This window comes from Furipterus horrens, unplaced genomic scaffold (genome assembly GCF_987537825.1).
Source record: "Furipterus horrens unplaced genomic scaffold, mFurHor1.1.pri manual_scaffold_3, whole genome shotgun sequence".
Taxonomy (NCBI): Eukaryota; Metazoa; Chordata; class Mammalia; order Chiroptera; family Furipteridae; genus Furipterus; species Furipterus horrens.
In genome coordinates this window covers 94221460-94365638 of record NW_028327173.1, presented here as the reverse complement: position 1 = coordinate 94365638, position 144179 = coordinate 94221460, and the positions used below count along the sequence as shown (strand labels likewise).

At 39.1% G+C, this 144179-nt stretch overlaps 2 protein-coding genes and 3 pseudogenes across 2 annotated transcripts; 3 read left to right on the top strand and 2 right to left on the bottom strand.

Moving 5' to 3' along the window:
• Positions 1-33846: 33846 nt before the first annotated feature.
• SYCP2L (synaptonemal complex protein 2 like) lies at positions 33847-117016 on the bottom strand. The gene is made up of 31 exons (XM_090268299.1): positions 116885-117016; positions 115867-115935; positions 113893-114030; positions 113459-113578; positions 108462-108566; positions 108026-108050; positions 98792-98877; positions 98596-98684; positions 96277-96311; positions 94462-94604; positions 93380-93432; positions 92713-92758; positions 89128-89220; positions 88967-89027; positions 82284-82423; positions 76562-76655; positions 75956-76053; positions 70014-70158; positions 66959-67011; positions 66041-66191; positions 65420-65469; positions 63424-63553; positions 61759-61832; positions 61526-61595; positions 42582-42683; positions 41427-41533; positions 40447-40538; positions 38057-38156; positions 37901-37959; positions 35001-35063; positions 33847-33944 (listed from the first exon to the last, which is right to left on the bottom strand). Exons 1-30 carry the CDS (start codon positions 117014-117016, stop codon positions 35039-35041), a joined length of 2685 nt encoding a protein of 894 aa, XP_090124425.1. The 3' UTR covers positions 33847-33944; positions 35001-35038.
• Positions 57143-58400, top strand: LOC150015523 (triosephosphate isomerase-like; annotated as a pseudogene).
• On the bottom strand, positions 89350-91161 carry LOC150015522 (ATP synthase F(1) complex subunit alpha, mitochondrial pseudogene; annotated as a pseudogene).
• LOC150015521 (proteasome activator complex subunit 2 pseudogene) lies at positions 94990-95735 on the top strand (annotated as a pseudogene).
• A 3832-nt stretch (positions 117017-120848) lies between the features above and the next one.
• On the top strand, positions 120849-129900 carry GCM2 (GCM transcription factor 2). The gene is made up of 5 exons (XM_090268298.1): positions 120849-120938; positions 126990-127242; positions 127377-127489; positions 127906-128031; positions 128980-129900. The coding sequence occupies exons 1-5, from the start codon at positions 120849-120851 to the stop codon at positions 129898-129900; spliced, it is 1503 nt and encodes a 500-aa protein (XP_090124424.1).
• Positions 129901-144179: the final 14279 nt, after the last annotated feature.

Sequence of the window (144179 nt, the reverse complement as noted above, 5' to 3'; positions counted from 1 at the left end):
TCGCAAATGGCAGGAGTTCCCTCTTTCTTTCTGCTGCATAGTATTCTATTGTGCAAATGTACCACAGTTTTTTAATCCACTCATCTACAGAAGGGTACTTGGGCTGTTTCCAGCACTTGGCTATTGTAAACAACACTGCTATGAACATAGGGGTGCATAAGTTCTTTTCAATTGGGGTTTCAGGATTCTTGGGTATAATCCTTCCAGTGGAATCACTGGTTCAAAAGGAAGTTCCATTTTTAGTTTTTTGAGGAAATTCTATACTGTTTTCCATAGTGGCTGCGCTGGTCTGCATTCCCACCAACAGTGCAGTAGGGTTCCTGTTTCTCCACATCCTCACCAGCATTTGTTGTTTGTTGATTTGTTGATGATGGCCATTCTGACCAGTGTGAGGTAGTATCTCAGTGTGGCTTTAATATGCATCTCTCTGAAGGCTAGTGATGTTGAGTATTCTTTCATATGCCTATGGACCCTCTCTATATACTTTTTGGAGAAGTGTTTGTTCAGGTCCTTTGCCCATTTTTTAATTGGGTGGTCTGTCTTCTTGGTGTTGAGATGTGTAAGTTCTTTATATATTTTGGAGATCAATCCCTTGTCTGAGGTATCATTGGCAAATATATTTTTCCATATTGTTGGTTCCCTTTTCATCTTGCTGATGTTTTCTTTTGCTGAGCAGAAACTCTTTCGTTTGATATAGTCCCATTTCATTATTCTTTTCTTTATTTCCCTTGTTTTAGGAGATGTATCAGTGAAAATATTGCTATGTGGAATATCTGAAATTTTCTTGCCTATGTTTTCCTCTAGGACTTCTATGATGTCAAAGCTTATATTTAAGTCTTTGATCCATCTTGAGTTGATTCTTGTGTGTGGTGTAAGTTGGTGGCCTAGTTTCGCTTTTTTGCAAGTCCCTGTCTAGTTCTCCCAGCACCATTTGTTGAAGAGCCTCATCTCATTCCATTTTATGTTTCTTCCCCCTTTGTCAAATATTAGTTGACCATATAGACCTGGGTTTATTTCTGGGCTCTCTATTCTGTTCCATTGATCTATATGTCTGTTCTTATGCCAGTACCAGGCTTTTTTTATTATAGTGTCTTTGTAGTGTAGTTTGATGTCAGGTATTGTGATTCCTCCTACTGTGTTCTTCTGTCTCAAGGTTGCTTCGACTATTTGAGGTCTTTTTTGCCTCCATATAAATTTTGAAGTATTTGTTCTAGGTCCGTGAAATATGTCACTGTTATTTTAATAGGAATTATGTTGATACTGTAAATTCCTTTGGGTAGTATGGCCATTTTAATGATGTTGATTCTTCCCATCCAAGAACATGGTATTTGCTTCCATTTATTTGTATCTTCCTTAATTTCTTTCTTTAGTGTTATGTAGTTTTCCAAGTACAGGTCTTTTATCTCTTTGGTAAGTTTATTCCTAGTTACTTAATTTTTTTGTTGCTATAGTAAGTGGGATTTTTCCCTGAGTTTCTATCTCTGATTTTTTATTGTTGGTGTACAGAAATGCTTTCAATTTCTGAATATTGACTTTGTACCATGCTATTTTGCCAAATTCACTTATTATGTCGAGTAGTTTTGTAGTGGAGTCTATAGGGCTTTCTATGTACACTATCATGTCATCTGCAAATAATGACAGTTTTACTTCCTCTTTTCCAATTAGGATGGCTTTGATTTCCTTTTCTTGTCTGATTGCTGTGGCTAGGACTTCCAACACCATGTTGAATAGGAGTGGAAAGAGTAGACATCCTTGTCTTGTTTCTGATCTCAGGGGGAATGCTTTTAGTTTTTGTCCATTGAGTATGATGTTGGCTTCAGGTGTCTCGTATATGGCCTTTATTATGTTGAGGTATGCTCCCTCTATTCCCATTTTGCTGAGTGTTTTCATCATAAATGGGTGTTGTACTTTATCAAATGCTTTTTCTGCATCTATTGATATGATCATGTGGTTTTTGTCTTTCATTTTGTTTAGGTAATGTATTATATTTATTGATTTGCGAATATTAAACCATCCTTGCATCCCTGGGATGAATCCCACTTGATTATGGCGTATGACCTTTTTAATGTGTTGCTGGATCCTGTTTGCCAATATTTTGTTGAGGATTTTAACATCTATGTTCATCAGCGATATTGGCCTGTAGTTTTCTTTCTTTGTTGTTTCTTGACCTAGTTTTGGAACTAGGGTAATACTGGCTTCATAGAAAAAGTTTGGGAGTCTTCCCTCTTCTTAGATTTTTTGGACTAGTTTGAGAAGGGTAGGTGTTAGTTCTTCCCTAAATGTTTTGTAAAATTTCCCTGTGAAGCCATCTGGCCCAAGGCCTTTGTGTGCCAGGAGTTTTTTTTATTACTGTTTCAATTTCACTCTTTGTTAACAGTTTGTTCAAGATTTCTACTTCTTCTTAATTCAGTTTTGGAAGATCACATGTTTTTAGAAATTTGTCCATTTCATCCAGGTTGTCAAGTTTCTTGTCATACAGTTGTTTGTAGTAATTTCTTACAATCCTTAGTATTTCTGTGATATCATTGGTGATTTCTCCTCTTTTTCAGATTTTGTTTATTTGGGTCCTCTCTCTTTTTTTCTTGATGAGCTTGGCTAAAGGCTTGTTGATTTTGTTTATCTTTTCAAAGAACCAGCTCCTACTTTTGTTGATCTTTTGAATGGTTTGTTTAGTCTCTGTGTCATTTAATTCTGCTCTGATCTTGATGATTTATTTCCTTCTACTCGCTTTGGGCTTAGTTTGTTATTGTTCCAGTTCTTGTAGGGTTAGATTTTTTTAAATTTGAGATTCTTCTATCCTTTTCAGGTAGGCCTATATTACTATGAAGTTCCCTCTTAGGACGGCTTTTGCTGTGTCCCATAGCTTTTGAGCTGTTGTGTGTACATTATCATTATTTTCCAGAAACTTCTTGATTTCTTTCTTGATGTCATTGTTAACCCATTCATTATTTAATAGCATGTTATTCATTCTCCATGAGTTTCAATGTCTTTGAGTTTTTTCCTTAAGGTTGATTTCTAGTTTCAAGGCATTGTGGTCTGAGAAAATGCTTGATATAATTTCAATTTTTTGAATTTGTCGAGACTTGTTTTGTGTCTCACCATGTGGTCTATCTTTGAAAATGTCCCATGTGCATTTAAAAAAAATGTATATTTTGCTTCTTTGTGGTGAAAAGTTCTATATATATATATATCAGTTAAGTCCATTTGATCTAGAGCGTTGTTAAATGCCTCAATATCCTTGGTGTTTCTTTGCTTCGAAGATCTGTCTATTGTTGATAATGAGGTGTTAAAATCCCCTAATAAGAGTGTGTTGCTGTTGATATCCTTCTTGTAGTCTTCCAATATTTTCTTTATATATTTGGGTGCTCCTATGTTGGGTGCATATATGTTTACCAGGGTTATATCTTCTTGATGGAGTGTTCCCTTAAGTATTATGAAATGTCCTTCTTTGTCTCTTTTTATGACCTTTGCGGTGAAATCTGTTTTGTCTGATATAAGTATTGCTACCCCAGATTTTTTTTATGTCCATTTGCTTGGAATACTTTTTTCCACTCCTTCACTTTCAGTCTGTGTAAATCTTTTGTTTTGAAGTGTGTCTCTTTTAGAGAGCACATATGTCAGTCACATTTTCATATCCATTCCGCACCCTATGTCTTTTGATTGGAGCATTTAATTCATTTAAATTTAAGGGTATTGTTGACAGATATATATTTCCCTTTAACCTGTGTTCCTCTTACTCTCTCTTTTTCTTCTTTTTCTTAAAGCATTTCCTTTAGCATCTCTTGCAATACTAGTTTGGTGAAGATGTATTCTTCTAGTTTTCCTTTGTCTGAGAAACTCTTTATTTCACCTTCCATTTTGAATGACAGCCATGCTGGGTAGAGTATTCTTGGTTGTAGGCATTTGTTTTTCATTGCCTGAAATATTTTTTGCCATTCCCTCCGGCTTGCAGTGTTTATGTTGAGAAATCAGCTAATAGCCTTATTGGAGCTCCGTTGTATGTTATTTGCTGTCTATTTCTTGTTGCCTTTAAGATTCTCTCTTTGTCTTTGAATGTTGCCATTTTAATTATGATGTTCCTTGGAATGAGCCTTTTTGGGTTCATCTTCATTGGGACCCCCTGTGCTTCCTGGATTTGCATGACTTTTTCTTTCATCAAGTTAGGAAAATTTTCAGTCATTACTTTTTCAATTAGGTTTTCTATCCCATGCCCCTCTTCTTCTCCTTCTCGTATCCGTATGATATGGATATTGTTTTGTTTCATGTTGTCCTGCAGTTCTTTTAAATCCTCTTCCTTCTTTTTCAATATTTTTCATTTTGTTGTATTGTCTAAGAATTTTTTCTATGTTGTCCTCTAACTCACTGATCTGATCCTCTGCTTCATTTAGTCTGCTTTTGGTTGCTTCTACTGTTTCTTCAGTTCAGAAATTGTATTCTTTATTTATTTCTGGTTTTTGTTGATAGTTTCTATGTCCTTTTTTATGACTGTGTAGTTCTCTGTATGTTCCTTGTAGCTTCCCTGGAATTCTTTGTAGTTCCCCTGGAGTTCGTTGTTTTCTCTGAGTTTGTCAAGTTCATTGAACTTCCTTATAACCATTCTTTTGAATTTCATGTCTGATAGTTTGCTTACCTCTTTTTCATCTAGCTCTCTTTCTGAGGATTCCTCTTTTCCTTTCATTGGGAAGTTGTTTCTGTGTCTCCCCATGTTGAATGCTTCTTCTTGTTTGTCTTTTGTTTCTTAGATTTATCTGCTTTGATTTCTCACCTTTGTGGTATGAGATTCTGTATAGGAGACCTGGGGGATTCAGTGGTGCAGTCTCTTTGATCTCCTGATTTTGATGCTCTTGGGATGCCCTTTATACAATTTGCTTAAGCTGTCTGGTTGTATTTCAGTTACTCTTTGATGGAACCCTCCTTCTGGCTAGTTGATTGAGAGTCACTCTGCCCACCACGTCTTGAGTTCTTTTGTGGAGATGCTTTGGGCACTGTCTTCTTTTTCTGGATCTGCCTCTGGTCAAAATTCCATGGGTTTCAAATCTTCTTTTCTGGCTGGCTTTATCTGAGGAGACATAGCTGGATTCTGAGGCTGCTATTCTCTCACTCGTGGGCCTGTCGCAGCCCTCTGCTGTGATTTGCACTGAGTTTAGTCCCCCACGATAGTCCTGCGGCACTCCTCAGGCTTGTCTAGCAATGCTACTCTGCTCCATATGAACTCTTAAATAGGATTATACTTATTATCACTAGGGTAAGTTGTTCAATTGAACAAAATTTTGGACCAATATGTAATATTAGTTTGACTAGGAAGTCTAAATTTTTATCACTCAGAGGTTATTTTATACTCCGAGGTCACCCCAACCTAAACTGCTAATCTATTTAAAGGTAGTAAGTCCCTTTATGTTTAGTAGATTTTGACTTGTTAGATTAGCTAATTGCAGTTCCCCATCCCAGGCTTGTGTGCCTCAGTGGACTGAGCGCAGGCCTGCAAACTGCAAGGTCTCTGGTTCAATTCCAGTCACAGCACATGCCTGTGTTGTGGGCCAGACCCCCGGTTGGGGGGTAAGCGAGAGGCAACTGATTGATGTTTCTCTTGCACATTGGTGTTTCTCTCCCTTTCTCTCTCCTTTCCCCTCTCTCTAAATAAATAAATAAAATCTTTTTTTTTAAGTTCCCTAAGGTCTTCTGGTCTTATTTGTTTATTCCTGCCTGTTCAGTGAAAGGTGAATTTTACTGATTATGAGTAAGAGACAGTAAAACTCACATGTGGCTGTTCATACAAGTCCTTATTTAGAGAAAAAGTGCTTATGGTACCTTTGCACAGTTAGGATACCCTGGCTGTTAAACAGATGCTACTGGGTATACAGTGTCTCTAACACTAGCAATGCTAGAGGTGATGTTTTCGGTAAACAGGCGGGGTTTATGTTTGGCCAGTTCCTTTTACTTTTTAATCTTTCCTTAAGTGCACTTCTGGGTTGGGTTAACAAAATATTGCATAAACATTTTATTGTTAGATTAAGTTTATTTTTTGTTAACCATCAGTAATTTATTCATTCTGATATACACTTATTCTTGTTAGTAATGTTAATAATATTACTTCTATTTTATAATAGAATACTCCAATATTAAATGAGGACTTAGTATTATTAGAATTAAGGTGTTTGTGCTGTTGAGTTTTGATGCTTTTTTAATTGATGGCTGCCTATAAGCCAGCTATGATGTTTTTTATGCTTACTCTCAAATAGTGGTTGTATCTTATATCTAAAGGGCTGTACCCTCCTAGATTATTATTTAAATTTACATTTAAATTATTTTTTTGTAAATTTAAATTTGAACTAAAATTATTTTCTGGACAACCAGCTATCACCAGGCTTGGTAGGCTTGTCATCTCTATCCATAAATCTTCTCACTATTTTCCTACATTGGTGAGTTTGCTCTATAAAGCTGTTCGTGGATAGCTTACCTGGTTTCACCTGTTTAGCTGAAGTCTCTTTGCTAAATTAGTCTAGTTTAATCATTATACAAAAGTAAAAGGAGTAAGCTTTGCTGTTTATTACTTTAGTTTTTCTTTCATTATTCCCTTACTGTATTTTCTCTACTATAGAACTGAGTAAAATTTTTATCGCCAATACTTTTATGTAAAATGAATGTTTTGTTTTGTTTAGTTGTAATAGTTGTGCTTAATTTGGTTTGGGCTGATGTTACTTCAAAGTGGTCATTTTGAATGAAATCTGGCACAACCTAAGTGCTTTCTTTAAGCTGCACTTTGAGCTGTGCAAGTGCACTTTCCAGTATCCTTACCTTGTTCTGGTGTATCTCCTCTCATGAGTTTGATGATTTACTAATAGGATTAGTAGATGATATCATTAGTCCTTGGGAGGGTGAGAGGTGGTATGTGGGTGCTTTTTGGCCTTATTCAATTAAGGTCTCTATTCTCAATTTACTGCTAAACCCACCTTTAGTTCTTAGTTTCACAAGAACTTTTCTATATTAGATAGTAATATGAAAAAAAAAATGTAGCCCATTTCTTTGCAACCCATAAGCTATACCTTGACCTAACATTTTTATGTTTTATACTTGTGCTTACTATCTGTCCTTCTTAGGGTTTGCTGAAGATGGCAGTATATAGACTAAATTGGCAAGCGTTGGTGAAGTTTCTAAGTTATAGAAGGGGCTCCTATAGATCGATAGAAAGCATTACCAACTCCTTTGAGCTTTCAGCTTTGCCTAGTAGTACTCTGGCAAGTAATTTTGTTATATAAATTTTGGGAATTTAAGGCTAAGTACAGTAGGGCATCTAACCCCAGTTTAAATCTTAGCTGTCACGTACTCAGAAATTTTAGAAGTTACTTTTGTTATATATTTTAGAGTAACTGGGGCTTTTCAGCTTAGGTAGGGTTTAACTTTATTATGTAAATTATCTAAATATGCTTTATGTCAAGGATTTATTAATTTGGGTTAATCCTATGACCACAGTGGCTGGCATGAAATTTACCAAGCCTGTTAGTAGTACAGCTTAGTCAGAGTTTTTTTTATAGCTTAATATTTATCACTGCTGTTTCCTGTGGAGGTGTGGTTAAGTAAGGCATTGTGAGCTATGATAAAGTGGGCTTGATACCTGCTTCTTTCTGTCATAAATGATTGACAGAGATTCTTGCTTATATTCATGGTGGAAACAATCTAATGTATAATTACACATATTGTGTAATGTTAATTTACATGGTAGTAGTTTTATGCCCAATTATCCATGTGTAAAGTTGCCCATTAAATATCAGGGAGGTATATAGTTAATTTTTAAAGTTAATACTGATGTAGTACATTGGTTTTATTTAATTCTGCAAAGAAGGAGTAGTCAAGGAGTAATGTACATAGAAATTCAGCTTTGGGTGCTGACAGTAAGGTTGCAACCTTTTCCTCGACTCTTTGGGTAAAATTGTTCTTCCCCTTCTCTGGTTTACAAGACCAGAATAATAAACAAACTACAATATATAGACTCTTCATTTTAAAAAGTGATTTTTCTATAATACTGGGTAGAAGTATTAGGATTAGGATACTAAAAAAGTGTAAGATGGATTCTAGTTGACCAATAATAATGTATGAATGTTCTACTGGTTGGCCTCCAATTCATGTTAGTGTTAGTAGATCTGCTACTTACTACTGGTCAAAATAGGCACTGGCTGAAGGGACGAAAAATCATACTTCACTGTTTAGATATATGAAGTATTGGCTAGTATTAAATTTGAGAGCACTAAGGCTAGGACACCTCCTAGTTTACTTGGGATTGATTGTAGAGTTGCATAGACTAATAGAAAACATCGTATTGGTTTAATATGTGGAGGTGAGGCAGGAGATAGAATAGGAAACCATGAGACACTGCAGCTGTCATTAGTCATCATCCTGATTTCTGAGAATCACCTTGTGACACCTGATAATACTTAGCATTGTGGTTTCCTTCCCGAGTGGGCTATCAAGGAGGTTTATGGGAAATCACATGTGTAGAAGCTTACATAAAAACCCTATAAAGCCTGTAACCCTTCAACAGAAGGGTGCTATTCCCTGGCCAGAGATGGCCTGCTACCACATCTTGGGAAATGTACTTTTCTTAATAAATTTCCTTCTTCCTTTACTATTTCCCTATTGCTTTACAATATCTGTATGGTAAGTCCAATTCTTTGTTCACAACCACCAAGAACCTGGACCCCCTAACCATCTGCAATAGTTTGGTGAGTCAGCTAGGTGAACTTCTTTGAAAACCTGTATTGGTAAAATGACCACGTCCATGCTCCCTAGTGGCTGGAGACTTTCGTTCTATTTCCTCTATGCCTTGGGACACCCCAGTTCCTTGAAAAGAGTTGGCTACTTTTGTGTGGGCACAGGCCAGGCAGTGAAAATCCAATAGGGTGCCCACCACATTCAAAGACTTGTGTGAAGATTACCTGGTTTGGATATGTGTTTTGAAACTATCTTCCTACCAGGCATAAGACAATATCTATGCAATGAGGCACACTGTTAAACATCACATCGTACCTTCCCTGCAGCTTTCCGTACTGGACTATTGTAACTCTCAGAAAGTATTCCCAGGTTCACATGCCTTCTTTACAAGCCAACTATGTTCCTCCTAAAACTTGCTTCACCCACTGCCTCTCTATTTTGTAACTCTTCCTTGTCTGTCTCTTCTACAACCAAAATTTTTACTGCATTTGCTGAACATGGGTGCCTTCAAAATCCTTTTGGAAGCTTTCACAACCCAGGTTTGTCAAATAGATAAACTAGAACACTGCTGCCCCCTCAGCAGAAAAATTAATTATGAGAAGCAGAGGAGCAGAAAACTAGTTTGAGTTCAGTGATTATGAGGAGGCACTGAGGAGCTGGGCAAAGCAGTTTGAATTAAACTAGTTTGAGAAGATGGCGGAGGAGTGAGGGGAGGCTGTGCTTTCTGGTTCCCGAGACCCATCTGTAGTTTGGACTAATTGCAGACAGAACATCTCAGTGAGCAGCTGGACACTGGCAGGAGTTGAGCCTTGACACTGCTGGATTAGAGAAAACCATCTTGGAACCACCTGTTTGGTGAAGATAGCGGAGGAAAAAGGGATGAGACAGGATTTCTGACTGGGGTGGCTACCCGAGCTGCGACTGGAAGTACACAAAGGCTTTTTGGCGACCACAGGCTTCCCCAGAGAGAAATCAGGAGAAGAGCAGATCTCTGCTCACTGGCAGAGACAGGACTCGACCAGATGGCATTGGCGCTGAAAGACAAGAAACAGTGTACTTCTGTGCATGTGAGAACGTAATTTTCCTTTATATTTTTCTCTTGTGAACTGTGGAGAGGGAAGGAAAGTTTGGGGATGATAGGACATTATTGAGGAGCGCAGGTGCAGAAATGCGCTTGCCCACTCCCCAACCCTCCCCTTGGGTCACATGGGCGCACATAGGGAAGTGCCCTCATTCACTGGTCCAGGTGCGCGGGGCCGAGTGTCCAGGTGCCCCTCGGACACACCCCAACAGACATAAGATCAGTGCCCCAATGGGCGCAGGGAGGGCCCACTGGGCATGCAGAAGACCGTGCGCAGACACTCCTGGCCAGCTCCAGTGGGCGCCAGCCCAGAGCACAGACCACTTGCTCAGGCTCTGATCCTGTGTGCCCAGGCGGGTGTGGGAACGGCAGGAGGCTGCCATGCTGGAACGGCGGGCGGTTGTAGCGTGGGAACAGTGGGCAGCAGCGACTCACAGACGCTCACTTCCACTGTACACAAGTGTCTGGGGCCCCGCCCCAAGAGGTGAGACCAACTCCCGGAGCTTGGCTCAGCAGGCCTGAGGCTAGCGCTCAAGCTGCCTTGCTCAAATACGGGCAGCATGAGCACAAAAGCACCTCCCCTGGCTCCAACAGGCGCCAAAGGAATGGTGGGTGCACACCGCCACTGCAAGGAACAGGAACCTCTGGCTCGCCTCATTAGAACAACTGTGGATCCAGAAAAAAAAGATGACACACAAAGGCTGAACTGAGTATAAACATTCTTTTTATATATTTTTTAAATTTTTATTTATTTTAGTTTTTTATTTGTATTTTATTTTAATTTTTTAAATTTATTTTAATTTTTACTTTTTAAAAAATTTTTTCCTTAAAAAATTATATCTTTAATTTATTTCATACAATTTCTCTTTCTCATCCTTCCTCTTTAATTTTTGTTTATTTGTTTGTGTGTCTAGTTTAGCCTCCCTTTCACACTAAATAAATAAAATATAACTACTATATAAATCTAATACTATACAATCCCACTTTCTTACTATATTCTGCATTCTTCCCTCGTTCTCCTATATCGTTATTAACATACAATGTAAATATTACATACTGTCTTGCATAGTCTCAACACTACATGCTACTATTATTAATCTATCATCCCCTCTCTCAAAAATCATATTTTTCCTCCTTAAAAACAACCCTTATTTATTCTTCCTATAGTATAAAAGCTCTAATATATCTACATTTATATTAATACTGGCTCATTGGCTGACGATAGCGGGATAGAGGGTGGGGGATATTTTTGAGGGTGTGGGTTCCCTGCCTGGGCTGTGTGTTTATGCTTTTAATAACATCTCCACAAAAAAACTCAAGACAAAGTAAAGTGACTCTCAATCAACTAGCCAGAGGGAAGATCCTACCAAAGAGCATCTGAAATATAACCAGACAGCATAAACAAATGACATAAAGGGTACCACAAGAACATCGGGCTCAGAAGATCAAAGAGACTGCACCACTGAAACCCCCAGATCTCCTATAAAGAATCTCCTACCACAAAGGTGGGAAGTCAAAGCAGACAAACCCAAATAACAAAAACAAACAAGAAGAATCCAACATGGTAAGACGCAGAAACAACCTCTCAATGAAAAGAAAAGAGGAATCTCCAGAAAGAGAGGTAGATGGAATAGACAGCCCAAATGTCAGAAACGGAATTCAAAACAATGGTGGTGAAGAAGCTCAATATACTAGACAACCTCAAAAACAACTGTGACAACCTCCAAGGAAGTTACCAACAGCTCAAAAAAAATTACAGGGAACTTGCAGAGAACTACACCAGCATAAAATAGGACATAGAAAGTATTAAAAAAACCAGGAAGAAATGAAGAATACAATCTCTGAACTGAAAAACACAGTAGAATCAATCAAAAGCAGACTAAACGAAGCAGATGATTGGATCAGTGAGCTAGAGGATAATGTAGAAGAAAATTCCCAGACAATACAACAAAATAAAAAAAGATTGAGAAAGTACGAAGATGTAAGGGAATTACAGAATAGCATGAGGAAAAACAACATCAGAGTCATAGGAATTAAAGAGGGAGAAGAAGAGGAAAGAGGAATAGAAAAGCTGATAGGAGAAATAGTGACAGAAAAATTTCCTAACCTGATGAGAGAAAAAGATACGCAAGTTCAGGGAGCACAGAGAGTTTCAATGAAGAGGAACAAAAAAAACCCCACTCCAAGTCACATGATAATTAAAATGGCAATATTCAAAGACAAAGAGATAATCCTAAAGCAGCAAGAGGAAAGCAGCAAATAACATACAAAGAAGCTCCGATAAGGCTATCAATTGATTTTTCAACAGAAACACTACAAGCCAGAAGGGAATAGAATATATTTCAAGCAATGAAAAACAAAGGCCTACAACCAAGAATAGTCTACCTAGCAAGGCTCTCATTCAAATGGAAGGTGAAATAAGGAGTTTCCTAGACAAAGGAAGACTAAAAGAATACATCTCCACAAAACCAGCATTGCAAGAGATGCTAAAGGGAATGTTTTAAGAAAAAAGAGGAAGAAAAGAGGAGAGGAACACAGGTACAAAGGGAAATGAATAAATACATGTCAATAATAACCTTAAATGTAAATGGATTAAATACTCCAATTAAAAGACATAGGGTAACAGAATGGATAAGAAAACAGGACCCATATATTTGCTGTCTACAAGAAACACACCTCAGAACAAAAGATTTACATAGACTGAAAGTAAAGGGATATAGAAAAGTATTCCAAGCAAACAGACATGAAAAGAAAAGCTGTCGTAGCTGGCCTCATATTAGACAAAACATATTTCAAAGCAAGGGCAATAAAAAGAGATAAAGAAGGACATTTCATAATACTTAAGGGAACAATCTATCAAGAAGATATAACACTGATAAACATATATGCACCCAACATAGGAGCACCCAAATACATACAGCAAATACTAGAAGACCACAAGAAGGATATTAACAACAACATGCTCATAGTAGGGTACTTTAACACTCCATTTTCAACAATAGACAGATCTTCGAAGCACAGAAGCACCAAGGATATACAGGCATTAAACAACACACTAAACCATATGGACTTAACTGATATATATAGAACTTTTCACCCCAAAGAAGCAAAATATACATTCTTTTCAAAGGCACATGGGACATTTTCAAAGATAGACCACACGATAGGACACAAAACAAGCCTCAACAAATTCAAGAAATTTGAAATCATATCAAGCATCTTTTCAGACCACAATGCCTTGAAACTAAAAATCAACCTCAGAGGGAAAAAATCAAAGATACCCAAACTCATGGAGAATGAATAACATGCTATTAAATAATGAATGGGTTAACAATGACATCAAAGAAGAAATCAAGAAATTTCTAGAAACTAATGATAATGAACACACAACAGCCCAAAACCTACGGGACACAGCAAAAGCAGTCCTAAGGGGAAGTTCATAGCAATACAGGCATATCTGAAAAGGATAGAAGAATCTCAAATAAAAAAATATAACCCTAAATCTAGAAGAACTAGAACAACAACAACAAACAAAGCCTCGGGTAAGAAGAAGGAAGGAAATCATCAAGATCAGAGCAGAATTAAATGACATAGAGACCAAACAAACATTCAAAAGATCAATGAAACTAGGAGCTGGTTCTTTGAATAAATAAACAAAATCAACAAGCCTCTAGCGAGGCTCATCAAGAAAAAAAAAAGAAGATCCAAATAAACAAAATCAGAAATGAAAGAGGAGAAATCACGACTGATACCACAGAAATACAAACGATTGTAAGAAGTTACTACAAACAACTGTACGGCAAGAAATTTCACAACCTAGAAGAAATGGACAAATTTCTAGAAACATATAACCTTCCTAAACTAAATCAAGAAGTAGAAAGTCTCAACAGACCAATAACAAAGAAGGCAATTGAAACAGTAATCAAAAATCTCCCTGCACACAAAAGCCCTGGACCAGATGGCTTCACAGGCGAATTTTAAAAAACATTTAGGGAAGAACTAACTCCTATCCTTCTCAAAATATTCCAAAAAATCCAAGAAGAGGGAAAAATCCCAAACTATTTCTATGAAGTCAGTATTACCCTAATTCCAAAACCAGGTCAAGACAGAACAAAGAAAGGAAACTACAGGCCAATATCACTGATGAACATAGATGCTAAGATCCTCAATAAAATATTGGCAAACAGGATCCAGCAATACATCAAAAAGATCATACACCACGATCAAGTGGGATTCATCCCAGGGATGCAAGGATGGTTTAATATTCGCAAATCAATAAATATAATACATCACCTAAACAAAATGAAAGACAAAAACCACATGATCATATCAATAGATGCAGAAAAAGCATTTGATAAAGTACAACACCCATTTATGATGAAAACACTCAGCAAAATGGGAATAGAGAAAGCATACCTTAACATAATGAAAGCTATATATGAGAAGCCCGAAGCCAACATCATACTCAATGGACAAAAACTGAAAGCATTCCCCCTGAAATCAGGAACTAGACAAGGCTGTCCACTCTCTCCACTCCTATTCAACATAGTGTAGGAAGTCCTAGCCACAGCAATCAGACAAGACAAACAAAGGCATCCAGATTGGGAAAGAAGAAGTAAAACTATCACTATTTGCAGATGACATGAGACTATACCTAGAAAACCCTATAAACTCCACTAAAAGACTACTCAATATAATAAGTGAATTTGGCAAAATAGCAGGGTACAAAATAAATATACAGAAATCTAAGGCATTTCTGTACACCAACAATAAAATATCAGAGACAGAAACAAAAAAGAAAATACCATTTACTATAGCAACAAGAAAAGTTAAGTACCTAGGAATAAACTTAACCAAAGAGATAAAAGACCTGTACTCTGAAAACTACATAACACTGAAGAAAGAAATTAAGGAAGACACAAATAAATGGAAGCAAATACCATGTTCTTGGATGGGAAGAATCAACATTATCAATATGGTCATACTACCCAAAGCAATCTACGGATTCAATGCAATCCCTATTAAATACCAATGATATATTTCACAGACCTAGAACAAATCCTCCAAAAATTCATATGGAACCAAAAATGACCCCAAATAGCCAAAGCAATCTTGAGACAGAAGAACACATCAGGAGAAATCACAATACTAGACATCAAACAATACTACAAAGCCACTGTTATCAACACAGTCTGGTACTGGCATAAGAATAGACATATAGATCAGTGGAACAGAATAGAGAGTGCAGAAATAAACCCAGGCCTCTATGGTCAACTAGTATTTGATAAAGGAGGAAAGAACATAAAATGGAGTGAGAAGAGCCTCTTTAACAAATGGTGCTGGGAGAACTGGACAGGGACGTGCAAAAAAGTGAAACTAGACCACCAACTTACACCATACACCAGAATAAACTCAAGATGGATCAAAGACTTAAATGTAAGCTGTGACACCATAGAAGGCCTAGAGGAAAACATAGGCAGGAAACTTTCAGATATCCCACGTAACAATATTTTCATGGATACATCTCTTAAGGCAAGAGAAATAAAGGAAAAAATAAACAAATAGGACTACATCAAACTGAAGAGTTTCTTCTCATCAAAAGAAAACATCAGCAAGATGAAAAGGAAACCAACTATATGGGAAAACACATTTGCCAATGATATCACAGACAGGGGACTGATCTCCAAAATATATAAAGAGCTTATATGACTCAACATCAAGAAAACAAACAACCCAATTAAAAGATGGGCAAAGGACCTGAATAAACACTTCTCTGAAAAGGACATACAGAAGGTCCATAGATACATGAAAAAATGCTCAACGTCACTTGCCATCAGAGTGATGCTAATAAAAACCACAATGAGATATCACTTTACACCAGTCAGAATGGCCATCATCAACAAATCAACAAACAACAAGTGCTGGTGAGGATGTGGAGAAATGGGAACCCTACTGCACTGCTGGTGGTAATGCAGACTGGTGCAGCCACTATGGAAAACAGTATGGAATTACCTCAAAAAACTAAAAATGGAACTGCCTTTTAAACCAGCGATTCCACTGTCAGGATTATACCCGAAAAATCCTAAAACCCTAATTCAAAAAAACTTATGCACCCCTATGTTCATAGCAGCGCTGTTTACTATAGCTAAGTGCTGGAAACAGCCTAAGTGCCCACCTGTAGATGAGTGGATCAAAAAACTGTGGTACATTTACACAATGGAATACTATAAAGCAGAGAGAAAGAAGGAACTCCTGCCATTTGTAACAACATGGATGGAACTAGAGAGAATTATGTTTAGTGAAATAAGCCAGGCAAAGAAAGCAAAATACCATATGATATCACCTAATACAGGAAACTAAAGAACAACATAAACAAATGAACTAAATAGGACCAGGAGCAGAATAGCAGTCAATAGGGGGTGGGGCGAGGGAGAGAAGGCAGATAAGTAAGGGAAGGGCCTAGTCAAGGAAGGTGTGTGAATGGACATGGAGAACAGGAGGGATATGATCGTGGGAGAAGGGGTGGGCTTGGTGCGGGGGGAGCAATGGGGGAAAAATGGGACAACTGTAATTAAAAAACCAAAATATAAAATAAAAAATAAAATAAAATAAACTAGTTTGAGTTAAGCAATTATGGAGGAGAAGAGGAAAGTAGCCCAAGTTAATTAATGACAGTCCCCTTCTTACAACTCCTTGAAGGAGTCCAACTTAAAGAATCAATTCCCAGACTTCCGGCCAAGATGGAGTCTTAGACTGACATGCTTGGTCTCCTTCTACATCTAGAAAGGAATATAACTATCTTAAAACAAAAGATAACTAGAAATTCCACAAAATAAAACTACATGGAAGCCCAACATATGAAGTTATAAAGCAACAGCGCTCGTTGGACAGGTAGGAAGAGTGAAAGTGGGCGGTGCTGTTTGTGGTAGCACCAGGGACAGCAGCAGGGAGAGCAATCCTGGCTGCTGTTGAGCCCCAGCAGTTCGCGACCCCAATGCTGGGAAAAGCAGCCACCGCATTGCCTCGAACGGTGAGACCCAGAGGGCGGGAGGACGGATCCCAGTCTCCCAGCAGAGAATTATGGCAGGAATCCATCTTGGACCCCTGCTCCCACACAAAGCGCCACAGTGCCGCGAAAAAGGTTGCGGATCGCCACCAGTCACTGGGTTGTGAAGAGTACACAGGCTCTGCCCCCTATAGCCAGCCCAAGAAGCAAAGAAAAATGCAAATTTGTCAAAATGAGGCAGACAACTACAAAAATCCCGGTGACGCAGCTCTCTAGGCAACAGATGAAGAATCTGACAGAGGAAAAAATAAGAAACCTGTCAGAGGTTCAGTTCAGAGCTATTGTTATAAGGTGGGTTACAGAATTAACAAAAGATTTGGGAAAAGGACGAGAAAGGATTGAAAACCACTCATACTGAAAAGAACAAAAACACATATGAGGTAACTGGTGAGTAAATAAAATACGGAGATCAAATCAACAAACTGGAACATAGGGAAGGAACAAATAGTCAACCAGTGCGGAAAGAGGAAACAGAAAGCAAGGAAAGTGAGAAGAGGATCAGAAACCTCTGGGACAGCTATAAGAGATTGAACATACAAATTATAGGATTGCCAGAGGGCGAAGAAGAACTAGAAACTGAAAAATTAAGTGAAAATATAATAAAGCAGAACTTCCCAAACTTGGGGAAGGAAATAGACTTACAGGTCCAGGAAGCACAGAGAGTTCCAGAAAAACTAGACCCAGGGAGAACCACTCCAAGACACATTATAATCAAATTGTCAAAAGTTAAAGATAAAGAGAGAATCTTAAAAGCAGCAAGAGAGAAGAAAAGAATCATGTACAAAAGGGTCCCAATTAGACTATCAGCTGATTTCTCAAGGGAGACCCTGCAGGCAAGAAGGGACTGGCAAGAAATATTCAAAGTAATGAAAATCAAAAACCTACAGTCACGAATACTCTATCCAGCGAAATTATCATTCAGAACAGAAGGGCAGAGAAAGTCCTCCCAGGACAAAATAAAACTGAAAGAGTTCATTAGATCCAAACCACTATTATATGAGATGTTAAAAGGACTGGTTTAGAAAAAGGAGGATCAAAACTATGAACATTAAAATGAAAACTGCATCACAAGAACCAACAGAAGCTAGGGAATTAAAACAAAGGCAAACTAAATAGGCAACGAGAGTGGAAAATAACTATAGGTATGGGGAACACATATTGGGGGGAGGTCAACAGGGAGGGGTAAGGGGGTAAGGGAGGGAGATGGTACAGGAATTAAGAAGCATAGTAGGAGGGAATGGAATATACAGAGAGAGGTTGAGAAGAACTATATGCACAACCAATGGACATGGACTAAAAGGGGGGGACAACTGGAGGGAGGGGAGCCACCGGGTGGAGGGGAGCAGAGTGAAGGGAAGTTGGGACAACTGTAACAGTATAATCAATAAAACATATTAAAAAATAAAAACAAACAAAAAGAATCAATTCCTATGTTAATCATTTTTGAGGAAACTAGCCCAAGTTATGAAGAGCAAACAGAACTAGCCCAACCTAAACTAGCCCAAGTTAACCAGGTAGCAGAGAAAATTAGTCCTAGTTAATTAATTAAGAGCAAAGGAAACTTAACAGAGCTCATTTTCTTACTGAAGACCAGGAAAGAGGGTACAATTAGTCCATGACAACTCTAGTTTGTTTTCTGTTTTAGTCTGGTAACTTACGGATCTCTGGTAACTTAGAACAGTGGGTAATGGCAGACACCCTGTAATGTACTAGAATGGTAGGATAACAGGAGACACCCTGTAATTCACTAGGGAACTCCTTGGGCAAATGAAGAGGGATGCCTCTAGGGAGCCAGGAAGTTTCACTTGCTTGTTCTTCCTCAGATATGCCATGGACAAGATGGGTAATAAACCTTCTATTCTCTCAGGATCCCCATTGGGATGCATTCTTAGAAACTGGGAAAAATTTGACCCTGCAAATCTCAAAAAAGAGAGGCTAATTTTCTTTTGTAACATGACTTGCTCTCTGTATAAACTAGGAGATGGGGAAGTTTGTCCTGAAAATGGGAATAACAATTACAACATTATACTCCAATTAGACTTGTTTTGTAAAAGGTTCAGCAAATGGTCAGTTTCCCTATGTTCAAGTTTCATTGTACTTGTGTTGCAATCTAGTCCTCTGTTCTGGCCAAAGGGAGGCAGCTCCTTTAGGGGTCAACAATGACATCCTAGATGACCCTCTTCTAAGTTCCCCACTTGTCTCTCAGGGTGAACCAAGTAGGCCCTAGAGTTCTGAAACCTCTGCTCCCAGCTCAGAGGAATTAACCTCTCCTCCACCTTACTATGAGAAACCTAGTCCAGCAGGTCATACTCTGAGAAGAGCCTCATATCTCCCCACTGCTCCTGCCCTCCTGCCCCAAGGAAAGTAGCAGGTACAGAAGGCCCTATTCAGGTACATGTACCATTTAAAAAAACTGACCTGCAGCAGTGCAAAGATAGACTAGGAAACTTCTCTAAGGATCCCTCACGCTTCACTAGTAACTTCCAAACCTCAACCCTTGCCTTATATATGTCCTGGAGAGACCTTTATATAATCCTGACCAACTGTTGCTCTCCATGAGAGAAGCAAATTTTGGGAAGAGTAATGTAAACATCAGTCCAATTGCATTCTCAAGACCACAATCATGTAGGACTGGCACCTCAACTGTCCCTGATAAAGAGCCCATTTGGGACTGTAATACTCAGGAAACAAACAGGAACACCATAATTCAGTGTTTATTAGCTGGGATGAGACAATGCATTAGGATAAACTAGAATGCTCCTGCCCACTATGCAGAGGAAACATACCAATTTAGACCCATCATCTCCAGCAGGTCATTTCATTAGCCAGTAAGCACCAGATATTTGTAGAAAGCTTCAGAAATTACAAATGGGTCCACAAATTCCTATGGCCCAACTAATAGACACTGCCTTCTTGGTTTTTAACAACTGTGACCTTGAGAAAGGGAAGAACGGATCCAGCATAGGAAAAAGAGGGTAGAAAGGCAGGCCAAGTTAATAGAGCTAGCTATTAGCAGTGCCATTGGCAGTGTTCAGCCACTTCAGGGTAACCTGGGAAATCCACAAAAACAAAAAGGGCAAAAACATTGAGCATGTTTTAAGTATAAACATCCTGGACACTGGCAAGGGAATATACTAGGCTATCCCCAGGGCCATGTTCCATGTGTAAAAGAGCAAACCCTGATCCGTGGCACTGGAAAGTAACGTTCCCATTCCCAGAGTGGGAAAGGGTCATCACTTAAGGCCATGGAAGCACTTAAGGCCTGATGGTGCATGGGGAAAACACTGGCCCCAGCCTACGCCACCATTTTGATCTCTATAGAGGAATCCCAAGTAATTCTTGATGAGACAGGTAAGAAAATTAATTTTCTTGTTAATAGTGGGTCACTTCCTTTACCCTCAAACCTTTCACTAAACGTCCCTCCTCTAACTCAATATTGTGGGGGTTGAAGAAAAATCTTAAACCTGTTTTTACACACCCCCTTCCACTTGTCACCTTGAAAGCCAAATTTTTAAACATTCTTTCCTGATTATTCTGCGATATCCTCCACCATTGGTAGGACAAGACCTTGTGGCTAGATTAGGGGCCATTTTGAAGTTTCAACAGGTCCCAGTTAAAATCTTTAAAATTATGTTATCCAATAAAAGAAAATTGGAAAATAACATCCCAGAACAAATTTTATAGAAAGTAGGCCCCCTAGTTTTGGGACTCTGGAGTTCCTGGGAAAATCCAAGACTGCCTGGACGTCCTATCCCCATAGGAAATAGTCTGCTATCAAACAGGCAGCCGATCACAGGGAAATTTGTAACACATGGGCTGCTAGTACCCTGTCAATGCCTCTGCAATACTTCAATCCTCCCCATTCTAAACCAACAGGGGAGTACAGATTGGTCCAGGATTAAGACTAGTTAATGAGGCTATTGTTTCCCTCCATTGTCTTGTAGCCAATGCTTACACCACACTCACCCAAGTACCAGACTATACTCAGTGGTATATAGTTTTAGATTTAAAAGATGCCTTCTTTTGCATTCTTCTCTTAGGTTCCCAATAACTGCTTGCATTTGAGTAGACAAACTCAAAAACAATGACTCATCAGTAATATATCTGGACAGTACTATTACAAGGGTTTAGACATAGCTCTTATCTGTTTGCAAGAGCATTAGAAGACATAATGGAATTATAATTACAAGAGGGAGCCATCTCACATGTAGATGATATCCTAGTCTGCAAAGGAAGACTCTGATTGTATTACTATCTAAACTCTGAACTTCCATGGGGACTGGGATTATCAAGTCTCTAGAAAAAGGCCCAAATTACCAGACAGAAAGTAAACTATTTAGGATATATCCCCATCCCAGGATCTAGACAACTGTCACAAGAAAGAATAAAAGCAATCACTGAGCTAACACCACCCACTATGAAGCAACTCCACTCTTTCTTAGAAATGTATGAATATTGCAGAATATGAATCCCAAGTTTTGGATTAATTGCAAAACTTTTATGAGTCTACTAAGGGAACAGACACCACACCCATTATAATGGGTAAAGGAATGTGATCAGGCTTTTAAAAAAATCAAGTAGACTCTAGTCAAGGGCCAGGCCCTAGGCATCCCTAACATAAACAAAATTTCTCTTTATACATAGCAGAGAAACAGGAAATAGCCTTAGGAGTTTTAGTCCAATAACCAGGAAACAAGCCTTGACTGATCGTATATTTCTCTTAAAAGCTAGAAAATATAGCAACCAAGGGGCCTACATATCTAAGAGCAGTTGCAGCCACAACCATGCTAACAACAGAAATTGCCAAGTTAACTCTCAGGCAGAAGTTAAAGATCTTAACTCCACATCAGGTACAAGGAGTATTAGAAGTGAAAGGGTATCTCTGGCTAATAGTAAATAGGTTGACCAGATATCAGGACCTTTCTCTGGACAATCTGGAAGTAACTGTAAAAACCCGTAATACATTAAATCCAGCCTCCTTAATGCTTATAGAATCATCTCCAGAGTGACTTATTCCTGCTCAGAGATTATTAACATTACCTAGTCCAGAAGAACTGACTTAATAGACCAACTCTTAAAAAACCATGATGATGAATGGTTCACTGATGGAAGCAGCTTTGTACAGAATGGACAGCAAAAGGTGGGATATGCAGTAGTTAGTATATATAACACCATTGAGTCACAACCCCTTCTACCTTTACCTTGGCACAAAAGGCTCAAATTATGGCCCTTTGCTGAGCTCTTATTCTAGGACATAGAAAATAAATAAATATCTCTACAGATTCTAAGTATGCCTTCCTTCTGCACATTCATATTGCCAATGGAAAGAAAAGGGCCTCCTTACTGTTAGGAATTTTTCCATTAAACATGGACCAGACATCTTAAATCTTTTAGGAGCAGTTAAGCTCCCTAAATAGCAGTCATACATTGCAAAGGTCAACAGAAGGATATGTCCTCTGTATCCTAGAGAAATAGAAGGGCAGATGAAGAGGCCAAAGAGGAAGCTTCTAGGGAGTGATGAACAACTGGACTTTTTCCCCCTCTGTGAATGGCTCAAATATCAAGCCCAGCTATACATCTGGGTAGATATCTTGGGCTTCAAAGCAAGGGGGCATCCATGAAGGACCTTGGATATACATTGGCCAAAAACCCCTTCTTTTCCCTGGGCCTCCAACTAAAGACTTTTAAAGGTTTTGCCTGACTCCATCTACGTAAGTAGTGATGCTACAGTAACAGCGGTTAAACTATTTGTAGGCAAAGGGCTAACAACTACCACAATGATTATTTGCCAGGCCTGGACCCTTTGTGCCTGCAACAACCCTAGGGGAAAAAAAAGTCTCTTCTCCAACTGTTAGAGCCTATTCAGCAATGAGGGACCTATCTTGGAGAAGATTGGCAGATTGACTTTGCCAAAATACCTCCCTGTAGAAGATATAAACACTCATTAGTCTAGATAGAAATCCTTTACTGGATAAACTGAGGCTTTTCTGAAAAGGACAGAAAAAGCCACAAAAGTAGCAAAAAACTCCTAAAGGAAATAATACCCCACTTTGGTCTCTCATGCTACCTACAAAGTGACAACAGGCCATCTTTTACATCCAAGATCATGCAACTAATCACTGAGGCTCTAGGCATAAAATACTACTTTCACTCCATTTGGAGACCTCAGTCCTCTGGGAGGGCAGAATGGGAAAATCAGACCTTTAAAAGGGCATTGGCACTATAAAGAAGTGTTTGAAAATTGGGTTAAATTACTACCTATAGCACTCATGAGAATCAGGCTTCCCTAGGTCAATACTAGACTCAGTCCACTTGAGATGCTGTATGGTCAGCCTTTCTTAATTCTATATCTGATATTTGATACAGAGACCCATAAAGCAGTTAAGAATATAATAAACTTAGGACATATACAAACAGCACTATAGGAATATGAAAATAAGGTCTTACCCACTTCCAAAGGACATTGGGTACTGGGTACTTCTCAAAACTTGGAAAGAGGGATCCCCTACACATCAACTTAACCCTAAATGGAAGAGACCCTACCAGGTTGTTCTAAGTACCTCCACAATTGTGAAGCTACTAGAAATAGATAGTTGGGTTCATATTTCTGAAGTAAAACTGGCAGATCCTATCCCAAAAGCAGCAGAAGAATCTGGACTCCATCTATTCCTGTGAACTCTTAGAAGACCTCAAATTCCTGTTCAAGAAGAAGAAACCTTAAATATAAGTCAACATGAAACCTCTTCTTATTAACATCTGCACTCCTGATACTCCTTTTTGGGTCACTAACTCTTTTCCAAACAACCCAGGATTCGCTCTGGAACAATACTTTTAACAATTGCAGGGTTTACCATCATCAATCACATTACAGTGGGCTACACGGTAGAGAAACAAGTCAGTCACGAAAACTTCAGCATCCAGACCTAGGCCAAGGCAAAGAATCTGGGCAATGTTAGGAGTATTGCTAACAGTATTTTGTGCCAAACAAACTAACACACAATCTGAGCCTCAAAATACTCTTGTCAGCCCAGAAACCTGAGTGGACTTTTAAGTATTACTTATTGGCCCAGGAAGGTTGGGTTTGTGCTCTTGCTAATACTTCTTGATACAGTCATCGGGGCAAATAGAAGCAAGTGCTAACAAAATATTACAGCAAGCAACATGGCTAAAAGGATTGTATCCCAGGAACCCTGAAACAACCTGGCATATTATTAAGTGATACATTTCCTCAGTAACTTGGTTTCTACCTTTTGTTGGGACTTTTAATCTTTGGCCCTTGCATCTTTAAACTGTTAGTTAAATTTATATATTCTAGACTCACCACATCAGGATAATGATGCTCCAGGGTTTTCAACCAATCCTTAAGGAATCCGATGCCAACACCTCACAACACTCAGCACCCATGCTGGTCTCAGGAATTCCTGACCAACTACTAGGTACAATTGTGCAAGAGTTTCACCATTCTCATCAGCCAGGGTCTACTGTCCCATTCCAGGAGGAAGTAGATACAGAGTATTGAGTATCCTCCCTTAACAACCCCCCAAAATAAATTTTGACAACCATATCTCAGGGGGAAGTTGAATCAGCACATAGAATAGAAAACCCTGAGACACTGAAGCTGTCATCAGTCAGCATCCTGATTTCTGAGAATTGCCTTGTGACACTTGATAATAACTAGCATTGTGGTTTCCTCCCTGAGTGGGAAATCAAGGAAGATTGTGGGAAAGAGCATGTGCAGAAGCTTAAGCAAAACCTCTATGAAGCCTGTAATCCTTCAATAGAAGGGAGCTAGTCCCTGACAAGAGATGGCCGGCTCCCATGTCTTGAGAACTGTACTTTTATTAATAAAATTTATGCTTCCTTTACTTTACAATATCTGTATGGTCAGTTCAATTCTCTGTTTGCAACCACCAAGAGGCTGAACCCTGTTTCCATCTACAACCAAGGGGTATTAAGTAGGTTTGCGGGACTATAATTGTCAGGGTATCCTAAAAGATCAGGTGATAATAGGACTAGTGTTAGAAGTACCATTTGTATAAGTAAAAAGCATAGAATGTCTATTTGTATAATATGGATAACCCTGGCTGGTTTGGCTCAGTGGATTGAGCGTCGGCCTGCGAGCTAAGTGTCGCTGGTTCGATCTTCCAGTCAGGGCACATCAGAGAAGGAAAACTCTGATTCCAAAAAACCTCCGCTGCCTTGCAGCATACCTCTTCAGGGGAAAGGCTAAGGGAGTAAACCCCAACAGAAAATCCGGAGCCAGAGTCCCTAAGGCGGTTTGACGTTGTAGTCAACACCGGCAACTCCTGCGGCGCACCTGAAGCCAAGCTGTATTGACTCCGTCTTTCCCTTGGATCCTTCAGCTGCGAAGAGAGGGGGGGTCTGCTGCATGGGCAACAGCAGACCCTCCATATCACCCTGCCCAGGCTCTGTAGCTTCAGCTTCACTGGAGAGGACACTCCAGCGACATCCCAAGATGTCGATTCAACACGGGAGGAGACAGATACCGTGTCACTCCCGAGTCGGACTGCACAGCCATTCTCGGCGGTGCAGATAGACTCTTAAGAAGCTACACCATCGTCTCTCGAGACGGACGGCTGCTGACGACGATAATATGGATGGAAAGGGATTATGTCTATGTCTGATGGAATTCCTGTTGGATTATTAGATCCTGTTTCATAGAGGAATGTAAGATCTACTATTACTATAGCTGAAATAATAAATGGAAAAAGGAAGTGAAGAAACAAGGAATCAGACGAGGGTAGCTTTGTCTACTGAAAAACCTCCTCAGTTTTGTTCTATAAGGTTTGTTCCAATGCAGGGAATTGCTGATAACACAGGTGAAAAAATTTTTTAACATAATTTTTGTTCAATTTTTCAGCTGTTTTAGACTTAAATAGGCATGCTAATTTCAAAACTGTAGTTAGTTTTCTACTATCACGTCAAGTTTTTTTCTGTACAGCTTATCTTAATGCAACCACTCTAGGCTGGATCAAACCTGGATCAAGGGAGGCTCTAGTGCTCTCTTATTGGCTGAGAGCAAACCTCCCTTGAGTGGAGAGGGGCAGGAGATGACCTTGGAGACCAGCAACAGGTTCATACTTGTCTAGGCTATTCAATTACACATGAGACAGTGTGGTGAGAGGCTGTGTGCCGCTCTATATAGTGAATCATATTCTAAAGTGTAATCCAAGTTCTTGTCTGTATACAAGGAGTTAGCAGAATTAATTTTATTTATATACGTACTTATTTTTTTCCCCTCAGATCATGTCTGCCTCTGCTATTTCTTGTCGTAAGTGCCTAAACAACCCTGACTTGTTTTGTTGTATCTGTGGCAGTTTCACCATTCCCAGTCAAAGGACAAACATCGTTCATTTGTCAGGCAAACCTATTTTGCATATTTTAAAGTAAAACTTGGTGATCAAGATAAGTCTTGGGCCCCTCACAAGATCTGCAAGCAGTGTGTTCAGAGTTTATGGATGTGGCCATTTGGTATACCTATGTTTTGGCAAGAGCCCAGAGATCATTCAAGTGACTGTTACTTTTGTATAGTGAAAACGTCAGGATATAACAAGAAAAATAAATGTAAAATAGAGTATCCTAGTCTACCATCAGCTATACGCTCAGTGCCTCATTTGGCTGAAATCCCAGTGCCAGTTTTCACTGAACTACCCTCTTTTGAAAAACAGGAGTACGGTGAAGAACTAAGTGACAGCAACGATGAAGATTTTGAAATTGAAGATGACTCAGTTCATAAGGGATTGGATCAGCATGAGTTGAGTGATTTGGCACAAGTATCATCCAAAAAAGCTTCAGAACTCCTAGCATCAAGACTGCATGAGAAAAACTGGCTTGAAAAAGGAGCAAAGGCATCCTAGTTTCGATCAAGAGAACATGCATTTCCGCAGTACTTTTGAAGTGATGGTGGCTTTGTGTATTGCCATAACATACATGGTTTAATGGAGGAATTGGGAATTCCAACCTATAATGCAACTGAATGGTGACTGTTCATTAATAGCTCAAAGCAGAGCTTGAAGTGTGTCCTCCTCCACAATGGTCAATTGGTGCAGTCCCAATTGACCATTCAGTTTGTTTTCATGAAGAATATGAAGATATAAAGAGAGTCATTGATCTGTTGCAACATCACAAGCACAATTGGATCATCTGTGTTGACCTTAAGATGGTCTGCTTCCTTCTTGGTCAGCAACGTGGATATACCAAGTATCCCTATTTTCTGTGTACGTGGGACAGCAGAGCTTGTGAGAAGCATTGGGCAGAGTCAAATTGGCCTCCAAGATCTGGCCTCAAACCTGGTGATCCAAACATTCTACGAGCCACTTGTTGACAGAAAGAATATTATATTCCCACCTCTGCACATAAAACTGGGTCTCATGAAACAATTTGTTAAAGTTTTGCCAACTGAAGGAGACTGTTTCAAGTATCTCATTTTGGCATTTCCTAGCCTGTCGTTTGAACAGATAAAATACCTTAATATGTATATTTGGTAGCAGAACTTTACTACTTGTACACAATTTGACTTACAGTAACAATATATAGCCTTTATGTGAATAAAATAACTCTAAATACACAGTCTATTCAGGTAATTTTTAAATTTATTTTCCTCTGTATGTATATTTTGTATGATTTTTGGGACAAATGGAGAGTATCCTATACCTTAAAAAGTTGACATGATAGAGAAAAACTGTGGTCATTTTTGGATTCAGATGCCAAGTTAGTCAAAAACAAGTGTCAGATCTAACTCAATGAAAATTGTGTTCCTCAATGTAGTCATTGTGACAGGTATAAGGTGATATCTCATTGTGGTTTTAATTTGCATCTCTCTGATGATGTTAACCCTTTGTTGTATTTTTTCTGTAGGCTGCTGTTTGTCTACTGTGTTTTGATCTCTTGAGGAATAATTAGAGAGGCTCACACTGACCAAAATTCCTTAGTTCCTAGAACAATGACCCTCACATGGGATTCCAATAAAGAAATAGCATGACCTATCTGAATAATGAAATGCACCATTATGAAACATACCACTTCATCCTTCCCTGCTGTAACCTACTTTTTCCTGCTTGTCCAAGCTATTCGACAATAAAATGAACCCAAAAAGCACAATATACTTTCAGCTGTATTAGTTTTGGTTCTATGTATTGCAGTGACTTTTGGTTATTACAGCTGTTTATCTGTGGTGGCTGTAGCTGAAGATCATTTCATTGTTTAGGAACCTGAAAATTAAGTGACATTAAAAAAACCTGCATAGATATATTCTTCATTAGACTGGACTGGAAGACTTATCCTAATGGTGTGTCTCACTTTTAAAAATTCTTATCAGCTTTTAAAATAACCTTCAGCCTGGAAGAAATGATGATGCCCCATTTATTTAGCACACCAGTGCATTTTCCAAATAACGAAAACTTCCTGCCTTGAGATATAATGTATTCCTTTACAATTTTAATTCATTTTGGTGGCATGCTTTCTAAACCATATTAAGTACATTTTTTTCCTGCCTCTCAGAGGAAACTAAATACAATTTAGTTTTTTTCTATGGCTGGAGATTTTTCCAGTAGGAACATTTGTTTGAACAGGTCCCTGGTCTACATGAGTTCAGTTCTGTCTGCCAGTTCATCTTCAATCTCTTCTGCCACCACCAGGTGACTCTGAGTGGCCCAGATACTTCTCATGAGAACAAGTTTCTTCTTCTCTCTTCTCCTTTCCCTTCCTTACCAGCTGTTGCCTCCCTAGAAATTCCTTCTGCATGAGGTGTGGGGGCTCCTGCTGGCTCATAGCTGCTGCTCTGTCCCTAGCTCTTTGGCTAGTCCCCATAGCTTGGACACCCTGGGTGTAGATGATGGAGAACTCTTAGATCCCCATCCCCAGGATAGGGTGATATACTCTGGTTTCTCTTCAGATCGCATAAATCTTTCACCTTTTACCAAGGCTAAGGTGATCATCCCTCTCTCAGAGGCTGCCCTTCTTTAGGAAAAGATAACATGCATCCATTGTTTCCTTTGCTCAAAATACATTTGTCTGCAGTGTTCCAGTGAGTAGGTGCTGGGGATACAGTGAGGGTCTGACACAATCCTTGGTGGTCTAGCAAAGAATAGATGCTCTTTGACTGACTTAATAAGAATGCCCTTAACCGTGTCCTAGTGGCAAGTCAGTTATCTTCTGGCCTGAGTCAGGTGCTAGCCCTCCCTCCATCCTTTCACACAATGGATTCCCAGCCCATACAGTATTTCTCTGTTTCAGATTCCAGTGGTCTGGGTGGGAAGTCAGGCAAAGCCACTCGCCCTAAGGGAAATTCAGCCTCCACAAAGTGGGCCTGGGCTCTGAACCAGATAAGCAGTTTGGGGAGCAATGCAAGATATGGACCTATTTTATTGGTATTACCCTATGGTTTTGATGTCTTAAAAAATGGCTCTAGAATTGTGTTCTGTAATGTTTACTGCAGTTTATAAACATTGCACTTGTATCATGGAGGTCATTGACTCTTAGAGGTTGTTCTGAAAACAAAATCATTTTTTTGTACAACTCTAAGAAAAATTCTGAGGGTTCCAAACATCTAGCTTACTATTAATATATAGAATATCACATGAGAAAAACAAGCAGTGTTTGAAGTATATTGTACTTGGAGGAGCCATGAAGGTATGACTGGTTGCTTGAATAGTAACTTGTCTTAGACTATCCTGCTTTTTGAGTTCTTGTGCCTAATATTTTAAAATAGTTTTATGTAGTTCTTCACTTTCATCTGCCTCCTTTTCCCCCCTAAATTCAGAGTTTCCATCTTTGGCAGCAATTTTTGTTTCTTTTTTATTGCTGTTCTATCATAGTTGTCCCAATTTTCTCCCATTGCTCTCTCCTACTCTGCCTACTCCCCACTCCCACAGTCAATCCCCACCCTGCTGTTCATGTCCATGGGTCCTTTATACATGTTTCTTGACTAGACCCTTCCACTTCTTTAAATACCTTCAGTTAAGTAGTTTTTGATTAGTAAACAGGAATGTTCCACTTGGTAGAAATGGGCATAAAGAGTAAGTAGATTTTGCTCACTCATTAATGGTGAACAAACTTTGCTGCATCTGTTTTTTTGCTTAGAGATCTTTTGTTGTTTATGCCTAAATTTGCAACAGAATTTCAAATAATTAGAATTAGAGACTAAAGCCTTGAATTTTTTTTGTTTGGTAGGTGGTTCCAATTAATTTTATTAACATTTTGACGTATATGTGTCATTATTCTCTGTGTGACATCATTGCATTTTACATTTTAAAAACACTGATTTATTTTAGAGAGAAGGTGTGGGGGAGAGAGAGAGAGAAACATCTATTTGTTATTCCACTTATTTAGGCATCCATTGGTTGATTCTTTGTATGTGCTCTGACTGGAGATCAAACCAGCAACCTTAGCATATTGGGATGACACTCTAACCCACTGATCTATTCAGTCAGGGCCTACATTTTACATTTCTAAAACTTCCTCTTCAACTCCCTGTCAAAATAGAGGCATACATAGACACACTTTACCTCCTCACACAAACACAGAAAGAATTACAGCCAGATTTCAAAAACAAATAACAACCAGAACCATCAGAAAATTGAGCTACATGGAAGTCTGACAACCAAGGATTTAAAGAAGCCACATTTATCCAGACATGTAGGAAGGGTGGAGTCATGGAGATGGGCTGGAGAGGCAGTATGGCTTGGACAAGTGGTGGCAGAACAGATGGTCCCACATTCACCTGTAGTGGATAAAAATTGGGAGGGATAAACTAGCTGTGAGCAATTCCAGTCCCAAGCCAGACCACATAGCCCAGGGTTCCAGCACCAGGAAGATAAACCCCCATTACCTCTAGCTGTAAAAACCAGTGGGGTTTGGGGCGGCAGAAGAAACTGCCAGATTTTCACTGCTTAAAGGGCCCACATGGTCTTAGAACATGCGTAAACCACAGGGCAGCAACTGGAAGGACCCCAGTCACATATGGGAAATGGGTGAAGTTACTGGAAATGAGGCAAGAACTGAGCAAATAGCCAAAAGACAGCAAGTGGCACTGGTCCCTCTCTGAGCCCCGCCCCCCACAAACAGAACCACAAAGCAGTGAAATGGGTTGCCCCACCCTGGCAATTAGTTAAGGCTCCACCCCACACAATTTACAGGTGGCTTTGCTACATAGGCCACAGAGTGGCTACGTAAGACAGAGTAAAAGCAGCTCTACCTAATACACAGAAATAAATACAGGGATGCTGCCAAATTGAGAAGGCAAAGAAATATGGCCCAAATGAAAGACCAGAACAAAACCCCAGAAAAATAACTAAATGAAATTGAGATAGCCAACCTATCAGATGCAGAGTTCAAAACACTGGTGATAATGATGCTCAAAGAACTCAGAGTATGGCAAAAAAATCAAGGAAGGAATGAAGGTTGCACAAAATAAATAAAAATATACAGGGAACCAAGAGTGAAGGAAAGGAAGCCAGAATTCAAATCAATTATTTGGAACAAAAGGAAGAAATAAACACTGAACCAGAACAGAAAGAAGAAACAAAAACGCAAAAAAAAAAAAAAATAAAAAGAAGAAGAAGAAGAGGCTTAGGAACCTCTGGGACAACTTTAAATGAACCAACATCCAAATCATAGAGATGCCAGAAGGAGAAGAGAAAAAACAAGAAATTGAAAATGTATTTGAAAAGAAAAATAAAAGAAACTTTCCTAATTTGGTGAAGGAAATAGACATACAAGTCCAGGAAGTAATGAGTCTCAAACAACTTGGTGCCAAAGAAGGCCACACCAAGGCACATCATAATTAAAATGCCAAAGGTTCAAGATAAAGAGAGAATCTTAAAAGCAGCATGAGAAAAGCAGAGAGATATCTACAAAGGGGTTCCGATAAGACTATCAGCTAATTTCTCAGAAGAAACTCTGTAGGCAAGAAGGGGCTGGCAAGAAGTATTCAAATTGATGAAAAGCAAATACCTACAATCTAGATTACTCTATCCAGCAAAGCTATCATTTAGAATGGAAGGGCAAATAAAGTGCTTCCCAGACAAGGTAAAGCTAAAGGAATTCATCATTACCAAGCCATTATTACATGAAATGTCAAAGGGACTTTTTAAGAAAAAGATCAAAACTATGAACATTAAAATGACAACAAACTCACAACTATCAACAACTGAGTCTAAAACAGAAACAAAAACAAACTAAGCAAACAACCAGAACAGGAACAGAATCATAGGTATAGAGATCATTTGGAGGGTATCAGCTGGAAAGGTGAAGGAGAAGAATGGGGGAAATGGTGTGGGGATTAAGAAGCATAATTGGTAGGAACAAAATAGGCACGAGTATGTAAAAAATAGTACAGGAAAGGAAGAAGCCAAATAACTTACATGCATGACCTATGAACTTGAACTAAGGGGGAGGGGATTGTTGGAGGGAAGGGAATTACATGGCAAAGGGGGGCAAAGGGGAAAAAATTGGGACCACTGCAACAGCATAATCAATAAAATATTTTTAAAAAAAACTTCCCCTTCTACAGAGAGATTTACTTTAGGAGTTGCTGAGTGAGTCTATGTCTGAAAGCAGAGAAAGGCACTCCTTCCCTCTGGGATTAGGAGAGCCTGGGGGTGACCTCCTGATAGATCTTGCCCTGTGGTCTACAATCACATCACCTTTTCTCTCCAATCAAATTGTAAATTCTCTGTAAGCAAAAATTCATAGTACCTTGCACATTTAGTCCTCAATAAACTTTTACTGAAGTGAATTAACGCAAGTGTCATTGATATTGCCTGATAATGTCTGATAACATGGGCCTTCAATGGTGGAAGAGTGGTCAGCCTCCTAAGAAATAGCACAAGATGGTAATCAAAGTCCTATATGAGTTCCAGCTTTTTAAAAAAGTTGGGCCTTACCTCATGTGACTATGCCTTTAATAAAATGACCACAAAGCTTAGTTTCTTTGCTTTTGGTCAATACCCCCCTATAAACCTTTTTTCTGAGAAAGAAAGTGAACTGGCAGCCACAGAGTGGCACAGGCCCACTGACTACAAGGGTGAAGGTTACCCGCCCAGGCACCTGAGGTGAGTGGTTGCTGGTGGCCTCACAGTTGGGATGGAATCACATTACATCAGAGCTGAAATGTGGTTGGTCCCTGTTGGATGTCTGACCTGCGGGACACGTGTGTGAGCCTAATGGACAAATGCAGATGGCTTGGAAGATGGATTCTGCCAAGCCGGAGGCCCTTGGCAGGGGTGGATGAGTTCAGGGATTGTGCGCTATGCTTTTGGTTGTGTTGCTGTTGTTTCATGAGCAACTTGCAGGATTTTACAAGGAATGGAGATAAGTCAGAGGAGATTTCTGGTTCCTATCATGCCTGAGAACAAGCACTGTCTAAACAGAAGTCTAATGTTTGGGGTGTGTGAGCATCACTTCAATAGAGCACCCCAACTGAACAATGGGACCAACAAGACATCAGTACATTTCACCTCATCCCATCCATTCATCCACCTACCTATTCACCTACCCACCCATTCATCAAGCCATCCATCCATCTGACATTTTTAACATACCTATCAAATGCCAGGAACTCGTCTTTTTGGTTGGAATATAAATGTGATCCAGCCTCTGTTCTCATGTGGTAAATCTTACATTCAAGTGGATAAATTGAGCCACCAAATATAACTTACTCAGTAGATAAAGCAATGCCTGAGGGCCTCACAGAGTAGTAGACCTGGTCTCACTCAACCCTAGAAGCACATAGTTATAAGGGGCTAAATATATCTTAGTGTCCCCTTCCCTCCTGTCAGAGTGCTCTTTCCCCTAGAAGGAAGTCATAAGGCCATTTCCTATAATGAATTCACCAATGCCAATCAACATGAACAGCATTAAAATTATCTTTTTTTAAAGAACCAGTAGAACTCCTCTGTGCAGCAATCTGGACCATACACATTTGTATAGTAGTTCTTTATCAACTTTATTTCTTTTGTGAATATTTGCCTATTATTCCATGTATTGAGGAGTCTCTTTAGTTAAATTGCATTTTCCTGGAAAAGTGTCCATTGTTCCAGGTTCTCATCAAAACTTCAATTGCATAGACATCTGAAAGTTAAAATATTAACAAATTAACTCTAGTTTCTGCTTGTCCCGCATAATCCCTCCACCCCAGGTCTTCCCTATTTAACCAGCAACACCATCCATCTAATTCCTAAAGGACAGAAACCTAGAAGTCATCTGTCTTTTACCTTTTCCTTCCATCTATTGGTAATTTATTAATTCCAGCCCCAAAATGGACCTTGAACTTCTCCATTTCTCCCCATCTCCAATGTCTTCCAGTTGAGCTTTATTCTATTCTTTTTTCCCTTCTTCTATTTTTACTTCCCCAATCAATTCTCAACATAGAATTAACTGAGCTAGAATGGTTCTCTTAAAATATACTTCAGATTATATTACCCTCATCCTCAATGCCTTTGCTAAAACCTATCCATATTTTCCTTCACCCTTAGTATAAAATTCAAACTGTTCAACAAGGTTAAAGGAGACTTAACTCATTGAGAGTTGACCATGTTCCCAACTTGATTTCAAATAACTGACCCCCTTACACCACTGTGATCCAAGAACTTTCAGCTCCTCAAAGATGTCAAGATCCTCCCAACCAATATGATTGCTTTGAACTGTTCACAATTCTAGTTTCTTCCTATTCTTGAAACCCCACCTTAAAAGTCACTTCCTTAGAGAGGCCTTTGATGACCACCCTATCTGAAATTGATACTTCACACCATTGAGCTCTGCTAACATATCTTGTTAGTATCCCTCAAAGTACTTAGTAAACTTGTAATTATTTTGTTTACTTGTCTTTTTTCTGTATTCCAGCAACGAATTTATTTTTAATGGGGGTGGGAGCAAGTCTGTGCATTAATCACTGTTTTCCCCATTTAGCATAGTGCTTGATGCAGAGCAAGCACTCAATTATAAACACTGAATGAGTGAATGAATGAATGAAAGACCGAGATCCAAAAGGATGATAATTAAGATGGGAGATATTGAGAAAGAGGAGAAAACTCAGTGGAGAGCTGTCATATGGACAAAGTATCTTTTAGTGTTTGCTTTCCTCACTCTAATTCACATCAACTGAACAAAGCAAGCCTTTGTACCTACCCCAGGGATGTAGTAATAAAACTGGGCTTTGGCTTTCCTCAGGAAGGCTGAATGGTATTAAGTCTGGAAGAAATTGTCCATCTCATTATATACACATTAGGCAAATAAAATAGGAATACAAATATATGTATATACATATATCATAGAGTTATTTCATAGATTATGTTACTGATGTTAGCTAAGGAGGGTCAATGGTCAATCTAGGATATCAACATAAAAAATTAATAGTTTACTTGATTCTGTTTTATGTATCATCTGCCAATACCACTAGCCCACACATGTACAAAGGTATTTCATGACTACAACTCAAATCACTGAATCCCAATCCCTCTGTAGCATTGTGCTGGGAGTTGAAATAATCTAGCCTGAGAAATGTCCTTCTCATCTCCCTAGAAAAATATATAAAGACAACACTACTACGCAAACATGACAAAAGGACAGACACTGGATACTGACTAGATCCATATAGTGGATCTCTACTGAGCTAATTAACCTATAAATCTCATAGGCACTTCAAGTGCTTAGCCCAGAGCCTGGTACCTAGTACTCACTCAGTGTGAGCCAAGAGCACCACCATCCTCTCTCAACTGCAAGCCACACAGGGTGGTTTCCTTAGGTGTTTGGGAGTCAGGAGAACAAATGCAAAATCCCAAGATATGTATATTTAGAAGCAATTTTATTCTTATTCTAAATTCACACAGGAACCTATTATCAAGGCAAATGAATGTAAATGGTAATTAATATCCTACAATGTAATCTGTATGAACTAAAGAACACAGTTGTCTAAAATTGGGGCTTCAATCAAAATAGGTAACTTTACCAGGTTTCAGAAGGCTTGGGGGTATAATCTTCTGGATTGCTTATTGTAGTGCTGCTTTATACTAGCAGTTTTCAAATTGTGAACCTTTGGAACCCTAAAGGGACCCCCTATCCTTGGGGACTCCTGAGAAAACTAAGCTTCTAAAGGTTCTGTAAGCTGCATATTTATTCTGGTGAAGGGTAAGAATACTAAGACATTATTTGCTTTTTAAATTCTTACTCCCTCACAAATAAACAGTTGAATTTTCCAGAGGCTTCATGATGTGTGATATCACAACAGATTGAATTCAGAAGCAGACAAGAGAATGCCGTTATCTTCTATTAAGCCAGACATTAAAGAGATTTGCAGGAACATAAAACAGTGATACTCTTCTCACATTTCCTGTTTTGAAAAATCTGACTATTTTTCATAAAAATCTGTTACATCAACGTGTAGAGATTTACTATTTTTAAATAAATACATGTTTTAAATCTGTCTCAATTTTTAATATGAATAATTTTCACAGCTATAACCCATAAATCAAAAGCTCTTTGGGAATTCTCAATAAATTTTAAAAATTTAAGCCTCTCTTGGATCCTGTCTTCCAAGATGACTAAGAAAAGAAGGCACAACGGTCATGCCAAAAAGGGTCACAGGCATTTGCAGCCTATTCACTGCACCAGCTTTGCCCAATGCACGCCAAAGGACAATGCATGCCCAAGGACAAGGCCATTAAGAAGTTCATCACTGGGCCTGACATCTGGGAACATCATGTTGTAAAAACTCTTAATAATAAGATATACCAAGCAAAAAAAAAAAGAAGAAGAAGAAGAGAAAGAGAAGAAGAGAAGAAGAAGGAGATGAAGAAGGAGGAGGAGGAGGAGGAGGAGGAGGAGAAGGAGAAGAAGGAGAAGAAGCAGATCATCACCAGAAATACAGTAGAGGCTGCAGCTGTTAGGGACATTTCTGAAGTAAGTGCTTCAATGCCTATGTGCTTCCCAAGCTGAATGTGAAACTAGATTACTGCGTGAATGTGCTATTCACAGCAAGGAGGTCAGGAATCATTTTTGTGAAGTCCAGAAGGACCGAACACCCCACCCCAATTTAGACCTGTGGGTGCTGTCCTACCACCTCCATGAGAGCCTATGTAAGGAGCTAAGCCCTTAAAGACTGAAGAAAAGTTCTCTGAAAAATAAAATATAATGGAAATTATACTTTAAAAATCCTTTTAAGTTTAAGAGATCCTAATTCCAAGAAGTTTGAGAACCATTCACAGCCTGAGGCATTCAGTGAAGAAGTTTTAAAAGCATATCTACATAAATTATTAATAAGGATACATGGAAGGAGATGTGCATGTGAAAGAATTTTGATAATCTATAGTCTGTATTGTCGTTATTATTAATTATGTTAAATGGAATAACAGAGTGGTGACTCAAATTTCAAAAGTGTAGTTGTTTGAAATATATGGTGCAATCAGAATAATATCCATCCTAAAATGATTTAACTTAGAGTTCTATGGCAGAAGCTGATTCTCAACTGGTAGATAAAGCTTTAACCATTGAGAGTGTATGTAGAGATTCTTTTTGATGCTTTGAGCTGTAAGAAAACACTAGAATTTCTCCCAAAGCAGAAGCAGAGGAATGCAGGACTCTCCTCTCCACTACCCTAGTCCCTGCACTCCAGAGAATAGGATCAGACTCCCATTTGTTGTCTTATATATATGTTTGTGTTCTTGATAGAATATATTGCATCAAGAACACAAGTCAGTCTATCACTGAAAATCAACTGTTTACTCACAAATTGAAATCTTTTGCTCAAAATATACTCATTTTAATTTTTTAAAATACTGCTTAAAAATAAAACAATTTGGACCACAAACACTAAAATTTGGATGATCTTGTTTCTGCTTTTCAAAATTTACCCTTCTAGGTTCATATCCTGAGCCAGAGCACACTCAGGCAGTGCCAAGGAGCAGCTGGTTTAAAAAGAAGCAGTCATTTAGCTCCTTATGTGGCTAGCAACATCAACCCCCACACTCTAGCTAAAGCATCAAGTCACATTCAACTAGGATACTTGTAGAAAGAATACTTTAAAAAATTACCTCATCATCTGCAGGTCACAAAATGACCTTAGAGCATCAGCCTGTTTCCCCAGAAATTCCTAAAATTGAACCATAGGTGTATTTAGGCAGTAAGCAGTTAGTCTTGAAACAGATTCTTGAAAATCACAGAGAATGTTGTAAACAAAAAGAACTTACCAGAACATCTTTCTCAAGGTGTTTCAGAGCCTGAAAATCCTTCTCAAGATTCGTCAGCTCTTGAAGCACAAAGTTGTTAAACTGCTCTAGTTTATTCAGTCTGTAAATGTAAAAGCAGCAAATTTCATTAGGGCTGCTTAGCTGTGACAAAAGACACCCTTGATTAATCCTCCTATAGCAAGAATACTTCATGTTCTACTCTAGATGTTTCTTGTTTTAAGAACTCACATCCCTCTACTCTTCCCTCCCCTCAATGCCAGCCCATCCTCACCCCCTGAAACTGAACGATGTAAACTTTGAGTTAGCCTTTCAGCAGAAGCCCAGAGAAAGCTGGTATTTCAAATCATACTTTGTAGAGCAAAGGAGAAATAATACCAGGGAAAAGGGGACCAATGCCAGACCTGGCCTAGAAGCCAATATATCACCAACCACAGCTCTCCAATGCTTCCTACCTTCCGCTAGCACCCCTTTTCTTGAGAAAGCTGGCTCTAAAAGCTGAAATTGGCTAACAATCTTTTTCCATCTCTATGTTTTAGTTCTGAAATTTCTTTCCATCTCATTGTTTTAGTTCTGAAATTCTAACAGTTGCTATTTTGTGTCTGATCACCATACAAACTGCTTATTTGTTCACTTGCTTCTTGTCTGTCTTCTCCATTATGCAGAAAATTCCACAAAGGCAAGATATTTTTGAAGCTTGCTCTTCCTGCACTCTTGCCTGTAGCAAGGACCCGGTACCTAGCACTGCTCATGGGCATATGCTGAACAAAAAGTGAATAAATGTCCCCCCTCCAAAAGATAACGGAAGTTCCACAAGTCCAAAGTCCTTCTTGGGCTTGTTTTGAGAATCAAATGGCAAGTACGTACATAAATGTTTGAAAAAAATTATAAATTTCTAGTCACATTACGTAGTCTGCCCTAGCAAACTTTCTACTCAGTTAAGCAAACCAACCTGCACTGTCACTGTCTTCCCCACCTTCATTTAAAGTCATTCTCTCCATAAGAAACAATCTCTATACTCATCTTCCCTGTCCCATTCAAACCTTTGTTTCCACACCCTCACCCCAGCAGACTTCTGTTGTAATCATTCTGGATCAACTCCCTTGCACTTCTTGCTACATGGTGATTGGGGTATCTGTGTTTGCACACATGTGCATGTATGAACATGAGTGTGAATTTTTTATTGTGACAAAATATACATAACATAAAATTTACCCTTTTAACCATTTTAAGTGTACCATTCAGTAGCATTATAAGGCCATTCACAATGTTATGCAACCACCACCACTATCCATTTCCAGAACTTTCCCATCATCCCAAACAAAAACCCTGCATTGATTAAACAATAATTACCTGTTTTCTACTCCCCAACCACTGGTAACCTCTATTTCACCTTCCATCTCTATGAATTTGCCTATTCTAGGTACATCATTCAGTGGAATCACACAATAATTGTCCTTTTATATATTTCACTTAGCATAATGTCCTCACGATTCATCTATATTGTAGCCTATATCAGAATTTCATTCCTTTTTAAGGCTGAATAATATCCCACTATATGGCTATACCACATATCATTTATCCAACATTATATATATATATTCTTGGCAGCCGTCCATCTTGAGAGACGATGGTGTAGCTTCTTAGGAGTCTATCTGCACCGCCGAGAATGGTTGTGCAGTCCGACTCGGGAGTGACACGGTATGTCTCCTCCCGTGTTAAATCGACATCTTGCGATGACGCTGGAGTGTCCTCTCCAGTGAAGCTGAAGCTACAGAGCCTGGGCAGGGTGATATGGAGGGTCTGCTGTTGCCCATGCAGCAGACCCCCCCTCTCTTCGCAGCTGAAGGATCCAAGGGAAAGACGGAGTCAATACAGCTTGGCTTCAGGTGCGCCGCAGGAGTTGCCGGTGTTGACTACAACGTCAAACCGCCTTAGGGACTCCGGCTCCGGATTTTCTGTCGGGGTTTACTCCCTTAGCCTTTCCCCTGAAGAGGTATGCCGCAAGGCAGCAGAGGTTTTTTGGAGTCAGAGTTTTCCTTCTCTCTCTCTCTCTCTCTCTCTCTCTCTCTCTCTCTCTCTCTCTCTCTATATATATATATATATATACACACATACACACACTTGCCCTGTCTTCACAATTGGAGTATGATTTTTTTAAGAATAGCATTTTAGATTCATATAATGGAAGACAATAAAGAGGCATAAGGAGAGCCTTTAGTTCAACCCTTCATCTTATGAATGAAGAATCAGACACCTGGAAGAGTAAATTCATGTATCAAATCTCACATCTGCCCAAGCTTCAACTCCTCACAAGCCAGCACAATAGTCATGAGATAAATCTTTGTAAGCAATCACACTTTTATGAACTTGTTTTGAAAGCCAATACTTACCTGCAGTGATGTATCTGGTTTAAAAGTTTTACTAGGTAACTCGGTGGTTGTTTTGCATATTTTGAATAAAGTGCACTCCTTCTGTACCTAAGCTAAACCATAACAACAATTTAAAAAATGACATTTTGGTTAACCATAACTACACAAATTGAGTGCAAGGTTTGTATTAAAAAGATGTTGACAGCACATAATATTCATAGCAAACCTTATGGCTACAGAATTGTGATAAGGTGCCATGCTACACACCTTCCATGTATTACCTGAGGGTAATAAAGAACAATAAGCTAAAATAGAAAAACTTATATTCATACCATTGCTACACATATTGAATATCATGTATAAATTTCCATTATAAATTAGCTTACATTGGTATTGCAGAAAATGAGACTTTGGAGATCTTCCAACATAGTTAAATGACTATATCTTAGGATAAGATAGTTCTCTCAAATGTCCTATTAATGTGAGATATACAAAAATAGGACAAAAGTGGGGAATTGAAATGGCTCTAAAGTGTATCTGTCAAGTAAAAATTTGGAGACAGTCCACATGTGCAGTGCCACAAAGAGAAGCCACCACTCAGCTAACACCCATCCACAGCCTAACTCCATCTCTGTCCCAGACACCTCTGTTATCCATATGTCTCCTTCTCCCCTCCTCTTTGTCTATCATTGTGACTGAGTCATTGCTTCCTAGTAATTCAATTGTATAGAATGCTATCAATGAAACCAAACAATGAATCTGATTTCCGTATAGTTCATCTGGTCCCACAGTAGCAAGTGGACATGAAATAGCTGTCTTAGAAATACAAACCACAATTCACAAAGGCTGTAAAGTCAATGACCACAGCTAAGACAAATCTACCTCCCCCGAAACACTCAGGAACACTTTGAAACATGAAAGATAACGGGATTAATAAATTGTATGAAACTGTTACTTTAAACTCGTAACAAGCTAGCTTTTCATTGTTAGTGGACCGTTACCTCATATTTTCTTTTCAGTTCTCTAGTGAAGTTTTCAAAGGTTGTGATAACAGCAGAACTATTCAAGTTCTCTGGCACAACTGCCAGGGATGGAGTAGCAATGCCTTCTGAACAATAAAAATAAAACATGAAATAAAATTAACAAAGTGCTTGAAGTAGATGTGCTCAGTCCATCAGCTGACCTGAGGATGGACAGTCAGACAGAAGCACAAATCTGATCCAGCAAGCTTCACAGATGCCTGGCAGTGACTGCAGCAGGGCTGACTCTGGCTGAGGCCAACAAGGTCAATAGAGCCAAGAGTCTTTGCAGGAGGCACTTATGGTGCTTCCCATCAAATCTCACTCTCTAGCAAGTGCCCATTTAATCCAAACTTTCCAAGCACTTGAAATCAGTGCAACTGATATTATGTTTAAGAAGCAGGCTGCAGTGTTGAAAGAAGTTTTAAGGAGGACATGATGGGTAGGGCATTTCTATAAGGGAAATGCTGGCATAGCAACTTCTGAAAGCCAGAAGTTTCACGAGGGCACATGAAGAGTCTGACACCATTCTAAGGCATTGGCATCTGTTGACTCATTTAATCCTCTTAAAAACCATGTGAAGTAAGTACTATTAATGTTCACATTTAACAGAGAGATCAAGTAACTGGTGCAAGCTCATACCAACTGCTTCAGGATTGAAACCCACTCTGCCTGGCTCTTAATTACCACCTTCTAGTACCTCTTGGCTTCCAAAATTGCCTCCTGTTTCAAAATACAGTGGCATCACTCATCCAGAAGGCCAACCCCACACATGAGAACATTTCAGCTCATTCTCCTTCATTGGTATAGAGTAAATATATACACTACAAAAATTTAGTTAATAACTATGAACTAAAGCAGAGATCCTATAAATTTAGGATCCTTAGGCCCTGAAAATTGCCATAAAAAAAGAGATACGAGGCAGAAATCAAAAGTCTAGAAGGGGCTGTGCTTGCTTTTATCTGTAATTTGTGCAACAATTTACTTGTCTCTGAAAGGACAAAATGCATAGTTTTTAGGGTTCCACAGCTGCTACGACCTTCAAACTGCAGCTCCCTTGTAATTCATGTTGGTACATCCAGTGCTTACACTTTATCACACTCTTGCATCACTGGCTGGCTGGATGTATAATGTTACCTGACAAGTCTGTTCCTTCTGTCACTGAGGAAAGGGATCCTGGAGCATCATCTTCTTTCAATTTTGACTGTTTCCACTTAGCAAAACTACCATCTGATGTGTCTAAACATAAGCACAGCACATTAATAACCACACACACATTCGTTTTTTCCGAAATTTATCTTGTCCTCTTTCCATCACTTAATATCTAAACTTGATGAACAGCAAGTGAAAGTTGTTGCCTGTTACTAACTACTTATTATTTGGCACATTCAACAAGTATCAAAAAGCACTAAGTCTATTAATGCCTACAAAGGACACATTGGAATAGGCCTCCCTTTGATGTGCTCTGTAACATTTAGGAACACCATTCTGCTTATCAAGGTACAGACTGACTCAAACAAAAAGCAGTAAAGATTGGCATCAAACACACACACACATATACCACCACCAACACCACCACTTCCCGGGCTCCAGGCTCAATGGTAAGGTAGCAAGCTTTCCAGCCAAGTGGGTTTTAAAGCTCATCTGATCACCCTGTTGAGTGTGCCACCTGCTGGTAACACTGGAGCTTCAGAGTTGCACTGAGGGCTACCTTATAAATAAGGTTACTTTGGTTCCTTAGTAGTTCAAGTGATCTTGAGGGCTTCAGTTTATGAGATTTAAATATAGATTCTCTTTTCAATTCAGCATTTACTAAATATTTTCTATTCTGATATTCACTTTCACCCCATCCAGGCCCTCCTGATTTTATCGATGGTACCACCACTGTCAACAGTGCACTAGCATTCGTGTGACTCTTGCTTTTCTTTACCATCTACTTCTCTTCTCATCAAGGCCTGAGGTCCTGCCTATGGAATGAATCCATTTCTGTTTCTGCATTCTGACACCATCCACACCATGGCTGTCCACACGTGAATTCCTACACTGTGACCCCGGAGGGTCCCATCGATCCCATATCTCCAGCTGTCATCTGCCAAATAACTCTTGCCTGAGCTCTCCTAAGTAACAGACTTGTGTTTCCAGTTGCCTACTCAACATCTCCACCTTGAAACCACTCTTTCCTACTCCTCCTCATCCTAACCACTCTTTCTTCCCCACTATACACATAGCCCCCCCACACACACTTATCTGTTAAGTCATCTGCTTTACCCCCTCTATTCGCATATACAGCTAGTTGTTATTGGTTTTCCCTCTGAAAGTTCTGGAATCACATTTCATTAATATGTTTAATAAATACTTGAATATTCTATGTGCAAGGAATTGTGTGCTCTGGTGGGAAGACCGTAGAGAAGCAAAGAGGCAACTTTCTCTTTCTCCACTCTGCTCTTCTAACCTAGTCTCCTTGAGCGTCCTCAGGTACCCCAGATGTGTTCTTACCTAAAGGTCTTCACATTTGCTGTTCCTCCAACTTGAGTTCCTTCCCCACATATATGCACTAAGGTTTCCTCTGGCCATCCAACTTAAATTTCAATATCACCTCTCAACATTTAAATCTCTTCCCTAATTAATTTTTTCTTAGCCTTTATCACAATATAACATTTAATACCACCTCCCAACTTTTAATTCTCTTTCCTAATTTTTTTCTTAGACTTAGTCACAATATAATATACTACATGTTTTATTTTTCTTGTGTATTATGTCTCCCCCACTAGAAGGTAAGCTCCAATGAGGTCAGGCATTGTGTCTGTTTTGTTTTCTAGAATGTCTAACACATAAAATGCCTCACACATAGACATTCAGTAAACATTCATAGAACAAACAAATGAATGCATGCTGCAGAATATCCAAGCTTCTACAAAATAAGAAATGAGATCTTGACTTCTGGTCAATATGGGAGTGTAGGTAATCAAAATTACAACTAAACTGCAGAATAACCATCATTCAGAACTGCCTGAAATCTGGCTGAACAGAAGTCCTACAACTGGGAAATTAAAGAAGAAGCCACATGGAGACTGATAAGAGGGCAGAGACATGGAATAGGCTGGTCCTACACCCACATATGGAGGATAAAAATTGGAAGGGACATCTCGACTGAAAAGGTCCCCCCAAGAAGAAAGGGGTCCCAACCCTACATCAGGCCCCCCAGTACAGGGTTCCAGTGCCTGGAAGAGAAGTCCCCATAACTTCTGTCTGTAAAATCCAGCAGGGATTTTGGCTGAGGGAGACAAAGGGCTTCTGAAGTCCCAGGAAGTTCCTCTAAAACAGTCCATGCAGACTTACTCACACTTACTTTCTCTGAGCTCCAGAGTTAAGGCAGCAACTTGAAAGTCACCAGGGACATATGGAGAGGACATGAATTATCCCATATCAGGGCAAGAGCTAGGGGAGAGCTTTATCACAGACAGCGGTGCTGGCAGAGGCCATTGTTCCTTTGCTGAACCCTCCCATCACAGATCTGGCAGACAGGCACAATATATGAGACTCCATCAACCTGACTCACACTGTTTGCCCCACCCTGGTGATTCCCTGAGGCCCCACGACACACAACCCTCAGGCCCAACCTGTTTCCAGTGGCTTTTCAATATGAGTGGCCTGTCACAACTCATGCTTCAGATTTTCCTAAAATCTCTCAAAGCAGCAGCATTTGGCCTCATCGGGCCCCATACCTTTCACTAAGTGGCCCCAGGCCTAGCACTAGCAGCAGCTGGCCTTGGTTCACAGCTTGCCCTCACCTGGACAACTCCAAGCCCAGCACAAGTAGCAGTCATCTACAGATTGCTCTGTAGCTCATGCTGGGCATCCCCAGACAGAACACAGGTGATAGCTGACCTTGGCCTACACCTCCAAGGAGGCTCTATAGCCAGCTAATAGCTTCAGACCACATTGGAGCACCACCATCCAACGACTTCCACAAGTGATACACTCAAGGTGTGGACTCAATGGGCACCAGAGCACTGCTGAAGTAAGTCCTGGTCTGGGGAGAGGGCCCCTGAACAGTTGATCCTCCATAGTGGTTGGTTATGGGAAGCCGGGGTGCTTGGTGGTGGCAAATGTAGCTCAGCCCCAGATTTGGAAAACCACTGGGAGTGTGGCAGCACATAGGACCCACTCCACACACCAGATTTCTCATTGGGAACCAAGCCTGCATTTCTATAATAGCTTAAAAACTGGTTTCTGCTGAAGGACTCCCTCATTCTAGGCTGAGAACAACAGATGTTCAGCATGTAACCTTGAAGTAGTTTCTTAGGATCTATTCTGAGCTGATTTTCAAGGACAGGATGTGGCTAGATCAGTTATCCTTATAAACCATGCATGTATAACAGTCTTTTCTCTGTTATATAAAAGTAATAATCATATAAGGCAATAATTGGCACAATGATTTATAACTTTCTTGGATGTAATCCACCTAAAGAGTTAATAAAAGTCTGTTCAGGCATGGACAAATTGCGCTCTCTCCCTTAGAGAGTAGCCAGTTTTATCCCCTCTTCTCCACAGGATTTTTGCAGTCAGTGTGGATTTACAGTACTCCCTCTCTATATTGCGGTTCATTTATTGCGGCCTCACTGTATCACAGGATTTTTTAAAATATTATATTTAATTATTTATCACAGATTTTTCACTATATCACGGGATTTTACGGTACTGTATATGTATGTTGTTAAAGTTACATAGGTTTAAGAGTGTAGAATATGTTTAAGAACATAAGTAGTGTTTATAAAAGTGTGGAAAAGGTTAATAAGGGAATAGGAAAGGTTAATAAGGGACTGGGAATGGTTTATAAGTGTGTGGGAAGGGTTTATAAAGCCTTAAAATATATATGAATACTAAAATAAATGTAAGGTTCCTACTTCGCGGATTTTCACCTATCGCAGTGGAGGGGGCGGGTCCAGAATGTAATACCCGCAATAAGTGAGGGAATACTGTATTCATTTCATCCACAATGCTGAGAACCACAATGGTTGGAGGTCTGTGACAGTTGGTGGTCACAGTCAGTGCCTGCAGCTGATAGGCCTGAGAATAAATCCCACGCATCGATGTGCCAACAGAAATCAAAGCTCAACTACAAGAGGAGGGTGTACACAGTCCACACAGGAGGTACACCTCGGGTACCTAGCTTAGATGATAGGGGAGGCTGTGCCACTGGACCCTACAGGACACCTATTAGATTAGGCCACTCTACCAAGCCTGGAAGACATAGCAGCTCCACCTAATACATAGAAAAGAACACTGGAGTCTTACAAAATTAGGAGACAAAGTAACATGTCCCAAAATGAAAGAACAAAACTCCAGAAAAAAAACTAAAAAAATGGAGACAAGCAACGTACTAGATGCAGAGTTCAAAACACTGGTTATAAGTATGCTTAATGAACTTAGTAAACACTTCAACAGAATAAAAAAGAACCAGTCAGACATGAAGGATACACTAACTGAAATAAAGAATAATTTATGCTGTATCTCCCAGAGCAAGGGAAATAAAGAAAAGAATAAACAAATGGGACTACATCAAACTAAAAGTTTCTGCTCAGTGAAATAAAACATCAGCAAGATGAAAAGGGAACCAACCATATGGGAAAACATATTTGCCAATGATACCTCAGACAAGGGTTTGATCTCCAAAATATATAAAGAACTTATACAACTCACACCAAGAAGACAGACAATCCAATTAAAAAATGGGCAAACAACCTGAACAGACACTTCTCCAAGGAGCGTATACAGAGGGCCCACAGGCATATGAAAGAATGCTCAATATCACTAGCCATCAGAGATATGCAAATTAAAACAACAATGAGATACCACCTCGCACTGGTCAGAATGGCCATCATTAACAAATCAACAAACAACAAGTGTTGGTGAGGATGTGGAGAAAAGGGAACCCTAGTGTACTGTTGGTGGGAATGCAGACTGGTGCAGCTGCTGTGGAAAACAGTATAAAATTTCCCCCAAAAACTAAAAACGGAACTGCCTTTTGATCCTGTGATTCCACTGCTAGGAATATACCTGAAGAATCCTGAAACACCAATTCAGATGAACCTATGCACCCTTATGTTCATAGCAGTGCTATTTACAATAGCCAGGTGCTGGAAACAGCCTAAGTGCCCATCAGTGGATGAGTGGATTAAAAAACTGTGGTACATTTACACAATGGAATACTACACAGCAGAAAGAAAGAAGGAACTCCTACCATTTGTGACAACATGGATGGAACATGAGAATATTATGTTTAGTGAAATAAGCCAGGCAGCAAAAGAAAAATACCATATGATGTCACGTAATACAGGAACCTAATGGACAAAACAAAACAAATGAGCAAAATAGAACCAGAGGCATGGAAACAAGGAACAGACTGACAGTGACCAGAGGGGCGGGGGAGAAGGAGGAAAAGAAGGGGAAGGGTCCAGTCATGGAACTAATGTAAATGACCCATGGATGTGGATAACAGGGTGGGGATTGACTGTGGGAGAGGGGGGAGATGAGTGGGGCAGGGGAGAGCAATGAGGGAAAGACAGGGCAACTGTAATAGAACAACAACAAAAAATGAAAAAAAAATAATTTACAGGAAATCAGCTGAAAAGTAGATGAAGCCAAGACGCAAATCAAATCATCAATTTAGAATACAAGGAAGAAAAAAACACCCAATCAGAACAGCAAAAAGGAAAAAGAATCCCCCAAAATGAGGATAATGTAAGGAGCCTCTGGGATAACTTCAAGAATGCCAATATTTGCATCATAGAGGTGCCGGAAGGAGAAGAGTGCAAGAAATTGAAAATCTATTTGAAAAAAAGCGACAAAACTTCCCTAATCTGGTGAAAGAAATAAACAGTTATCTACAAGGGAGCTCCCATAAGACTGTGTGCTGATTTCTCAAAAGCAACTTCGAAGGCCAGCAGGGAAGAAATATTCAAAGTGATGAAGAGCAAGGACCTACAACCAAGATTACTTTACCCAGCAAAGCTATTATTTAGAATCTGAGGACAGATAAAGAACTTCCCAGACAAGAAAAAGCTAAGGGAGTTCATTACCACCAAACCAGTACTATATGAAATGTTAAAGGGTCTTCTTTAAGAAGAAGAAGAAAAAAAAAGAGATAAAAATGTTGAAAAATAAACTGGCAATAAATACATACTCTATCAATGATTGAATCTAAAAAGATGAAATGAACAAACAAGCAAAACAGAAACATATTCATAGATACAGAGAACATTTTGATGGTTGCCAGATGGGAGAGGGTTAAGGGGATGGGTAAAAAAAGGTAAAGGGATTAAGAATAACAAATTGATTGTTACAGAATAGTCATGGAGAGGTAAAGTACAGTATAGGGAATATAGTCAATAATATTCTAATAATTTTGTATGATGTCAGATGGGCAAGAGATTTTTGGGGATTATCACTTAGTAAGTTTTGTAATGTCTAATCACTGAGATGCATACCTACAACTAAAATAATAATGTATGTAAGCTGTAATTAATAAAAATGATTTTTTAAAAAGACATCTTATATCCTAAAACAGAATCTTAATAGAATAATTTATTCTAATTATATTAAATCAGCAGTAAAGGTAGAAATACATGAATATCAAAAACTTTATAGAGAGATGCAGGAAGATGGCAGCAGAGTTGGTAGCAGTGTTGTCTGCTTGCTCCCATCGCGAAGGACTTGGAGTACAAACACGGAGTGGAGTGAGTGTGGATTTCAGATAGGTTGAACAGGGAAAAGAGTGTGGTAACAGCGTGAAAGAGGTCAGAAAGCTCAGCCCGAGCTCTCCAAGCAGAGTCGCTGGGCTTCCAAGCCTGGCACCTCTGCTGCACCGCACCCGAAAGGGGCAGCTGCTGACCAGCTCATTAGCTGGGATCTGCTTGGAAGCTTCCCACTGCCATAGGCGCCCTGACCTGCAAAGTCCCAGAGGGAGTCAGAGAGAAGGTTTGGTTGAAACAGCTGGAGGTGTGGGAAGACAGCAAACAGCCCAGACTGTGAGAAACTGTATGAACTGAGTCTAGGTGGGGACTCCCTTGACTGGCAACTGTGGGCTAGCAACCTGCGCTCCGGGCACTCGCACCAAGGCTCCACCAAACTAAAAGGCAGAACTGAGCCAGGGAGAGGGACCCATACGGGAAAGCTGTGGTGAAACTGCAGACTCAGTAGGGACCCCAGGCAGGAAAGTGGCATACACAGGTGTACAGGCAGGGATGCAGGCCAGTGCTGCAGCTTGGAGGCAACACAGAGACTTTTTTGGAGAAGGAACAGAGATGGGACCCAAGGCTGGGCAGGGACTATTGGCATGCGCACTGGCTCACCAGCAGAATAGTGTTGCTAGACGAGCCTGAAGAGGGCTGGAGGGTGCCGCAGGACCAGGTGGGAGGGGACTCAACTCAGTGCGGCTCACAACAGAGAGCTGTGGCAGGCCCACGAGTGAGAGAATAGCAGTCTCAGAATCCAGCTAGATCTTCTCACAGTCAGCCAACCAGCCAGAAAAGACTTGAAACCCATGGAATTCTGACAAGGGGCGGATCCAGAAAAAGAAGGCAATGCCGAAAGGTTGTGCTGGGGAAAAACTATTTCCTTAATCTATTTCCTACCTTCTCTCCCTCCTATTCTTCTTCTTTAATTTATTTTTTGGTGGTTTGTCTGTTTGTTTGTTTTTTTATCCTCCTATCGCACTAAACATATAGCATATAACTGTTACATAAACCTAATACCATACATTTCCACTTTCTAACTTCATTCTGCATTCTTCCCTCCCTTTTTCAACATACTATGTAAATATTACTTACTGTCTAGCATAGCCTTGACCCTACTATTATTATTCAACCACCCTCCCTCTAAAAAATCATCTTTCTTGCATTTAAAACAACTCTTATCTGTTTTTCCAATAGTATAATAGTCTGAACCTCTTTACATTTATATTAATACTGGCTCATTTGCTGCTGATAGTGTGATTGTGGGTGAGGGATATTTTGGAGGGTTTGGGTTGCTTGCCTAGGTTGTGTGTTTATGTTTGAACAGCATCTCCACAAAAGAACTCAAGACAAGGTGCAGAGTGACTCTAAATCAACTAGCCAGAGGGAAGGATCCACCAAAGAATAACTGAAATACAATCAAACAGCTTAAACAAATGGCATAAAGGGCATCCCAAGAGCATCAAGCTCAGGAGATCAAAGAGACTGCACTACTGAATCCCTCAAGTCTCCTATACAGAATCTTATACCATGAAGGCGGGAAATCAAAGCAGATGATTTCTAAGAAATAAAAACAAACAAGAAGCATCCAACATGGGGAGGCACAGAAACAATCTCCCAATGAAAGGAAAAGAGAAATCCCCAGAAAGAGAGCTAGATGAAACAGAGATAAGCAAACCATCAGACATGGAATTCAAAAGAATGGTTATATGGAAGTTCAATGGACTTGACAAACTCAGAGAAAACTACAACGAACTCCTGGGGAATTACAAAGAACTTCAGGGAAACTACAAAGAACTACAGAGAAGGCACAAGGAACTTACAGAGAACTATTCCAGCATAAAAAAAAAAAGGCATAGAAACTATCAATAAGAACCAGGAAGAAATGAAGACTACAATTTCTGAACTGAAGAACACAGTAGAATCAATCAAAAGAAAGCTAAACAAAGCAGAGGATCAGATCAGTGAGTTAGAGGACAATGTAGAAAAAAATTCACAGACAATAAAACAAAATGAAAAAATATTGAAAAAGAATGAAGAGGGTGTAAGAGAACAGTTGGACAACATGAAATGAAAAAGTACTCGTATCATAGGGATACAAGAAGGTGAAGAAGAGGAGCATGGGATAAAAACCTGATTGAAAAAGTAATGACAGAAAAATTTCCTAACTTGATAAAAGAAAAAGTCATGCAAGTCCAGAAAGCACAGAGGGTCCAAATGAAAATGAACCCAAAAAGGCCCACTCAAAGGCTCATCATAATTAAAATGGCAACATTCCAAGACAAAGAGAGAATCCTATAAACAGCAAGAGAGAAACAGCTAATAACACAAAAGGGAGCTCCGATAAGGCTATCAGCTGATTTCTCAACAGGGACACTGTAAGCCAGAAGGGAATGGCAAAAAATATTCTAATCAATGAAAAACAAAGGCCTACAACCAAGAATACTCTGCCCAGCAAGGCTCTCATTCAAAATGGAAGGTGAAATAAGGAGTTTCCCAGACAAAGGAAGACTAAAAGAATACATCTCCACCAAACCAGCATTGTAAGAGGTGCTAAAGAGAATGCTGTAAGAAATAGAAGAAAAAGAGAGAATGAGAGGAACACAGGTTAAAGGGAAACGAGTAAATACCTGTCAATAATAACCTTAAATTTAAATGGATTAAATGCTACAATCAAAAGACATAGGGTGCGGAATGGATACGAAAACATGACCCACATATATGCTGTCTACAAGAGACACACCTCAAATCAAAAGATTTACACAGACTGAAAGTGAAGGAATGGAAAAAAGTATTCTAAGCAAATGGACATGAAAAAAAAGCTGGGGTAGCAATACTTATATTAGACAAAACAGATTTCACAGCAAAGGTCATAAAAAGAGACAAAGAAGGACATTTCATAATACTTAAGGGAACACTCCATCAAGAAGATATAACCCTGGTAAACATATATGCACCCAACATAGGAGCACCCAAAAATATAAGGAAAATATTGGAAGACTACAAGAAGGATATCAACAGCAACACACTCTTATTAGGGGACTTTAACACCTCATTATCAATAATAGACAGATCTTTGAAGCAAAGAAACACCAAGGATATTGAGGCATTTAACAACGCTCTAGATCAAATGGACTTAACTGATATATATAGAACTTTTCACCCCAAAGAAGCAAAATATACATTCTTTTAAAATGCATATGGGACATTTTCAAAGATAGACCACATGGTGAGACACAAAAGAAGTCTTGACAAATTAAAAAGAATTGAAATTATATCAAGCATCTTCTCAGACCACAATGCCTTGAAACTAGAAATCAACCTCAAGGAAAAAACTCAAAGACATTCAAACTCATGGACAATGTATAACATGATATTAAATAATGAATGGGTTAACAATGACATCAAAGAAGAAATCAGGAAGTTTCTGGAAACTAATGATATTGAAAACACAATAGCCCAAAACCTATAGGACACAGCAAAAGCAGTTCTGAGAGGAAAGTTCATAGCAATACAGGCCTACCTGAAAAGGATAGAAGAACCTCAAATAAAAATAATCTAACCATACAGCCACAAGAACTAGCACAACAACAAACAAAGCCCAGAGCAAGTAGAAGGAAATAAATCATCAAGATCAGAGCAGAATTAAATGACATAGAGACTAAACAAACAATTCAAAAGATCAAATAAGCAGGAGCTGATTCTTTGAAAAGATAAACAAAATCAACAAGCCTTTAGCCAGGTTCATCAAGAAAAAAGGAGAGAGAACCCAAATAAACAAAATCATAAAGAAAGAGGAAACATCACCAACAATATCACAGAAATACTAAGGATTGTAAGAAATTATTATGAACAACTGTATCACAAGAAACTTGACAACCTAGGTGAAATGGATGAATTTCTAGAAACATGTGATCTTCCAAAACTGAATCAAGAAGAAGTAGAAAGCCTGAACAGAGATATAACAAAGAATGAAATTGAAACAGTAATAAAAAAACTCAGCACACAAAAACTCTGGATCAAATGGCTTCATGGGTGAGTTTTACAAAACATTTAGGGAAGAACTAACACCTACCCTTCTCAAACTAGTCCAAAAAAATCTAAGAAGAGGGAAAACTCCCTAACTCTTTCTATAAAGCCAGTATAACCCTAATTCCAAAAACCAGGTCAAGACACAACCAAGAAAGAAAATTAGAGACCAATATTGCTGATGAACACAGATGCTAAAATCCTCAACAAAATATTGGCAAACAAGATCCAGCAACACATTAAAAAGATTATACACAACAATCAAGCGGCAATCATCCTAGGGATGCAAGAATGGTTTAATATTCGCAAATCAATAAATGTAATACACCACATAAACAAAATGAAAGATAAAAATCACATGATCATATCAATAGATGCAGAAAAAGCATTTGATAAAGTACAACACCTATTTATAATGAAAACACTCAGCAAAATGGGAATAGAGGGAACATACCTCAACATAATTAAGGCTATAAGTGAGAAACCTGAAGCCAATATCACACTCAATGGACAAAAACTAAAAGCATTTCCCCCTGAAATCAGGAAGAAGACAAGGATGTCTACTCTCTCCACTCCTATTCAACATAGTGTTGGAAGTTCTAGCCACAGCATACAAGGAAAAGAAATAAAAGCCATCCAAACTGGAAAAGAGAAAGTAAAACTGTCATTATTTGCAGATGACATGATAGTGTACATAGAAAACCCTATAAACTCCACTAAAAAACTACTCAACATAATAAGTGAATTTGGCAAAATAGCAGGGTACAAAGCAGTATTCAGAAATCGAGGCCTTTCTGTACACCAACAATAAAATACCAGAGACAGAAACTAAAAAATAAAAAAAAATAAAAAAATCCCATTTACTGTAGCAAGAAGAAAAATAAAGTACATAGGAATAAACTTAACCAAGGAGGTAAAAGACCTATACTCAGAAAACTACATAACACTGAAGAAAGAAATTAAGGAAGATACAAATAAATGGAAGCAAATACCATGTTCATGAATGGGAAAAATCAACATCATCAAAATGTCGTACTACCCAAAGCAATTTACAGATTCAGTGTAATCTCTATTAAAATACCAGTGACATTTCACAGACCTAGAACAAATACTCCAAAAATTTATATGGAACCAAAAAAGAGCCCGAATAGCCAAAGCAATCTCAAGACAGAAGAACACAGTAGGAGGAATCACAATACCTGATATCAAACTACACTACAAAGCCACTGTGATCGAGACAGTCTGGTACTGGCATAAGAACAGATATATAGATCAATGGAACAGAACAGAAAGCCCAGAAATAAACCCAGGGCTACATGGTCAACTAATATTCAACAAAGGGGGAAGGAGCATAAAATGGAGTAAGAAGAGCCTCTTCAACAAATGGTGCTGTGAGAACTGGACAGGGACGTGCAAAGAAATGAAAGTAGACCACCAAGTTACACCACACACAAGAATAAAATCAAGATGGATCAAAGACTTAAATGTAAGCTGTGACACCATAAAAGTCCTAGAGGAAAACATAGCCAGGAAAATTTCAGATATCCCACGCAGCAATATTTTCACCGATACATCTCCTAAGGCAAGGGAAATAAAGGAAAGAATAAACAAATGGGACTACATCAAACTAAAGAATTTCTGCTCAGCAAAAGAAAACATCAGCAAGATGAAAAGAGAACGAACCTATGGGAAAACATATTTGCCAATGATACCTCAGACAAGGGATTGATCTCCAAAATACATAAAGAACTTACACACCTCAACACTAAGAAGACAGACAGTTCAATTAAAAAATAGGCAAAGGGGACATCTTCCGGCCAAGATGGAGGCCTAGGCTGACATGCTCCATCTCCCTCCACAACAAAGAAGAAATACAACTACCACAAAACCAGAAATAACCAGAAGTTCCAGAAAATAAAACTACATGGAAGTCCAACGTATGAAGATATAAGGAAGTGGTGCTCATCCAGACAGGTAGGAGGGGTGAAGCCGGGGCAGAGAGGTCAAGCTGTGCTGGTGCCAGCAGCTATGGTGACAGCAGCAGGAGGGCAGTAAACACAAACACCTGTATTTAAGGGGAGGCGAGAAGTGCCTGGGGATCTCTCCCACCTGCAGACCAAACCTGTCAGCCCGGGATTCCAACACCAGGAGGGCAGACCACCATTATCTCGGACTGTGATGGCCAGAGGGCATGGGGATGGAGGAGAAGGTTTCCAGTCTCTCAGTGGAGAGGGAACAGCAGGAATCCATCTTGGACCCCCTCCCCCATGCACAACGCCATAATGTGGTAAGAAGGGTCGTACAGCTGTGATGAATGCACAGGGCTCCGCCCCCTATAGTGTAGGAGGTGTGACAGCCCCACCCAGGAAGCAAAGGTAAATACAAAACTGTCAGGATGGCACAGGTCATGATAGAGATCCCAATCCCGCAGCTCACCAGACAGCAAATATCTAATCTAACGGCTCAGCAGGTAGGTAATCTTTCTGAGGCACAGTTCAGAGCTTTGATTATAAGAATGCTTACAGACCTAATGGTGAATCTTAAACAAGACGAGGAAGAAATGAAGGCTAGTCCTGCTGAAATGAATGAAAACACATATGAAACTAGTAGTGAGGGAAAGAAAAACAGGGATCAAATCAACAAATTGGAACACAGGGAAGGAACAAACAGTCAACCAGTGCAGAAAGAGGAAATGAAAAGTGAGGAAAATGAGGAGAGGCTCAGAAACCTATGGTACAGCTATAAGCAGGCCTACATCCAAGTCATAGGGCTGCCAGAAGGTGATGAAGAAGAACTAGAAATTGAAAAATCATGTGAAAAAAATAATGAAGCAGAACTTCCCTAGTTTGGGGAAGGAAATAGACATACAGGTCCAGGAAGCACAGAGAGTTCAAAAAAACTGGACCCAGGGAGAACCACACCAAGACACATTATTATCAAAATGTCAAAAATTAAGAATAAAGTGAGAATCTTAAAAGCAGCAAGAGAGAAGAGAACTACGTACAAAGTGGTCCCAATAAAACTATCAGCTGATTTCGCAAAAGAAACTCTGCAGGCAAGAAGGGACTGGCTAGAAATATTCAAGGTAATGAAAAGCAAAAACCTATAACCACAATTAGTCTATACAGTGAAGCTGTCATTCAGAATAGAAGGGCAGAGAAAGTGCTTCCAGGACAAAGTAAAACTGAAGGAGTTCATCAGATCCAAATCACTGTTATATGAAATGTTAAAGGGACTTGTTTAGGAGAAGGAGGATCAAAACTATGAACATTAAAATGAAAACTGTATCACAACAACCAACAACAGAGGCTAGGGAATAGAAACGAAGGCAAACTACCTAGGCAATGAAAGTGGGAAAAGAATTATAGGTATAGGGAACATTTTGCGGGGAGGTCACTGGGGAGGGGGAAGCGGGGAAAGGGAGGGAGATGGTACAGGAATTAAGAAGCAGAGAGGGAGTGGAGTAGATAGGAAGATGTTGAGAAGAACTATATGCACAACCAATGGGCATGGATTAAGGGGGGGTGGCAACTGGAGGGAAGAGGGTCACTGGGTGGAGGGGAACAAAGGGAAAAGAAATTGTAACAACTGTAACAGCATAATCAATAAAGCATATTAAAAACAAACAAACAAAAAAAATGGGCAAAGGACCTGAACAAACACTTCTCCAAGGAGGATACACAGAGGGTCCATAGACACATGAAAGAATGCTCAATATCACTAACCTCAGAGATGCAAATAAAAACCACAATGAGATACCACTGTACATCAGTCAGAATGGCCATCATCAACCAATCAACAAACAACAAGTGCTGGCGAGGATGTGGAGAAACGGGAACCCTAGTGCAATGTTGGAGGGAATGCAGACTGGTGCAGCTACTACAAAAAACAGTATGGAATTACCTCAAAAAACTAAAAATGGGGTGATCCTGACCTTCAGTGTGTGGGTTCCAGCGCTATGGCGCCCTCCAGGAAGTTTTTCGTGGGGGGGAACTAGAAGATGAATGGGCGGAAAACGAATCTGGGGGAACTCATCAACACCTTGAATGCCGCCAAGGTGCCGGCCGACACCGAGGTGGTTTGTGCACCCCCCACCACCTACATTTACTTCGCCAGGCAGAAGCTAGATGCCAAGATTGCCGTGGCTGCCAAGAACTGCTACAAAGTGACTAATGGGGCCTTTACTGGGGAGATCAGCCCTGGCATGATCAAAGACTGTGGAGCCACATGGGTAGTGCTGGGGCACTCGGAGAGAAGGCACGTCTTTGGGGAGTCAGATGAGCTGATTGGGCAGAAAGTGGCCCATGCCCTGTCCAAGGGACTTGGAGTGATCGCCTGCATTGGGGAGAAGCTAGATGAAAGGGAAGCTGGCATCACTGAGAAGGTCGTTTTTGAACAAACTAAGGTCATCACAGATAACGTGAAGGCCTGGAGCAAGGTTGTTCTGGCCTATGAGACTGTGTGGGCAATTGGTACAGGCAAGACTGCAACAGGCCCAGGAAGTACATGAAAAGCTCCAGGGATGGCTTAAGTCCAATGTCTCTAATGCAGTGGCTCAGAGCACTCGCATCATTTATGGAGGTTCTGTGACTAGGGCAACCTGCAAGGAGCTGGCTAGCCAGCCTGATGTAGATCGCTTCCTCGTGGGTGGTGCGTCCCTCAAGCCTGAATTCGTGGACATCATCAATGCCAAACAATAAGCCCCATCCATCTCCCCTACCCTTCCTGCTATGCCAAGGGCTACGAAGCTCAGAAGCCCAGCAACTGCTCCCTCCTCCCCCACATGCTTCTGGTGGTATCACCTGTTCCTTCTTGTGGCCTAATCCAAACTGTACTTCTTTACCATTTACATTCTACTTTGTAATGGTTGGGACCAGGCCAATCCCTTTTCCACTTACTATAATAATTGGAACAAAACCTGTCCTCAAGGTGGCTTCTCCTTGGCTGAGAGGTGGAAGGGGTAGTTTGCTCATGGATCCCCTCAGTCCCCTGTGAAGGCGTGAAAGAGAAGCCATCCTCCTCGTCTATCTCGCACCATGGGGCCGTGGGCTGGGAGAGAGCCCTGTCCCCCCGTCAGAGGCCAGGGGTTCTGCTCTCCCCCCTGGTGCCAGCGCCTGTGTGTGTCGTGTATGTGAGCAGGCCCACTTGGGGTGGGGGGAAATAAACACCTGGCACTAAGCCTTGTGGTTCACCCTTAAAAAAAGGAACTGCCTTTTGTACCAGTGATTCCACTACTAGGATTATACCCAAAGAATTCTTAAATCCCAACTCAAAATAACTTATGCACCCCTATGTTCATAGCAGCGCTATTTACAGTAGCCAAGTGTTGGAAATAGCCTAAATTCCCATCTGTTGATGAATGGATTAAAAAACTGTGGTACATTTACACAATGGAATACTATGTAGCAGAAAGAAAGAAGGAACTCCTGCCATTTGCTACAACATGGATGGAACTAGAGAGAATTATGCTTAGCAAAATGAGCCAGGCAATGAAAGAAAAATACCATATGATGTCACCTGATACAGGAGACTAATGAACAACACAAACAAATGAACAAAATTGAAGAAGGAACAAAATTACAGTTATCAGGGGGATGGGGGAGGGAGACAAGTGGTTAAGTAAGGGAAAGATCTAGTCAAAGAACATGTATAAATGATACATGGACATGGACAATGTTGTGGGGAATGACTGTGGGAAAAGGGATTGGTTGAGTTGGGGGGGAGCAATGGGGGAAAAATGGGACAACTGTAATAGAAAAACAATTTAAAAAAAGGGTTGAAGATTCAAATACCATTTTGTTTACAAGACTATTTTAAATACAAGTAACCTTTCAAATTTTACTGAAAAAGAAAACCTTTATAGAGCCCCAAATGCCTGCTACATAATAACAAATCAAAATTAATAAAGTTTCGCATTTTGAGATCTGCTAAAACAACCGTCTGGGAAGATTTGTCTATATACTAATTTTTAGAAATAGCACCATAGTAGGAAGTTAAAGACAACTAAGCACTACTAGAGCTAACTTATGGAAAATAACCAAATGAACTTTTTGGTCAACCCAATATTGCCATTTGCAATAGAATGGATGGACCTTGAGAATATTATGGTAAATAAAATCAGTTAGTCAGAAAAAGCTTAGAACCATAAGATTTCACTCATATGTGGAATTTAAAACTAAAACTCCTGGACATAGACAGCAGTGTGCTGGTTACCAGAGGGAAGGGTGGTACAGTGGGGGGGGGGGGGGCGGGGCAGAAGAGGGAGCCTAATATATGGTGAAGCAAGATGGTTTGATTTTAGGTTGTGGGCACACAATGCAATACATAAATCTTGTATCATAAAATGTACACTTGAAACCTGTATGACATATTAACCAATGTCATCCCAAATATTTAATTAAAAATTTTTAAAAGAAAAAACAGAAAAATTTAAAAATAATAACAAACATATATTACAATGTGTGGGATTCACCTAGAGCAGTACTTAGAAATGTATAGCATTAAATGTATATAATACTGAAAATAGTATATGAAAATATCTTTGACTTTTGATAGGGAAGAATTTATCAAGACTAAAAAAGTACTAACTATTAAGAAAAGATAAGCAATTTAGGCTTCATTGAAGTTAAAAACTTTCAGTTTTCAAAAAAGAAGTCATAAAGACATACAAACAGTGAGCATCATACAGAGAAGTGCAAACCACAAAGTAGAAGAAGATATTTATAAAACACATAATCAAGTCCAGAATATATGAAGAACTCCTAGGAATTAATATAAAAAGACAATCCTACTGGCAAGTTGGCAAGACATTTAGACACTACACAAAAAAAGGAAATTCGAACGGCTAATAAACATAAAATGATGCTTAAACTTTATCAGGGATATTTAAATTAAAACGTCAATGTACACATACACACACACATCAAAAGTTTTAAATATCAAATGTTGGCAAGAAAATGAAGCAACAGAACTCTTATACACAGCTGGTAAGAAAGTGAATTGATATAACCACTTTGGAAAAATGATTTGTCACATCTAAAACTGTTGAAGTTATATATACTCTGTAGCCCAGCAATTCTATTTCTAAGAATATATCTAGAGAACATTTTTCTCCAGCTGCATGAACATGATTCTTTATAGTGGCACTATTTCTAACAACTAAAACTGTAAACAATTCAAAGACCCCACAGTACTAAACTAAATAAATGAACGATGGTATATTCATGTAACTGAATGCTATATTGTGATGAAAATGAATATACTTCACCTACATGCATCAGCATAAATGGATCTTACAAAGCATTTTGAGCAAAAGAAGCAGAGCACATCAGATATACAGTATGATATCATTTGTTTAAATTTCAAATCAAATATAAATACATATTATTTAGGGATGCACATAAAGAAAGTAAAATTATAAAGAAAAGCAAAAGAAGCATCTTCACAAGTCAGGACTGTCCTTACTTCTGTGAGGGACAAAGGGAATAAACAGGGCGTGAATCCTAAGTTAATGACAATTTCCTAGTTCTCATTCTGAGTTGTGGTTACATATGTGTTTACCTTATAATCGTTCTTTATACTGTGTACATGTTCTGTATCCTCTTCTGAATGTATAGTATTCTTCACAATGTAAAAGTGAAAAAAATAAAAGCAGTGAAATCAAATACAAACTAAACTTAATGGGAACCTGTGAGGGGGGAAGTGGTGGGGATGGCTTGGGGTGCAGTGTACCAAAATTTGGAAATAATAGTGTTCTTAAACTGTATGGTCATTGGCAGATGTTTGTTGTGTTGATATACTAAATATCCTGCACATAATTCATAACTATTTGAATCTTCCTAAAATTTAATTTAAAACATAAGGAAAAAACAACAGTTCACAAACACCCTAAAGAATGGTTAGGCACTATATTAATTCACCACATTGTGAATTGGCCTGGAAACCTTCATGAAAAATTAATTTGGAAGTTTTAATACCTTGGCCACACAACTTTTTGAAGCATTATTGATAAAGTGTAAGTGCCCCACTAAGCCCTTCTCTGAGGCCAAAAAAAGAGGCATACTGGTTGACTGGATTAAGGTACCCAAGCTATATGCTTCCTGACACAAGACCTTCTTGTTCCTGAGTGAAGCATCGTCCCTTCCCTTGACCTTCATGCACATTTGGAGCTGGTAAGCAGATTATGCTGCTCTCTCCAAGGCCTGGTGATGGTCACTCTGTAAAGTGATTTTATCTACTGTAACTTGAATAACAACTCAGCCTGCAAAAATCAGATTAATTTTGCTTTGTTCTGGAAAGAGTTTAGTATTCTCTCACCTCTGTCTTCCAGAATTTCCAGCTTATGTTTGAGGTTAGCACTTCTCATCAATGACTCTTGGGTCACAGTCTTAAAAAAAGAAAAACAACAAACAAGCACAAATATATGTATTTGTATCAAAATAAAAAACAAATGTGTTACATTATCTCTTAAGAAGGAATAAGCCAGTACATTATGCAAATATAACATTGATCCTGGAAAACCAGATGAAAATCTAGCAATTAAATAGTACCTTTGATAAATTTCCTTCAACTTCTGAGTGCTCCAATGAAGAGAGACTGCTCAGTGGGAGGGGACTTCGGAGTTCTGAGTATTAGAAAGAACAGTTTCAAGAGAATAAACACACTTATAAGTGACTTCAGGCACTCACATTCCACTATCTCTTTATATACTAAATTTCACCATCAAAAAAATGGAGGGGGGCACAGTACTAACTGAAGCAACAACAACAAAAATCTTTGTATCGCTCATGGCATGTATGGTTATTAGATTTGCAGCTCTGGAGATAAAAAGCCAATTTTTTTAAATTACAGCTTTCATAGCTGCCCATCTAGCCCCAAATTCATGGGTAAGGATTCTATGGCCCATCATCCTTGTAACCCCTCTCCTTCTCTCTCTCAGTTCCACTCCCCCATTTCCTCTTATTCTCTAATGCTAATTTTCCTCTCCACTAGCTTCTTTTCCTTACTTCTTCTCTACCAGCAGCAGCCACACTAAGAGGTTGTCAGTTGCACTTACAATACTTAGAGCCATTATATGCCTGATAGTGTGATAAGCTGAAGAATGGTAAAGGTGAATGAAACCTTTAAAAAGTGCAAATAGTTTTAATAAAATTCAGTCGTCGTCGGTGGCGGCGGCAGCCGTCCGTCTCGAGAGACGATGGTGTAGCTTCTTAAGAGTCTATCTGCACCGCCGAGAATGGCTGTGCAGTCCGACTCGGGAGTGACATGGTATCTGTCTCCTCCCGTGTTGAATCGACATCTTGTGATGACGCTGAAGCTACAGAGCCTGGGCAGGGTAATATGGAGGGTCTGCTGTTGCCCATGCAGCAGACCCCCCCTCTCTTCGCAGCTGAAGGGTCCAAGGGAAAGACGGAGTCGATACAGCTTGGGTTCAGGTGCGCCGCAGGAGTTGCCGGTGTTGACTACAACGTCAAACCGCCTTAGGGACTCCGGCTCCGGATTTTCTGTCGGGGTTTACTCCCTTAGCCTTTCCCCTGAAGAGGTATGCCGCAAGGCAGCGGAGGTTTTTTGGAGTCAGAGTTTTCCTTCTCTGATGTACCCTGACTGGAAGATCGAACCAGCGACACTTAGCTCGCAGGCCGACGCTCAATCCACTGAGCTAAACCAGCCAGGGCAATAAAATTCAGTGGGGGTTAAGATACCTTATAGCTTAGAGGTTGGCATACTCTGGCCACTCAGGCCCTTCTGCCACCTAGTTTTATAATTAAAGTTTTATGAAAACACAGCCATGATCATTGGTTTACATCTTGTCTGTGGTTGATTTTGTGGTACAACTGCAGAGTTAAATAGATGCAGCAGAAACTACAGAGGCCAAAAAGCAAAATATATTTACTATCCAGTCCTTTACAGAAAAATTTTACCAGCCCCTGCTGGCAAGTCATCATTTGAGTTTCATACTTCTTTAAAAGAGGATAACCAGAGACTCTTTAAAAGAGGAGAACCAGCGACTCTTATGTACAAGCTGATCTCAAATATTAAAGTAAAATTAAAATATAATTATCCTCTACCTTTTGCCAATGAGACAATTAAAGAGAAGAACAATCATATAGTCACACTTTCTTTGACAGATAGTAGAAGAAAAATGTTTTATTTACTTCAAACTACCTTTCCCAAAATATAATTTTTTTCTATGTAAATCACCAGAAACCAGGTACCTGTTTTTTGGGCAGAAACTTCAGAAGTTAAAAAGGTAGAACTACCCTTAAGTTTTGTTCCAGAAATTGTTGGAGACACAGCATTATTTTGCCTGGCGGTATCTTTCCACAATGGTGTTAGAAGTTTGGCCTAAAATATAGTACTTTTTAGAGGTGTTAACATTCATAATCACTCAAGACAACTTATCAAAAAATTCTGAGACATTTCTAATATCCTTCAGAAAAGTTTACATATTAGATTTGCTTCATTTGAAACTAAACACTAAAACTGTAAGATCCCAGAACAGAGGCACATTAGGTTAAATATCAGTTGATAATCATAAATCAAAAATTAATCCAAAGTAAAGTTCTCAAAGTATGGTCCCAGCCCATAGCAGCAGCAACACTGGGAACCTGAAAGAAATGCAAATTCTCCAGCCCCACATATGATCTAGCTAATCAGAAACTCTATGGACGGGACCCAGCAACCTATATTTTAACAAGCCACCCTGGTCATTCTGATGGTGGCTAAAATTTATTTATTTATTTATTTTTAATTAAAAATTTTTTTTCCATTATGATTTATTCCCCTTATAAAGTTAAACTACTCTAAATCAGGTTCTGGCAAATAAAATGTTCTCAGAACACAGCATACCCATGCATTCTGGTGTTGTCCATGGCAGCCGTCATGCTACAATGGCAATGTTGAATAGTCGCCACAGAAACCATATGACCAGAATTGAAAATATTTACTCTCCGGCCCTTTATAGAAAATGTTTGCTGACCCCTGCTCTACATTATTCTTTTATACTCCAACACAGAGAAGTAAATTTTGAAAATCAGTATTTGTACAAAGTCAGCAATGCCAGCACAGAAAATTAGCATGGACTTCTTATCGCCTATATGGCTTAAGTTTATGGATTCTCAAAGCTTTGATGTTTCTTTGGTGCTTATTTAAAACAAAAGATGTATTTACTAAAAACTGTTCTTTTGGTCTATTTCTAACTGATAACTCATTATTTCAGGTTAAACAAGTATTTGGCTACTTCCTCTGGCTCACAGGTTTAATCTGTAATCTCTGTCATTACAGAACCTGAGAGCCCCTCAGATTCACAGAGGGCCACAATCCCCTGGCAATGGAGGAAGGCAGGTGCAGGCAGATAACCAACCACCTACGATTGAAGCACTAACCACGTGTTGTTGATGCCCTCACAATCCCCAGCAGCCAGACAGGATAGGTCTTATTTAACTAACAAAAAACAAAAACCAGCTGCCAAGAGAGGTAATTCAGCTAATCACAGCAAGAATTAGGCTTTGAATTGGTTTGGAGGACACTGGTGTTCATATTCCTAACTACTTTGCTATAAAACAAGGATAACTGAAGGGAATTAAGAAACTTTGGGGGATTGCTCAATATTTATATAGCCCTGAAGACATTTCAACCACTTGCAAAATAAAGATTTAAATGTTTAAACCACTAAAAGATTTGGAAGAAACATATCAACAAACTGAACACTAAGGAAAGAAATAAACCAAGAAATTTATTTTTAGAAGTAAATTCAAGAGCACACATTTGCAGTAAATCAGAACAGCCCAGATTTTAATCACTGTTATAATCTTTCAGCAACTTTTGGGAAAAATGAAAAAATGTCCAGCCCGGCTGCTGTGACTCAGTGGATTGAGCACTGGCCTGCGAACCAATGGGTCACCAGTTCAATTCCCAGTCAGGGCATACACCTGAGTTTCAGGCCAGGTCCCCAGCTGGGGGTATGCAAAAGGCAACCACACATTGATGTTTCTCTCCCTTTTTCCCTCCCTTCCCCTCTCTCTAAAAATAAATAAAATCTAAATAAAGATTGCAGTTTCTAATGACAGTGGTTTACCTACCACTGCTTTGTTATTCTCATGTTTTTGAAAGTTTTTTTTTAGAAATAGATACAGTTTAACTCTAAACAGAACAACTTGTGCCGTGCTAATGCCATAAGGGCACAGGGCAGCTCAGATAAAATGTACTTACTTGGTCTTTCTCATGGTCACTGCCTGGACTGGGAGGGGAAAGTGGCAAGACTAAAATGAAAGGGAAAAATATACAATGGATAATTTTACTTTTGAGAAATACAAAAATTAACTTATCCCTCTCTAACTTACACACATCCCAGTGAGAAGCAATTCCTATTTTCTACAACTGGCTCAAAATTTGTTCCCCACCACCCAGCACAAATTTTCTGCTCCAGATTATGTCCTTGATGCTGTCCTCATGTCCTCAGTCTGTCCTTGTAGTTTTACCTAACTTATAATGCTTCCCCTTCTCCAGACCTGTTTTTTTCCCAGCGATTAGCTCAAGTCCCACCCACCTCTCCTCTGAAACTTTTCCTGATGATTCCAGCTCATATGAGATTCCTCTTATCTGACCTCCTACCCCACTTATCAATAGCTCATATTTAACAGTTGCTGGCCATTTCCATATTTTATACTGTTTCACATAGGTACATTTTGCCTTTTCAATGCAATTGTAGCAGGGAAAGAGAATCACATAATCATACAATTCTTTGGGACCTTCTCTCATCACATACTGAAAAATAAACACCTGCTGATTTATTTGAAAAAGGACTTGAAAGAAGACATGCACCAAACTTACTTTTTAAGTTACTTCTGGTTTTTGTCTTTCTTTTACCAGGATATGGTTTTAGGGATTTCCTGTCTTGGTTATTGGTCCAAGATACTACAGTGGAACTAGAACTTGAATCTGGATTACTCTCCGAGAACAGGTGTTTCCTGTAATTGAACTTCTACAAACACAGATAGCAAATGAGCACTGTTAAAGGGATGTGAGTAACCTTTATGTAACATTAAACATATCACTACAAAGTTAGAAGAGGAGTAACAGGGTTCCTTACATAATAAAAAGGCACAGAAGTAGAGAAGAAGAAGAAACAGGTTATTTCCTTAGTCAATTCTCAGCCAAGCCGCTGTTGTAGAGAATAACAAAATCCATTCTAATCAGATATTGGAACTGAAGAGATACTAGGTAACTGTTCAAAAGCTGAGGCACTTCAGTATCGTGTCAACACTCTAACTTCAAAATATTAACCCAAATTACAAAACAAAGTATAAAAATAATTTTTCAAAGACATGCTTGTCTACATTTTAAAGTAACTAAAATAAAAATAAGAGGGTCATTCCTATTTAAACTTTAAAAGCTTTTGAAATTGGACCTGGGCTATAAAGGTTATAGATTTAGGGCAAATTTAGTATCTTCTGGTGGGTTATTCAACTATACATTGATATTTATATATTTTAAAATATTTTTGTTTTCTGGATTCATTTTCATAAATGCTATACAAATAAATGTTTATGCTCAATTTTGATATGAAATAAGTTTGACTTTAACAAAATACATCTCTATTTGAGCCCTGTCTGCTGTGCCCCTCGGTGGCCCCAGTCCTTACTTCACCATGCCTCTAGAGGGGCTCCACCGCTCAGTTTGTAGCAACTCATTCTCATTTCAGGCCAGGGAGGATTCTCATGAATCCAAAATGTTGAGCGGTGACAGTACCTGACATGCAGTTCTCAAACTAACACATATCAGCTGGAGGCTCCACCCTGTGCCTGAAATGGCAAAGCATAGAATCAGTTTAGGGTGGGAACTAGCATCACCCTTGTTTACGAAAACACAACCTATAACCTTTAAGGTGAGTGATAGTTAACTATCTGTTTTTAAGATGAATTTATTTTCAAAGATCCAATTTAAAATGTTTAGCAGCTCAACATTTTGTAGAGAACTCATTTTTGAAAGAAACTCTCTGAGCCACGCCTATCTACATCTTACCCTTATGAGAAAAATAAGGTGGTGGAACTTCCACATTTGTTCTAAGGTTCCTTAGCCCAGTGTCTTGTAAAGAGCAAGCATCCCTTCACTGAATGTGCCCAATTAAAAAAATCACACAGCAAGGCTTCCCAGTTTCTTTAGTTTTATATAATAATAAAAAGGTGTTGAAAGTAACTTACAAAAACACAGGTATCCAGAGCAGTTGTTTTTAAAGTTGCCTGCATATTAGAACCACAAGGAGGGAGCTTTTTAAAAAAATCCCAATGCCTGGGTTTTACCCTGGACCAATTAAATCAGAATCATTGGGGAAAGAGATCCAGGCTTCAACAGTTTCATCAGCTCCCCTGGTGATTCCAATTAGAAGACTGGGCAGTGGAGAGGGAGAACCATTGCTAAAAGCAAGCCAGTAAGAGCCTTAACTCGTTTATTTGAAGCTTATGATCTCAATTTTTTAAATTTCATTTAATGTTTATTATAGATATTTTTTTAATGCTCTGACGACAGATTTAGAGGGTGGCAAACTGGAGATGTATAAGTTGAGGCACAGAGAAACAAAACCAAGTCATTGGCTCAGAATAAAAAGTTCTACTCATTAACACATCTGCTCCTATTCAGGATAAATCTCTAGTGCTAGTAGGTCTTTAATACTTCTACTTACTAATCTTTTTTTATTTATTTATTTATTTATTTATTTATTTATGTATGTATGTATGTATGTATGTTTTGGTTTTTCAATTACAGTTGTTCCATTTTCCTCCCATTGCTTCCCCCATCCAGCCCACCCCTTCTCCCACAATCATATCCCTCCCCGTTGTCCATGTCCATGAGTCATTTATACATGTTCCTTGACTAAACCCTTCCCTTACTTATTCCCCTTCTCTCCCTCCCACCTGCCCCTATTGACTGCTATTTTGCTCCTTGTCCTATTTAGTTCATTTGTTTATGTTGTTCTTTAGTTTCCTGTATTAGGTGATATCATATGGTATTTTTCTTTCTTTGCCTGGCTTATTTCACTAAGCATAATTCTCTCTAGTTTCATCCATGTTTTTTTTTTTAAGTAAGAATAGGCTTTAGCCTCATAGCCTAATACAAGTAAAAATATAGTTTGATATGATAACTTTTTTATTTTCCATTGTATTTATTTGGGGGCTTACCTACTGTTTGTTACAATTAATGCTGATTTTCCTCTTGAAAATGAAATAATTCCCTTTAAAATAAGTTTAAGATAAATAAATAAATAAATTCAATTGAGAAAAACAGAGACAAAGAGCAGAGCCATGATGAATTTTGAAGATGGTATGCAAAAACCTAAAATTTGGGAAGTAATGCCCCCAAACAACAAAAGTTATTTCATTACCGACATCTTTGTTTCTTGTTTACTGTCTTCCTTGGAAGCAGCTTCTTTCCTAAAGCAAAATATATTGAATCAGTGGATCTGTATCACCATCACCTTCTCCTTCCCTCAGTTCACAGCCCTAACTTCTTTTCTCCTTCATGTGCCCTTTGTCAAATGTGAGTCCAGTGCATTGAAATGTCACATCACATAGACAAACTTATCTTGCAATCAGTTCCCTGGATCCTCTGCCTGACAACAACTGGTTATGTAAAGCAAAACCAAACTTTGTTGAGCCCTTCTCTGTCAGGCATATAAAGAGGAAGGCAGGGTAGGACTACAAGTAAGCAGTGAGCTGTGGCAAAGCTGCAGAGCAGTGTTTGTCTGACCCTTCCTTAGAATCAACTGATGATTAGTAATGCTGAGCATCTTTTCATATACCTGTTTGCTATTTGTATGTCTTCTTTAGAGAAATATCTATTCAAAGACTTCCCCTATAGTTTTAATCAAGTGATTCTTCTTTTTTGCTACTGATTGTAGAAGTTCCTTATATATTTTGACTATTAACCCCCTTTATGGTTTGCTCAAGAAAATTTAAGTGTTGGTGAAGATGTAGAGCAATCGAAACCCTTGCACACTGTTTATAAGAATGTAAAATGATGCAGCCGCTATAGAAAACAGCATGGCAGTTTTTTAAAAACATTAAAACTAGAACTATTATATGATCCAGCAATCCCATATATCTAATGGAATTGAAATCAGGATCTTGAAGAAATATCTTCACTCTCACATTCACTGCAACATATTTACAATAGCCAAGATATGGAACAAATCTAAATGTCCATGATGAGTGAATGGCTAAACAAAATGTGGTATATATACACACAATGGAATATTAGCCAGCCTTTATAAAGAAGAAAATCCTGCAATATAATAACATGGATGAACTAGGATATTATGCTAATTAAAATAAGACATTCACAGAAAGACAAATACTGCATGATTCTACTTACATGAGGCATCTAAAAGAGTCAAATTCATAGAAAGGGTGAAAAGGATGGTGATTTCCAGGGGCTGAGGGGAGGGGGAAATGTGGAGTTCCTGTTCAACAAGTATTAAGTTTCAATTATACAAGATAAACAGATTCTAGAGATTTTTCGTATAACATTGTGGCTATAGTTAACAATACTGTATTGGGCACATAAAATTTTGTACAGCTCATGTTAGGTGTTAACACAATTTTAAAAAATAATGAAACAGCCAATGAACCCCATTTCCAGGCAACCATTTATCTACTTTCTGTCTCTATAGATTAGTTTGCATTTTCTAGTATTTTATGTAAATGAAATCATACAATAGGTACTCTTTTTTTCTGACTGTTTTGACTAGTTATTATTTTGAGAGTACTCGCGCATCGTCCTGCCGCCACCGCCCGCGACATAGACCTACGCCCGCTGCGCTGCGTCCCCGGACCCTGCCCCGGCGGCCGACCCCGCCGCCTTATGCGGCCTCCCCCGCCTCGCAGCCGCTGCAGCCCTCCGGGCGCCAGCGGAGGGAGCAGCGGGCATGGGCCAAGCCGAGCAGCAATGCGGCCCTGTGGGCGCGGGCAGGCACTGAGAGCGAACCCTGGCTGGTTTGGCTCAGTGGATTGAGCGTCGGCCTGCGAGCTAAGTGTCGCTGGTTCGATCTTCCAGTCAGGGCACATCAGAGAAGGAAAACTCTGACTCCAAAAAACCTCCGCTGCCTTGCGGCATACCTCTTCAGGGGAAAGGCTAAGGGAGTAAACCCCGACAGAAAATCCGGAGCCGGAGTCCCTAAGGCGGTTTGACGTTGTAGTCAACACCGGCAACTCCTGCGGCGCACCTGAAGCCAAGCTGTATTGACTCCGTCTTTCCCTTGGACCCTTCAGCTGCGAAGAGAGGGGGGGTCTGCTGCATGGGCAACAGCAGACCCTCCATATCACCCTGCCCAGGCTCTGTAGCTTCAGCTTCACTGGAGAGGACACTCCAGCGTCATCGCAAGATGTCGATTCAACATGGGAGGAGACAGATACCGTGTCACTCCCGAGTCGGACTGCACAGCCATTCTCGGCGGTGCAGATAGACTCTTAAGAAGCTACACCATCGTCTCTCGAGACGGACGGCTGCCGATGGATTTTGAGAGTATTTAATATATTTTGAGAATAAGTTCTTCATCAGATAAAAGCTTTACAAATACTTTCTGCAAGTATATGGCTAGTCTTTTCATCCCCTTAACACTCTATTTCAAAGAAGAGATGTTTTTGATTTTAATTAAGTCCAATTTATCAATTTGTTCTTTTATAGACAATATCTTTGGTGTCATATCTAAGAAATAACCCAAGGTCACAAATATTTTTTCCTATGTTTTCTTTCATGTAAGTTTTATACCTAGGTCTATGATTAATTTCTTTAGTTAGTTTCTTATATGGTAGAAGGTAAATATCAGAAATCATTTTATTGTATATACAGATATTTGTACTAGCATCACTTTTTGAAAACAAAAAAACAAAAACATATCCTTTTGCCACTGAATTGCCTTTGCATTTTTGTCACAGACCAGTTGTTTGTATATGGATAGGTCTATTTCTGGACCTCCTTGTCTATTCCATTTATTTATCTATCTTTATACCAATACCAGATTACTGTAGCTTTATAAAAAAAAAAAAAGTCTTGAAAACAGGTAATGTGTTAGCCCTCCCACTTGGTACCTTTTTATGAAATCTGTTTTGGCAATTATGAGACCTTTAAATTTCCATCTGAAATTTAGAAATAACCTGCCAATTTCTCTAAAAACCAATAAAACAAACGACAGACAAACAAATGAAAAAACTCTGCTGGGATTTGAGATGAATTTGCATGTGCTCTACAGATATTTTGGGAAGAACTGGCATCTTAAAAATATTGTCTTCTTGAATAGTTATTTCTCAAAAGAGAACATATAGATGGCTAATAGATATATGAAAAGATGCTCAGTATCACTAATCATCAGAGAAACAAATTAAAATCACAATGAGATATCATCTTACACCTGTCAGAATAGCTATCATCAATAAAACAACAAACAAGTGTTGGTGAGAATGTGGAGAAAAGGAAATCTTGTACACTGTTTGTGGAATACAGACTGGTGCAGCTACTGTGGAAAACAGTATGGAGTTACCTCAAAAAATTAAAAATAGAACTATCATATGACCCAGCAATCCCACTCCTGGGTATTTATCTAAAGAAACACAAAATACTCAATTCAAAAAGATTTATACATCCTTATGTTCAATGAAGAATTATTTGCAATGGCCAAATATGGAAGTTACCAAGTGTCCATCAACAGACAACTGGACAAAGAAGTGATACATATAAACAATGGAAAATTACTCAGCCTTACTAAAGAATAAATCTTTCCATCTGAGACAACCTGGATGGACAAAAAGGGTATTATGCAGAGTAAAATATGCCAGAAGGAGAAAGACAAATACCATATGATTTAATTTATATGTGCAATCTAATAAACAAAATAAACAAATAAACAAACTAGAAATAAACTCATAGATATGGAGAACAGGCTAATGGTTGCCAGATAGAAGTGGGTTGGAGGGCTGGGTGAGAAAAGTGAAGGGATTCAGAAGTACAAACTGGCAGTTACAAAATAGAGGAATGTAAACTACAGCATAGGAAATACAGTCAATAATACTGTAATAACTATGTATGGTGTCAGGTGGGTATGCAAGACCTATTGGTGGGATCACTTTGTAAATTATATAAATGTCTGACCACTATGCTGTATACTTGAAACTAATATAATATTGTATATCAACTGTAATTGAAAATTTAAAAATTAAAAATGGTTAAGATGATAAATTTTACATTATATGTATTTACCATAATTTTTAAAACTATAATTTTACATTTAAATTTTTACTTATTAGTTCTAGCAGCCTTTTTGTAGATGTCTCTAAATTGGCTACTTAGGTGATCATATCACCTACAAGTACAGTTGTTCCAGTCATGCTCACAACTGTTTCTGGGAATGTGCTATAGGAGTGAAGAAAACAAGCTGTTTACTTCTTGTACTTTACTGGAAATTAAGTACTTAAAGTGTCCACAGCAACTAAAATTCTATCAAATGGAGTATAAAAAATGTTAAGTAGGTTTAAGAAGGATATAATATCAATATACACATATCAACTGCATTTCTATAGAATAAACAATCAAAAACTTTATCAAAAATTTATAATAGCAAAGAATACGAAATACTTAAGAATAAATTTAGCAAAATATATGTAAGATTTACACATTGAAAACTATACATTACTGACAGGAAAATTTTTAAATAAATGAAGAGATATACTATGTATATGATGTTGCTTCTTCCTAAATTGATCTATAAAGCCGATACAATCCCAGTCAAAATTCCAACAGACTTGTTTGTAAAGTTGATTCTAAAATTTATATGGAAAGTCAAAGGATCTAGTATAGTCAAAGCAACTTTGAAAAAACCCTGACAAAGTTGGAAGACTAACACTGCCTTATTTCAAAATGGGATACAGTACTTAAGATAGCAAAGCTCCAGTAATTCAGATAATATGGAAAGACAGACAAATAGATCAATGGAGCAGAATACAGAGTCCAGAAATAGATCTACACATATATGGTCAATTGATCATTTCAGCAAAGATTCCAAGAAAATTAAATGGGGGAAAGAATATTTTAGAACAACCAAATGAAAGAAAGAAGAGAGGAAGGGAGGGAGGATAGAGAAAAAAGGGGGGAGGGGAGAAAGGAAGGGAAAAGGACATCAACCCCTACCTCACACAATATATAAAACTGACATAAAATTACTCATAAGCTGAAATAAGATCTAAAACTAAAAATTCTAAAATAAAACATCAGAAAGAACACTACCAATCATGACTTTGCCTAAGGTTTCTCAAGCATGTCTCAAAAAAACATAAAGTATTAAAAAAGAAATCAATAAATTGGACATTACAAAAAATTTAACTTTTTAAAAAAAGAACACATAAAAATAATTAAGACACAAAAAGTATATGCAAAACACATATCTGATTTAAAAAACATATGTATAATATATAAAGAACTATTATAACTCAATAATATGAAAGCAAAAAATAATCCATTTTTTAACTGAGCAAAAGATTTGAAGATACTTTACCAAACAAGATATATAGATGAAAAATAAACATCCGGAAAAATGCTCAGTACCACTTCCACTACACTTGCACTGCAATGGCTAAGACAAAGAAGACACTACGAAGTATTGGTAAGAAAGTCTAGCATCCAGAACTCTCATAAGACTGCTGTTGTGAATGTAAAATGCTGCAACCAGTTTAGCAAAAAGTTTGAGTTTTTTTTAAAAATTAACATGCACCAACAATGACCCAACCATTCCACTCCTATGTATTTACCCAAGAAAAAAGAAATCATGTGTCCGTGCAAAGACTTACACTTGAATCTGAAGGACTTCACTCGTAACAACAAAAAAAGCAGAAACAACTTAAATGTCATCAACAGGTGAATGGATAAACAACTTGCAATGCAGCCATACAATGGAATATTACTGGGCAATATAAAAGAATGAACTGCTGATATATACATCATGGATGAATCTCAAAATAATTACAATAAATAAAAGATGCTAGGAAAAGAGTGCATACTCTTTGGTTCTATTTATATATAATTTTTAACCCTGCAAACTTCTCTAGTGGCAGAAAGCAGATCAGTGATTGCAGTGGTGGTTGGAGGGGGATGAAACCAGACAGGAGAGAGGGATTTCAAAGGGGCAGAAAGAAATTCTTGGTGATGATGGATATGGTCATTATTTGCTTATGGTCATAGATGTATGTCAAAACTCAATAAAATATATACACTTAAAATAAGTAGAGTTTATTTCATTTTAATTATATCTCAAAGATATAAAAACTTCACTGGGCCTATGACCTATGCTTCAGAGGTATAGTGGCAAATAAATTAAGTTTTCTGGCTGAGGATATTCAACATTTTGCTGCAGAAAAAATACATCGCCGAAGATAACACTGGGGGTATAATAGTAGAGCTGTAGGTCAGGAAAACATTCCACCACTGCTCAAACGATTCTACAGAAACTGCACACAATGCTCTCTTGTTGTGTGGGGCGTGGCCACATACAGAAAAGGGAGATAACTTTGACAGTGACTTGAACATTAACCAGTCACATTAACAGCAATCTACATGATTTATATTAGCTTTGAAAGTCACTTACCTGGATTTGTCTTTTAATTTAGGAACCAGAATTTTCACTGACTGTTCTTGTAAATCTGAAGAATATTTATGTTCTGAAGTAACGTCTAATGGTGAAAATTAAAAGCAAAATCTTAAATTTCTCAAGTAAATATTTAAATATAAATATACCATCCAAGACTTATTTATGACAGATTTAAAAATCTAACCTTGTTGCGTACCACCCAGTTTCAATTTTTCAGGCGAAATATCAGCTATCTTTGTTTGCTGCAGAAAAAAATGTGTATTTAATTACGGTGCCTTTGAAGCCCTATTTTATCATTTGTTTGGAGCCACTATACACCTCCAAAGAAAGGCATTTCCATTGAATACTAAGATGCCTGGCCCTTTGTTTATTACAGTTGGCTCCAAATGACTGTTAGTTGTTTCAATAAATTAATATTCACCTTCAGGAGAAAATTTGCCTCTGTCAAAGACAATCATTGTCGCAAAGTTACTAAGGGAAACATCAAAGGAAAACTTACAAAAATGTCTTTAATAGTGTCAGGATTGTTGGAATAAGCACAGAACTTCCAAAGGGGACCAACTATCTGAAGGAAAAATCTTTGATATGTTTTTTTTTTTAAATCATTACACTACCAACACACTTCAGTATGATGTATCCAGGTAATTAATATAAGTAAAGGAGAAAGGGGCAGAACACCTATGTACACTAAGCAGTGTGTTAGGTGCTATACACATTCTGTTTTTAATCCTAGAGGTCCACACTCAGAATCAGCAATTACCTCCATTTTATAGATGAGAATCTTTAGGCTCAGTGATATTAAGTAATTTTCCCAAGTTCCCACAGGTAGTAAGTAAAAACCAGGTCTATCTCCAAAGATTAGGTTCCTTTCCCTATATGTCACTTGCCAGATCCCAAATGTGGGACTGAGGCAGAGCCAGCCAAGTTACTCATTCCATGGGAAAGACAAGTTGAGAGAAAAGAGAGAATACATAAACATGGCAGGCAAAAATAATCTAGAGAGGGGACAGTTCAAAAAAAACAGGTGGTTGGCCAGGAGAAAATGGACTACAAGCCAGGAGAGGCAGCTTCCACCTAGTGGGCACAGTTCAGAATCGTCTCCAGCTCCCCATACTCACAGCAAGCTCAGACTGGTCATTTAAGGGGATAGTTATTAGGCAGTAGTCAACTTCAGGATGCATTAACTCTGCCAGCTCGGTGGATTCTTCTGCCTGGTCTATCACATTAAGGAAAGAACACATAAAAGTGATAACAGTATCCACACACAACAGTGGGCACACTCTCATTGCTCTTTGTGGGACCTTCAGAGCAGGGACATCACTATCTTTTGGTAAAAGCTAGTAAATTAGGTCAGGTCTCCAATTGCAAACTGGAAATCTATAGGGACTGCAGAAACCAGCTTTGGGCTATAGCTCATAAGGAATACATGATTTGTGCAGGGCCAGCCTTGTAGGTAGACAGGGCCCTGCACACCTTGTCTCCTGTTGCCTGCCACTCGCGTCATTTTTTTCTCCATTGTCATTTCCAATTGACCCAGAAGAGAGAATGTATCAGATGGGGATACAGATTTAAGGCTATTAGCAGGTTTTCTTTCTCTAAAGGCAAAACAATACAATTGTAATTCTTATACGATCATAGGTTTTCAACGACTCTTACAAGTAAGGTTTTAATTAGTATTTTTATGGGGAATTCAGAGTGAGAAAATTTGCTATTTCCCAACATACCTTTCTCACTTTTGTGGTTGGTAGGAATCTCAGTGTCTTCTTTCTCAAAGTTATCAACAAATTCTGAGGAGATTTCTATCTGGTCAGGCAACATCTGAAATGCAAGCCAAAAGCCACATAACTTTTAAAGCCAGTAATCTTTTTTCTTTATTTTAAGGAAAATTTAAAGCTCAAGATTTACACATTGATAAACTAGAAGTTAGCCTTCATTTTGTCCTCTTTTGAAGAATCGTTTCACTGTTTCCAGCTTCTCTCCCTACCTCCTTCCTCCAGAACAGCTCTAGCTGACCACTTCCCTCCTCTCAGTCACGCTCACCCTGGAGTCTTCACAGCCTTTGCTTCCTCTGTCCCAAGTCTGACCCCTGTAACTTCTACCCCTACTTTGCTCAGGGAATGAAGCTCTCAGAATTAGTCTGCAATGAGTTCCCAACTGTAGGCTCTCGCCACCCCCGTCCCTTCCTCACAGGGCCCCATGCTTGAGGAACTGTGGCTTAATAGCATGCAAAGCCCAATTTCCTCAAAAATATTTTATTCACTTTGTGAAATGTGGAAATATATGTAATTCTGATGTTTTTCATGAATGAAGGCAAACTTATAGTGTCAGGCCAACTCATATGAAGTATGATGGAAGAGGCGTTTTCATTAATTGATTGATTCTACTTCTACTTCTCATCTTCATCCATGAAATGGTCTTCTCATGGGTAAGTCTTTGGAAACTATTTGCAGAACACTTTAGCATGTATAAAATGATTTTCTATACAACTAAAGCCAAAAGGAAACTAGCCTAATGCATGCTCCCTCAGGTTTCTGACATCTTAAATTGACCCCTGTTGATCATACACTGTGTTTTGTTTTCTTGTCACAAATGTCTTTGTCCTGCCTACTATCTATGATAGAGAAAGGCTCCCTACTCTTGTATATTAATAGGAAATATTATACTCAGCAAGATAGAGACCATAGCAGTCTATATAAGGCTCATATGATTTCCACAAGATAAGACCAAGAGATAGAACTATTGAAAATCCCAGAGACCCTACTCCTAGTGATTCCCCTCATCCTCAAGGAGCTGAGAGATGAGGAAGTACCAAGAAGTCCACAGCAGGTATCCTTAGGACTTCTGAAATAATATGGTAAGGAGGTGATAACAACCTAGAAAATTTTTCAACTGTTCAAAATAAATAAAATAAAGCATTTTGAGGCAATGATACATGAAAAGGAAGAATTAGGATTAAAACTCAGAACTCTCAGCTCTTAGTACATGATACACAAGAGAACAATCCTTCTGATTAATCAAATGTTCACCTCAAAACCCAGCAAGGAATTCTGGCTCAAGATGGCAGCATAGAAAGATCCTAAACTCAGCCCTGCCCCCACAGGCACACTGATCTTCAGCTACAGAATACAGTTTCACATGTACAATGAGGTGGGGATTGACTGTGGGAGAGGGGGTGGGCTTGGAGGGAGCAATGGGGGCAAAAGTGGGACAACTGTAATAGAAAAACAATAAGTAAATTTTAAAAAATTTTAAATACAATTTCTTCCGGGAAAAAGAATGTAGCTGATTGATTCCTAGAGATTAGGGGAACAAGAAAAATCTACATAGAAGAAGACAGGAGATGTTAAGACCCAATCTCACCATGAACTCTACCACTAGCATGGTAACCCACAATCAGGAAGGAACTCAGAACTGCACATTTCTCCTTGAGGAGTAAAGAGTTTGAACCCCCACATAAGTACCCCAACTTTTAAGATTTGTACCTGAGATATAAGACCCCCAACTATCTAGCTTTGAAAGCCAATGGGGCTTGAGTCCATTAGACTTAAAAGGCTATAACAAACTGAGGAACAGTTCTTTTAGGCCTCACTCATGTGGACTCATCTCCCCCAGGGCCCAGCATGGAGGCAAACCATTGAAAAAAATACAAACTGTCAGTGAAAGAAGCTTATTTTGCTTATCTCAAAACATCAGTCTGAGGATCAAGCACCTAGGGACAGAAGCCAGAGAGCACCATCTCTACACTCTATTTTGTCTTGCTCTAGCTTGCCAATGTCTCCAGAGAGGAGCTTGCACCTTCATCTAGTACCCTGATTTTTGCAGCTGCCACCCAGGGAGCATTTCTAAATTGCCTGGCTTTTGTGACCAGCAGGTCACTGCTACCAGTGAAAAGTGTTCCTAACTAGGTACTATCCTTAGGACATAACAGAGACACAAAAGACTGTGAAAGAAGCCTATTCACTCATCTTCATAGCTGCTGCCTGGTTTCTATTAAACACACACCTTAGGGTGACTGTATAAAGGTGTTATCTTTATACTCTCTCTCTGCCAGAGGGAGATCCAGAGCACCAGGATCTCCCAGAGAGAAACCTGTACACACACCTGGTGCCCGTTTTTACATGCCATCCCTCAGTTTTGGTGGTTGCATCCCAGTGTGTGCCCCTGGATTGTCTAGTTATAATGGCCAGCAAGGCTTGAATTCCTGTGTCCATAGGACAATCACAGCTAGAGAGACAGTTCTTGGCTAGCTACCACCCCTAGAGCCCAACACATATAGCAGACTAAAATGCACCCCAAGTCTTTCTTTGAAAAAGGCCTATTTGCTTTCCTGAAGCACTGGTAAGAGGGGCAGACTTCTGGTTGGGCACATGCATGGAGGCTACTGAGGTACTCTCCAAAACAGAGGCCAGTGGATGCCACCTTTGTACTCTTATCTCTCTGCCTCACTACAGCTCACCAGTATGTGCCAGAAAGGAGCTGTACTGTCACTTAGCACCACAATTTTTGTGGCTGCTACCCAGGGGACACCTCTAGATCACCTGGTTCTGGTGGAAAGTGGAGCTTGCACTGACTACGATTGTCAGGACTGTAAATATCTGCATACTTTAAAAGCTTCTGGCCAATGGTCTGTATTCCAATCAGCCTGAATCTAGGTGTTGACTAAAATCTTTCCCTTTGGGACACTGACAGCTCTTGGCACACCTCAAATATTAGGAGCTACTAAAAATGAAAGAGGCTGCTTCGACTATCACAGGATTGAGAGACAATGAAGAGCTAGGGCAGGGTTGAGAAACAAGGTTCATCTCCTTATGAGGCTACTCATTCAGATTAGGAGAGGTGGCTGTTTTATCTAATGCATAGAAACCAACAAAGAGAGTAAAATAAAATTAAAGAACAAAGGAATATGGCCTAAATGAAAACAAAATAAACCTCAGAAGACCCTAATAGAAAGGAGATAAGTGATTCAAAATAATGGTCATAAAAATGCTCACCAATCTTGGGAGAATAATGAATCAAAACAGTAAGAACTTTAAAAAAGACATAAAAATATAAGAAAGTACCAAATAGAAGCCACAGACCTTAAGAATACAGTAACTAAACTGAAAAATAAATTATAGAGGTTCAAGAGCAGGCTAGATGAAACAAAAGAAAGGATGGGTGAACTTAAGACAGTACAACTCACCCAATCAGGAAAGAAAAAAGAAAAAAAGATTGTAAAAGGTGAGGATGGTGTAAGGGACTTATGAGACAACATCAAGTGAATAAATATTCATATTACAGGGGTCCCAGGAGAAGTAAGAGAGAAGGGGCAGAAAGTTTATTTTAAGAACTAATGGCTGAAAACTTCCCTAACATGGAGTAGGAAATAGACATTAAGATCCAGGAAACCCAAAGAGATTAAAAAAAAAAAAAAAAAGAAACCCAAAGAGATCCACACTATGATACAGAATAATTAAAGTGTCAAAAGTTAAAGACAAAAAAAGAAAAAAGCAACAAGACAAAAACAACTTGTTACATACAAGGGAACTGATCTAAGATCATCAGTTTTCTTAACTGAAAATTTTCAGGCCAAGGGTGTGTAGCAGAATATATTAAAAGTGCTGAAAGAAAAAACTTCCGACCAAGAATACCCTACCCAACAATGCTATCTTTCAAAATTGGAGATAAAGTGTTCCAGAAAAGCAAAAGCTAAATCATCTTTATAAGAAATGTTAAATGGTCTCTCTAAGCTTAAATGATAGGGTGCTAATTAGTAACAGGAAAACATATAAAACTACAAATTTCACTGATAAAGGTAAGTATATAGTAAAATTCACAATAACCTCATGTAAATAAGCTAATGTTATAATTACTTATAAAGCTAATATGAAAGATAAAATATAAAAGTAAAAATAACTATAACTACAATACTTTGTTAAGGGATATACAAGATTAAAAGATATAAATTTTAACATCAAAAAATAAAACATGGGAGAAAGAGTAAAAATGTAGAGCATCTAAATATGACTAAACTTAGACTGTTGTCAAGTTAAAACTATACTGTCACAATTTGTTTTATATAAGCCTCATGGTAACAAAGCAAAAACCTATAGTAGACACAAAAAAAGATTTTTAAAAAAGGAATCTAGGCACACCCCTATAGAAAATCATCAAATCACACAGGAATGGGGCAAGAAAAGAAAGGAACACAGGATGTACAAAACAACCACAAAATTAACAAAATGGCAATCAGCACGTACTTAACAATAACTTTAAATGTAAATAAGTTCAATTCTCCAATCAAAAGACAGAGTGACTGAATAGACTTACTTCAGATGTAAGGACACACGTATACTGAAAGTGAAGGGATGGAAAAGATATTCCATGCAAATGGAACACAAAAGAAGGCTAGAGTAGCTATACTTATATCAGACAAAATAGACTTTAAAACAAAAACTGTAGTGAGAAACAAAGAAGGTTATTAATGATAAAGGGGTCAATCTTACAAGCAAAATATAATATTTACATGTTTATGCATCTAACATAGGAACACCTAACTTTATAAAGCAAATATTAGCAGATCTAAAGGGAGAAATAGAAACTGCATATTTGAAAACTGCTAAGAGAGTAAATTAAAAGTTCTTATCACAAGAAAAAAATCTTTAATTATGGCAACAGCTCCCTAGACTTATTGTGGTGATCATTTTGCTATATATACAAATATTGAATCATTATGTTGTACTCCTGAAATGAATACAGTCATGTACCACTTAATATGTTCTGAGAAATGTATCATTAGGTGCTGTTGTCATTGTGCAAACATTGAGTACACTTACACAAACCTAGATCGTGTACCCTACTTCACACCTATGCTATATGGTAGTGTCTACTACCTTTATAGCATGTTACTATACAGAACAGCATATTAAAACAAACACAACATATAATGATGCAATCAAAAAACACAGTGAACACCTGATGTATGAGGCTGCTGCCAGCATACTGTTCTACAGCAAAGTTGTTTTTTTTAGTAAAGAGAATATTCTAAAGAAACAATAAAAATATAGTGTACTAAATACAGAAATCAATAATATTGTTGTTTATTATCACTATCAAGTATTATGTACTATACATAATTGCATCTGCTATACTTTTATGTAACTGGCTGTGCACTAGATTTATTTACACCAATAACACCACAAACACATGTGTAATGCATTGCACTATGACAGTGTTATGAGGGCTACAATGTCAGTAGGTGATATGAACTTTACAGCTCCATTATAATATTATGGAACCACCCTCATCTATGTAGTCTAACACTGACTGAAATATTGTTATGTGACCTATGACTGTATAATATTATATGTCAATTATATTTCAATTAAAAAAACCAAACATGGCAATTTAAGAGACATGAAAACATACTAACACATTCAAATAATTAAAGAGAATTAAACCTGCCACCTGTTTTTCTTCTCCCAAAGCTTTAATGGAAGCTTGTGATATGTTGAATTGTAAATCAAAATGGATTTCTATTTTCCTCACTTTTTGGTTTCTGATATTAATAGGCTTCAAGTAAATGATGAACATCTTCTTTTCCGTTTCTAGAAAAAATATATACCAATGCATATCAACACACTGAAAATTTATATTTTAAATTTTTATAATTTTAAATAAGTACACTGTGATATTTGTCAACTGTCCAGGTTTTCTGCAATTATTAGTTGAAATCATATTTTAAAATTACCTTTAAGTTACTTTTATTAGATTCACATGTGTTTATAGACATATGCAATATGCTGCATGTATCTATAAGTGGTTAATTTGGCAAAAATAGAAAGTAACTGATCTTAGCCATACAGCAATGGAGATAGTTTTGTCTTCTAAAACTCAATCCATTTTTCAGTGAGCATTTTGTAAATACAAAGCTATCATATACAACAGGTATTTTACTTCCCAATATATTAAGCATGAAATTCATTCTCATTCGTTCTCTCTCCCAGATCCCACTCATTTCTAAAAATTAAATGTCAATGGTTGCAATATGAAAAATAGAATAATCTACCTTCCTTTCAATGGAAGAGAAATGGAATATCAGAGACAGACTCGTTGCTCAAACATCAGTCTCCTTAAGGGTCCCCTCCCAGGACACCAGCCCTTTACTGACAAATAGTAATTGGTTTAGGAAAGAAAATAGCTTGAATGAATAATTTTCAACCAGTGTGCCACAAGATATTTTAAAACTTGCAATACCTGATTATTTGGTCAGGGACACTGATCTCTTTTTCCTTAGATTGTCAAACAAAAAATGACTATAGCCATCAAGGGACTAAATAATAATGGGAAAAAAATAAAGATTAAAAATTTTCAATGGCAATAGCCAACACAACAATAGCCATCCAGAGTGAATGCCTTGCCTTGAACCATAAATATATAGTTCTTAATAGAGCTGGATCTTATTAGTCACATCAATAATAAGGTTGCATTTGAATGGTTAATTCTTGGTGCCAGAAATCCTTATATACAAGTATAGGCACTTGCTTTTTTAAAAAAAAGTCACTTTGGAGCAAAAATTGTAGGTAATCAAAATTATACCTATTTTTGTCAGAGCAGCAAAAAATATAATGTTATCTGGTGTTCTGCAGAATTTTAGTAATTAGTTTATATGTGCCATGAGATGAAAAAGGTTGAAAATTGCTGCCTTAGATCAAAATTCAAGGAGAGTCTAAGAATAAGCCACAGTAAGTATATGCTGAGTTGGAAACAGCAGAAGAGAAAAGAGTAAAGTCTATGAAAGAGTAGGCAAAGCTAAGTGGCTACTTCTACTTGTAGCATGGCGAGTACAAATTGAAGTACACCATATGAGTATAAATCACACATCAATCTGTGAAGACTTAGTACAAAAAAGAGAAAGTAAAATATCTCATCAATTTCTCATATTAATTACATGTTAAATGTTGATATTTTGAATATATTGGATTAAGTGTATATTATTAAGATTAATCCACTTAGAAAACTTAATGTGGCTACATAAAAAGTTAACAAAATTACGTGGCTCACATTATGTTTCTACAGGACAGTGTCGGCCTAAAGAAAATCTCAGCGATCTCCCAAAATACTGATCTTACTGGACATCCAGTCACTGCAGGATAAGTCTATGAAACACCACAACAAAAGTAATTCAAACAGTACCTAAAAGTAAACAGCTAGTTAGGCTATACAGCTCAATGCAAACATACAAGGGTCAGAAGAAATTACCTGAAGGCTGCACCAAGCATTCAACATACTACTACTAAAATATTGCCAACTCTTTAGCACGAAGTTGCATACAAAACTAAGGTGTTGAATTGAGTTTGCTAGACAATCTTCAGTTTCCTTGGCTATAAAAATAGAAAGTAATAGCTATCCTCCTTCAGATACTGTGAGGCACATTATAAATTATAGTCTCACAGAAATGAGATATATTAATGAAGTATAGAATATTCACTTTGGCAAGTTGGTTCCATTACAGTAGCAAGGTTTGGAGTTCAGAAACTTAAACTATGGAAACTTAAGAGACATGAAAAACAATGCTAGGGGTACCATAGTCAGAAAACCCATGAAAGTTCTTCTAAAATATTGACTTAAATATCAACAATATTTTATGTATCTTAAATTACTAGTAACAGTTTGGATGCCTTTTATTTATTCTTCTTGACAGATTGCTGTGGCTAGAATTTCCAGTTCTGTGTTGAATAAGAGGTTAAAGCAGACACCACTGTCTTGTTCCTGGTCTTAAAGGAAATGCGTTTGGTAGTTTTTGCTCATTGAGTATGATGCTGGCTGCAGGTTTTTCATATATGGCCCTATAAAGTTGAGGTATTATAATGGAGACGCTTTGTCTGGAAATGGGGAAGGGGTTGGGAAGCACGAGAACTGCACATTAGCAGCAGTCACAGTGCAACTGTGGAAACCAGCATGTGTTGCCCTGTCTACCACGGCAATGAAGCATGACTCAATAGAAAGAAGTATGTAGGATGCATGTGTATGGTTAGGGAGTGACTGGATGGGAGAGACATAGCATCCTATCTACTTCCACTACACAGGGTATTCTGGGGGCCATGTTCAAAAGAGCAGAGAGTGTGAAAACGTGGGGTTCTTTGCTTTCCCCTCCCCTAGGCCGGTCCAGTCAGCTGCTGGGGGCTCCAGTTCCTTGGTGAACTGCCTTGGAGACCACATGGTCCAGAAGCATTCTGGCGCCCCTCCCCAAATGCTCCATAGCCTGCATAGCAGGCACTGGGCAGGTAGGGCAGAAGGGGAAGAGATCAGGGTTGGTGGACTGTGGAGGCCATACAGTGGGGCAGCAAGCCTCACGCCACCCCCCTCCACACACACACACAAAATACACATACACATGGGAAGCAGCGGCAGCACTGGTGAGTGGAACAAGAGCTGCACAGGCCTGCCTGACCAGTAACAGAGCTGCACCAGCAAACCAACAACGAAGAGACAGGGAGCAAGTGTTGGACTGGTGGGCAGAAATCAAGGAAGCAGCAGCATGCCACAAATGTGACTTTAGCCAGTGCACAGAGACTCCAAAGGATGCCTGGGGCAGACCATGACAAGAAGCATGCTGCAGCTGCCTGCATCTTCCAAAGAACAGTACTTTTAAATAGGGAAAGGAATTCTGGGTGCAGACTAGGACTGGTCTGTCCTGGCAGAGGGTGGCAGGGTTATTATTTTCTCTGGATTTTTTAAGAGGAACAGGCTTTGAATCAGAAACCTGCCTTTATTTCTAATGGTATGATCGTTGAATAAAAGTTTCCTTTTCCTTTCCACCGAACTCTGTCTCCAGAGTTTTGCCTGCTTGGCAGCAAGTGGGTGGATGCTACCCCGCCACTGGCTGGTTTCCATAACAGTAACATACCTCTATTCCCACTTTGCTGAGAGTTTTATCATAAATGGGTGTTACATAGCATCTATTCTCTATCTATACTAACAGGTAATGTAAGCATAAGTTATTTTTAATTTCTATTTATGATTACACTTAATTTATATTTCTGGTGAGCTATTTATAAACTCCTCTTTACTACAGATAAAACGTACTCCCAACTAATGTATTGTCTTTACAATTCTGTGATTATGTAACCACTAACTGCTCTCATCTGTGTGACACAGTAAGAGCTATATATTAGGTTTCTGCCCAGGTTCCTGACACAGAGTACCTAAAGTCTTTGTAATTTCCTCAGTGCTAGGAATGCTAGAAGCGTCTTTTCTTCTAATATTTGGTCGTTGACCCCTGTTCCTGACACAAGAGCTAAGGCCCTTAGAATCCCCAGAGTGATGAGTGTCTTTTGTATGCTAATGAGGTGACTGGTGGCTTGGGGATCCTAGATGGCATCAGGATGGGGGCTGGTCCCAGAAAGGCTAAGGGCAGAATTAGAGGGCTGGAACTTTCAGACCCACTCCTCAACCTCAAAGGAGGGGAAAGAGGCCAGAGATTAATTATTGAGTTAATAACCTAACATGCCTACATGATAAAGCCTCCATACAAATCCCTAAGGTAGGTGTTTGTAGAGCTTTCAGGTTGGTGAACACATCCTTGGGTCAAGAGGATGGAGCATCCCACTTTTACAGGTACAGAAGTTCCTGCATCCAGGGCACTTGTGGATCTCACCTTGTCTTTTGCCTACCTGTTCATCTATACCCTTTAGTATATTCTTCATAATAAACTGGCAACTTAAATAAGTGTTTCCCTGAGTTCTGTGAGCCATTATAGCAAATTATCAAACCTGCAGAGGAGGCTGTGGGATCTACAATTTGTAGCTAGTTTCTTGGAAGTACAGGAGGCCTCCTGGAATTAGCGGGGGCAGTCTTGTGGGACTGAGCCTTCAACAAGTGGGGGTCTGCATTTACTCCAGGTAGTTAGCCTCAGAATTGCTTAATGTGAGAGAAAACCTGTACATTTGGTGTCAGAAGTGTTGTGAGTGAGGAGTTTTCTTTTACCCTCTCTCTCAGTTCTTCCAGTTCCCAGGCTCTTCAGATGTCAACTGGTACAATTCCAAAATCTAGGTTATCTTCTCTTCATCTTCCCTTCATTCCCCAGAGTTCAACTGGGAAAGTCTCTCCTCCTCTTCTGCCATCTGCTTTACCACCTCATCTATCCCAGTCCCAAAGTTTCCCTCTTTTTCCAACAACATCCAACAGGAGAAGCTACCAAGTCCTGCACATTAGAACAAATTCTCACAAGCACTGAAAAGAACTAATACAGAAAACTGAAACATTTTGAAATGGCCCAAAAAGTTCCTGGGTGCCTGTCTACAATCCCTTCTGGGTTATCTGTACTTTTCATTATCTTTGAGCTATTGTACAAATCTGTGAGTTATAGAAAACTGATAATCATGAAAATGATTCTTGTCCCTAAAAATTCAAATTAATTGTGTCTGTGGAATGCAATTGCCTAGTCCTAAATCTATTTGTAAATTAATTTCAGCATTGCATATATATGTGTGGTTTTGAATTCTCCTTTGAACTGGTTATTACATCTCACTGACTTCCTCATTAATTAGTGAATTAAATAAAATCTGCAACTCACAGTCACGATTTCACCTTTTCAAAAATTATCATTTAACAAAACAATGAAGTTAGCTTATGTACACAAAAAATTCAAGCAAGGGAAAGTCAGGGCTGAGGAAGAATTATCTTACCCTAAGTGGTCACATGGGAGAGCTTTCAGTTAAGAGTTCAAGGCTGAGAAGGATTTGTTTTCCCCAGGAATTGTGTTACAGATTAGGTTTGACTTTTCACCCTGTTTTCGGGAAGCTAAGTACCAAATCTGAATCTCCATAGTGGCCATTTTAGACTAGCCTTCATGACAAACATTTTTATTCTTGTCTGTGGTTCTGATTTTCCATTTTTATTATTTTGGTATAAATATGCAAGCTGACCTAAATCCTTTGTGGAAAGAAGTAAAGTATAATATCCATATTATCACATAATATTTAGTCTTAAATCTTTAGTAAACTTAATTAACTTTAAAAATGTTATAAATACTAAATTACTTTCAAAAACATGTCTTTATTTTTAAAGACCCAATTCAGAAATCCTGATAGATGTCAAGTTTGATTATAGCTGAAATGCTGAACTGGACCAACAGGTTACTTGTACCCACCCAGAAAATAATCACTTCTCATTTCATGCCCCTCAAACCTATCTACCAAAGTGAGAAGAAATGTGAGTGGTGGAGGTTTAAGGAGGGGGTGCCAGAGGGATGATATTTAGACAAAGGTGGCACATACCCACATAAACTCATTGATTATTACTATAAATCTGTAGGAAGGGAAGAACAGGTACTACATTCATTTTTTAAAAATTATGGTACAAAAAATAGCATTTGCCATGTTAAGCATTTTTGAGTGCAATTCACTGAAGTAAATAAGTACAACTGCTCTCCATAACATTTCATTTTGTAAATCTGAAACTGTACGCATTTAACAACTCTCCACTTTTCCCTCCCCACAGACCATGGTAACCACAATTTTATTGTCTCTATCAATTTGACTTCTTTAGATACCTTATATAAGTGGAATCATACAATATTTGTTTTTCTGTGACTGGCTGATTTCACTGAGCATAATGTCCCCAAGGTTCATCCATGTTATTGCAAGTGTCAGAATTTCTTTCCTTTTTAAAGATGAAATAATATTCCATTGTATGTGTATCCCCACTTTGTTTATCTATTCATCCACTGATAGGCACTTATGTTGCCTCCACCCATTGGCTATTATGAATAATGTTACAATGAACATGAGTCTATAAATACTCATATCTCTTCAAGCCTTGCTTTCAATTCTTCCAGATACATACCCAGAAGTGAAATTGCTAGATCACATAGTAATTTCATTTTTAATTTTTTAGAAAACTAAACCATTTTCACAATGAGAAAAATGGGCAGGTAGAGAAAACTAGGCAAGTAATGGAACCCCAAAGTCACAATATGAAAAAGTTAGAAGTCCTGTACCCCTGCCTCCCGGTCCTCAGCACACTGCTCCTTCCACCATACTTCCACCTCAAGGCACAAAGTCTGCCCTATAATTTACTAAATATATACTGCAACTATGAACAGAAATAATACTCTGAATTAAATATTGGATAGTTTATCATCTTACCTATTATGCTGAAATTAATCACTTCTTCTTTCAAAAGTATTACTGAGTCCCACAAAGCACTCTTGAAAGAAAAATAAGTGAAATTCATAAGCATATAACACACACTTGCATATGAACAATCTCTAAGTGCTTAAGTTTCAACAGAAATCAAATGTGATTACCTCAGTACTATCTATATAAAAAGTTACACTCTGACTTCCTAGGTTGAAATCAATCCAAAATTTCTCTAATTTTTCATCTGCTGGTTTTCTCATCTGTAAGATAAAATTTCAGCATAAATTATACACACAAATATCATGTCAAAGGTTCATATGAAAACTTTTCCATTAAAAACAGAACTTCTGCTTTTCTGAAAACACTACACTAATATTTTTTTTTCACCAAGCAATATGGAACCTTTATTTTTAAGGTGAATTCTGTACATCTGGAGCATGAGAGGAATCCTTTTACAAATGGAACTGGTTACTAGAAGGAACAATGACAAAGCCAAACTGGACTTCACCTGAATCCACAGGAGTTTAGGCTTCAAATCCAGCCAAGAAGTTTGTTACAATCTCTTTCAGCTTTGCATCTGACTGTTCTGAAATCTTTCCATCAGCCCTGATATTGCCCAACAGGGCTTGGTGTTGGCTGATAACATGAGACAAAAAAGCATTCTCAAACTTTGTGATCTTACTGGGCTCCAGTTTATCAAGATAACCACGTACACCAGCATAAATAACAGCCACTTGTTCTTCAATAGCCATGGAAGAATATTGTCCTTGCTTCAGCAACTCAGTCAGACGCACACCACGACTCAACAGTTGCTAAGTGGCAGCATCAAGATCAGAACCAAACTGAGCAAAAGCAGCAACCTCACGATACTGAGCCAATTCCAGCTCCATGGTACCTGCCACCTGCTTCATGGCCTTGGTTTGGGCAGCAGATCCAACACGGGACACAGACAAACCAACATTAATGGCAGGGCGAATACCTTTGTAGAACAATTCTGTTTCCAAGAAGATCTGTCCATCAGTGATGGAAATGACATTCGTTGGAATGTAAGCAGACACATCACCATCTTGTGTTTCTATGACTGGTAAAGCAGTAAAGGAGCCACCGCCAAAAGAATCATTGATTTTGGCTGCTCTTTCTAGCAGATGGGAGTATAGGTAGAACACATCACCAGGGTAGGCCTCACAACCAGGGGGTCAGCGCAGCAGCAAAGACATCTGACGATAAGCAACAGCCTGTTTGGATAAGTCGTCATAGATGATCAAAGCATGTCTGCCATTATCCCTAAAATATTCTCCCATAGAACAGCCAAAATAAGGAGCCAGGTACTGCAGTGGGGCAGCATCAGAAGCAGTAGCTGAAACCACAATAGTGTACTTCATGGCATCTGTATCTGTAAGTCTCTTCACCAACTGGGCAACATTGGATCTCTTCTGACCAATAGCAACATAGATACAGTACAGCTTCTTCTTTTCATCAGTTCCATCATTGAAACGCTTCTGGTTAATGATTGTGTCAATAGCAATTGATGTTTTACCAGTCTGTCGGTCACCAATGATCAGGTCACCCTGACCACGACCAATGGGCACCAAGCTATCCACAGCCTTAATGCCAGTCTGCATTGGTTCCCACACAGAGATTCTAGAAATGATCCCAGGGGCTTTCAGGCCAACTCGCCTATGGGTCTTGGAACCAATTGGACCCTTTCCATCAATGGCATTACCAAGGACATCTACTACACGACCCAACAGCTCCTCACCAACAGGGACATCCACAATGGCTCCTGTTCGCTTCACAATATCTCCTTCCTTAATTAGCTTATCATTTCCAAACACAACAACACCAACATTGTCGGGTTCCAAGTTCAGAGACATACCCTTTAAACCTGAAGAAAACTCTACCATTTCTTCTGCTTGAACATTCTTCAGCCCATGTACATGGGCAATACCATCGCCAATACTTAAAACACGCCCAGTCTCTTCAAGGTCAACAGAGGTATCAGCTCCAAGAATACGCTCTTCAAGGATAGAGGACATCTCAGCAGTGCCAGTCTTCTGAAGATGAGTGCTAGAGGCATGGAGATTCCTTGCAGCAATGAAAGATGATCCCAAAGCATTCTTGGAGACCAGCCCAGCTCGCTGAGGGAGGGCGCGGGCCATGGCCGCGGCGACGCGCACAGACAGCATTTTCGCAGCTTCTTAGTGATTCCTCTGCAGCCACAGCCTCCGGACTGACTCAACACTACACTAATATTATAGGGTATGTCTTTATTAACTTACTTATTTCAACAAAACAAAAGGAAGGTTTCAATTTTATACAACTAAACTATTTTTGAAAAGAAACCACTATTCTTAGCTATTTAATAAGATGTTTAAGTGCATCAGATGGCTCTATCCACACAAACTTTTTATACCTGGTGAAATCACAGAGACAACAGGTCTATGTTTAAGCAGTAACAATCCACACTGCATACAGATGGAAACTTCCAGTGAAGGAAGTACTGTGATCAAATGGAAGCAGTGATTTACCCTCGTACTTACCACATATTAGAATAGAGCTAAGATTTAAAGATTTCAAATTATCTTCATTTAACTTACTATAACATAAATATAAGCTAATAGTAAAAAGAGTCAAATAGTATGGTGCTTATAGAAATAGCAAACATCTCCTTCTCTGCCTCCCAACTGCACATAGGTACCTTCCCATCGTTACCATTAACAATGCCTTTGTATTCTCCCAGCTATATTGTAGACATATATCAGGAAATAGAGAGTTTTTATTCCACAACAATGGAGCAAACACTAGATTTACTGTTTCTCCAATAAATAGTATTTCTTAGACACCTTTCCATCATACATGCCTACTTTTTTTTATAGCTATAGAGTTGAACAAAGGTTTTAACCTACAGTGTATGTTACTGAAATCCAGTGGATGGGCCAAGATTATAGCCGATGGAAATTTAGAAGTCTAAAGAAGAAGAACCAAAGATCAGACTCCTCAGACAATTTGAAGGAAAAATAGAATTTAGATACAGGAATCAAAATCAGTTTTAGAGAGAAATTTGTAGAGTCATCATAAGTTGCTGACACAGTTCACATAGGCCAAGAAGGGGTTCTGAACCTCAAACAAAAAAATCATTAATAGGACACTCTAAAGACATGGTCCAGGAAACTCCCAACAAAGTCAAGGTATGGAGATCTTCGGTGGTTTTACAAAAAAGTTGAGATGTTGCAGGTTGGGGCACCTATACATGAAGGACCTTGTTCCTCTAGAAACCAAAGGAAGGAATAAAAAGAAGCTGTTCAATTTTGGACCATAAAGCACAAATTGGAATTACCTAGAAAAAGGGAAGTGGCCCCAATTGCTGTGGTTGAAGAAGCCTCAACTGTGTGGAAAGAAGCAAAATAATTGCTTTTTTCCCTTTTACCCAGACATGAGTAATTTTACCCACTAACAGAGTAAAATAAGGCTAGGTTCTGTAATCAACCACATAAAAACACATAAACCTTAAAAAATTTTTATCTAGTAATAAGAGTAGGACCCTTAAGTTCACTGGTAATGTACCCCAGTTACAGTATGAGAAGGCAGGGGAAAGGGACAATAAGCTTTGGAGTTGAGGCCTCAACCAGAAGTAAGCTTCCTTTTATCAAAAGCCCTTCTGAATTCAAGAGCAGCATGGCCTGACTGATTAAACCCAACTCTGGGTTTCATTACAGACCACCCCTCACCACCCCTAGGAAATGCAAACATACCTCATGACCATCAGCAAAAGCAGCAATACATGGAAATGAATAGACCCTGTAAAACACTTCACAATTAAAAAATGAAAATATGAATGGAACCAAAGTACAGCCTACAGATGTTCTACAAACAAGTATTTATAAGTAGGGTATGCCATCAAGTCTCCTAGTACAAGATATGGAAGCGGACCTCAAATCTACAAATGGAGATCTTCTATGGCTAGATTTCAAGTCTCCATCTGGCAGTCTACAAGCCAGGTTTACAGGTACTATATCTCAGCCCAGTCACTTGGAAAAATTCCCAATCAAAGTAGTGACCTTAGCAAATATCTTCCTATCAAGACTTTACTGTCCATAATACGACTTCCCCTTGTGACCTCAAGGCTATAGGAAATCACTCTTCATAAAATCTTCCCAGAGGATGTAATGTTAAAAATATTCCAAATCATAAATATGCTAAGAGACTGATATAGATTATTTTTAAACACACAAATGAATCAATAGAGAGAATGTGTCTAATCTTCAGAGGTTTATATTCAATGAATAACTCAGTAGTATGCAATATATTCTATCCTAAAATAAAATATTATAAAAACAGACCCTAGGTATTTTTTTTTTTATATTAGACATTTTCAGAATATAACTAGTCAATAAAATAATGCTCAGAAAAACATCTTACCTTCTTTGGTCACCAAGTCTGTTGTTTAGGTAATTGAGAAACAGTCTACTGTCCTTCAAAGTAAATAATGCAAACTTTTTAATAAAACATCAAAATGTCTTAAATAGTACTGTCCTCACCAGCATGTTAGAAGTCAGCGTTTGCCTCTAAATTTCCAGTACCTAGTAACATCACAAGGCTTCACAGACACCCGGGTTTTGTAATTCATCTTGACAAAATGAAAATATCAAAAGACATATAAATCAGGGAGGTGGGACTCCCAGGGCTCATGATTTTTCCATTTGGAACAAACAGAATCCTAACTATTGCAGATCTGTCAATAGGCTCAAAGTCAACTATAATATACTTAATGATATTGAAAGGTTTGGATTTAATAGAATCCTAATTGCACAACTGTTTAAACCTAAAAGACTTTGTTCAACATGAATACTGTTATGAAGAATTTTACCTTTCCCTACGTGTCCAACCCTCATTTTAAGAACTTTTTCAACGAAAAGGGAAAACATTTTAGCTATTTAAGATGAAGGTGAATATGCAACAAAGCCATAAGCTATTTTTGTGCTACTTGAGAAGACAATCACAGTGAACCCAGGTTCATGGGAGACACTGAAAATTATTGCTCCTCCAAAGAGTAGAGATAGGATGGCTCCCAACACAAACATCCCATAATACTCCTCTACTACTAGAGCACAGAGTGCCAATTTAAGCCTCCTGTTATCACACCAGCTGCTCTTTGCAAGGCTGAAATTCACTTTCTTTTCCCTTCCAACTCTGCCCATTCTCTGAGGTTCATTGGAAAACTACTTCCCTCACTCCATGGCATTTTCTCTGGATCCATAAAATTCATATATAGGTAACTTAGGAGTTACCTATAAAGAAGTCCTATCTATATCCACATATTTGACCCACAAATATTCTGTTTGTACTTTCCTCAAACTGTTTCACATAGATGGGAAACAGAAAGTTTAAGAATGGTAACTTAATCACATTTAAGGAAAAACCCTCCCCTGAGCACAGAAAATCACTGAGAGGATGCTTAATAAATATAGATTAAATGGAATTTTGAGGACAAGGAACCGCACCGTCTCAAATTCTCGATCCTTAATATTTTTGAAAGCTTCAGCAATAACATCGTCTTCAAACCACTGATGGACAAGGTCATCTCTTGATGTTTTTGTTGTCAGTCTGCACAATACTTCAGAAAGAGCAACCTGCTGACCATAATCTAGAGATTAAAAATATGAATAATTCTGGGCACAAAGCAAAAGAAGAAATGAGTTCTAGAGATTAGCACCTGCTCAAAGAAATCCCACCTTAGAAGACTAGTATTGTGTCTTATTAGCAAGATGTATCTCAGAGCAATTCTAGTTATTTAAATTCAATATTTAAGAAATGTTAGGAGAAATCTAAACAGTATGTCAGCATATAATAACTTTTTAAATAAATGATATCTCTGCATTTTATATTATATACATTAAAACATTCATCAAAAGCAGCTCATCAAATAGCCTTTCAAAAATACTTCTACTGCAAAGATTAAATCTCGACATTGATTGGGTGTTTCACAGCAGATAAACAAACACTACCTATATCAACATGTTTATGGGAGACCCGAGATCTAGCAAACTGAAGCAGCATGGCCAAGCCTTGTGGGTTGCGCCCAAGCAGAGAAGCCCGCAAACAGGTGGATGTCTTCAGGCAAAATCTTTTCCAGGAGGCTAAGGAATTCCTCTACAGATTCTTGCCATAGAAAATCATACACCTGAATCAGCTCTTGCAAGAGGACTCCCTCAACCTGACCAACCTGACCTCTCTCCAAGCCCCATTGGACATCCCTATTCCAGACCCACCACCCAAGGATGATGAGATGGAAACAGATAAGCAGGAGAAGAAAAAAGTCCCTAAGTGTGGTTTTCTCCCTGGGAATGAGAAGCTTCTGGCCCTGCTTGCCCTGGTTAAGCCAGAAGTCTGGGCTCTTAAATAAAAATGTATTCTGGTGATCGTATGGATCCAGCACTTAATCCCCAAGATTGAGGATGGAAATGACTTTGGAGTGGCAATCCAGGAAAAGGTGTTGGACAGGGTGAATGCGGTCAAGAATGAAGTAGAAGCTTTCCAGACAACCATTTCCAAGTACTTTTCAGAATGTGGGGATGCTGCGGCCAAGGCCTCTAAGGAGAACCATGTAATGGATTACCGGGCCCTGGTGCACAAAAGAGATGAGGCAGCCTATGGGGAACTCAGGGCCATTGTGCTGGACCTGAAGGCCTTCTATGCTGAGCTTTATCATATCATCAGCAGTAACCTGGAGAAAATTGTCAACCCAAAGGGTGAAGAGAAGCCACCTATGTACTGAGCCCAAGGCTAGAAAAGAAATAAATTACCAATACTTTGTGTGGAAACAAACAAACAAACATGTTTAAAACTCAACTTTAAGGATAAAAAGAAAGTCACAGCTGGATAAGTACAACAGGGTGAAATTTCTAAAATGCTTTTAAGATCTGCAAAACAATAATGTATATTGCTTTTGAATACACAATGAAAAAGTAGAAAAATATACTTAGGAATGAAAAACAAATCCAAGTCAAGGATTACCCCTACCAGTGGAGAGGGGACTGAGATCAGGGACATGGACACGGATTTAGTTTTTAAAAGATTCTAAACAAATGTGGCAAAGTGATAAAATTTGACCAAGCTCATTGGTGAGTAATGAGTATTTCTTAATTCTTTTTTATGGTTTTCTGCATGTTGAAATTTCTCATAATAAATCAGAAACAAAATTCTAATTCCTATTTTCGATTTGGTCATAATTTATTCTCCGTAGTTCCAAAATGCTCATAAAACCCTAATGCCCAATATTTAATATTATTATATTTAAAATTCTAAACATTTCTTACCACCCACAGTAAAGATTGTCCTTGAGAGGTCTTTCCTGAAAAACATTTAGATAAACTGCATGTTACTGAAATGAACCTAAATAGGCAAAAATTCACTATATTGGCATTAAAAATTTAAACCAATATGTATATTTTTGAAATTATTTATTTCAGCATTTTCTCAATGTCAAAAAATAGATGAAAATTTTTTCTCAAGTTTATATGTTAATGACAAATAAGCCCCCCCCCCAAAAAAAAAACGCTGCAATTCTATTTCTCCTTCTGTAAAGTAAATTCAATTTGATGGTCTCCAGAAGATTCAGCAAATGTTGAGTCTGGAATTTTATAATCATCTCACCAGTATCATAAGGATGTGTGCCCCTTTTTTACATAGTTTGACATCCAGAAGAAATATTAACAATAGATGCTGAGAGTCTTTTCAATGAGCTTCTTGAACATAAGTACTTTAAAAACTAAGTCTTTACGTTACTGTAACAAACACAGACTCCCATTTTGTATGCAGACTGTCCCCAGCTTACAATTGTTTGACTCACGATTTTAAAGTTCACAATGGTGCAAAAACAATACACATAAAAAAGTACATGAGATATCCAACACTTTATTATAAAATAGGCTTTGTGTTCATTAATTTTGCCCAACTTTAGACTATCATTTATGGTATGCTAGGCTAAGCTATGATGTTCAGTAGCTTAGGTATATTCAATGCATTTTTGACTTAAAGTATATTCAATTACAATAGGTTTAATGGGATGTAACCCCATTGGAAGTCAAGGAGCATCTGTATTTATTTAACAATTTTAATAAAATGCTAACAAATGCGATGTATATATTTTTAATATTTGAAATAACTCATTTTAAAGAACACATTTGTTAAGAACTCTTGTAGTAGTTCAGTTTCTCATAATAAATTATTGATTTGTTACTGTTAAATAGAAGTCTTAAAACAGCACCACTGAGTTCTGCTTAATTTTATACTTGCACATTTTACTTAAAGTCTAGAATGTTCCAGACTTTGTAGCACAAACAAGCAATAAGGTAGGACCATAGGATTATAGGATTAAGTTGAAAACTTAGGAGAAAATTATAGGCAGCTACTCTCCAAGTCTAAATACACTACTAAGAATAATGATTTCACTACTGTATTTAACAAATATTTTTTTAGGAAAAATTCAATGAAAAAACTGAATCCTGCACAGATAGTTAAATGAACAAATATGACAACAATAAGCTCCATGTTCACCAGTCACCTCTCAGGCCTACACTATGATGAACCTGGTCACCCTTCCTCACACAGTCACAGCTGCATGTCCCATGAATGACTGTGTGCCACAACAATGTCATCAATGTCAGTTAGTGGTTAGCTCACACTCATGGGTTAACATTCAAATTTCAAAACAGGGTGGTGGTTTTGCTCTTTCCATGTTCACACATAAAAACCCTACCTCCAAATTTCAATGTCCCAAAGCTACACTATTGTGACTGGGGCTCCGAAACACAAAAAATCCATCACTTTTGAGCCCTAGCTGGTGTGGCTAGGTTGGTTTGAGCACTGTCCTGTATACCAAAAGATTATGGGTTTGATTCCCAGTCAGGGCACATACCTAGGTTGTGGATTTTGATCCCCAGGTTGGGGAGCCTACAAGAGGCAACCAATCGATGTTTCTTTCTCTCTCTTACTCTGTCCCCCTGCTTCCTCTTTTTCTAAAGCAATGAAAAAAACTGTCCTCAGGTGAGGATAAAAAAATTCATCACTTGAAAAGCAATACAAATTCCATGCCTTTTTGGTATAGCTAATAGTTGGTAACCTTTGGATATTTGCTCACTACCAGGTAACGTGTGAATCATTTTCAATGGATTTCCTGATTCAACTGGTACATAACTATCAATCAGATATTAATGTTGGCTCCATTTTACAGGCAAGCAAACTGAGACACAGTAAGGTTAAGACTATGCTCCATATAATGCAATGAGCATAAATGGCAAAACCAGGATCTGAAGCCAAGCAGTTTACCAGCAGGATCTGCACTCAACATTGCCCCATGAGTAACCAATTTAGTTCACATTGACAGTGAAAAATAATCCATAGCCTGAGGAAGCATTTACCATACCTGACTTTGATGAAAATAGAAATCATAGTACTAAAAAAGAAGAGCTTAGCAAAATCTGGCTTTTTTCCTCAATCCTTCATCACTGTTTAGCATAGCATTTTCTGAAGGACGGAATGACTCAATCGGGTCTAAGTAGAACAGAGACTGAGACAGTACAATCAGAGAGATATTGCCCTTACATCGTCACACAGTTGAATACAAGGTCACTTACATAAGCAGACATACGCCTTCTGACAATGGGAGCTGTTGTCTCTCTTCCAAAGGTATAGCATGCAAAATGCTGTTCAGGGTCATCAAAGCCTGACAGGGTTGAAAAAAGGCATTCAGGGGGAAGAAACAGAGACAATGCACAAACTTGTCCCAGGTTTCTACAGCAACAGTTTTCTGTTTTGTTATTTGCAACTCACCTCTTGTTGAATCAAATGATTTACCATCTTTTCTGTCACCAGGAATCCTAAGGTAAACATGAAGGAATCCAACATCTGAATTTTCCCTGAAAGCATAATTTCAAAACAATCAAATTGATGCTAAAAAGAATAAGGAAATGTCTCCTACTCAGCAAGAAGAGGCAAAGACTGGAACAAGCATAGGATCAATAAACATTTCAGAAGTCACACAGTCTGCGCAAGGGACAAATGACAGCCTGCTTTGAGCTCTAGAAACCACCAAGCCACAGTACCCTTTTACTGCATAGATCCCGCCAAGGAAAAATAAGAACTGCATGGGCAAAGTGTGACTGCTGTGATCGTCAAAGCTGAAACAAAGCTACTTTTCTGTCTCGACTATGCCATATTCAAAGGGCAACTCCACAGCATCCTGTTTTTTCTATGCACTTCTGACATTCACATAGTTTATAAAAATTAAAAATGTATAAGGTCATATACAAACAAAAGCAGGAACTTTTTAAATAAAGTGTTGGCCTTTATTAAATAACACAATCACAGAAACTTCAACAGCTATTTGTCAGTACACAGTTTTAAAAAGGGTATGCAACAATATTTCATGCTTATGAAATGAACAATTATTTTGATTTTATTTAAGCATATTATGTTAACATATGAAATGACAGTAGTAGTGTACACTGCAAAAGCTTATATTAGGATCATAGTATTATTTTGATAGGCTCAGATTACAATTTTGATATATGAATTATTCACCACATATCATACTTTTAAACCCCAATGTAATTCATGAAACTGTAGGAACTCAAACCAGAAAGTAGAAATTTAAAAGATCCCTCTTCAGTCCCAAAACAGCCAAGTTAACACTGCGAGATAATCTCTAGAAACCAGATATTTGGCTAGGGCTGTGACAACAACTTGCCCGTCAACTTAAAACTTGAGAGAAAGATTTTAACAGAGCCCAGGTGGAAGCAGGGGACCCTAAAGATATTTATGAACCCTGTTAGCAAATATCTGCCACTATTAGACCTTTTTATTTTAAAGAGTAATTAAAAAAACTAACAAACATTGCCCAATGAAAAAAGCAGGAAAAGCATGGTAATTAAGGAGGTAGCAGAAAAATGACTTTTGAAAAAAGTTTATTTTAGGAAACAAAATTTTTTGAGGCATCTGCTTTATTATCTCAAACTTCAAGAGGAAAATGAATTCTACAGAATAAAAATTAGCTCTCCAAGAAAAGGCAACAGCCTAAGATGAACATATAGAATACAGATGTAAATAAAGAAATACATAATATGAAAATTAAAGGCATTCTAGATATTTTAATCTAAGGGAAATTAATACAGGAAATTAATCGCAAAAGTAATTTTTAAATAATATTTATTGATTATGCTATTATAGCAGTCCTGACTTTCCCTTTGCCCCCCATCACCCATAAACCCCCACTCCCTCAGGCAATCCCCACACCACTGTTCATGTCCATGGGTCATGCATACAAATTCTTTGGCTACTCCATTTCCTATACTGTACTTTACATCCCCATGGCTATTCTGTTAACTACCTATTTGTACTTCTTAATTTCCTCACCTCTACACCCATTCCACTACAACCCCCTTCCATCTGGCAACATCAAAACCTTTTCTGTATCCATGATTCTGTCACTGTTCTTCTTGTTTACTTAGTTTGTTTTTTAGATTCAACTATATGAAAGATATGTATTTTTGCCATTTTATTGTTCATACTTTTGTAATTCTTTTTCTTAAATAAGCCCCTTTAACATTCTATATAATAACGTTTCTTTTTAATTTTTGATTTACTTACTGTTTTTCTATTACAGTTGTCCCACTTTTTCCCCCATTGCTTCCCCCTAACCAGACCATCCCTTCTCCCACAATCAATCCCAACCTTGTTGTACATGTCCATGGGTGATTTATACTAGTTCCTTTACTAAACCCTTTCCCTACTTACTTCGTTTCTCTCCCTCACCCCTGCCCCCCTGGTAACTGTTACTCTGTTCCTTATTTACATGCCTCTGGTTCAATATTGTTCATTTGTTTGTATTGTTCATTAGTCTCCTGTATCAGGTGATATCATATGGTATTTTCCCTTCATTGCCTGGTTTATTTCACTAAGCATCATTCTCTCTAGTTCCACACATGTTATCACAAATGGCAGGAGTTCCTTCTTTCTTTCTGCTGCATAGTATTCCATTGTGTAAAAGTACCACAATTTTTAAATCTATTCATCTATAGATGGGCACTTAGGCTGCTTCCAGCACTTGGCTATTGTAAATAGCGCTGCTATGAACATAGGGGTGCATAAGTTCTTTTGAATTAGGGTTTCAGGATTCTTTGGGTATAATCCTAGCACTGGAATCGCTGGTTCAAAAGGCAGTTCCATTTTTAGTTTTTTGAGGAAATTCCATACTGTTTTCCATAGTGGCTGCACCAGTCTGCATTCCCACCAACAGTGCACTAGGGTTCCCGTTTCTCCACATCCTCACCAGCACTTGTTGTTTGTTGATTTGTTAATGATGGACATTCTGACTGGTGTAAAGTGGTATCTCATTGTGCTTTTATTTGCATCACTGTGATGGCTAGTGATGCCTCTGGACCCTCTGTATATCCTTCTTGGAGAATTGTTTGTTCAAGTTCTTTGCCCAATTTTTAATGGGGTTGTCTGTCTTCTTGGTGTTCAGACATATAAGTTCTTTATATATTTTGGAAATATCAAAATATATATCTGAGATATCATTGGCAAATATGTTTTCCATAGGTTGGTTCCCTTTTCATCTTGCATAGGTTTTCTTTATAATAATGGTTTGATGATGATGAATTCTTTAATTTCTACTTGTCTGGGAAGCTCTCTATCTGCACTTTGATTCTCGATGATAGCTTTTCTGGGCAGAGCAATCTTGGCTGTAGGTCCCTGCTTTTCATGACTTTGAATATTTCTTGCCAATCACTTCTAGCCTGCAAAGTGCCTTTTGAGAAACCAGCTGGACAGTCTTATGGGAACTTCTTTTAGGTAACTAACTGCTTTTCTCTTGCTGCTTTTAAGATTCTCTTTATTTTTAACCTTTGGCATTTTAATTATGATGTGTCTTGGTGTGGACCTCTTTGCATCCATCTTGTTTGGGACACTCTGTGCATCCTAGACTTGCATGTCTTTTCCTTCACCAAATTAGGGAAGTTTTCTTACATTACTTTTTCAAATAGATTTCTAGTTTCTTTTTTTTAAGTATATTATATTGATTAAGTTGTAACAGTAGTCCCAATTTATTTCCCTTTGCTCCCCTCTTCCAGGTACCCCCCTTCCCTCCAGCAATCCCATCCCCCTTAGTTCATGTCCATAGGTCATGCACATAAGTTCTTTGGCTTCACCCTTTCCTATTTTGTACCAACCAATTCTGCTTCTTAGTCCCTACACCATTTCTCCATTTCTCCCCCTTCCCTCTCCCAGCTGATAACCCTCGAAATGATTCCCATACCTACAATTCTGTTCCTATTCTGGTTTGCTTAGTTGGATTTTGTTTTTATTTTTTAAACTCAGCTGTTGATAGTTGTGAGTTTGTTGTCATTTTAATGTTCATAATTTTGATCTTTTTCTTAAGTCCCTTTGATATTTCATATAATAATGGCTTGGTGATAATGAACTCCTTTAGATTTACCTTGTGTGGGAAGCACTTCATCTGTTCTTCCATTCTAGATGATAGCTTTGCTAGGTAGAGTAATCTTGGTTGTAGGTCCTTGCTTTTCATCGCATTGAATACTTCTTGCCAGGCACCTCTTGCCTGCAAAGTTTCTCTTGAGAAATCAGTTGACAGTCTTATAGGCACCCCTTTGTAGGCAATTGTCTGCTTTCCTCTGCTGCTTTAAAGGTTCTCTCTTTATCTTGAACCTTTGGCATTTTAATTATGATGTGTCTTGGTGTGGTCCTCTTGAGTCTAGCTTGTTTGGAATTCTCTGTGCTTCCTGGTCATGTATGTCTATTCCCTTCACCAAATTTGGGAAGTTTTCTTTCACTATTTTTTCACATAAGGTATCAATTTTTTACTTTTCCTCTTCTCCTTCTGTCACACCTATGATTTGGATGTTGGTATGTCTAAAGTTGTCTCAGAGGTTCCTAAGCCTCTCCTCGTTTTTTCAATTCTTATTTCCTCATTCTGTACTGGTTGGCTGTTTATTTCTTCCTTATGTTCCAAATCATTGATTTGAACCCCGGTTTCCTTCCTTCACCATTGGTTTTCTGTGGACTTTTCTTCGTTTCATTTAGCATAGCCATCACTACTTCCTTTATGTGTTTGCCATACTTAGGTATATCTGTCAAGCCTGTGAGCATCTTTACCGCCTGTGTTTTGAACTCTATCTGTGTTAGGTTGGCTAGCTCCTCATTTGTTTGCTTGGCTATCTCTTTATTGCTTAGTTCTCCCACTGGAACCTTGATCCATTCCCTCTTTTGGGCCATACCTCTCTGTCTCTTCATTTTGACAGGTTCCTGTATATGTTTGCTGCCGTGTCTTAAGTAAAGCCATCACACCTGTTACATTGTAAGGGGCAGAGCCTTAGGTATTTGTTAGTATGTGTGACCCATTTCACCACATTATAGTGCTGTATATGGGGGAGGGGTCTTAGAGGAAACAATGCTGCTGGTTCAGCACTCACCCCTTTTCCATACACTTCTCCCACTTCTGTATGGGACTGGTGCCTCTCTAGCTGTTGCCCTGGCTGTCATTCCCAGAGTGGGTGGTATATGGACATTATAGGACCATGGGGGTTCTTTAAACCAGCAGAGTCTACTGAGATACCGGCAGTTTCTTCCTCTGCCCCACCCCAACTGGTTTGCAGTCAGATGCAATGAGGGTTTATTTTCCCCATTGCTTTATTTTTCCCCACGAGTTGTGTGGTCTAGTCTGTGCCGGGGGTACTCCCCAGGTGTCCCTCCCTACTCTTTAAAATGTGTGTCTGTGCTTTCCCCTGGCCTTCCACTGTTGCCACCACCACTGCTGCTGCTGCCACTTCCACTAAACTGTGTTCTCTCCACCCCAGCTCTCCCCCTCCTATCTGTGTGGATGAGTATATCTTCTTTATATCTTTGTTTGCTGGACTTGCATGCAGCTTGATTTTCTGGAACTTCTGGTTGTCAATAGTTTTGAGGTAGCTGTATTCCTTTTTTTTAAAATATGTTTTATTGATTATGCTGTTACAGTTTCCCAATTTCTTTTCCCTTTGTTCCCCTCTACCCAGTGACACCCCTCCCTCCAATTGTCCTACCCGCTTAGTCCATGTCCAGTGGTTGTGCATATAGTTTTTCTCAACATCTTCCTGTCTACTCCACTCCCTCCTACTATGCTTAACTCCTCTACCATCCCCCTCCCTTTCCCCCCTTCCCCCTCCCCACTGACCTCCCCCCCAAAAATTCCCAATACCTATAATTCTTTTCCCACTCTCATTGCCTACTTGATTTACCTTCATTTTGGTTCCCTGACTTCTGTGGTTGGTTGTTGTGATACAGTTTTCATTTTAATGTTCATAGTTTTGATCCTCTTTCTCCTAAACAAATCCCTTTAACATTTCATATAACAGTGGTTTGGATCTGATGAACTCTTTCCGTTTTACTTTGTCCTGGAAGCACTTTCTCTGCCCTTCTATTCTGAATGACAGCTTTGCTGGATAGAGTAATCATGGCTGTAGGTTTTTGCTTTTCATTGCTTTGAATATTTCTTGCCAGTCCCTTCTTGCCTGCAGAGCTTCTTTTTAGAAATCAGCTGACAGTCTTATTGAGACCCCTTTGTATGTAATTCTCTTCTTCTCTCTTGCTGCTTTTAAGATTCTCTTTATCCTTAATTTTTGACATTTTGATTACAATGTGTCTTGGTGTGGTTCTCCCTGGGTCCAGCTGTTCTGGAACTCTATGTGCTTCCTAGACCTGTATGTCTATTTCCTTCCCCAAGTTAGGGAAGTTCTGCTTCATTATTTTTTTCACATAATTTTTCAATTTCTAGTACTCCTTCTTCACCTCTGGCCCCCCTATGATTCAGATGTTGGCCTGCTTATAGCTGTTCGATAAGTTTCTGAGCCTTTCCTCATTTTCCTCACTTCTCGTTTCCTCTTTCTGCACTGGTTGACTGTTTGTTCCTTCCCTATGTTCCAATTTGTTGATTTGATCCCTGGTTTTCTTTCCCTCACTACTAGTTTCATATGTGTTTTTGTTCATTTCAGCAGAACTAGCCTTCATTCTTTCCTCATCTTGTTTAAGATCTGCTGTTAGGTCTATAAGCACTTTTATAACCAAATCTCTGAACTGTGCCTCAGAAAGATTTCCTATCTGCTGAGCCATTAGATTAGAAATTTTCTGTCTGGTCAGGAGCATCACTGGGATCTCTATCACACTCTGTGCCATCTTGAACAGTTTTTTGTTTACCTTTGCTTCCTGGGCAGGGCTGTCACACCGTCTACACTATAGAGGGCAGAGCCCCATGCACTCATCACAACCAGGTGACCCGTCTCACCACGCTGTGGCATTTTTTGTGGGGGTGGGGGTCCAAGATGGATTCCTGCCATTCACTCTCTGCTGAGAGACCGGGAGCCTCCTCCTCCATCCCCACCCCCACTGGGCCTCAAAGTCCAAGGCAATGGATGTCTACCTTCCCTGGCTTTGGAATCACAAGCTGACAGGTCTGGTCTGCAGCCAGGGGTACTCCCCAGGTGCTTCTCGCCTCCTCTTAAATACGGGTATCTGTGCTTACCGCTGTCCTGCCGCCATCGTTGCTGCTGCCGCGAACAGCGCAGCTTGACCTCTCCTCCCCGGCTTTGCCCCTCCTACCTTTTTGGATGAACGCCATTTCTTTATAACTCATATGTTGGACTTCCATTTATTTTCTGGAACTTCTCGTTATTTCTGGTTTTGCGGTAGTTGTATTCCTCCTTAGTTATGGAGGGAAATGCATCGTATCTATCTAGGCCTTTATCTTGGCCAAAGTCAGATTTCCAATTTCTTGCTCTTTCTCTTCTTCTGGCACTTCTATGCAATGAATGTTGGATCTCTTAAAGTTCCCCAGAGGCTGCTTATACTATCCTCATATATTTTTTTTTTTTGGATTCCTTTTTCTTCTTGTTGTTCTGATTTGTTTTTTTTTCTTATGTTCCAAATCATTGATTTGATTCTCAGCCTCATCCACTCTACTGTTTTTTCCCTCTAAATTATCCTTTTTTCAATTAGTGTATCCCCCATTTATGACTGGATCTTTTTTTATCCTGCTTTAGTCCTCACTAAGTTCCTTGAGCAACTTTATAACCAGTATTTTTGAACTCTGCATCTTATAGATTGCTTATCTCCACTTCATTTAGCTCTTTTTCTGGAGTTTTGATCTATTCTTTTATTTGGGCCATGTTTCTTTGTCTCCTCATTTTGACAGCCTCCCTGTGTTTGCTTCTATGTATTAAGTAGAACTGCTATGACTCTCTGTCTTGGTAGTGTGGCTTAATGTAGTAGGTGTCCTGTAGGGTTCAGTGGCACAGCCTCTTGAAGCGACAACTTCAAGAGGTCCAATATTCACATCATAGGAGTGTCAGATGGAGAAGATAAAGAATAAGAAACTGGAAATCTATTTGAAAAAGTAATGAAAGAAAACCTCCCTAATTTGGTGAAGGAAATGTCTAGACATGCAAGTCTAGGAAGCACAGTGTCCCAAACAAGATGGAATCAAAGAGGCCCACACCAAGACACATCATAATTTAAATGCCAAAGGTTAAAGATAAAGAGAGAATCTTAAAAGCAGCAAGAGAAAAGCAGTTAGTTATTACCTTAGGGAGTTCCCATAAGACTGTCAATCTGGTTTCTCAAGAGAAACTTTGCAGGCTAGAAGTGATTGGCAAGAAATATTCAAAGTCATGAAAAGCAGAGACCTACAGCCAAGATTGCTCTACCCAGAAAAACTATCATTAAGAATCAAAGGGCAGATAAAGAGCTTCCCAAACAAGAAAAAAACTAAAGGAATTCATCATCACCAAACCATTATTATATGGAATGTTAAAAGAACGTATTTAAGAAAAAAAAGATCAAAACTATGAACAATGAATACATACCTATCAACAATTAAATCTAAAAAACTAAGCAAACAAGAAGAACAGAGATAGAATCATAGATATAGAGAACATTTTGATGTTTGCCAGATGGAAGAGGGTTGTGGCATAATGGGTGAAGAGGTGAGGGGATTAAAAAGTACAAATAGGTAGCTATAGAATAGCCATGGGGTTGTAAAGTACAGTACAGGAAATGCAGTAGCCAAAGAACTTGTATGCATGACCTATGGATATGAACAATGTTGCAGGCATTGCCTGAGAAAGTGGGGGTACGGGGTGGAGGTGGAGCAAAGGGGGGGAAATCATGAGAATTGTAATAGCATAATCAATAAAATATAATTAAAATAATATAAATGAAGTTAAAGATAAATGTTATAAAATTCAAAGTAGTTTTTACCATTGTGTATCTTATTCATCAATTTTAGAGACAGTAACTATCACTTATGAAGATCATACAAATTTTACTTGAAAGTATTTGGATCCCCTTACTTAGAATGGGAGGACCTTTAAAACAATCAACTAAGCACCATATATACCTAAGTTTGTAGCATTCAATTTCCTTTATTATGAGATATCATCCATTGTAGAATAGTGTCAATTTAATAACAGCTTTTCAAAAGAAAAATAAGAAGATGGACAATAGGAGGAGGAGATACCCAGATTAAGATTACCTCAATTTCTGAAATGTTCAAAAAGTTTGAATCCATAGTGTCATAATTCAAGATATCAAATTACATTTAACTTGAATAAATGAAACAGAATCAGGAATCTAATTCCAAATGTTCTAAAAAATTGCCTTTTAGACTCTTGAAAAACAGAGAAGGAGATAAGAATCAGCTCCAAGTTAAATCAGTAACAGTTAAGCTTTTGCTGGTTTGGAATGACAAAATGGCTCTCTACACCTGAATGGAGCAACGCCTCCAATGGTGACAGGAGCAGTTAAATTAGATGGACCTCAGGCAAACTAAGACATAGTTTACAACAAAATTCATTTCAACATCAAAACATGACTATCATAAGATAGCCAATAAATCCAAACATGATAATTAAACCCACTTTACTTTTAACATAGCTTTTAGAAAAAATATTCTCTCTATACCAGAATATTCTATTAATGAAAAATAAACAGCCAATTAGTGGTAAATAACACACTTACCTTTACTACTACTCCTGGAAATAATCTAATAAAAAGAAAGAAAAAGTAAAGCTTATATAATTTTTAAAAAGCATTATAAACAATAATGTTAATACATTAATGCTGATATTTCTCTAACAGGCAGAAGTTGACTTTAAATGCAGCATAAAAAATTTTAAAGAAGTCCTATTTGACCTATAATAACTATATTAAAATTAGCATATCACTATTGGGTAAATAATATATTGGTGTGCATGGAAATAAGACACCTCATCTTTCTATAACATTGGTTATCTACATTGTTTGTTTCTATTTCATATAATATTCTAATAATAAAATATGAGAGTCTTTTAGTAAAACCCACATCTTAGAAAAATACCAGTTTTAGAAATAACTCAAGGATTCCTGTAAACTACCAATGGTATCTGTTCAGCAAAGCAACCACCCCCATCCTTACCAGTGCTGTGTCAAAGAAGTCTTCTGTAACATTAATCAGGGATGTGTCTGAAGCTAGATCTTCCATGGTCAGAAATCCTACTGTTTTTTCAAACCAGGTAACCATGTACACAAGAAAAGAAACACAGATGGAACCCCCATGATTTCACAACTACTCCCTATTCAATAACATTTCACAAGATAATTCTCTCACTAGAGCAAAATAATTTAAAAGACCTTTTTCCATTCTGTCATCAAGTTCAATTAGGCCTGTCTCTGAGGCCTCCAGCTAGAACACTCCAGGATGTAATCATATTGCTACAGAGCTGCAATAAGTTCTCAGACACCAGCAAGAATGGTTATACTTGGCAAGGAAGCAAGGCCAGAAAGCCACATAAAGAGGCTAGTGAAGACATAAATGAACCTCCTAACATATAAGTTCCTGTCCTCTGGGAAGCTGTCGAAGACAAGCTGTCAAAGGAGATGCAGAATTTGGAATGTGCTCCAGAAGTACAAGTAGTACAGTAAATATGCCCATGTCTCACTACTTTTCTTTTGCCAAAAGCTTCCAGCTACTTGGAGACTTTTCTTTTCTATAGGGACATACATCTTTAAGTTCTTAAGTTGCTAAGATTGGTATGATTTAAAATACACTTCCAGACTTCCGGCCAAGATGGAGGCGTAGATAGATACACTGCATCTCTCTCCACAACTAAGAAGGAATACAACTACAGACAACCAGAAGTTCCAGAACATCGAGTTACATGGAAGTCCAATAATCAAAGAGGTAAAGAAGCAATGCTGAATCAGACAGGTAGGAGGGGCGGAGCCAGAGCAGAGAGGATGTGGTGTGGTGGCGGCGGCGTGGCGGCGGCAGCGGCGGCGGCAGCGGCGGCAGCGGCGGCGGCGGCAGGAGACTGGTGGAAAGCGCAGTCACATGTTTTAAAAACTAAGGAGGGACACCTGGGGAGTGCTCCCAGCCCCGGACCAGACCACACAGCTCACAATTTCAGCACAGGGGAAAATAAAGCCTCATTGCTTCTGACAGTGCAAACCAGTGGGGTTGGGCGGAGGAAGAAACTTCTGGTCTCTCAGTAGAGTCTGCTTTTCTAAAGGGCCCCCGTGGTCCTAGAACGGCCACAGACCCACCCACTCTGAGAACAACTGCCAGGACAACAGCTAGAGAGCTGCCAGTCCTATATGGAAATGGGAGAAGTGCCTGGAAAATGGATGAGTGCTGAGCAAGCAGCATTGTTCCTTCTCAGACCCCTCCCCCACATACAGCGCCACAAGGTGGTGAAACAGGTCATGTGTACTGATGAATACAAGGTAACAGGAGCAACAGCTCTACCTAAGATACAGAGGCAAAAAAAAAAACAAGATGAGACAGAGAGGTATGGCCCAAGAGAAGGAACAGATCAAGGTTCCAGTGGGAGAACTAAACGACAAGGAGATGGCCAACCTAGCAGATGTAGAGTTCAAAACACTGGTGATAAATATGCTCACAGGCTTGACAGATATGCTTAAGTATGGTAAACGCATAAGACAAGAAGTGAAGGCTATGCTTAATGAAATGAAGGAAAATCCACACAAAATCAATGGTGAAGGGAAGGAAACCTAGGTTCAAATCAATGATTGGGAACATAAGGAAGAAAAAAACAGTCAACCAGTACAGAATGAGGAAACAAAAATTGAAAAAAATGAGGCAGGGCTTAGGAACATCTGGGACAACTTTAAACATACCAACATCCAAAGCATAGGGGAGCCAGAAAAAGAGGAAGAGCAAAAAATTGAAAGCTTATGTGAAAAAATAATGAAAGAAAACTTCCCAGATTTGGGAAAAGAAATAGACATACATATCAAGGAAGCACAGAGAGTCCCAAACAAGCTAGACCTAAGGAGGACCACACCAAGACACATCATAATTAAAATGCCAAAGTTTCAAGATAAAGAGAGAATCTTAAAGGCAGCAAGAGAAAAGCTGAGTTACCTACAAAGGGATGCATATAAGACTATCAGCTGATTTCTCAAAAGAAACTTTGTAGCCAAGAAGAGACTGGCAAGGAGTATTCAATGTGATGAAAACCAAGGTCCTAAAGCCAAGATTATTCAGAAAAGCTATGTTTAGAATGGAAGGGCAAATGAAGTGCTTCCCAGACAAGGTAAAGCTAAAGAAGTTCATCATCACCAAGCCATTATTACATGAAATGTCAAAGGGACTTACTTAAGAAAAAGAAGATCAAAATTATGAACACTAAAATGACAACAAACTCACAAGTATCAACAACTGAATCTAAAAAATAAAAACAAAATCCAACTAAGCAAACCAGAATAGGAACAGAATTGTAGGTATGAGGATCATCTGGAGGGTCATCAGCTGGGAGGGGGAATGGGGTGGAATGGGGAAATGGTACAAAGACTAAGAAGCATAATTGGTTGGTAGAAAATAGACAGAGGGAAGTTAAGAATAATATAGGAAAGGGTGAAGCCAAAGAATTTATATGCACAATCAATCCATGGACATGAACTAAGTGGGGTGGACTTGCTGGAGGGAAGTGGGTACTGGGCAGAGAGGAGCAAAGGGAAAAAAATTGGGACAACTGTAACAACATAATCAATAAAATATATATTTTTAAAAACTTCCATAAATCCTCCTACAACATATTTATTCAATAAAGGGCATCTTTGAGCCAGTGTTGCTGAGGCTGGTCACTCTTAATTTTTTTTTAAAAAAAGGAAAAAGTCCTTCATACATAGTAGAAATTATTAGTTGAACACAAAGTTGGTAACATGAGTTCATGATGAACAAACAGCTCTGTCAGGAGCAGGGCCTTGGATACTGTTCAATTTGGAGCCAAGAATACAAGGCACTCCAGCTAAAGACCATGAAGAAATCAATCAGCTCTCGCCTTGGCTACACATTAGGAAAACCTGGGGAGCTCTGGAACACTCTAGTGCCTGGGACCCATGAAGACCCAGTAAATCAGAATCTCTGGTGATGGCACCCAGGCAGTGCATGTTAAAGCTCTCCAGGTGATTCTAATGCACAGCAGGTTGAGAGCTGGTATGAGGTTCCAAGCAATATTTCTTTCATTTCAAATCAGACAAATATTTGCATTAGATTGGATGATCGTTCACCCCATGAAGCAAACTTTTCTCCAACAGCCAGAGGAAAGAAACATCCCTCTATACAGGAGAACTCACTGCTAAAGCAATAGTGCTGTTCCCTATATTCCTACTCAAAATTCTATGCTATTTAAATACATTTTTGCCACCATTCCATTTAATCTCCCAAACCCTATCCCCCTCCCAGCCCACCAAAATATACTGGTTGAGTAAAGATATGAAGAAGTGGGGGAAATGCCACATTATTTGATTAAGACTTGGGACCAGAAGTCACTCCTGAACCCATTTATATGCCATGATCATACATGGTCTAACAGGTAATGTCAACTGTCCTCCACAGCTGTGTTATTATCAGAGGTCCAGATGAAATAGTTATTTACAGGTGCAATAGCTACTACTCACTATGTATATGGTATAGGACAAGTTGTTTAATCCTCCTGGATCTTAGGGTACAACACTAAATACATTCCATTCTGCAGGAAATTCTTATTCTGTGGAGAGTAACACCCCAGCATGTTTTGTACTGACCTGTAAACACAACTGGCTTTAGAAGTACAGAATCTAATATCCCATCCATTTTGATATCAGTGTCTTCTTCTTGGCCAAAACTTACATGAAACAACAGCACATGCTTTAAATGTGACTAAATTAGAGTTATGAAATTTCTGTCACCAATCAGAATTCCAATGGAATATAGAAATTTCGATGATTTCAAAACTCCAGTGGAGATTTGATCTGACACTTTAAACCTTCAGGAGGGTATTCTTAAATCAAAATAGAAAATTCAGGTTGGGGCCGATGGCAACTCATCCCCTCAATAAACCAGATTAAGGTTCCAAGGTACCCCTGGGAAGTTCTGCTCCATTTCCTTTGAAATTTCATTTTCTCTTTTCTACTTCCTGTCACTTGCAAGAGTGTGTATCAAGGAGCAAGGTGAGGTTAAATGCAAAATGAAATATATACAGTTTGTATGAGCACAATCCTTAGTCCCCCCACCCCACCCTGAGAGGACTTAAGGAAAGCCTGGTGTTTATTCTTTCTTCCCTGGAGGGACAGCTGCAGACAGGCATTTTCAAGTTTAAAAAAAAAAAAAAAAAAAAGGCAGAGACAGATTTCCTTGACACAATGAGATCTTAACACATTTCAGACAGTAAAGCCCAGGTCCAGAGGGTAAACCAAAGATATTACCAGCCTGATCTGCCCCTCTACCTCCTCCCATCTCCTCACTAGTAAATAAATCGTCTCAGAACTAAAAGTATCTCATCATGAAAAGGGAATTAGAGCCAGAGTTTTTGCAAACTCTGCTTGGCTTCCAGATGCCATTATAAAGGTACTCATAATGTTACCTTCTGGCTAATTAAAAAACAGAACAGACTTTCACAATTGGGGTGACTTAGAATAAGCAAAAAATGTTCTTGCCATTTGTTTTTTCAGTTTTAACTGGGATTTTAGAAAGTTAGAAAAGTGGGCTGTAGCAAGGGGAAATATTTGATAACTTACTTGGGTCCACCCTTATTACTAACTTCTATTAAAATACTTATAGGGGGCAGCGGGAGAGGTATGGAATAGTCTACAACCTGCTCATCATTCTATATTCCTAACTCAAATTCACTAAAATAATAAAAACATGCGATTACTACATTGGCTTCTCAAAGGGAGAAGGGGATGGTGTCTGACTCCTGCTGGACCTCCCACAGAGCACTGCCTAGCACATACACCAGGAAACACATGTTGGACTCAATTTTTGACTGGATATTGGCAATAAACATTGTTACCAATTTCTTTTCAAATTTGATTTTAAAGGAACAGAAAATACCAAACTTAACTAGATAACTGAATCCATTCTAATTCTTTAAGTTACCCAAAGCCATACAAAATTTAAAAATGACTTATCTTTGGGATTAGTCCCTGCTGAATTAGCAAAGGCTCATCTTCTTTGAGGCCATCAATGAAGAACTGCTGAATACATTTCAGCAACAGTGAAACATACTGAAATTCATTTTTATCCAGTTCCTAGGTATGAGACCACATTAAGTTAAAAGTCTAACAATGAAAGTCAAGAGAGTAGATCTTAAGTGTTGTCATCACAAGAAAAATATCTATTTTTAAATTCTGAAATTTGGTATTATATGACAGATGCTAACTGAACTTATTGTGGCAATCATTTCACATCCATACATGTAAGTCAAATCACTTTGCCACACACCTCGAACTTATACAGTGCTGTATGTTAATTATATCTCAACAAAACTAGGGGGAGAGCTTTACAAAGTATAATTACACATTGGTATTCTGGTCAAAAAAACAAAACAAAACAACATACTTGCCTTATTTATTAATTTGTCAAGATGATATAATGCAAGATGATTATATTTTTGAGGAATGTGGCTCCCTCTCTGTTGAAAATATTCTTTTATTGTCTGAAATCCTTTACCATGGAACACATCAATAAGAAGTGATTCAAGCTGGAAAGTTGACAGTTTGCAAATTACTACTTTTCCCTATGAACATTTATTTCATAGTAACATTTCTAACTACTATTATCAATAATAACTCGGTGTGAAAATAATGAAGGGTAAATATAAAGCAGAGTCATATCTTGAACAGTACATAGTGATGTGACCAATGAGCAAGTTTGTTGGCTTAAGGCAGTACTGGCATATCTGGTAGATATTGCAAGTTCAGTTCCAGACCATCCCAATAAAGCAGGTATTACAATAAAACCAGTTATAATGTTTTTGCTGGTGGAGGGTCTTGTCTTCAATTGTAAAAGAAAAAAAATTAAAAAGCAAGCAACACCTGTGAAGTGCAATAAAGCAAAGCACAATAAAATGAGTTATACCTGCAGTTTCCAAACTGTGGCTTCTGGACACCAGCAGCATCACCATCACCTGAGACTTGTTAGGAATCAGGAATGCTGCGGTGGTGTTCAGGTGATTATCATGATGCTAAAGTCTGAGAAACACTGACTTTAGGAAACCTGCACCTGAGTTACAGATATCTGGAGGTGAAGAGCCTTTATGCTCGGTAATGTTAGAAATTTTAAAACACTAAAAAATTCAAGCCTATTGTCACTAATTAAGTGATATGAATGCTCATAGAAGCAAGAAAATGACCCCAACACTAATAACTACAGATAATAAAAACTGATAAATATGCAAATCGCCATGATGAAACTGATCTTTCCTGCCCAAACATTAGCCAAGATATACTTCTAATTATATACTTGAATAACACACTACCTTAAATATCTGTACTACAGAGATATGATTTTTTATTTTTTAAAATCCAGTCCAATCCTACAGGTCAAATTACAATATATAATGTTATTTTATAAGGGGGTCTTTTACCGTATACAGCCCCAAATTCCACTTATCCTTAGTACTGATTTAAATGGGAAGACAGCATTTGAAATTAAATATTTAAACATTATTTTCTTTATGAAGTTACCACCACTTTGTGGCAAGTGTGTTAAATGTTCTGCAGATGTTCTAATTTAATCCTCATCACCACCCTAAGACATTAGATGCTGTATCTGGGGAAAATAACTGCAAGGCTGGGAAAGGTTAAGAACTCACACGAGGTCACCCAGCTGAGATTCACCTTCAGATTCTCTGAGTCAGAACTTCAGCCTTCTGCTTACTTGCAACTGCCTGGCTCTTCTGCACTCAAACCCAAACCCTTTGTGTTGGTCTACAGGGCTCTGCCTGATTTTTCTCTATGAGCTTCCTCTGCTTGACTTCCCAGAATAGTCAAACTTCCCCTCCCTCAGGTCCTCTGCACTGGCTATTGAATGCCTAGACTACTTCTCCCCACAACTTTCCACCCTCCTGGTTCCTGTCACCCCTCAAATCTCAGCTTCAGTATCACATTTTCAGGTATGTCTTCCAGGACCTTACCTAAAGTAAGCCAAGTATCTCCCTTCACCCTCAATTATTCTCCATCACAATACTCTGGTCTTCTTCCTACTACTCTCCTTTGGTCCGTAACCTGTTTCTTCGGCTTGCTGCCAGGCTGTATGCTCCAGGAGGGCACACTGTTTTGTTCAACACTCTCTACCTACATCTAGAATAGTGAGTAGCACAAGATAGCTTAGACTAGTTTAGACTTATCACAAGACAATGATTAATTGGATGTCAGAAATCAGGGAAGGAGAAGAAGCAAAGATGATTTCTCTGCCTCTGGTTTGAAAAATGAGAGGAATACCTGTGCTGAAAGCCCAGGGAACAGAAAACTAGGAAAAGTATACACACACACACATACACACACAAACACACAACAAAAAATAATTTAATTTTTACATAGAAAGCATCCTGGGCCATTCCACTCCCATCATTGTCCTGAACAGACTTCAAAGGGCCTTCCTTTTCCTGTGTACAATAAAAATTTTTTTTTTAATTTTTATTTAAAACAAATACAACTCAAGTTTTAAAATAAAACAAAATAAATAAAGGTTCATATTGTTTTCTTGAACAAAAAATGATTTGTTTGCTCATGCCCCTGATTTTAAGTTTAAGTAAAACTTTAACCAAAAAGCTATCCAACCTCTTTTAAACTATGACAAATACAACTATCACAAGAAGCAAAGCAAACATCATTGTAACAAACAACCACACAAAATAGGTATATTTAAATGCTATTGTGACAACTATTAAAAAAAAGGCTTTAAATTAATGGAACTTTTAGAATAAGAGTTTGTAAGATATATTTCAATCCCAGTCATGAGTTTAAGCTTCATGTTTCTGACTTACATGAATTTTAAATGTGATCTAGGACTTATACTGAAACTTCAAAGATCAAATAGCAACCACAGCAGAGAATTTACAAAACAGCAGTGGACTGTTACATATTTTCTTCAAAAAGTGATCTCTGGGTCTGCCATCCTGGTTTTCACAGCACATTCCACTACGATAAATAACAGCATCTCATCTGCTCACTTCATCCCAACAATTAATCAAATTGAAAAGAACTATTTTTAAATCTCTTCTAAAGTTTTTAAAAATCTAGCTTGGGCTAACAATCTTACTTCTATATGTTCTTGCCCCCGAATCCTTAAATGTCAGCATATTTTACAATATTATCGTCATTATTTATAAATATTAAAAATAGGGAGATTTCAAAAACTCAAACCCGGACTTTTTTTTTTCACCAGCTACTTCATTCGGCTGGGCAAACAACGAAGCAACTTGCAAAGAACTAATTATTGCTTTCAAGCGTAAATCCTACAGTTTCCACTCCCCCCAGCACTCTATTAGCAAGGGACCAGAGGTTTCTAATCTGTTTTTTTGTCTGACTGAAAGCTGTCGATAAACTCCAAACCAATCTAAAGAGGTGAAAGCGCTCAACGGGTTCCCGAGAAGGGGGTGGGGGAGGCTGGTATCCAGTAGCTGGTCTCTGGACCAGCACGTAGGGCTCCGCGGCCAAAGCTAAATGGATCGCGCGCCCCCGCATCCCTCTCGAACCGCGGAGGGAAGGACAGAGCTCAATGGGTGCCAGGTCCTAGCAGGATGACTCACCTCCTGCATCTTGAGGCTCCGGGCCGGCGCGGCACTCCACTTCCCGCGATTCCGCGCGCCCCGAGAGCCCGGATGGATTTTTGGATTCCAATCTTCGCCAGAAGTCTAATTGCTGAACTCGCCCCCGAAATCCACTAGAATCCAGTATTTGAGACGAAAGGTACGCTTGCAGGTAACTACCAACCGTGGTCAGGCCACCGGGAGTCAGGCACTCCATACCTTAAGAGATTAGCCAAAGCATGTAAACAACGTCATTTAAACATTGTACATGTGCACAATTCTACACTGATGATAGGTGTCCCCTTTGCGCCAGCAAGCAGTTTTCTCTCCATCTTTAACAGCTGTTGAGCTGTTTTTGGACTATTATTAATATAGAATGAAGCTGAACTTTTACCACAAGAACCAGATTGTACCTGAAATTTGAGTATAGTCCTGCTATCACAAAAGGAAGTGTAAAAAAAAACCCAAAAATAAAAACAAAAAGACCTTGGTGTATTCAGTCAAAATGAAACAAAACAAACACACAAAAAGCAAACAAATATTTTCATCCAGTTTGTTTTACACCCACTTCTTTAGCAGGACACGAATGCGTACTAATGGCCAGGGTTAGGCCAATAGGCTACCTGAACACGGTGACAAAAATTAATTGAACTGGTATTTTCTTAAAAAAAAAAAAAACAAAAAAACCCTCAAATCCAAACATTCCTTGTGTAAAAATCAACTTGAATTATAACTAGATGCTAAGAGTATTTTGTGTTATGACATTTACAGAAGATAATTTGTTTACATCCAGGCAAAACAATATAACCAGAATCTCAGCTGGTCAACCTAGGACTGTGCATGAACCTCCAGTTCATTCAAAATACTTATTGAAAAGCTCATCATATCCGTTTCCTGGCAAATATGATGTAAATATACTTCACTAATTTATCTTTATTAATCTTAACCTAGCAAACTCAAAGCCTTCTTCCTTGTTTTTGAATTGACATTTACAGTAGCAAAATAGTAATTAAGGAAGAGCCAGCTTTGAATATAGTGTTCTGAATCAGTGCAAATATTACTGCAGGAAAAAAACTGAAGGATAATAAATAATAATCAAAATATAGTTCAAGTACATTATATTTTAGGAAATAAAACAATATAATAATATAACAATGTATTATTATTAGATTTTAAAACTTTATAATCCATTATTTTCAGCCTTTTCAGGAAAAAATATCCTTTCAAACTACATGGTTGTTAATGCATTCAAATTTTCAGGAAAAAATTAAAGATAATATAATAGAGAACACCTCCATTTATTGACTTTTATTTTGTTACATTTTTACTTTGATTCGTTTCACTAACATATTTTACCCAGACACATTTTTAGGGCAATGTGGAATATGTATATTTTAGTTATTCTCAAACTAAATAAGGTGGAGACTCTATGACATTTCTTTGAACACCAGAATCCATTTAGAAAAAAAGGATATGATTGATTTGGCTCTAACATTTAAAATTGTATCTATGTTTTTGAAGGATATAACTCTCTAGAAATATTTCAAAACTAGAGACAAGACATATTCTTAAAATGTTTACAGGAACACCAGAAATTAATATATATCCATTCTGAGAGGTTATTTTAAATTATTTTTGAAGTTATATTAAAACATTTTAAAGTATACATTATGTTAAACTATCAAATTAACAAAATGGTGATTTTAAAAAATTAAGTGTCGATTATTTTAACATCTACAAGACAAAACAGCATAAAAAGTAACTGAATGGCAAGAGTTGCAATGGTAAAAATCAGGTTAAAACCAGTGAGTGAAGAGTGGACACCCTCTTCCTTTCCTCCCAGACCTCCCTGAGTATTATGTGAGAGTGATTTTAATCGCAAACCCAGACCAATACGACTTTTCAGGAGACAAGAACTATGAGGCAGGGGAGGCTTGGGAGGAGTATCTCAGCTTAAATTTAGAGAAAGAAGATAAGTCGTGGAAATGCCCGTTCCCCGTTACATCATGGGAGTTCTCCGCTGATCAGCTGCCAATGGCTGGGAGCTCTGAAAAGCACTTTACTATTGGATTGACTTTTCTAACAAGCTTGACAGTGCCCTCGACCAGGGAGGGAGGTCAAGAGGATCAGGAGCGTAGATAGCTGTTTAGGTAGTGGGTCTAATTTTCATCTGCTTCTTCCCGCTTTTCGCCAAAGGGTAAAATTAATCCTGCAAGAGGTGCTGGCCTGGGCTTCCTCCCAGCCGGGTCCCGCACGGCATTAGTTCGTGTGCCCCGCGTGCGCTCAGACATGCCAACGTCTAGGGCGCGCCAGTATCCGGGGTTAGAAGGATGTAGGTTCGGGGCATCCTCCTCTAACAGATCGGCCTTCAGGGCCTAGCTCTTCTCTAGCTACGGCTGGAAGCTGAAGCACGCCTCCCACAAAACAAAATAAATTCCGGAAACTCATCTCTCTCCGCCCAACGTGAAAAACGAGCTACTTAAAGTCACTTCAATCGTTTTTTGTTTTTATTTTTAATTGGGCACCTCCGGGTACCGGAATCACTCTAATGAGGCGGAAAAACAGACGAAGGCTCGGTCTCAACCTGGAGGAGCCCACCGCGAACCCCCCTCACCTGGCTGCAGCAGTCTCCAGAAAAGCCTCCCCAGATGGAATAGCAGTAAATACGAGTTTGTTGTGGTATTTCCACGACAATACCAATAAAGCTTTTTTGTTTTGTTTTCTTTAAGGGTTGTGTCAGATGGGTGGCGACTGAGAACTCACCGAGCCAGGATCCCTCATTTAAGCAGAAAAGTAAACTGGCTCAGAGGGAACCGAGGCTACAGAAAAAGCTACGGGTTCTGCAGGAGCTCCTGCGCCTGGGGCCGCAGAGTTCACCTTCTCCCTCCTCCTCCACCTGCCCCTACTAATCTTCTCTCGCCTTTTCCAGGTTCACTTTTCAGGACTCTTCCCACTGGGGTGGGTTCCTCCGCACCCCCAGAGAGCATGGCCGCATCTAGGTCGGCAAGCACACAGGGACCTTTGGCACTCCCTCAGACGTCAGCCTCGCCCCCCACTCTCCCTCCCTCCCCCCAAACGAGCACAGGCTCCTGGAGACGTACACCAGCTACAGCAAAAGTCTAGAGGCCCAAAGAAAGCCGACCCCAACCCAGCCAGCGTGGACAGTTACTCAGACTGAGGTGCAAGGGCGTCCTATGGCTCCTGAGCAGCCTGTGAATTAAGTATTAGCTCTCAGGGGATGACTCGAAAGCCTCTATCTAAAAAACTGTCATCTAAACCCAATCTGAAACCCCAGAGGCAGGGCGAGATTAGAAAAAAATGAATTTCAATTTAAATGAGGTATTCCAATCCCAATACCCCCACCCGCGCCCCCTAACATCTAGGCCTCATTTTTCTGTCACCCAAGGGCTCGGGTCAACCTTCCCCCTCTGTTCCTAGTTCCGTCGGGGAGAGGGAGCTGGAGAGGGAGCAACGAAAGGCGGAGCGCCGGGAGGTGAATCTTTATAAGTGTGTGCCTTCAGCACCGCGTCCCAGAACAGTGCTCTGCCTGGGTCCTTAACCCCCGTGGATTTCATAATTCTCACCCATTCATTCTCTCTCTCTCTCTCCCCCCTCCCCCCTCCCCCAACCCCTCCCTGCATCCCTCCCTCCCTCTCTGCCTTTCCCCACTTTCTTTTACAAGAGGGGAGAAAAATCACCTGGCGCACTTCTAAATCTTTCTCTTCTCTTTCAGGATCCTTGCCGGAAACCGCTAGCAAGGTGAGCAGATGCCGACGGAAGAGAAACAGAATGCGGACTCTGTGTGCTCCCATGGGATGAAGCTCATTTGGGACATCAACGATCCGCAGTTGCCTCAGGTGTGTGACACCTGGCGTGAGCGCACAGGTGGTGCTGTCCAAAGAAGGAGGGTGACATTCAAGTCCTTGCAGAGACTGTGGACAGAGCACACACGCGCATGCCAACAAACAGATGAGAGTCCTCACATGAAGATGGACTCTACAAATGGCAGAGTTCTCTGAACTCTATAAAGGGCAGAGTTGGGTTTAGAGGTGTATCTTCACCCAGCTCTTTCCTTGCACCTGTCCGAAAACACTGAAAGTAGAGGAAAGTGTCGTGTTGATCAGGCCCCAAGTTTCCAGTCCTCTGGAGGGGAACGCCTTGTCCCTTCCTTTTAACTAAGACAGAAATCAAGTGATTCTCTTCTTACCCATTCTTTGTAATGCATGAGAAAGGGGAGAATCTCAGCGAAGGTAGATACCACTGCTTCTCATGCAGCAAAACTGTGAGACAGGACTGTAATTGCGGTGACAGGAATCTTGGACAAATAGCACAATTTAAGCTTTATGGATATTTGTTCAGATTCCCCAGGGGCTACCTGGATGAAGTATGGCTCCTAGGAAATGGCATAGCCATGCTAACCAAGTTTTGGGTGCCCAGAAGGCCTCTGGAATCCAGATTTTGACCATGACTTCTGAGCTTACTTCTCCCCACCCACCCCCACCCCCTTATTGAGCTTACTTCTTTAATGACAAGAAGATCTCTGTCCTTTTAGGGTGGATTTTTTTGTTCATTTGTTTGGTTTAATGGAACAAAATGGCTTGGAGGCAAGTCCAGAAAATTTATGCTTTGTTATACTGGTTTGGGGCAAAAACTGAGGAGTGACTTTAAAGTTCTGGGTACATAGGTGGAGAGAGCAGAGCACAGGAATGGCCTCCCAAGCATTTGCAAAGGTGGAGTTCACACAGTGTTGTGGCACTAGAATGAGAGACTTTTTCATTCAACATCTATTATGCACCATATAGTGCTCACGTGGCTAGCAGTTCATTAGCAAAGGTATGTGACCTCTCAAAGAGATCAGTGCTTTTTTTTGGATGTCATTTTTGTAGAAAAGTTTGGGTTTTTGTTTGTTGTTTGTTTTAATGTCTGCGTACTTTACAGTCACACTACCATTTTTGTGAAAGTGGATCACAGTACAGCAAGGGTATCTCATTCTCATTGATTTCAGTCCACATAGATCTTCATAGGATAAAAATCATATCTTGTATTTTAGAAGAGCCACATCCAAATAATGAAAAGATGGCTTCTCTTTCAAGCATTTTCTAGACTTCCTATGTAAATGTGAGTAATTTTTCCTTTTGGAAACTGGTTCCTAAGCAGGGAGTGTATGTGACATCTCAAAAGTGACAGGTGCATTGGGCTGTTAAGGAGAACTGGAGAAACTTAGGCTTCTAGTCCTGTTTTGGTTAATTGAAGGAAATAGAGCTAAACTGGCTGTATGACCTTGAGATAGTTATCGAGTTTGCCTGTCTCAGGCTACTCACCTGTCATCAAGGGGCAAAACTTGACAACAATCTTAAGTTCTCAGCCAGGTCAGCTGCCATGTTCAGTATGTCCATGATTGTCTGTGTGTCAGTGCATGCGCTCACACATGCCCACACATTAGAACAAATGAAACCCAATTCTGGAGTCCTCCATTCTTCTTTAAAAAAAATAGTTTATTATATTTTATTATGTTGTTACAGTAGTTCCAATTTTTTCCCATTTGCTACCCTCCGCCCAGTACCTACCTTCCCTCCAGCAGTCCCACCCCCCTTAGTTCATGTCCATGGGTCATGCATATAAGTTCTTTGGCTTCACCATTTCCAATATTATTCTTAACTTCCCCCTGTCTATTTTGTGGCAACCAATTATGCTTCTTAATCCCTGCACTATATCCCCATTTCTGCCTTTCCCCCCTCCCATCTGATAACCCTTCGAATGATCCTTATACCTATGATTCTGTTCCTAATCTGATTTGCTTAGTTGGATTTTGTTTTTATTTTTTAGATTCAGTTGTTGATAGTTGTGAGTTTGTTGTCATTTTAATGTTCATAATTTTGATCTTCTTTTTCTTAAGTAAGTCCCTTTGACAGGGCATATAATAATGGCTTGGTGATGATGAGCTCCTTTAGCTTTACCTTGGCTGGGAAGCACTTCATCTGCCCTTCAATTCCAAATTATAGCTTTGCTGGATAGAGTAATCCTGGTTGCAGGTTGCCTTTCATCACATTGAATACTGCTTGCCAGTCCCTTCCTGCCTGCAAAGTGTCCTCTGAGAAATCAGCTGGTAGTCCTATAGGCATCCCCCTGTAGGCAACTCTCCACCTCTCTTTTGCTGCCCCCAGGACTATCTCTTTACCTTTCACCTTTGGCATCTCAATCATGATGCGTCCTGGTGTGGTCCCCTCTGGGTCCAGTTTGCCTGGGTCCCTCCATGCTTTCCACACCTGTATATCCATCTCCTTTACCCTGGCTGGTTTGGCTCAGTGGATTGAGCGTCGGCCTGCGAGCTAAGTGTCGCTGGTTCGATCTTCCAGTCAGGGCACATCAGAGAAGGAAAACTCTGACTCCAAAAAACCTCCGCTGCCTTGCGGCATACCTCTTCAGGGGAAAGGCTAAGGGAGTAAACCCCGACAGAAAATCCGGAGCCGGAGTCCCTAAGGCGGTTTGACGTTGTAGTCAACACCGGCAACTCCTGCGGCGCACCTGAAGCCAAGCTGTATTGACTCCGTCTTTCCCTTGGACCCTTCAGCTGTGAAGAGAAGGGGGGGGTCTGCTGCATGGGCAACAGCAGACCCTCCATATCACCCTGCCCAGGCTCTGTAGCTTCAGCTTCACTGGAGAGGACACTCCAGCGTCATCGCAAGATGTCGATTCAACACGGGAGGAGACAGATACCGTGTCACTCCCGAGTCGGACTGCACAACCATTCTCGGCGGTGCAGATAGACTCTTAAGAAGCTACACCATCGTCTCTCGAGACGGACGGCTGCCGACGATATCCATCTCCTTCGCAAAATTTGGGAAGTTTTTCTCATTTTTTTCATTTCTTGCTTCCTCATTCTGCATTGGTTGATTGTTTTTTTCTTCCTTATGTTCCAAATTATTGATTTGAACCCCAGTTTCCTTCCCTTCACCATTGGTTTTGTGTGGATTTTCCTTCGTTTCGCTTAGCATAGTCTTCACTTCTCTTATGCGTTTGCCTTACTCAAGCATATCTGTCAAGCCTGTGAGCCTCTTTATCACCAGTGTTTTGAATTCTGTGTCTGTTAGGTTGTCTATCTCCTCATCTGTGAGGTTGGCTATCTCCTTGTCACTTAGTTCTCCCACTGGAACCTTGATCTGTTCCCCCTTTGGACCATACTTCTCTGTCTCCTCATTCTGACAGGCTCCTATGTTTGTTTGCCTCCATGTCCCAGGTAGAGCTGTCACTCCTGTTACATTGTAAGGGGCGGAGCCTTATGGATTCATCAGTACAGAGTGACCTGTTTCACCATGTTGTGGCACTGTATGTGGGGGAGGGGTCCAAGAGGAAACAATGCCGCCTGCTCAACACTTGCCCCTTTTCCAGGCACCTCTCCCACTTCCGCACTGGACTGGCGCCCCTCTAGCTGCTGTCCTGGCTGTCGTTCCCAGAGTGGGTGGGTCTGCAGACATTTTAGGATTGTGGGGCCCTTTAAACAAGCGGACTCTGCTGAGAGACCTGCAGTTTCTTCCTCCACCCCAACCCCCACTGGTCTGCACAGTCAGAAGCAATGAGGCTTGATTTTCCCCAGTGCTGGGACAGTGAGCTTCGAGGTCCAGTGAGGAGCTGGGAACGCTCTCCAGGTGTCCCTCCTGACTTTTTAAAATGTGTGACTGTGCTTTCTGCCCACCTGGCGCTGCGCTGCTGCTGCTGCCGCCGCTGCCACCAAACCGCGTTCTCCCTGCCCAGGCTCCACCCCTCCTACCTGTCTAGATGAGTATTTCTTCTTTATATCTTTGTTTCCTGGACTTCCATGCATTTTGATTTTCTGGAACTTCTGGTTGTTTCTAGTTTTGAGGTAGTTGTATTCCTTCTTAGTTGTGGAGGGAGATGCAGAATGTCTGTCTATGCCTCCATCTTGGCCAGAAGTCCGAGTCCTCCATTCTTGTTCTGACTTAAAAGCACTGTCTCTGTGGTCTCATATTTGGTGTCACACTTTGGTAGCTGGTGTGAGATGTGGGAGCCTAGTCTGTACACTTACAGGACAGCACTAAAAACATACTCTGCTCTGGAAAATTGTCAGGTTGTTACTCTGAGGTCTTTAAATTGAAATGTTCACTTTAACAACAAAGGTATTAGCATTTAGTATAAACTTAGAGTTGATAGAACATCATTATATATTTCATTTGTGATTGACCTTAAGTCAATATATTAATTTATGTCAATTGTAATATTTCTAGAAAAGATTATAATGCCTATTAATAATAATGATTTCAATAATATCCCTGTGGTTTTGGAAACAAAATTGTCCGTTTACCTATTACTGTTAGAATATACAATACTAATGATGTATACAAGTTCAAATTTTCCAACTGAGAATACTTTTGCTTTGCAAATGTTGGACCTAATTTTCCTGGGTGGTGGAAGGGAAAGAAGTTGCAAATGCTTTATTACTGTGATAATATTTGTCTGTGCCTCTATCGTACCACTAAAGCCTAACTGCCACAATCTTCTGTTAAAATCCCAGCTATGCCAATGTAGAAGGTTCTGTCTCTAACTTCCATTTCCTTATCTATTAAATAAGAGTAATGATGCCCATCATGCAACATTGCTGTGAGGATTATAGGTACTGCATAATGTGGCTTTGTGGACCATATTGCCTCTGTTCCAAATACTCAATTCTACATTGTAGTGTGGAAACAGCAACAGACAATACATAGACAAATGAACATGGTCATATCCCAGTACAACTTTACTTATGGGTACTGAAATTTGAATTCTATATAATTTTCATGTATCAAAAAATATAATTAAAAAAATTTCCCCAACCATTAAAAATATAAAAGTCATTCTTAGTTTGTAGGCTGTACTAAAACCTGTCTCACGCTGGACTTAGCCCACAGTCCCTTGTTTCCTGACTTCTGTACCAGGTACTCTTTAAAGAGGGGTCAGTAAGTTCTAACTAAAGGGTAAATTATATTAAACATATATATAAGAAAAACATGGCAGTGTAAGTAATGTATAATATGGACAAAGACCACCAAGCATGAATTTTAAAACAGGAATCAGTATTTTAAATATAACTTATTATTGCAGCCATGTGACTCTTTGATGAGAATGACAATCCCTGTTGCTATGGGTAGAGTTCCAGTTCTTGGCTGGCTACTCCCAGTGCCAGGGTTTACCTTGATGGTTAGGCCCTTCATCACAATGCCTTATAAACTTGGAGAGCTAAGTTGGGAGAAAGAGAAAAGCTGTTCTTGCCTCTTTGGTGTTGCTCTGGGCATCACTGCTGAAGTGACTGACAGGTTTGGGAGAGAGCCAAGAGCTTTTGAAGAAAAAATGCTGTGTTAAAGTAAAGCTATTGACAGGCTCAATTACATGTCAGTGAGAGAGCATCCCAATCACATTTTTCCCTGGCACTTTGATACTTAATCTGAAAATGTTTTCAACTTTTAAACATATAAGAAGTTGGTATAACATGGAGATAAGGAAAACAGGCTCTGGAGTCAAACTTCTAGGGCTGAAATCTGAGAGCTAGGTCTTACTAGCTGTGTGACTTTGGGCAAGGCAGTTAACCTTTCTGGCCTGCATTTCTTATTAGGTAAAATGGGCATAATAATATTACCTATTGTCTGCCTGTTATGAAGTATAGGTGAAGTGATACATGTATTGTGTTTAGAAGATAAGCACTACATTAACATCAATTTGATCAACTGTCAGAAAGTCATTTACAGACAGGATGAGTAGCATTTTGTGACAACATAGTTTCTGAGTTTTACAACGTTTCCGTATATAAAGGGAACCAGTTTTTATTCTATTGTGCTTGGAGAAAATTAAAAGCGCAATGTGTTGGGTTTGGTCTTGATGAACTTGAACGCCCTTCCTTTTGTGCACCTGTCCAGGAGCCAGCCCACTTCGACCACTTCTGTGAGTGGCCAGATGGCTACGTGCGCTTCATCTATCCTAGCAATGAGAAGAAGGCACAGCGCCACCTGAGCGGCTGGGCCATGCGCAACACCAACAACCATAATGGCCACATCCTCAAGAAGTCATGCCTGGGTGTAGTGATGTGTGCTCGGACCTGTGCCCTACCAAATGGCTCCCGCCTGCAGCTGCGGCCTGCCATCTGTGACAAGGCGCGGCTAAAACAGCAGAGTGAGGCCCTGGGCCTGGGGTGGCGATGGTCCTGCAGTCCTGAGTTCCCTCTATCCAACTAATTTACCTTTTCCTCATTCAAAAGGGTCTGGGGTTGGGGCTGTTATTAATATTTCTCCCCTCTGGCTTTTCAGAAAGAGCATGCCCCAACTGTCATTCCTCTTTGGAACTGATTCCCTGTCGAGGGCACAGTGGATACCCTGTAACCAACTTCTGGAGGCTTGAAGGCAACGCCATATTTTTTCAGGTGGCTGGGGGGACACCACCATTTGTGATGTATATTTTCATCATAAAGTAGGGACCAAGCCATCTGTCATGTGCCTTAAGAACTCTAGACCTAACCAAATACATCTCTTGTGGCCAGAAATAGGTGCTGGGCCCCCCAGGGCATTTCCAGGCTCCTAAGGATAATTAGTGTGCTCTGCACTGTGAAGGGAAGAAGTGTGCTCTGGAAGGGCAAGAGATAGTGAACCATGTAGTAGTTATAGTTGACTTAATATGGTGAAAGGACTGTTAGGTAATCTTTTAAGATGTCTAGTATCGATGCTATTTTATTAGTTCAAGAATTTTTTTTCCTGTCAGCTTGAAAAAAAATAACAACTTGGGATCTTGGGAAAGATAATTTTTGACCACCATTGCCACCTTCCTTCCTTACTAATGCAGGCCAAGGGAGTTCATGATCACCCAAGACCAGAGAGTAAATCAGAGATGGAAGCTAGGAAAAGTGCCATCAAGAGACAAATGGACTCTTTTTACCAATCCCAGAAAAAGAGAATTCGAGAACCAGAGGTAATGGGGAGCTGACATTACACTGTGGTCTGTGTTTATTTTCATCACAGCACACAGTGGTAATTATGTAAAATATTCATGTCACACATTAATTAGAAAGGTTTGATTATGAAAATTATATATCTCTAACAAAGTATCATTGAATCAACATTTTGGACAGTGTTTCTAATTTCCTCTTCTCTTCAAATAAATAAAGAAAGAAAGAAAGAAAAGAAAACTCCACATATAGTGAGGATGTGTGCTGGCATCCTGATACAAGGGCAGTTATCCAATGGCTCCAAAGAAATAAATGTGCATACCAATAGGGAGTTAACATGCATCCTTTAGAGAGTCCTTTGCACTGTGTACATAGAACAGATAAAATTTATTTGTACAACTCAATCCAGCTTGGCTTTTCAATCAAAGCATGCCAAGCAGGCAGTGTTAGTCTGAGGATAAGAGAAACTGACACTGTCTGAGTACTTTTTGTGTGCCATGCACATAAGGTCTCAAGTTTCATATATGAAATATTTGCAAAAGTCTTAGGAGGTTGTTATTATTGAGCCCCATTTTAAAAATTAGGAATCTGAGACTCAGAGAGCATAAGTAACTTGCTCAGTTAATGAAGAATAGAGTCAGGATTTGAACCCTAATCTGTGTCAGACTCCGGAAGCTCCACTTTTATGAACATCGTATAGGGGAGATCAGGACCATCTGCCACTCAGACTCACCCTACCTGGCTACTGTGGACTCCTCTGTGGATCAGTGTGGTATTTATGCCTGAGCAAGCTCACATTATACAACCCCTGGACCATGGGCCCAAATCATGTACCTGAGCTTTGCAGTGCTCACAGCACAGAACCCACCAATTGGAAGTTTATTTTTATTATGTTGGCTGGCTACTATTACAGGTGAGTGTGCATGCAATTTGCATTTTATTTACCAATACAAATTTATATCACTTTTTAGGCAGGAGAGGATCAAAACAAGAGTGGACATTTCAACAACATACCTGCCCTGGAAAATACAGAAGAATTTGGTATAATTACTGACACTGGCCTTCCTATGGTAGGGCAGTCTTGCTTTTCCTTTTCAAATTTTGATGCTTGCAAGACTACCTGTGACCTAGCCACCTTTCAAGGAGACATAATGTCACCCTTTCAGCAATATCCAAACCCGAGAATCTATTTGCCTAAGCCACCTTGCAGCTATGAATTGACAGGTACTGGTTATACAAATTCAAGCCCATATTCCAACAATAACACTAATGACACAGACTGGGTTCACCTGAATGCACTACAATATAATGTCAAGTCATATAGCAGCTTCCAGAGAAGCTGTAATTTCACCAGTAAACAACATGGCTGGAAACCAACTCTTGGAAAACCTGGTCTTCAAGAGAGGACTGATCCTAGACAGTTCCATGCCATGGCCACTCGCCCCTACTATAACCCAGAACTTCCCTGCAGGTACCTCACCACTCCCACACCAGGTGCTCCAGCCCTACAGACTGTGATCACCACCACCACCAAAGTGTCCTACCAGGCCTACCAGCCCCCTGCTCTGAAATACAGCGACAATGTGCAGGAAGCAAAGCACCTTTCAGGCTGTAACTATGCGTCTGAAAACACCCTGATGTCCATCTATCCAGAAGTCTTGGACCTTCCAGCTGCAGTTACCAGGGAAGCCTCTCCATCAATGTCACTTTCTTTGAAAATTCCAGGAGATTGCAAGGCCATCAGACCCACTGTGGATTTTCCTCAAGAGTCAGCTCTCTCCAGGACAGACAGAGCAGAGACCTGGGATGTGTGTGCATCAGGACTGGGTTCTACAATCAATTATTCAGATCGAGTTAGTCCATTTTTTAGCTATGACAATGAGGACTTTTAAACAGCAGACCTGGGCACAACATAATATTGGTGTCCATGCCCACAATGGAACATGAAATGGCAGCGATCTCTGGTTGAGATGGGAAGTTTATGTAGTACAACTTTTTAAATGCACTACACTACACAGAATTAGGTCTGGAATGTAACTTCTCCTAAATGAACAAACAAGCAGACTGCAGACCATAAAGATGGTCTTCTACTTAAGTAAAAGTTAAGAAACCTGGTTCTTACTCTAAGCCTTTTCCCATTAGACCATCTTTGGGAATTCCACAAATCTTTATTTGGCATTTTGAGGTGTCAGATAGCTTCAGAAAGAAATACTTACACTCTTATCTCCTGAGTCATTTCTTAAGATTCTTATTTAGCATGTAAAACCTGTTAAAATAGTTTCAGGAAATGATTTTGATCATTTTATCTCCAAAGTATGTATCTACAGCTTTTTAAAAAGTCTATGATATTGCAATGGTAAAATGCAGTTGTTAAGAAAATTTTGTTTTCCATTGTCACCTGAATAGCTTTTATTAACATTGATGAATGTTTTCATAAGAGACAGCCTAACAATGATGTGCATTTAATGGATTATTATTGTACTAACATTTTTTTTCTGCTTAGGTTTCAAAATTTGAATTGAGATGTTTTATTTAAATATAGCTTTATCATTTCTTTGTTACTTCTCATAAATATAATTGATAATGTTGTGCAACTAAAGGTAATAAGTTTTAAAGTAATGTAGCTGATGCTTAAGTTACTTTTAACAGAAATAGGAAAAAATATTGTTTGTATTATGACCTAAGGGAGAAACAGTCGTTATAATAGAGTAACACATATTAGCTTAGTTAACAGTTTTATAGTTTATTTATTTTTGTACCTTTTGACCCCATTAAGAGAAAAATTAAAGTGTAATAAACACAGCTAGGAGAGTCACTTCAACTAGAGTGAGGAACTATTAGGGAAGTGAGCCCTAATATGCTACACTTTCTTTATCCAGTCATATGTTGGTGAATGCTTAGGTTGTTTCTATGTCTTGATTATTGTAAATAATGCTTCAATGAACATAGGGTAGGGTGCATAGATCTTTTCAAATTAGTGTTTTCATTTTCCTTAGATAAATACCCAGAAGTGGAGTTGCTTTATTATATGGGACAGTAGTCCCATTTTTAATTTTTTGAGGAAACTTCCATAGTGGTTTTATCAATTTTCAGTCCCATCAAGAGTGCACAAGTGTTCTCTTATATCCTCACCCACATTTGTTATATTGCCTTTTTGATAATAGCCATTCTAACAAGTGTGAGGTGATATCTGCCTTGGTGAAAGGGTTGCCAGAGTTAGCAAATAAACTCACAGGATGCCCTATTAAATTAGAATTAAGATAAATAACAAGTAATTTGGAATATAAGTATATCCCAAATATTGCATGGACTTACAAAACCTATTCATTGTTCATCTGAAATTTAAATTTAACTAGATGTCCTGCATTCTGTCACTCCTACTTGGTAAAAATACTAGAATTTAATTTCATTCTTGTTCAAAATATGGTAAATGACATCTGATGAACTAAGAGGCTAAAAATGTCTTTACATAAAACTATTTGGTTGCTGAACTTTTATAATGAAATAATATTTATTTTAACTGTGTAGTCTACTTAATGGGAAAGAATATAGTTTTATCTGCCCTTAAGGTATAAACATCATAGATAAACATAATAAAGAGTTTTAAAGTATATTTTATTGATTATGTTGTTACAGTTGTCGCAATTTCTTTTCCCTTTGCTCCCCTCTTCCAGGTACCCCCCTTCCCTCCAGCAATCCCACCCCTCCTTAGTTGATGTCCATGGGTCATGCATGGCTTCACCATTTCCTATATTATTCTTAACTTTCCCCTGTCTATTTTGTAGCAACCAGTTATGCTTCTTAGTCCCTCCACCATTTCCCCATTTTGCCCACCCCCCCAGCTGATAACCCTGCAAATGATCCCTATACCTATGATTCTGTTGCTGTTCTGGTTGTTTGCTTAGTTGGTTTTTGTTTTTGTTTTTTAGATTCAGTTGTTGATAGTTGTGAGTTTGTTGTCATTTTAATGTTCATATTGTTGATCTTCTTTTTCTTAAATAAGTCCCTTTAACATTTCATATAATAATGACTTGGTGATGATGAACTCCTTTAGCTTTATCCTGTCTGGGAAGCACTTTATCTGCCCTTCCATTCTAAATAATAGCTCTTCTGGATAGAGTAGTCTTGGTTGTAGGCCCTTGCTTTTCATCACATTGAATACTTCTTGCCAGTGCCTTCTTGCCTGCAAAGTGTCTTTTGAGAAATCAGCTGATAGTCTTATAGGCAACCCTTTGTCGGTAACTCTCTGCTTTTCTCTTGCTGCTTTTACGATTCTCTCTCTTTAACCTTTGGCATTTTAATTATGATGTGTCTTGGTGTGGTCCTCTTTGGGACTAGCTTGTTTGGGGTTCTCTGTGCTTTCTGGACTTGTATGTCTATTTTCTTCAGCAAATTTGGGAAGTTTTCCTTCATTACTTTTTCACATAAGCTTTTGATTTCTTGCTCCTCCTCTTCTCCTTCTGATACCCCTATGGTTACGATATTGGCATGTTTAAAGTTGTTCCAGAGGTTCCTAGGCCTCTCCTCGTTTTTCTAAATTCTTGGTTCCTCATTCTGTATTGATTGACTGTTTATTTCTTCCTTATGTTCCAAATCATTGATTTGAACCCCGGTGTCTTTCCCTTCACCATTGATTTCGTGTGGATTTTCCTTCGTTTCATTTAGCATAGCCTTCACTTCTTCTCTTATGCATTTGACATACTTAAGCATATCTGTCAAGCCTGTGAGCATCTTTATCACCAGTGTTTTAAACTCTGCATCTGCTAGGTTGGCTCTCTCTTCATTTGTTAAGTTTGCTATCTCCTCATCGCTTAGTTCTCCCGCTGGAACCTTGACCCATTCTCTCTTTTGGGTCATACTTCTCTGCCTCCTCATCCTGACAGCATCTGTGTTTGTTTGCCTCTGTGTCTTAGGTAGAGCTGTCACTCCTTTACATTGTAAGGAGCGGAGCCTTAGTTATTCATCAGCACAGGGCGACCATTTCACCACGTTGTGGCACTGTGTGTGGGGGAGGCATCTGGGAAGGAACAGTGCCGCTTGCTCAGCACTCTCCCCTTTTCTGGGCACTTCTCCCACTTCCGTATGGTCCTGGCACCTCTCTACTGTTGCCCTGGCCATTGTTCCCAGAGCGGGTAGGTCTGCAGAAATTCTAAGACCATGGGGGCCCTTTAAATAAGCAGATTCTGCTGAGAGACTAGCAGTTTCTGCCTCCGCACCAACACCCACTGGTTTGTGCAGTCAGAAACAATGAGGCTTTATTGTCCCCGACACTGGAACCGTGAGCTATGGGGTCTGGCCTGGTGCTGGCAGTGCTCCCCAGGTATCCCTCTCAACTTTTTTTAAATGTTTGGCTGCGCTTTTTGCCGACCTGTCAATGCTGCCGACGCTTCTGCTGCTTCTGCCACCACACAACTCCTCTCCATCCCTCCTACATGTCTGAATGAGTATTTCTTCTTTATATCTTTGTTTGTTGAACTTCCATGCAGCTCAATTTTCTGGGACTTCTGGTCGTCTCTAGTTTTGAGGTAGTTGTATTCCTTCTCAGTTGTGGAGGGTGTTGCAGTGTGTCTGTCTAGGCCTCTATCTTGGCCAGACGTCCTAATAAAGATATTTAAAAGCCAAAAATCACCCTTTATTTTTTTAAGTATATTTTATTGATTATATTGTTACAATAGTTCCAATTTTTTCCCTTTTGCTCCCCTCCGCCCAGCAGCCCCCTCCCCAAGTCCATGCCCATGGGTCGTACATACAAGCTCTCCTGCCTCACCCTTTCATATATTCTTCTTCTTTTTTTAAATAATTAATTAGTTAGATATTTTAACAATAAAAAATAACAATCCCTCCCTCTCAGACTTAAGACCCTTTACAATCTTATAAAGGACAATGGATGAAGGTCTCGAGCTCCTCTAGTTGCTTCAAGCTGGACGTGGTCGTCGTCCTATTTACCCTTGGGTCAAGAAATCCCAAATAAGAGTGGGGGTGTGGAGGGGAGGGTGGCCTTCCCACAAGGGGAAGGATCGTGCAGACTCCAGGTTGGTTGGCTGTCTCTGGACAACGGCATGCTCGGTTTAACAGGCTGGCATCCTTGTTGTATTCTGGGGGCAACACGGTTAAAGGACATCATTCAATCCGTAACCACTAGATGACAAAAGACAGGTATTAATTTTTCAATGTCCCACATTAGGGAAAAGAAGGGCTTCTTTGGAGGAAGGTATGCCAGGTACATCTCACCTGTCCACAACCCTTTTGCCCATTGTACTTAGTTTGGACTGAGGGAAATATTGTAGGTTTCCCCCCTCTCAGGCCTCTGGGCTCTTTCTGTCCAAGCCATTAGGATAGAAAAGAGAAACCAGTTTTAAAGTGAAGCCCACAGACCACCCCGTTCTTCACCAACCCAGCCACTTAGTTCAGCCAAACCATTGAGTCTCAGGAGGCAGCAATGCAGACAGGATTAAGTGAGGCCTATACGTACAGACAATCACTCAGGTAATGAGATCGTAGGCTTATGCCCTTTGAAAACAGAAAACACATGTTAATTTATGTAACATAACCCACATACAAGTCTCTAAATCTGTAGGACTGTCTTATCGGAAAGACATCCAGTTGCAAGGCATTTGACATTCTTCTTGCCTATAAATTAAACATCTTTGATAATGCCACAGACATAATTTAACTTTCAAATGAAAACAAATTTTAAATGAAAAGAAACTTTAAAGATGGTTAGCTGCACTATATAGTCTACCACTGGGCATTGTGATCTTCCTTGAATCGTGATTTTTCTCCCTAAGATTACCCTCCTTGTCATTAAAGGGACTGCATTAAGTCCATTTTTAATTTATCCTGTTCATTTGCATAAACACAACAGGAGCAGCAAATGATCACTTATGATCTTCAGTTCTGCTTTGCTGGAACTTACGCAAGGAACATTTAGGGTGACCTTCAGTCTCCCCTTCAAGGCACAGAAGCAGATCCACATACCTGGCATTCAGCCTTGCCTGTAAACACCTGTCTTTTCCAGGTCCTCCTGGTTTTCCATTGTGCCTTAAGGTCCCTTCTAGCCATCTTTCAGGAAAACAACCTTCATTCCTTCCCTGGAAAGATTGCTATGGACTGCTCATCCATCCAAGGTACCAGGCCTTTTATCTCGTGGACTTTTATTCCCTTTGAAAGTCAGTTCCAGTTGCTCAGGGCTTTTTGGTAACGACCAAAGCCCAAGCATGTCTCCTTTAGTCATGACATTCCATTCAAAGTCTTAGTTAAAAAAGAAAAAAAAAAACCTCTATTAACAACTGGTCTTATTAGTTTTATGCAAAGAAAGTTAGGTCATTACTTACTTCTTTAGAATGCCAAATTCTGGAGGGATCAGATAGGGAGAAAAATATACAGTGTGAAGGAAAATCCTTGTCCTTCTAATATTCACTGAACTTGCATTTCTATTCTTTATATTTTTATTTTTCCCCCCACTAAAAATTTTCTGTTTGTTTTTCCATTACAGTTGTCTCACTTTTTTCCCCCTCTTGCTTCCCTGCACCCTGCCCCCACTTCTTCCACATTCAGTCTCCACCCAGTTGTCCATGTCCATGGGTCATTTATACATGTTCTTTGACTAGACCCTTCCCCTTCTTACCCCTTCTCTCCCTCCCATCTCCCCCTTTGTTACTGTTAGTTTATTCCTTCTTTACATACCTCTGGTTCAATTTTGCTCATTTGTTTGTGTTGTTCATTAGTTTCCTGTAACAGGTGATAGCATAAGGTAATTTTCTTTCGTTGCCTGGCTTATTTCGGTAAGCATAATTCTCTCTAGTTCCAATCATGTTGTTGCAAATGGTAGAAGTTCCTTCTTTCTTTCAGTACTTATTCATTGTCATTTTCCCCCTTTGTACTCGTGTTCCTCTCTGTCTCTCTCTGTTTCTTCATTTTCTTAAAGCAGACCCTTTAGCATCTCTTGCAATGCTGGTTTGGTGGAGATGTATTCTTTTAGCCTTCTTTTGTCTTGGAAACTCCTTATTTCATCTTCCATTTTGAATGAGAGCCTTGCTGGGTAGAGTATTCTTGGTTGTAGGCCTTTGTTTTTCATTACTTGGAATATATTTTGCCATTCCCTTCTGGCTTATAGTGTTTCTGCTGAGAAATCTGATGATAGCCTTATTGGAGCTCCCTTGTATGTTATTAGTTGTTTCTCTCTTGCTGCTTTTAGGATTCTCTCTTTGTCTTTGAATGTTGGCATTTTAATTATGATGTGTCTTGAAGTGGGCCTGTTGGGGTTCATCTTCATTGGGACCCTCTGTGCTTCCTGGACTTGCATGATTCTTTCTCTCCTCATGTTAGGGAAGTTTTCTGTCATTAGTTTTTCAAAGAGGTTTTCTATGACTTGCTCTTCTTCTCCTTCTGGAATTCCTATGATATGGATATTATTACGTTTCATGTTGTCCTGCAGCTATCTTAGAGCCTCTTCAGTCTTGTTCAGTCTTTTTTCGTTTCGTTGCACTGTCTGTGAGTTTTTGTCTACATTGCCCTCCAGCTCGCTGATCCGATCTTCTGCTTCCACTAGCCTGTTTTTAATTCCTTCTACTGTGTTCTTCAATTCAGAGATCGTATTCTTCATTTCCTCCTGGCTCTTATTGATAGCTTCCATGTCCTTTTTGATGCTGGTATAATTCTCAGTAAGTTCCTTATAGTTCTTCTGGAGTTCACTGTAGTTTTTCTGGAGTTCTTTGTAGTTTCTGCTGAGCTCATTGAGCTTCTCCATAATCCATGCTTTCAATTCCATATCTGATAGTTGGCTCCCCTCTATTTCATTTAGCACTCTTTCTGGGGACTCTACCTTTCCCTTCGATGGGGGATTGTTTCTCTGTCTCCCCATTTTTGTGACTCCTATTGTTTGTTGGTGCTTCTTAGAATCCAAAAATCACCCTTTAATATTTCTATTTACAAACGACACTGAGCAGTGAGCCACGTTTCCTAATGTTAACCTCTCAAGCTAATATTCATCCTGTTTATTCATATTTCTATACCACTTGGTTAAAGCAAAAGAATGTTGTTTGTATTATATATCAGTAATTGATTTTCCATTAACTAGCCCATCAGAGCTTAGTCTTCTGATCCTCTTGGACAGCTGAACTACATAACAATCTGGTTTACAGTTTGATAAATCTTTTAAAAATGAGCCATTCTGGGGTTGGGGCATGGAGAGAAGGGACTGAAGACATTGCTCTCAGACGTCAGCCACCTATGGTTTTCCTGATTCATGTACCAGAAGGACATCACTGAGTAAAAATGCCACCTGGCTGCTTACAGGGGCCTCTTCCTATGGAAAATAAACATTCTCTTTCCTAATGATTCTTAAGGACTAAGTTGAAAAAATGAATAAGACTTATGCCTGGAGATGGCCTACTTAATAGACTACATTACTTACTCAGTTTTCCTTAAATTACCTGAATTTCTTCTTTTAATCACCCTAAGCACTATGCTTTTAAAGATATTTTCTAGCTATTTCCAAAATGTAGCAAAAAGCCCATTAATGTAAGTGCATCCAGAACTGGGACACCAGAAAGGGATGTGCAGAAATCATTTATTCCAGTCTTAGTCTTTGGGCTCAAGTGCTCCTGCAGGCCCAACCATTTCTGCTTTGGATGTTATTGTCCCTACTACAAGAATATCACAGTCATCACAGAACTCTAACAAGGCCTCTTAAAACTTTATGTTTTGGTTCTGTGAATTTTTTAAAAATCCAAGTTTACCTCAGTTAATATCTGCAACACTTACTGAAAAATTATGACCTATTCAACAGAATATATTCATTCACCAGACATATACAAAGTGTTCACTACAAGAATTATAAAGAAGCATAATATGGGGTCTCTGTCTTCAAGAAATTTCTAGGAAACAAGAGGAAATAATACATGCCCCACAGCATGTTAAACAGCAGGCCAGGCTACATTATCATTTGCATTGTAATATTTTGAAAAAGCGTTTCTAAGAACCTTTCCTTTCTAATCTTATAATTGTTGAAAATATTAAAGCTGTCAATGTTGAATTTGTCTCTGCAGCTGGAAAAGCTGGGCAGAGGAAACTTCTGCCAAAGAAAAGATGACAGACAGGGAGATTCAGAAGTCCAACCTAAGAGGAATGGAGGGGGAAAATAAGCAACATTTGTATATTTTCTTCAACATGTTAATCTTTTTTTATTAAGAAATTTTCTTCATTAGTGTATTCTTATTAAGATGTTCTCCTTCCAAAACTCTTCATGTGCATATTCTTCAAATTATGTTAAAAATAATTTTATCATTAAATATTCTTTATGGAAGCATTTTTCATGAATATGAATATATTCAATGACTATATTTATTAGTATATTCATCCTTATTACAAGTATTTTAATACATTCATAAGAATATACTTAAAATGAATGAATATGACATTGTTCTGATTTTTAAAAATCTATTTTTAGAGGTAGACATTATATATATTCATATTAATAGTTAACATACTTATGATCAGTTATTCAAGCAAATATTTGAGCACCTACAATGTGGTGGGGACTGTTCTAGATCATGATGATAAAGTAATGGACACCAGGCCTGGTTCTTGCTCCCATGAAGCTTACATTCTTTGTAAAGAATGTTCTCAATAAATAGAGAAATGTTATGTATATTCTTATAACTAAGAAATATTAGGGGTATAATTTAATGCTCTAATTTTCCCCATCTTTTCTGGTCTGTGCTCCCTCTATTTTCCCCCAGCAAAATATCTCCTTTATTCCCAACTCTCTCTAACACAGCAGTAGACATTTGAGGCAAAAATAAATGAAATATTTTTCAAAATGCTGTTAATAATATAAAAACTAGCCTACCAAAGTTTTGCAGAAGTCCTCAAAACTTAAGAACATCTCATCCCATCCAATAGTAATTGCTATAAACTTTATGGTTTTTTACTAAGTCAGAGAAATGGCTGTGTGGAAAATTTCTTCTGATAAATGTCTTCCATGAAGAAATTCACTTCCCATCATTCTGCTATTTTGTACTAGACATCCATTGGGTACCACATGCTAGATAGTTAGTACTACCCCCTGTTGAAGCTGAGAAACTTGAGAACTTGTGTTGAAAATACACAAGGGTAGAACACTAAAGGCTCCCTATGTTCAGTCTGGAAAGAGAGGAGAGCCTTCTATGTTAGATTTGGTTTGAAGGGACCTCAGCCAGCTCCTGTGTGCCAATGCCTTACACAGCTTCAGTCAAACAGCTCTCCTCTACTTCCTGGTGAACAAAACGAGCCTCGAGCATCTTGTAGCACTGGAAACTGAGGAAGGGCTAAACAAACAAATGCAACAACAGCAAAACCCAATTATGGTAGATGCCATGTCAAAAGGACACAGAAGTTATATGAAAGACCTCCTAATGACCAAAGCTACAATAAGTTAAGAAAAAATAACATTCGATTATAAACCAAAGTATAGAGAAAAATCCACGAGTCTATCCTGATACAAATACACAATTAAACAAGTGGGGAAGAACAGACAAATGTTTTGTACAGAATAATTTCAAATAATTGATATAGATATCTCACCTTCAAGGAAGTGGAGTGTAATTTCCAACTCCTTATGTGTGGGCTGTTTATAGTGACTCCCTTCCAGAGTACTGTATGGAAAGGGAAAAAAGAATAACGTTATAGTAGAGAATCTGACAAGCAATACCTCAGGCAGGTGATCAAGGTCAACATGAACAGTGAAAAGTCATACTGATAGTATGTACCCTCGATACATTGTGATAAAAATAGCACTTCATCTCTGTGTTTTTCCTCTTACAAAAAACAAAATCTCAACCTAAGCAAGAGTAAAACAATAGATGGATCCCAGTTGAGGGTCATTCTGCAAAACAGTACTCTTCAAAAACTGTCACACACAGGAGACTTCCGGCCAAGATGGAGGTCTAGACTGACACGCTCCATCTCCCTCCACAACTAAGAAGGACTACAACTACTGTAAAACCAGAAATAACCAGAAGTTCAAGAAAATAAATGGAAGTCCAATGTATGAAGTTATAAAGAAGTGGTGCTCATCTGGATGGGTAGAAGGGGCAAAGCCAGGGTGGAGAGGTCAGGCTGTGCTGGCGGTGGCAGCAGCGGCAATGGCACCGGGACAGTGGTAAGCACAGACACCCGTATTTAAGGGGAGGTGAGAAGCACTTGTGGAGCACCCCCAGGTGCAGACCAGACCCGTCAGCTTGTGAGTCCAACACTGGGGAAGGCAGACCCTCATTGCCTTGGACTATGAAGCCTGGAGGGGGTGAGGATGGAGGAGGAGGCTCCCAGTCTCTCAGCAGAGAGCAAACATCAGGAGTCCATCTTGGACCCCCACCCCCATAGAAAATGCCACAGTGTGGTGAGAGGGTCACCCAGTTGTGACAAGTGCACAGGGTTCTCCCCCCCCCCCCCATAGCGTAGGAGGTGTGACAGTCCCACTCAGGAAGGAAAGGTAAATACAAAATTGTCAAGATGGCACAGATTGTGATAGAGATCTCGGTGACGCAGCTGACCAGCAAATATCTAATCTAACGAAGCGGCAGATAGGAAATCTTTCTGAGGCACAGTTCAGAGCTTTGGTTATATGAATGCTTACAAACCTAACAGCAGGTCTTAAACAGGATGAGGAAAGAATGAAGGCTATTCCTGCTGAAATGAACAAAAACACATATGAAACTACTGGTGAGGGAAAGAAAACCAGGGATCAAATCAACAAATTGGAACATAGGGAAGGAACAGTCAACCATGCAGAAAGATGGAACAAAAAATGAGGAAAATGAGGAGAGGCTCAGAAACCTAAGGGATAGCTATAAGTGGGCCAACATCTGAATCATAAGGTTGCCAGAAGGTGAAGAAGGAGAACTAGAAATTGAAAAATTATGTGAAAAAATAATGAAACAGAACTTCCCTAACTTGGGGAAGGAAAAAGACATAGAGGTTCAGGAAGCACAGAGAGTTCAAAAAAACTGAACCTAGGGAGAATCACACCAAGACACATTATAATAAAAATGTCAAAAATTAAGGATAAAGAGAATCTTAAAAGCAGCAAAAGAGAAGAGAATTACATACAAAAGGGTCTCAATAAGACTATCAGCTGATTTCTCAAAAGAAACTACAGGCAAGAAAGGACTGGCAAGAAATATTCAAAGTAATGAAAAGCAAAAACCTACAACCACAATTACTCTATCCAGTGAAGCTGTCATTCAGAATAGAAGGGCAGAGAAAGTGCTTCCAGGACAAAGTAAAACTGAAGGAGTTCATCAGATCCAAACCACTGTTATATGAAATGTTAAAGGGATTTGTTTAGGAGAAAGAGGATCAAAACTATGAACATTAAAATGAAAACTATATCACGACTACCAACAACGGAAGCTAGGGAACTGAAACAAAGGCAAACTAAGTAGGTAACGAGAGTGGGAAAAGAATTATAGATATGGGAACATTATGGGGGAAGGTCAGCAGGGAGGGAGAAGGGGGGAAAGGGAGGGAGATGGTAGAGGAGTTAAGAAGCATAGTAGGAGGGCGTGGAGTAGCCAGAAAGATGTTGAGAAGAACTATATGCACAACCAATGGGCATGGATTAAGGGTGGGGGGACAACTGGAGGGAGTGGGGTCACTGGGTGGAGGGGAACAAAGGGAAAAGAAATTGGGACAACTGTAACAGCATAATCAATAAAGCACTTTTTTTTTTCCAGAAAACTGTCAAGGTCATCAAACAAGGAAAGCTTCAGAAGCTCACAGTGTAGAGGCCCCTGAGCCCTGGCTAGGTAGATCAGTCAGTTGGAGCATCATCCTATACACCAAATAGTTGTGGGTTCCATCCTGGTCAGGGAACATACCTAGGCTGTGGGTTTGATCACTAATTGGGGCATGTACAGGAGGCAACCAATAGGTGTTTTCTTTCCTTTCTTCTTTCCTTTCTTTCTTCCTTCCTTCCTTTCTTTCTTTCTTTCTTTCTTTTCTTTTTTTTCTTCCTTTCTTTTTTCTTTCTCTCTTTTTTCCTTTTATTTCTTTCCTTTTCCTTCCTTCCTTCCACTCCCTCCCTCTTTCTCCTTTCCTTCTCTCTAAAATCAATAAGTATATCCTCATGTGAGGATTTTTTAAAAGGAGAGAGAGAGAGATTTGCCTCAAAATTAAACATACTGTGGTATCCTGGAAAAGGAAAAGGACATTAGGTAAAAACTGAGGAAGTGGGACTAAAATAAGAACTTTAATAATGTATTAATTAATTATAACAAACAAACTACACATTATTAAGATATTAATAATAGAGAAAACTGGGTACAGAATGTAGGTGAACTCTGTACTATTTTATCAATTATTTTGTAAGTCTAAAACTGTTCTAAAAAGTAAAGTCTATTTAAAGTACAAAATAGAAACTTTCAGCCAAGATGGAGGCATAGGTAGACATGCTTCACCTCACTCCAAAACCAAATACAACTATCTCAAAACTGAAACAACCAGAACTACCAGAAAATCAAACTGCATGGAAGTACAACAAACATATAAAGAAGTAATACGCATCCAAACATGTAGGAGGAGTGGAGAGGATGTGGTGTGGTGGTGGTGGTGGTGGCAGCGGCGGCAGTGGCAGCAGCAGCAGAAGCAAGGCAGTGGCTGTGACAGGCCAGCAGAAAATGCAGTCACTCATGATAAAAGTTAGGAGGGACATCTCAGAGTGATCACAGTCTCAGGCTAGACCACGCAGCTCATGGCTCCAGCAGCACCAGCACTGGGGAAAATAAAGCCTCATTGCTTCTGACTGTGTAAACCAGTGGGGGTTGGGGAGGCAGAAGAAAATGCCAGTCTCTCAGCAAAGTCTATTTGTTTAGAGGGCCCTAATGATGCTAGAATGTCCACCAACCCACCCACTATGGGAACCACAACCAGGGCAACAGCTAGAGGGGCACCAGTCCCATACAGGAAGCAGGAGAAGTGCCTGGAAAAGAGGGAGAGTGTTGAGCAAGCGGCATTTTTTCCTCTTTGATGCCTCCCCTACATACAGCACCACAACGTGGTGAGATGGGTCACCCCGCAATGAATAATACCTAAGGCTCTGTCCCTTACAATGTAACAGGAGCAACAGCTCTACCTAAGATACAGAGGCAAACACAAGAGGCTGTCAAATTGAGAAGACAGAGAAGTATGGTCCAAAAGAGGGAACAGAACAAGTTTCCAGTAGGAGAACTAAGCAACAAGGAGATAGCCAACCTAACAGACACCAAGTTTAAAACACTGGTGATAATGAAGCTCACAGACTTGACAGACATGATTGAGTATGGCAAACATATAAGTGAAGAAGGGAAGGCTATGCTAGTTGAAATGAAGGAAAATCCACAAGAAACAAATAGTGAAGGGAAGGAAGCCAAGTTCAAATCAATTATTTGAAACATAAGGAAGAAATAAACAGAAAACCAGTACAGAATGAAGAAACAAGAATTGAGAAAGAAAAGAGGAGAGGCTTAGGAACCTCTGGGACAACTTTAAACATGCCAGCATCCAAATCATAAGAATGCCAGAAGAAACAGAGGAAGAGCAAGAAATTGAAAACTTATGTGAAAAAAAATAGTGAAGTACAACTCCCCTAATTTGGCGAAGAAAATAGACATACAAGTCCGGGAAGCACAGAGAACCCCAAACAAGCTAGTCCCAAAGAGGACCACACCAAGACACATCATAATTAAAATATTAAAGGTTAAAGATAAAGAGAGAATTTTAAAAGTAGCAAGAGCAAAGAAAAGTTATCTACAAAGGGTTGCCTATAAGACTATAAGCTGATTTCTCAAAAGAAACTTTGCAGGCAACAGGCACTGGTAAGAAGTATTCAATGTGATTAAAAGCAAGGACCTACAACCAAGACTATTCTATCCAGTAAAGCTATCATTTAGAATGGAAGGGTATATAAAGTGCTTCCCAAACAAGGTAAAGCTAAAGGAGTTCATCATCACCAAGTCATTATTATATGAAATGTTAAAGGGACTTATTTAAGAAAAAGAAGATCAACAGTATGAACATTAAAATGACAACAAACTCACAACTATCAATAACAGAATCTAAAAAACAAAAACAAATGAAGCAAGCAACCAGAATAGGAACAGAATCACAGGTATGGAGAATATTTGGAGGGTTATCAGCTGGGATGGGGAAGGAG

Coding starts and splice junctions, on each gene's coding strand:
- SYCP2L (XM_090268299.1), bottom strand. CDS start 117,016: ATGCGGGGGCGCGCGATCCATTTAGCTTTGGCCGCGGAGCCCTACGTG. Junction 94,605..96,276: donor GACAATCTTTACTGTGGGTG/GTAAGAAATGTT, acceptor TTTAATCTCTAG/ATTATGGTCAGCAGGTTGCT. Junction 67,012..70,013: donor GGGGACGCAGCGCAGCGGGC/GTAGGTCTATGT, acceptor TTGCCATTTCAG/GCACAGGGTGGAGCCTCCAG.
- GCM2 (XM_090268298.1), top strand. CDS start 120,849: ATGCCGACGGAAGAGAAACAGAATGCGGACTCTGTGTGCTCCCATGGG. Junction 120,939..126,989: donor ACGATCCGCAGTTGCCTCAG/GTGTGTGACACC, acceptor GCACCTGTCCAG/GAGCCAGCCCACTTCGACCA. Junction 127,243..127,376: donor GGCGCGGCTAAAACAGCAGA/GTGAGGCCCTGG, acceptor CTGGCTTTTCAG/AAAGAGCATGCCCCAACTGT.